Here is a 121,896-nt window from a genome sequence, read left to right on the forward strand (position 1 = left end):
TTTGCAAAGTAATTCTTCTTCTGTGAATCTATGCTAAGGAAATCATTCTAATTTCCATAAAAGCTTTATATGAAAAGATACTCATCACAGCCTTATTTATATTAAAGATTAGAAACCGCCTAAATACTCTACAGTGGAGCAAATGATTAAGTAAATTGTGGAAGCATATTATGTAGCAATTAAAAGGATGATTAGGAGGACTGTTGTAATAATATGGAATATGTTTTTGATGCAATGCCATGTGACAAAGGATACAAATTGTATACGCATTATGTTAATAACTATATAAAAACAAGATCAATGCAGGAAAAATAACAGTAAGGAACTTCTCTAGTGGTTTCGGCAGATTTTTTTCAATTTTTATAAATAAGCATGTATTAACTTTTAAATGAGAAAATATACTTTTAAAAGGGAAAAATGGATTCCAGTCTAGCAGAGGTCAAGGAAGGGGTAATACAACTGGGTGAACACTGAACAGTCAGAAGCTCACATAACAAATGCCACTCACTCCATCCATCGCTTGCCTTGCTTCCCATCCTAATGTCTGACTTTAACCTCTCATATTCGTGGGAAACCACACAATAGTTGGGGAAACTTGGGGGTCTTGTCCCAGAACTTCCAAGTATAGATTCTTGGCTGTGTGCTAGTCATGTGACTTTGGTGTGCCTATCTCAGAAGAATTGACAAAAATGCTAAGCAAGCAGATACCATAAGAAGATAAAAAGTATGAAGACCACATCTCCACAATATACTGATTTCATGGAATTTTTAAGCTCAAAAGGGCCTCCAAAATCAGGTGGTCCAAACTCTTCACTTTACAAATGAGATCCAGGGAACTGAGGCATTTGCCCAAGGCCACACAACCGGTCATGGGCACAAGTACAGCTGAAATTCAGGACCCTGACAGCTGAGGCAGTGCCTTTTCCATTCTGTAGAGAGCAGGAGTCCACTGGCCAACAGACAAGACCAATCAGGTGGGGGTATGTTCACTGCTTATCTTCTCTGCAAACACATACACATAAATGCAAAGAATACTCTTCTTCCAATAGCGTTCAAAGATACACATTTTAAAACTTTCTAAAAATGAGAAGATTACTAGGATGGAAAATTTATGGACTCTATACTGAACAACTGTGAAGATAAACCAGTTTTCAAAAGACATGTTAAACCCATGTTTTATACCATCGATATGTCAGTACAGTTCTGACTTCAAATGTTCTGTGCCATGGTTCCCTAGGCTGTTTGTCATTGTCATATCATGTATCCCAATTTTTGGTCCAGGATATCAGGTCGTCTTAACTGTATTTCAAAATCTTCCCATTTGCAAATAGACACTTGTGGACCACAGTGTACGTACATGCATTCATACATACACACACTTACACGCAAGCCTCTCCTCCCTCCATGACAAACTGATTACCCTTGTCAGAGCTGCGTGCAAATGCTCTGAAGCGGTGCTGGGAGTTTGCATGGCCCTTTCTCCCCTCTGAACAACATTAACTCATATCTTTCCCCTCTAGGGAAAGGTGAAAAATCATACCCTGACCTTCTGGCTCTAGTAATTGCTGTGATTGTCACCATCATTGTTGCGCTGGGGGTGAAGAATTCCGTGGGCTTCAACAACGTCCTCAACGTGCTGAATCTGGCAGTATGGGCATTCATCATGATTGCAGGCCTCTTCTTCATCAATGGGAAATACTGGGCTGAGGGCCAGTTTTTGCCCCATGGCTGGTCAGGGGTGAGTTCATTTGTAAAGTCTAGTATGGCTATTGCACATTCTGCCTTCCATCTTGTGGCTAGTCTGAGACATATTTTTAAGAAAATGTTGCTCTGTCCTGTAACCTTCGTGGCATCCGTTTCATTACTTTTTATCTGAATTTAATTGGAATGCTCTGAAAAAGTGGTTCCTATATAATTTTTTAATTTGTTTCACATTCATTGAGATCCTATTTTATACAAATAACAAGAAAAGATTTTATGTTTTGGTCACGTGAAATATGCCTAATCTTATGCTAAGTGCTCTGCTTGTAACATTTAGGTGTCCTAAGAACCTTGCAAGGAAGATATTTACATTCTGGTCTTATAGATGAAAAACTCGCACTTGGAGAGGTCAGTGTGTGCTCACTATTAAGCATACAATGTAACTGGCAGAGTCAAGACCCAAAGGCAGGATGGTCTGACTCCAAAGCCTGTACAGCTTGGTCCTATAGAATCTCTGTAGAGTATTTTCCAAGAGACAGACAGCCCTAAATAGACAAGGCAGTAAAGGAGCCGGGAGAGTGGGTGGGTAGGTAAGGGATGAGTGTTGCCTGGGTACAGAACTAGAGAAAGAACAGTTTTTAAATTTAATCCCAATGTTTGGCCCAATATGGAGAGCCCCACTGAAGTCTAAGTGCAGCTGGGCCGGCCCAGTGAGGGCCGCTCATAAATCCCATTCCAGTGGTGTGGCTCACAGCACAAAAGTCCACCTGGAGTGGTCTGGGAGTTGACCAGAGAGCAGTCTGGACCAAAAGGACATTTTCCGATCTCATCCCCATGATCTGGGTGGTGAGGTTTATGCTAAAGAAAAATGGGAAGGTCAGAGTGGCAAGCCAACTACTTGGCTAATAAATAGTTCTAAATTGTGTCTGGATCCTCTTTCTAGTATGACTAAAAATGCCTACTTTATGAATTCATTGGTAAAATTCACCCACCTATCCCTTTTTCTTTTTTTAAATAATAGAACATAAACCAGAGAATTTTGAGCTGGGAGAGGTCTTAGAAATCACCTGGTCTTATCCCCTCACCTAGCAGGTGAAGAAATGGAGGCCGAGAAAGGCATGCCACCTAGCAGACTGCCATGCGACTGGCAGACACATGTCCAGGACTCTCCCAGATTTGCTTGTGTAGCTTTTGCTTAGACTGGTTTTCCTCCAAGATGTCCAGGGACCAGAAATCTCTCTTGGAGAATACTCAAAATAACTCCTGTTTATTCTGAACCGTGCCACACTGTTCAATGCCAAGAAATAAGCAAAGGAGGAATCTGAGCCAAGATTTCTAGTCTTCTGCTTATCTGTAAGAATCCCACAGTACCGCAAAGTTCATCTCTCCTCCTTGAAGTGAATAAATCCCAAAACTGGTTAAAACCAGAAAAGACAAAGAAACACTGTTGACCTTATTCTGGATCCCTGAGTCTGTATTCTCTTGTGATACAAATCGTTCCTTTCCTATCAAATAAGAGAAACAATATATTACAAGAGTGGCAAAGAAAAAAAAGTGTTTTTCCGGAACACAACTGCATTTCCATTGTAGCGCACAAATTCCCACCATTTTTTTCACAATCTAAGACATTTGGGGGTCATGGACTTACTGTTAAGACTTTGACCAACAGCTGACTTCTGTGCTCTCAGGTTTTCTCATCCACCAACTGGGAAAACTAATTGTATCCAATGTTTGCCAAAAAGAATAACATCTTGGATAGTTTTTTTAGTACACATTGTGTGGTTAGCAATAGTGATAATTACAGGAGGAAGAAGCTAGAGTTTATTGACTACCAGTTAGGTACCCAGCATTGTGTTCTATGGATATTATTTCACTCTTATAACAAAACTTTAAAGGAGGTGCTGTTGTCCCCAACTTAACAGGTGGAGAATCCAAGGCTCAAAGAGGCTGGGGAGCTTACCTGAGGTCACTTAGCTAGTCAGTGCCAGGACTGAAATTCCTACTTGGGTCTATGTGACTACGACATGCTTTCCACTTCATGGACTACCTTGTGCATGATCACCCCCCTCCATCTGAGCCTTCTTTAAAAAAATGCAATCAGGTAATTCATCCAACATGTTACATTTTCATTTCCTTTAAGCTTTTACAAAGTCATAAAGTCTTCCAGCTAGGAGGAGCATTAAGACGTGGTCTAGCTACTCTTCTTACCTACAGTTGGGCACGTAAACCAACCTAGGCCAAAGTGCATTGTTTACCAAGACAACACAGCAAAACAATTTGAAAACCTTTTTTAATTACTCAGTTCATGTCTACTTTTCAAAATCCTCCTAAGAGTTCACCGAAATGGCATACATTGTAGTCTAGGCCCCACGTAAAGACTAGAAACAATCTCTTCTGTGCCCGTGCCAAAAGAGATGAATGAATCTTTTACCCTTCCCCCTGTGCTTTGTGCTGGGGTATTTATGCTCTTTGGGGGTCTCCTCTTCCCACTCAAGGGCTCCATATCCCTCCTCAGGATAGTCAGGAGTCTACCTCATCAAGGAAGAAACTAAGTCAAACCAGCCTTAGGGGGTCCCCATTTATACATATCCCATGTTCTCACTAGCTTTTGTGGCGAGAAAAGAAGATCTGAAGTCAGGCATAAAAAAGGAAAGGAAGGATTCTGTTCCTAACACGAACCATTTTCTTTGTGATGCACTCTTTCATGTACTTTTCATTTCATCTTCACAGCAGCCTTACAAAATAAGGACAATGGTCTCTACTCGTACATCAAAATACCTTAAATTGAGAAAAGTTAAGGCTACAGATCTAGATGGTAATGGATCTGAAATTCAATCCCAGTTCTGCTTCAGTCAGAGCCCTATTTACTCCACTATCCCCCAACCTGGTTTGGACACACGGGACCGATTGCCTCTCTTTGCACCTTTGGCCTCGCAATCTCACTGCAACCCAACCTTACTATCTTGAGTAGGCTTGTCACTGGCCACCAAAAAGGTCTGGCTGGGATTTTGTATTTTTCGCTGCAAATCCATTATCCCTGCAGGGAATTCAAATATGTGCTCTAGTGGCTGTGACTAAAAGCATCAGCTGAGCACAAAGGACAGCCCAGTTTGAGGATGTTGCTGACTCATCCTCTTCTCTATCTGCCCGGCCTTGGATTTCTGCATAGTACATTTCCTCCCTAGCAAACTGGCCTGGACCTGTTCTTTCTCAACTTTGTTTTCTGGTCACTTTTCTAGTCCATGAAGGCCACTTTGGGTTTTTTTTGTTTTGTTTTGTTTTGTTTTGTTTTTGTTCTTTTTCTTTTTCTTTTTCCTTCTTTCTTTTTTTTTTTTTCTTTTCTTTTTTTTTTTTTTATGTAAACGCTTCACCCCAACGTGGGGCTTGAACTCATGACCTCAAGATCAAGAGTTTTGTGCTCTACTGACTGAGCCAGCCAGATGACCCCTAGCAAGGCCACTTTGAATATGGATCCTAATTTTTAAGGTCTGAAACCCTCTCATGAACATGACATCCACCAAGTGAATAAACACACTCCCTACTCTGTTACTTGACAATTGTCAACAAAAGTGAGTTGACTACTCGACAGCTGCAGACTTCTCCTTAGGGAAAACCCAACCCTTCTCCCTGACAAAGGGCCTAGTACAGAGCTCCAATCCACTTTACTCTTCAATCGCTTCTGGTAGGATGGGCTGGGGGAGATCATTGTGTTATGTAGGAGATGGTTTATAAGGATGCTGATACCTGACTTGACACACAATTCTCAAGTACTTTGAAAGGGTTAATAATAAACAATCTGTCCTCTGGCCATAGACCCTTCACAAGCCTACTCTTTCCCTGCCCCAACCACATCCTTCCAAAGAAAATAGCTTAAGGAATGGTTTACTCACTTACAGGTTCTGGGTCAGATGCTGCTTTGGTCTTGAAGAGCCGAAGAACAACAAACATTTTTCTCTAGATCAAGTAACTGCTGGCCCTCAGCTGAACCCCTGCTTCCATCTGCAGTTCTTTAGCCCCTGGACACTGTTGGATGTGTATTGCCTGTATGTTATTTGTTCTTGATGTTATCTTATGGTTTCTCTTGAACCAAATGAGACACTCCACCGCACAAACAGCTCCAAGGAAAATGGTCCTTAGCAAGCATGTGTGGGGAATGCTGAACGCCTCCAAACAAAGGAAACGTTGGCTTTCGTGTTCTCCACAGTTTAATTCATTTGTTGGGACCTATTAACACATTCCACTGTCACTGTGGACAGGCTGCTAATAGATATCCGGAGCTTGAGGGTGGTAGAAAATGCTATTAAAGTTGGAGTTTTGTCTTGTTACCGTGGGAGTGAATTATATAAAGGTGCCCAATTATCTCCTAGACATCTGGCAGACTGGCCAAGGCAGAATATGGAGAGCTGCCTCATTCCTATGCCTCTTGAATATCAGCAAGACACAGAGGGCCAGCTTTTAGGGACCCCACACACTGAACAGCATGCCGCTAATGGCATTGCTTTCGACAACCAAGTAAGCAGCAGCCCTCCAGCAACTGAGGCACGTGCTGCTTCCCCACAAAGGCTCTGTAGAGGGATGAGCTGATCTGGATCGCCTGGCTGAGCAGCTACACCAGCTTTGCCACGGAAAACTTTCCACTTACGTCGTCAAATTAAAAAGTCAATGCTATTTTTTATTTATGCGAAATATTTTTTAAAGCTAGGTGAAAGCACCAACGAACCCAGAAACATGCACATACGCACACTTCACCCACCAATTTCATTCATAGATGTTCACTCCTAAGAACATACGCATTCTTTCATGCGTGGAAGGGAATCCTAATCACAAATACCAATGGCCAGATCTGAGGCCTGGAGAGAGCGAATAATTTTAGTGGTTATTTGGGTAGAGACAGACCCATACCCAGTTTCATTTCCTGGCTCTTTTGTATTCATCAATCGGGAATCATTTGCTTGCAAGGAAGAAAAATTCATTCAAACTAACTTAAGTAAAACTAACTTAGGCAAAAAGGTGATCTTATTTGCTAATTTTATTATCTTCTCCTTGATAATGTGTTTATTTAATCTATAGCTTGTTAGGCCAGGATCTGTTTGATCTTGACAGGTATGTTGGGTTTTTTCTATTTCTCCTCCCTCCCCAGATCCATTATCCATCTTTCATACTCTGTTCTGTGCTCCAGAAGGCCCCTTGCTGGTTGCTCCCTGATGGACTTAGCCAATGGGCCTTCACTGAAATCATTTCATTTAAACCATCTGAGTTAAATTCTGTTTCCTGCCTAATGCAGTAGAACCTCCAAATGTCCTACCTTTGATCTATCCAGTCTTCCTTCAACTATAATGACTTTCTAGTTTTACATAGCAAATTCAGGCTAACAGACATTCTCTTTGCAAACTAATTCTCTCCATTCCCAACTTGACCATAGTCAATATTCTGGTATCTCATCATTTTCAGCAGTTGCCATCTATTTTTTCAATTATTTGGAGAGCAGCAGAATTTGTGTTTCATAAATAACATAGACACTTATTAATCTCATTCAGTTTATTACCACAGTCAATATTGTATTTTAGGTCTTGCAGTATCCTCTAGACTCCAAGTCCCAGGGGGTTAAGCTCACAGTATTTTTGCTCATGACTATATCCACATCCCCAAGCACAGTGCCTGGCACAAGGGAGGAGTTAATAAAATATATGCCCTTTAAAAAAAAAAAAAAAGGAGGAGGAAGAATTTGTTTATGCCTTTGAGTTTCATCTGTTCTAGAAATTTTATAATAGTGATTAAAAAATACTGCTGGTAAGAGCTAATATTTACTAAGTACCTGCTGTAGTCTATGACTGCAGTTCACTGTATTATCTCATTTAATCCTTGTTAACAACCCTATGAACTAAATACCACTTTCATCTCCATTTAAGAAAATGAGGTTCCAAGAGGTTAGGAACTTATTCTAGGTCACCAAGCCAGTATGTGACAGAACCACACCAAGTCTGACAATCTGTAAAATCTGTTCTCCTAACTAAATCCAATCCCCACCCCCAACCCCCAACCTGTGGATGGCTGTGCATGGCGTTGGGATTCCCTCTGGAGCCTACAGTATATTTCTCCTCCAACTGCTTCATGATCAGCACTTCAAAATTGGAAGGTGTCCTCCAAGTCTTCCACTGAGTCTTCTTTTCTTCACCTTTGACATCCCTGGGCCCCCAGTGATTCCTCACAAGGCATGGCTTACAGACCTCTTATCTTTTTCTAGGATAGATTGGCCCCCAAGTTCTTATTTTAAGATCCTTCCAACCCCATTTCCTCAACAGTAAGCTCTTGCAATATCTGTGAACTTTCCATCCAGAACTGACCACAGCAAATAGGCACAGGGACTATTCATGGCACATCCTAACTGGGAGTGATACATCATCAACTGACTGTCCTGACAGATCTGGATGATTTGCAGGAGCTGTGTGTGTGTGCGCGCACACGTACGTATGTATGTACGTGTAAAGGAAGAAAGATGTTAAAGGAAGAGAAAGCAGAACCTGTTTTCTGGTAGCTATCTTAAAGCAAGGCTTTCCTTGATTGGGGAGGTTTAGGGAGCCTGCAATCGCAGCCTCTGTTTATCCTTAAAGACCAAAAACATTTGCTAGATAAGCGAAACAAGCACATTTCCAGACCGGTAAACCTCCAGGTACAATGAAGTGAGATCTGTTTTCTCTCCTTACCTGGAGGCCAAAACACTTTCCATTCCCTGAAATGAAGGAGTTTACTGAAGTAAATTTTGAGATATCTCCTCTCCCAGAAAGCAGTCCTTTGATGACAATTCCTTGAGAAGTTCTTTCTACCTGAGTTATTAGGATAGACCAGCAGCTCTTATGGGGTGCTTGGGTGGCTCAGTCAGTTAAGCATCCGACTTCAGCTCAGGTCACGATCTCATGGTTTGTGGGTTTGAGCCCCGCATCGGGCTCTGTGCTGACAGCTCAGAGGCTGAAGCCTGCTTTGGATTCTGTGTCTCCCTCTCTCTGCCCCTCCCCTGCTCATGCTCTGTCTCTCTTTCTCTCTCTCTCAAAAAGAAATAAATGTTAAAAAAAAAAAAAAAAAAAGGGAGTTTGGAATAGACCAGCAGCTCTTAGATTATTTTGTGCCATGGACTCTTTGGCAGTTTGATGAAGCCTATGGACCCCTTCTGAGAATTGTGTTTATAAATGAATAACCTAATTACATAGGAATCCAAAAGAAAGCAAATATATTAAAACATAGTTATAAAAACATTTTTAATTGTGATATAATAACAATGTGCTTCTATATTAGTGTTTTAAATATTAATATCTGTGTCTAATAACTATCGTAATTTGGAAGTAGCAATAAGCACAAGAAATATTTCAAGATCTCTGCAACTATCTACTAGTATAGAAAAAATATCTGATTGCTTTGGTGACAAAATCACAGGTACTATTAGTTTGTCACTTACATTCATAATTAAAAGAAATGCTTATGTTTAGTCAGAGGTTACTAACAATAAAGATATAATCTTTTCTTAGCAAAGTTCATAGACTCCCACCCTGAGTTGAACGGACCCCAGGATAAGAATGCCCACTTAGGGACTTGGAACTTTAGAATCCTAGTGGGAAAGACCACAGAAAGGGCCAAGTCATTTTACAGGTGAGCAAACTTGCTTCTGAGGTTTGAGAAGATATTCAGTTTGTCATGTACCTGGCCGATTCCAGTACTTAGTATTTTATTTACTGAGAAGCCAGTGGGAGAGGTAAGAGTGAAACTTTGGGCACAGGTATCGGCTTGGCACATGTTTTGAATTTCATCATTTGTAAGCTACATGTGGATTAAAGGGGGAGAAATGATCCTTCTACAATGAAGCTCACCCCTGGACCCCTGGCTAGAGCTTGCATGTTGCCAAGTCCCCTGGCCCATACACACAAGTCTAGAAAAAGCTCTCTCACCCTCCCCTGAAAGGACATTCCCCAAGCATTCAGACAGGCACACTTTTTGCTTTCAGCCGATAATGAGAATGCCAAGGTGGGGAAACTTCATCTAAAGTTCAGTCAATTCTTTGGAAGAAAGTAACACACTCCTTAAGAGAAGATTCGCACTGACATCTTGACTTATAGTCCCACCCGCCCTTGCAGCTGTGCAGGCTCAGTCCAACAGGCATCCAGCAGATGTCACTGGTTACCACCTCCCCAGCCTGACACTGCCTCTCACTGCATATCTTCTCCAGCCTTATAACCCAGCTAGGACACTCGAGCCCCAAAGGGACAGAAAAATCAGACTGTCTCTACCTGTCTCCCCACGGAAGACAGTAGGATATCTGAAGATCTGAAAATCTTTTCTATCATTTCAGATCTAGGTGTTACCACAGAGATGATCTATGAAGGGCACCAATGGTAATGTCAGTAGGACAATTCTTGGTGCAGAAGCGTTTGAGTCCTGTACCCTAAATGCTGAAAGCACACCTCACGTCTCTGTGAAAGTCACAAGTAGCTCCTCACATTTCCAAACATCCCCTAAGGGAAGTCATAGGACCCCTGGTTGTGGTTGAGAACCATTGGAAGAAAATAAGGCACGGAGAGGTTAGTTAATGAGTTCCGCATGACATAGGGATAGCCAGTTTATTGATTTACTTATAACCCCACTTATTTCCCGAAATGATTTGAATATGTTGAACAACCCAGTGTTTATGTGGCCATAAGTCTTCTTATCTCCATTTTACCCATGAGGGAATTGCCCAGGATCACACAGCTAGAAAGCACAGGAGATCAGAACTCAAGTGCTGAGCACAAGACCCACCATGTTATTCCCTCTGCTGCTCAGTGACGCGGCCGAGCACTGGGCAGTTGTTGGTACCACATGTTAGGCCCTCATGCTGCCCTGACACTCTGAGTCTGAAAAATGCTATTGTCCCACCAGGTGCTGCAAGGAGCAGCCACGTGTTTCTATGCTTTCATTGGCTTTGACATCATTGCCACCACTGGAGAGGAAGCCAAGAATCCCAACACGTCCATCCCTTATGCCATCACCGCCTCTTTGGTCATCTGCCTGACAGCATACGTATCTGTAAGTACTACATCCTTTTGGGACCATCTTGATGGCCTTTTCATATTTGACCTTAAAAAGTAGCTCTGGGACTGGGTCACCCTCTGTCAGGAAATGATCCCTTCCTTGTGCTGTCTCGGCGTTTGTATGCATGTGTCCATGCACCCTATATCCCCACCCACCAATGACAAGAAGAAAATCAGCACTCCGAACTGGAGACGGGGGCAGTCTTGACCTCTGAGTTTCCATCCCTGCTCCTCCGCACACACAGGCTCTGGGTATCCACTACTGCCCAGGGGACGGTATACAGGGAGTGGGCTGCTGTCCAAGGAGCTCAGATCATAGGCTGGCAGTAACGGGTGGGTGTGCAAGCAGAGGCATTGTGGACCTCTGTGCACCCTCCTCAATGCTCTTCTGTCTTCTGGGATCTTCCCGGCAGCGGGAGGCGAGGCTCCTCCAGAGTGGGGAGACAGTACACCACCCTCCTAGAGACACTCTTCCCCTTAAGTCTCAGGGGAAATGCCATTTCTTTCTGCTGTTGCTCCCTCTTTTTATACCGGCCCAAGCTCATTTTTCAAGTTTTCCTGCCAAGGGGAATCCTTAGAAGGAAGCCTGCAGCTTCTTGTCATCTCAGGATCAGACGCTCCTCAAACTTGTGATGTGTCATTTCCCAGTTCCCATCCCAGAATTTCTATCACAGAAATAGCTCACTCGCAGCCAACATCCTCCTCGGCCCCTGGCAATGGAGAGAACCAGCCAACAAGTCAATAGATGTGTGGTCACAAAAATGCCCCAGGCCCTGGGGGTCCCACTCATTTCACTTACCACAAATAGGAAAGATCCACGGCTGTTACGTGCACCCCTGCTGCAAAACATAGGAAAAGCACCTCCTTCCCAAAAAACAAACAAAACAGAAACAGCTTTAGCAACTACTTAAGGAAGCCAGACCAGCGGCTGGCTTGATCATTAGGGCAAGCTGCAAAATAAGATTGTCCTGGGCACCAAAGGAAAACACAAGAGCAACCATGGATGTGGTTTATAGGAATTCACTTGTCCCTGGCAATTGTTTTATGGGTCAATTATCACCTCCCCTTGAGCACACACAGGCAAGTGGCTTCATCTTAACCATACTCTGATGATCCCTGCAGACAGTGTTCAGGCCATGAGGGTGGTGTGGGGCAGAGTATCTCAGGGCAGAGATGCTCTGCTTTGCATTTCCCCTCTTATTCCTCCCTCATATACCTCCCCCTCCTCCAGGGGTCAACCCCTGCTGCACACATAATAAAGTTGGTCATCACAATTCCTTTCTTAGAATAGCGCCTTATAGACTACAGACTACTTCTTTTTTTTTTTTTTTTAATTTTTGTTAACGTTTATTTATTTTTGAGACAGAGAGAGACAGAGCATGAATGGGGGAGGGTCAGAGAGAGAGGGAGACACAGAATCTGAAACAGGCTCCAGGCTCTGAGCAGTCAGCACAGAGCCCGACGCGGGGCTCGAACTCACAGACCGCGAGATCGTGACCTGAGCCGAAGTCGGACGCTTAACCGACTGCGCCACCCAGGCGCCCCGACTACAGACTACTTCTATGCATCTGCCCACTTTTTGCCCATCCGGATCTAACATGAGCAGCCGACTCAACGCAAACTGCTGTAGGAATCAATCCCACTGTCTCCCAGCCCACCCCATGTTGCAAGTGGTGAGGCTGCTGGGAAACATCCCCTTCTAGAACACACGGCCCTTAACCAGGCCTCAGGGGCTGTTTGGTCTTGCACCGGTCAGCAGGCTGCCATTCCACCATCAGGAGAAGAGCCAAATTGCTGGGCTGTGGTGGTCCATCTTGCTGTCCTCCCTAGCAGCCCACGGCTTCACTGGAGGATGTTGGCTCCCGAGGAATATGCAAAGAAGTTGTCTGGAAATGCACCACCCTCTCCCGTTCAGGCTCTGACCTCCATTCTTGATGCCAGCATTGACCCCTGCAGGCCAGGGGGAGCCTGGACCTATAACTGGTGATTTCATTGCCTGGGGCCATGGAGGGAGGGTTGTTATGGCCGATTTATGACATATGAAGGAAGATGGGTCCTAGGAGCCAAGTGATTCCTGGCTAAGCAAAGCCACGGTAGTCTTACAACCCCAGAGTAGGACCGGGTTCCATCCTGATGCCTTCATTTGTGGGCTGCCTGGCTCCTGGCGCTGAGCTACAGAGAGGAAATGGAAATCTAGTCCTCATATGGGTGCCCCCTGTTAACTGGCTATGGACCTGTGATCACTTATCTTTGGAGTTTTTATCTCTGATTTTCAGAGTGAACGGGAGAATACATTTAAGACCATATAGGATCCTGAAAGTATAAAGGAAATGAGAGTCCTGCCCATGTGGGCAGGGTGCTCGCGGCCACTGCCAGGTCCTGGCTCCAGCACCTTTGGCTCCAGTTCCTTCCATGTGATGGTATCTGCCCTTCATTGAACTGTCAGTGTAGTTCTGCTGTTGTGGGGCTTAGATACCTGCATACTTATTCCTCAGATATGAAAGCCTGAGAGAGATACTGAGGACCATCTTGTCAAGTCCACTAAATTCTAATGTGAGGAGAAAATACTGAGACCAAGAGGTCCAGATGCAAAATGACTGGTCTAAATTAAGGGCACATGCCAAGAAGCGACAAATCCAAAGTCCAGGCCTCTTCGCTCTCCTATGGGACATCCATCCATGCTGTCAGTCCTCTCCACCTCCAGCCATGTTTTCTCTTGTTTCAACAGGTGAGCATAATCTTAACTCTGATGGTGCCATTCTACGCCATCGACACGGAATCCCCACTCATGGAGATGTTTGTGGCTCATGGGTTCTATGCTGCAAAATTCGTAGTAGCCATCGGGTCAGTTGCAGGACTGACAGTCAGTTTGCTGGGCTCTCTCTTCCCAATGCCAAGGGTCATTTACGCCATGGCTGGTGATGGGCTCCTTTTCAGGTAAGGACTATGCTTTATGAAATTAATTCTGCTCTGCCATGCCTGTCCAGGGAGAATGTCACCCACTGTCAGCCTGACTATAATTTTGATGTGCGTGTATGTCACATAGACGATGGAATTTGTCATATATCCTGATAAAGACTTTGAGCGAAAAGAACGTAAGCCCCATAACAGCCTCTCAGTTTGACTCTGGGTCTCCCAATCTAGCACAAACTGGTATACTCCCCCTAACTGCCCCTCCCCTCTTGTTTGACACTGTGTGTTGCTTTGTGAAGATTGTGGGTGTCAAACTGCTGCACTGAGTGACTTCCAGAAGGAAGGACCCCTCCCAGGGACATCTTAGGCCTGCCCTCACATTGAGGTGAGGTACTGACCATCTCTCCACAGCCCCTCTGAAGGTGAAAACATTAAAAGCTACCATCACAGGGAGTATAAGACCATCTGAACAGAACCTAATAACAGTAGCAACAATAACTACCATTCATTGAACATTTGTGTACCCTGGGTGCTTTGTATACAGATCCCATGTAGTTGTCACAATAACCCTGTTTTGCAGACAAATATAGTAGATGAGTATACTTAGAAAGGCAAAAACACTTACCCCAACCCTCCAGCTGCTGAGGGGAGGCCGGGATTTGAATCCATGACTGTCTGACTCCAAAGACAGGATTTTCAAGCACTCCAATATATTGGCTTCCAGCCCCCTACATTGGCCATGAAGTGGTCAATCTGCCCCAAGGAAATGTGGCCCATCTCTCGGTTCCCAGTGCCCACTGTATGAGGGGCTTGCAGGGAAGGCATTCTTCAAGTACACAAAGCAAGGTGTAAAGCATGGAGGTCAAGGAGCGCTCAGGGGTATGGTGGGGGGGGATCCAGCTCAGGGACTTCCTCTCTGCCACCAGCTGTCATCTTCTGCTCCATTTCCCCTGCATACCCTCTGAAGTCATCACCAGGTCAGAGCTGCCATGTTTGGGGAGCTGGACAGATCAAGAAGAGGCTGAGTGTGGCGGAGATGTTACAACTTCAGACACCCAAAAGGTTTTTCTGCTGTCAAAGAGGAAAGATGCTGGAGCTCCAAAGGCAGCTGATAGTCAGTCATATGTGAAAGACGAAAATAAAAGAGAAATGGAAGAGGTGGGAGGAGGGCAGATTAGGAGGAGAGGGAGGAGGAGAGCAGGAACCTGCTTAAGGCCCACAGGAACTGCTAAAGAGGCACCTGTCATTCATTCACCTTTGTTGGTCTTCTCCAGTTGGTAAGTGGCTGGATTTGGGCTGCATTTATGAGCACATGTTCTGAGTTATTGCGCTATTTTGCCAACTAAACTTCTGCACTTTTGTTGTACAGCAATGCTTCTCAAGCTTTGGTATAAATCAGAATCCTCTGGAGGTTTTTTGAAGCATAGTTTGCTAGGCCCCATGCCCAGAGGTTCTGAGGTAGGAGGTCTCTGGTGATACCTGAATATGTGCATTTCCAATAAGCTCCAAGGTGATACTGATGCTGCTGGTCCACAGACTGACCATATTTTAGGTTACACAGGTTTAGGGGACCCCAAGGAGGTGTATGAATGTTCCACATATCACTCCTTCCCAGCAAAGCTTGCACTTCGATTCAGATTTCTACCATGCTTCCTAAATTCAGTCATCCCTTCACATCGCATAATGAAGTAGGAACTTTAATAAAGAAGTTTGCCTCAAAACCAAGGCATGAAAGTAAATTATTTTTAAATTGTATTCCAGAAACCAAATCCTGCAGTAGGAATAACTGTATTGAAAGCAGTGACTCCAGAAGTACATTGGAGGAGCAGGACCAGGTGGACTTAAGCCGTGTTAGAGTCAGTCACCATCTGTAGCTCACTGTTAACCCTCTGCTTGCCCGTCCCTCCAGGTTCCTGGCTCACGTGAGCACCTACACAGAGACACCAGTGGTGGCCTGCATTGTATCGGGGTTCCTAGCAGCTCTCCTCTCGTTATTAGTCAGCCTGAAAGACCTAATAGAGATGATGTCCATCGGCACACTCCTTGCCTACACCTTGGTCTCTGTCTGCGTCTTGCTCCTTCGATACCAACCAGAGAGTGACATTGATGGTTTTGTCAAGTTCTTGTCCCAGGAGCACACAAAGAAGAAGGAGGGCATCCTGGCGGACTGTGAGAAGGAAGTTTGTTCTCCTGTGAGTGAAGGGGAAGAGTTTTCCGGCCCAGCCACCAACACATGCGGGGCCAAGAACCTACCATCCCTGGGAGACAACGAGATGCTCATAGGCAAGTCGGACAAGTCAACCTACAATGTGAACCATCCCAACTACGGCACTGTGGACATGACCACAGGCATCGAAGCCGACGAATCTGAAAACATTTATCTCATCAAGTTAAAGAAGCTGATCGGGCCCCGCTACTACACCATGAGGATCCGGCTGGGCCTTCCAGGCAAAATGGACCGGCCCACAGCAGCCACAGGGCACACGGTGACCATCTGCGTGCTCCTGCTCTTCATCCTCATGTTCATCTTCTGCTCCTTCCTCATCTTTGGTTCCGACCACATCTCAGAGCGGAGCTGGTGGGCCATCCTGCTGGTTGTTCTGATGGTGCTGCTGATCGGCGCCCTGGTGTTCGTGATCCTGCAGCAACCAGAGAACCCCAAAAAGCTACCCTACATGGCTCCCTGCCTCCCCTTCGTGCCTGCCTTTGCCATGCTGGTGAACATTTATCTCATGCTAAAGCTCTCCACCATCACATGGATCCGGTTTGCAGTCTGGTGCTTTGTGGGTAAGCAATTTCCTTTGACGCCTGGAGAATTCCCTCTCAAGGCCTTAAACAGGCTTATCCCAAAATTACCTCCTAGCTGGACTAGGCATCTCCGTTGCAAGAGAAGTCTGGCTTGTTCTATGCACCCTTGCTCTCTGCATTAGAGTCAATAAAGCCAGTTGTGCCCTTTCTGCCTATTATGGTCTTGGCCGTTGGTTCTGAAGAATGATGCTAATCAATCCATCACTTTATTGAATACTATTACTGGACATTCTTTTTATGGATAATTAATTCCATAAAAAGTCATTAATTAAAAATATAAATAAATTGTATAGAAATATAAACAGTCATTCAGTAAAATGAATCCACATAACAAAGGGACATAAATAACACAGTAAAAATTAGAGTGAAAAAGGTTGACTGGAATTCTATTTTAGAAACTGAAAATTATGAAACTGAAAGTTACGGAAGAATTACTTTTCTTATATTTGACAAAATTAAAGTAAAATACCAATCATGCCTTAATATTTTAAACAAGCAAAGTATGAATTAAGTGTGGATTTTGGCATAATTTTTCCGACTAGATTATACCATTTACCATCCCTCACTTCATATTGACTTTTGTAAGATATTCAAGAGTTTTTCGTTTTCTCTCAAGATTCTTTCATCATCCTTCGATATTCTAGTCATTCTCTTGGAAAGCACACATCACACCGTCAATCTTAACTGATTTTCTCTTTGTTGACAACTGATACAGTTCTGCTAGAACTTCAACTGTCCACAACTTTGGGTGTAAATCAGAAGTTCTCTCTCTAAATTCACTTTTATTGCCTTCAAAAAGCCCTGCCCCTGTCCCAAGATTTTTCATTTTCCTTTGTGATTGATTTGTATTACATTCACATCACACGTTTATTATATCCAACAAGTACTGATGTTCATGAAATGGTTGGAGATCAGTGCTCATGGTAACTTGAGAGGGAGGTTTAAGTGAAAACTGATTTTAAAGTTCCTTAGTCACTGCCTTTATTTCCCTATACAAATTGATAGCCCTGAGGTCCCATCCACTCCTTGATATAGGAATACGGGTATTTAGCACTATGTCCTCTGTGCCTGGCACACAGCATGTGCTTAATAAATACTTCTCTATGACTACTCTTCCAATGAGAAAAAAAGAATAGCTGGAAAGGAACTTGAGGAGGTGGAATTTGAACCATTAGCCTAGGGATGCTTGGGTGTCTCAGTTGGTTGAGAGTCCAACTCTTGATTTCAACTCAGGTCATGATCCCCAGGCCATAGGATCAAGCCCCACATTGGGCTCTACACTGAGCATGGAGCCTGCTTAAAATTCTCTTTTTCCCTCTGCCCCTCTCCCCTTCTCATGCTCTCTCTTTTTCTCTCTCTCTCAAATTATAGATAAACATACAAACAAAAACAAACAGAAACTGTAAGCCTATAAGATAAGATCTGCATAGAAGGAAGTGGGGCAAAAACAGTACCCAAAGGAAAGGGTCCAGACCTTCCAGCAGATTCCTGAACTCTCAAGGCCATCCTGTGTCTTCTTAGAAGCATCCGGTCCCAACTTTCACAGCTCTAGGTTTCATCCTTTGTTAGACTTTAGGGGGAGTTCTTGAGAGAACCCCACTAACCCCTCAAAGTTTAAACCACTTACATGATTTATTCACAATCTCTCTTCTCCATTTAAACATTTTTCCACTGAAACCTGTAGCCAACCAATGGAAAGATTCTACTGTGGGTAGAAGTGACTGAGGAGGGTAGAAATATTCCAGTCATGTATTTGTCAAATGACTGAAGGCATAGACACAAAGACACGTGCATTTATTCATTCATTCCTAGAGTACTAAAGCTGGAAGGGACCTTCAATATCTAGCACAATGTTCCCCATGGTTTTGGTACCATTCTATCAGTAATATTTGGGCTGATTTTAGGGAGCATATGAATGGACTTTTTTTGAATTTTTAAAAGTATTATATAGGTATTATACATTTGCACACGTACGAGAAAAAATATACATACTCACATGAATCTGGTGATTATTTTTAAATTTAAGAAGGGAGTCCAATTAAAGAAAAAGCATTACTACTGGTACAGGTGCCATGATTCGTAGTAATAATTAACACTTAATGTAGCCCTTATCACACACCAACTATTACTCAAGGACTTTCCTCACATTAACTTATGTATTCCTCACAGCAATCTTCATTTTACAGATGAGGAAGTGGAAGCACTTGACCGAGGTCACATAGCTAGAATTTAGGGGAGCCAAAATTAGAAGTCAGGTAGTATGGGTCCAGGGATCATGACCATGGCCACGATACAAAATATGTGGTATATAAATAACCAAAGTTTGAGGGGTGCTTGGGTGGCTCAGTCAGTCAAGTGTCCCACTTCAGCTCAGATCATGATCTCACAGTTCGTGGGTTCGAGCCCCACCTAGGACTCTGTGCTGACAGCTCGGAGCCTGGAGCCTGCTTCGGAGTCTGTGTCTCCCTCTCTCTTTTCCCCTCCCTTGCTCATGCTCTGTCTCTCTCTCTAAAAAATAAATAAGCATTACAAAACAACAACAACAACAAAGTTTGAGAAACACTGAAATCATCTACCCTTCCCCACCGCTCCCTCTCTCAATGTCACAGATGACTAACCTGAACCTCCAAAAGGTTAAACAACATACTCAAGGTCAACAGGAATAACTGGAGATTATTCACAGAGCTATTATTAAAAACTCAGTATCTCCACGCCCAGATCTGCAGCCCGTACCTCCCTGCCAGGGTGCCTCTGAGCATCTTCCCTATTGGATCAGGATGTTTGATACGTAGTTTGTGCGGATTAACACCTAACATCAGGGCTGGCTCCATGGGCGCATAGGACCCCACATTTGGCCTAATGCTCTGCTGCTGCTTTCTTGAATTCTTAACAACCTTTTTTTTCTTAACAACTTTTTAACAAGGGGTTCTATGGTTTCATTTCACACTGGGGCCCGTAAATTACGTCACCAGTTCTGCACTAAATCTATGGTTTCTGGAGCACGAGAGGCACTCTGCAAACATGGTAAGGTGGCAGGGACCCTTGCCTTTGGAGTCAAACAGCCCAGGTTCAAATCACAGTTCTGCCACCTCTGTGTCTTGTGACCTTGGGAAGTTCACTTAGCTCCTTTGGGTTTCAGTTTACCCATCTGTAAAAATGCAGATTAATTCTACTCGTCTTCTTCTGGTTGCTGTTTGGGGCTTAAATAAGAAAATATTGCAGAAAGTAATAAGAATTATTTCTTCCCTGCCTTTCTCTTTAAAATCTAAAATGATTCATTGTCGCCCAGACTAGCTATCACATGCCAAAGTACAGCATGAACCTGTTCTGACTCAGGCTGCCCTCCCAGTTATCAGGCAGAAGAAAACTCCCAGAGAGCCTTTTGTAATCTTGCTGATAGCATAAACTTCAAACTCGCTCCAGAAATTGATACTCCACGACATGGGAGGGTGCCACTAGCAGCCTGGAGTTGGCCAGGCAGAGGACACAGGAGCTCACAGCTCGCATCCAGCTGCTGGCAACTAACTGCTTTAGCATCGTGGTCTTTGAGAAATGGTCCCTGAGTAATTTCTGCCTAGAACAAACAGTCTCCGTCCTGACTACACATCAGAATCACCCGAGCTGCTCCTGAAATATTCTATACCCAGGATCTCAGAGATTTTCTGATTTAATTGGTCTGGTGCAGCCAAGCACTGGGTATTTTTTTTTTTTTTTTTGAAGATCCTCAGGGAATTTTAATGTGCGGGCAGGTTTACAATGATCTAGAACAGTGGTTCTCCAAGTGTGGTCCCAGACCAGGAGCATCATACATGGAACAGGTTAAAAGTGAGATTTTAAACCCCATCCCAGACCTGCCAAGTCAAAATCTCTGAGAGCAATTTAGGTTTTAACAAACCCTACACATTGTTCTGATGCATGCTCAAATGTGACAAGGACTGGTCTAGAGAGAAGAATAAGAAGATATTAGCAAGCAAGGCAAATAATTTAATTATAAAAACTCCCTGTTTTTCAAAAACAAATTTTTGCACATATAAAATATATCCATCAAACAACCCCAAATTGGCTTATACAATTTTCAGTGATCTCATAGACTAATTATCCCATCTCTAAACTTCTGAGTCTCCAAGATGTCAGATTTTTATTTTGTTATTCATAGTATAACTTTCTTGGGGAGAACAGTAGAGATATTTTTAAGCGGAGCTTCTTATGAAACATTAGCTACTTTTTAAAAACGAGATTTACATAGTTAGGCTGAGTCATAACTCGATCATCTTCTCGGGCATATCTTTTTAACCAGCCTTCTCTAGATGAATCTTAATCACAGCATTTTTCTAACAATGTTTTGCTAAGCTCTGAACCTTTGGATGAGCACGACTCACTGAATAAAATAAGGCCCAAGTCCCAGCAAGATTACTCAGCACTTGTTTCTTTTCCTTCAGACAAGAGAGGTAACACGCACAGCAAATGTTTGATAATCCCCAGCAAAATGAGCACAGATCAGACTTCCTGTTCCTTTTCTCTCGGCTGATGCAGTTTTGTAAAAGAACACCTCGAAGTGTTGGGCAGAGTCTCAGGGAGCCTGAAACTAGCAGTTACCAGTGATGAGACTATACAGCAGTACTTTCCAGGTCTACTGTTCCCTGTGGGACCTGAGTATAAAATAATCATCGGGTGAACCAGCGCGTGGGCCCCCTCACCCTGAGGGCTGCCAAGTTCTCACCTGGAATTTTTTAAGCCCCTCAGAGAAAAACCAAATTCTCGTCTATAGATTTAGAGAACAGACACTAATCTGGCAATGAGCTTCGTAAATCCTGGACTAAAACATGGTTTCCAAAGGGAAAACACAGCTGTGGTCTTTACCTGCAGTATCATTTGAAAACCCTGTTGGAAATTGACTCAAAGCAGCCATTGTCGTGTAGGGAAGAGGAGGAGAAGAGGGGGGCCTTGAATGGGGAGCAGAGAGGACACCAAGATAAATCAATTCCTGAGGATATGTCCCATAAATCAGCTTGAAATTCTCCTTGTAGGCAGAGGAGAAAACAATTGGCAACTTCGACAAATAAGTCATGCTCAAAAGGGCAAAATAAAACTCATGAAGGCCAGGGTGAGGATGGCAAGAGGAGCAGCGCAATTCCAAGAAGGAGGGCAAGGGGGGAGGGGGGTCCTGCTACAGTCCAGGCTGCCTGCTGGCAGAGGGGCTATGCCGGGCAGGGCTATGCATGGAGAAAAGGGCCGGGTGATACCATGGCTCTGCACCCAGCAGCAGCCACAATATCGGCTGTCCTTTGAGACAAAAGAAGGAAGGGAGAGATGGCCATGGCAGAGACGAAGGGCCCCGGAGCAGGTGTGAACAGGGCCCCTGGAACACACTTAGAGCCATGAAAGAGTGGGCACTGGGCATCTTTCCCTCAGCATTATATTTGTAAGACTCATCCATGTCGTTGCTTGTGGTTTTAGTTCGTTCACTCTCCTTACCCGGCTGGCATTCCACTGTGATAATAATATGCCACAGTGGACTTATCCATTCTAGTGCCTGTGGACATTTAACTTGCTTCTACTCTGGGGCTATTACAGATAGAGCTGCTGTGAACATTCTTGTACATGTGTTTGGTGGACACATGAACATATCTCCCTTGGGTTTCTGCTGAGTTAGAAGTGGCATTACTGGCTTGCATTACTGGATTTTTTAAAATATTCTTTAATAAGATTGCATTCTGTTTCATGGCCATTATACCCCTCAAATAAAATAAGTCCCCAGTTCCATTTTGCAGATGGGAAACTGAGGCATAAAGTAATGTGACTTTGTATTTGATCAATAGCAGGGCCAGGAAGAGAATTTCTACACCCCCCCCAACCCCCCATTCAATCCAAGCCTGCTCTTCCTGGCCACACCATCTTAAACAAACCTTACTGTTATTATAATCAATGGGCTTGCGGTGGTATTTTTTTTTGGGGGGGGAGAGAGAGAGAGAGAGAGAGAGCTGGAGAGGGGCAGAGGGAGAGGGAGAGACAGAATCTTAAGCAGACTCCATGCCCAGCACAGTGCCTGATGCGGGGCTCGATCTCACGATCGTGAGATCACAACCTAAGCCAAAATCAGGAGTCAGATGCTTAACCAACTGAGCCACCCAGGCGCCCCTCTGGTGGTATTTTAAAAACTAGCAAAGCAGGAGTTGGTAGGGATGGCAGTGGGTGGGGAGGCCACCTTCTCATTACCATTTAGTTTTCATTTCTGCCTTGGCAAATGTCTGTTTTGGGAAGTCGATCCCAGAGCAGTAAAAATAAAAAAGACTCTGGGCATAACAAAGTGCCTCAGTTATCTGCCGCGGGCAGGGCTTCCTGCTGGAAAGTGCACCCCAGGAAGAGGTAGCTCCACCCAGCCTGAGGTCAGGTGGCCCACCTCATCTGGCCCTGAGCCTTGTTGCTGCCTACAGAGGACAGGAAGCCCCCAGGGGACTCTAGAGATCCAACATCTGCTCCTCAGCCAGACTTTGGGCCCGTAAGGTTAGAAATCTGCTGCTGCTGTCTATCTCCAGGTCACCCAGTCTCTTTTCAGACTTGAGGTTTTGTGCTAGGTTTTCCCCATATGATCCAGAGACACCCCCTTCCTCCTACCCCCTCATTTGTAGGTTTGGCGCCATTTGCTTAGTTTGCACAAATGGAGCAACACAAGTAGAGTAAGTTGTTGTTTGTCCCAGCATCTGAAGGCAGGCTTGGCATTTCTAAACCTTCCCTGGAGGTGCCCGGGTGGGATGGGCACAGCCATCAGTTTAGACCCAACAGATGAAAATTCCAGTGCCTTTTCAATCACTGACTTATTAACCAGTTCTTAACCTCTCTGGGATGATAGACGAGGAAGTATTTTCTACAAAGGGCTTTATGATCACAAAGTATTCTACTACATTAAAAAAGCCCACTAAATTGCTGAAGGAGTGATTCCTCATCTTGTCTAGCGTGAACCTCTCCTGGGCACATTCTCCACCAGGGAATTTCTGTCTGAAAGAAAAGCCAATGCCTCCTTTTGAATGAATATTTCCCTTCGCTGCAAACAGCCTTTTGCGGGACTCATGGCCATTACCTTTGACCAGGGCTGGCATTCAGCCCATGTGCCCGGTACAGCCATGTCTGTTTTTTAAAATACTGAAACCCTTCTGTGCCTGCTGCTAACTTGTTGCTGCCCTGAGCTTCTCCTCTCCCTAAAAAAATAACTCCAGCCCACCAGGGGGGCTTCCAAGACCCTACGGCAACAGAAGAGCTAACCCCCCTCTGATTTTTAACATCACCCCTGCCTTTCATTTATCACAGATATAAGACGTGTAACTACAAAGCAATGGATCTAAGTTTTTAAGACACAGCAGGATTAAATATGCAAATGTCAATTAGCCGTCTCATTCTTAAGGGTTCATTCCAAATGACTTCTGGCTTAGGCCAAAAGCGAATCCTCTCTCAAAAGATTAACTTTGCCATCTGTAACGGTTTGCAAAAGAATATGATGCCAGCCCCAGTGATGACTTGAATAACAGTGCCCCAAAACTCTATCAAGCAGTGATAGCATCATTGGAGTAAGTCTATAGCCTCATACGGTAAAGAGTATTTCCCCCACATGCACAATAATTCAGGGAAATGTTAATACTTCTGCATATCAGATAATCTTAGGGAATTATTATTAGTTTTTAGATGTGATAATGATAGTAAGTTAAGTATTTTTAAGAAGTCTATTTTAGGGGCACCTGGGTGGTTCAGTCAGTTGAGCATCCAACTCTTGATTTCGGCTCAGGTCGTGATCTCATGATCTCAATCTTGTGGGAGCTAACCCTGCATTGGGCTCCATGCTGAGTGTGGAGCCTGCTTGGGATTCTCCCTCTCCCTCTCCCCTGCTTGCACTCTCTCTTTCAAAACAAATAAATGAACACTTAAAAAAGAATGCTATTTTAAATATACGTACTTATTTATTTACAGGTGAAGCATAGGATGGAAGGGATTTGTTTCAAAATAACCTGAGAAGGGAGCGGTGGGTGGATATCAGGAGCAAACTAGTGATGACTATATGGGGTTTTTTATACTATTCTCTCCACTTTGATATATGTTTGAAATTCTTCAAACTAAAAAGTTAAGCAAGATTGATTGCAATCAGTCTATAGCCCTGGCAGGTGAGAGAAATAACAGAAGCACCCTGGATCAGGACACGGAGAGACCCCGAAGGATCCACAGTCCAACCACTAACCATGTTGCTGTGGAAAATCTCTTATTTTGTCCCGTGCCCAACTTTCCTGTCTGTGCGACGCACGTAATCGCAACCTTCCCACTCCCGGCCACACACACTCACACACACTCCTGAACAGGCAAGGAGGGATCTAAACAGGATAACATATGTATAACATTTTGAGCTTCTTGGGGGAAAGGCGCAACATAACGAATGTATCATTAGGACCTCAGCACCCGGAGGTGTTGTGCGAAGTTCAGTTTAGATGATTCAGAATTCCCAGAATCCCCACAGACTTTTCAGAAACTACCTCATGCTTAGTTTTGTAAGCCAGCTGAAGAAAGGAGCAGAAACAAAACACCCTGCTTCTACATAGGAGGCTTTTAGCAGCTCTGTTTACTCCTCCGACACAAAGCCTTTGTTTATGTGTGACAGATGGTAGTACATGCTTCTCTCCTCTCTCTCTCTCTCTCTCTCTACCTCCCTTCTACCCTCCCTTCCTCACTTCATTTGTTCCTGTTTCTTTGTCCACCTACATTTTTCCTTTTATTCAATCCTCAGTGCTTCACATCACTTTTCTTTTTTTATTATTTTTTTTAGAGACAGAGAGAGAGCTCACACAAGGGGGGAAGGGGCAGAGAGAGAGGGAGAGAGAGAATCCCAAGCAGGCTCCATGCTCAGTGCAAATCCTGACACAGGGCTCAATCCCATGACCTTGGGATCATGACCTGAGTCGAAATAAAGAGTCAGGCGCTCAACCTACTGAGCCACCCAGGCGCCCCTCACAACACTTTTCTTGAATTTACTCAAGAGCCAGCAAGAAGGATGAAGGCAGACAGAACACCAGACCTTTGCCCAGGTTGACCATATATTCCATCAGGCTGCATGCACAAGTCACTTCTTGGTTCAGAGCACTCATATTTGAAATATATTTTAGAAGACAAAATAATGCACCTTTGAAATTGTAGAGCAAACATTAAAAGGCCCATAAATATTTACATGGCAGATTTCCATAGGTTGCTTTCTCAAAGTAATCATAGTCAATGCATTCATGCACACACACACACACACACACACACGTTCCTTCAGACTCAGCCATTCCCAAACAACAAATGTAGACATAACCTCTTTTTTTTAATTTTTTAATTTTTATTTATTTTTGAGAGAGAGAGAGAGAGAGAGGGAGCGAGCAGGGGAAAAACGGAGAGAGAGGGAGACACAGAATCCGAAGCAGGCTCCAGGCTCTGAGCTGTCAGCACAGAGCCGGACGCAGGGCTCGAACCCACGAACCGTGAGATCATGACCTGAGCTGAAGTCGGACGCCCAACCGACTGAGCCACCCAGGTGCCCCTTTTTGTTATTTTAGACATAACCTCTCACTGAATATGTACTGTGATATGCATAGTCTATACACCAGCCTGCGGAGGAGAGGTGTGAAGGACTGGGTATGCAAGAGCCTTCTCTCTATCCATATAGAATGCTGGTTCTGCCCTCAGCCTGTTTCTTTTTCTGTAAAGGGAAGGTATTGCATTCATTCACAGCCTCTTTCCCAGCTCTATATATCTAGGATTCTATGAGGCTCTTAGAGAATTTCCATAAATTCTGGTGGAGGCATGGGAAGGTCTGTCGGAATACATGTCAAACCAGTGCTTGAATGATGAGCCACGTAATGGCACAGCAGAAAACTTAGGGGCAAAGGGAAAAGGGGGGGGAAATGGTATTAAGCTCAGTAGGAAAATAATTTGCTTATAAATAGGGTCTGAGAAGGGGATCAGAGATGCAAAAAATTGATATAATAGATACCAAGCAGGAATAGGAGGCAAGATTTGACACCTGCCTTGATGTCTAAGACAAAAAATAACAAAAAAGCAAAATTGGGCCAAAAAAAAAAAAAAAAAAAGGTGTGTGCCTGTTGATCCCACCTAGTCTCCTGAAATTTACTCTCAGATCTCAAACATGCTTCCAAAACAGGCATTCTTCAAGCTGCAGCATACTGGCCATTTTAGAGGAGGTCTGGATGCCTTGTGCTACACAAGGATGATAACTATCCCCGTGGCCACCCTCCGCCCCCAGACAAGAAAGAGTAAAGATCCGTGCTCAGAAAAATGAAGTTGCTATTTGAGAATAGCTACATCTGCAAATGATTAACTCCAGGATTTATTACCAATTAGGACTATAAATCTCTGCTTACTTTGGCTCCTGGAAAGTTGATTTCACTGGGGGATGGGGGAAGGGGTGAGGAGAAAGTCATTTGAGACAGGGAGGGAGAAATCTAAGCTTAAAAAGACACACTTCAAATTCAAAAGGGAGAAGGATTTCTCAAGTACCAAAGAGGAAAGCACACTTGACCCTTAAGGTTCTATGCAAACAGCTCTACAGATGCCTGCAGCGTTAGCAAAGTCAAAGGTGCTAATGCCACTCGGAAGAGGGTGTCTGGGGTCTGGAAGGGGGTTGCATAACAGAGTGCCATCCAGTGGCCAAGCCATAATGTGTCCAGAGTCGGCAATGGAGTATGTGCCTCAGGTTTATACTCCTGAGCTAAGGGATTCCCAGCCTTGGCTGACCATTGGACTCACCTGCAAAGCCTTAAAACATACCTATGCTTCGATCATATTACAGGCCAATTAAATCAGAATCTCCAGGGGTGGTGTTTGGGTATAAGGGCGGTTCAAAAACTCCCCAGGTGACCCTCCAGGTGAAGCCAGTGTTGAAAGCCACCGCTTATCTCATTCCATCCTCATGGCAACCCCAAGTTAGTATCTATCTTATGGTTTTCTAAAAGGGAAAACTGAGGCACAAAAAGGCTAAGTAACTGGTCCAGGGTTACACAGCTAATAGTGATGGGAGGCAGGATTTGAACCCATGGCTCACAGTCTTAATCATCATGCCCTATGACCTCCCAGGGATATGGTTCTCACTCATTCCAGGCCCTGAGCCTTTATGAGCTTTTCAAGGTGGAAAACGGGGCTCCTCAAACTATTTTGTTATTTCAAAAAAATTATAATAGAAATGAAACATTAGCCCTTATTAATGCTACCTATCAATTAGGAAGACACGTTTCTTTCCTTGGCTTGGAATGACATCAAAGTAAGGAGGTTGCACTGGAAAATTCATGCTCATCAGGAGTCCTCATTCTTTCATGCAACAAATATTAAGCGCCAGTTTTCTGCAGAGTCTATAAAACAGAACCACCCTGTGCAGGTAACCACACAATAGATGTTCTCAGGGCCGTAACAGTGGCATGCTCCAGACACTCTGAGAGCCCACAGAAGAAAGTAAACAGCTCTGAGTGGCAGTAATATAATAATACTCCTTTGGTGAGTGAAAAATGTCAAGGTAAACCATAGGGCAATATATGCACATTGCTCAACGGTAAGATAAAAGAGGGAGTCCCCTGGTGGAGGCGTGGGATAATATAATACTGTAAGAAGGCTGGGGACGCACTGTGGGTGATCCATAAATATTTAAGCCAGGGTGGAAAATTCAAAGTCCTGGTTGGCACCTCCATGAGTGTAGTGGGCTGGATGTCAACAGGGACGTGGGGACAGAGGCGACTAAAGAGCCCACATTCTGTCCAAAGCGGCAGCTGTTCTCACCTCCAGCTAAAACTGTCATATAGAAATGTGGGGACAGGGTTGTCAGACCTTCGGAGTTTTTTAGGGAAAGCTGTGAATAAGGGTTGCTTAATGCAAGATATCCCACTTTGAGTCTTTTCCAGACACTGTGCAGACCAAAGAAAACACATCCACCCCCAGCCATGCTTTCACCATTTGAGTGATCTCCCCGCTAGTCCCATGGATCCCCAAGCAACTGCTTATTCACCTGTGCCTTTCCCTCCGGCAGGTATGCTCATTTATTTTGGGTATGGCATCTGGAACAGCACCCTGGAAATCAGTGCTCGAGAAGAAGCCTTGCACCAAAGCACGTACCAGCGCTACGACGTGGATGACCCTTTCTCGGTGGAGGAGGGTTTCTCCTACGCCACCGAAGGCGAAAGCCAGGAGAACTGGGGCGGGCCCGCCGAGGACAAAGGCTTCTATTACCAACAGATGTCAGATGCTAAGGCAAACACCCGGACAAGTAGCAAAGCAAAGAGCAAAAGCAAACACAAACAGAACTCAGAGGCCCTGATTGCAAATGATGAGTTAGATTACTCTCCAGAGTAGGAGTAAACACACAAGAAACGTGTAGACACGATGGTGATTTCTTTTCAGTAACTTAACCTGTGGGCTAGAGGGTGAAAACATTTTTTGGCTCTCATTTCAAAACTCCAGCCTTCCCCCAGAGTCAGTCCCCAGTCATAGCCCTTCATTTGCTACTTTTGCTCTTCAGGATAGTTCTGTTGAAGGGTTGAACCTGGGTTTCGTCACCGATTCCCTTGTAAAAAAAAAAAAAAAAAAAAAAAAAAAAAACTAAACAGGAGGCTACAAGAAATTCTATCTTAGGTGCAACCATCAGAGCTGATGGCAGCAAATGTTTCCCAGGCCTTTGCTTTGCTGGTTGAATCCTTCTGCTTCTTACTGAGACCCCAGAAGCAAGGGGCTAACTTCTTGGGCCACACCGAGGCTGCAGCTCCTCCTGGAGATGTGCCAAAGCAGGCGGGTGTGGGCACAGGGCGGCTTTTCAGGCACCGGGATCACAAGGGCAAAGATCCTCTCAGCGCTGGTGGGCTGAGGACTGCTCCCCAGGGGGTGGGCAGGTGGGTGCTAGCACTTCCTCAGCCAGCAACACTTTGTCCTCAGATCTCACAAAAACGAATTCATGGGAGAAGACGCGTGCTTCTTTTTATTCCCCAAGGTTCTCAGTCTCCACACTATAACTTCAGGAACCAGCAAAGGTTAGGGACTCTGAGACCATTTCCCCAGAGGTTTCAGATTTACCATAAAGCAGTCGCACAGACCCCACAACATGGTGAGAAGCACCATCAAAGGCCTACTTACGTGCCCGGGAAAAAATTAAACAAGCATCTCTTGCAGCGAAGGCCAGAAGGGCATTGGCAGAAATTAACTCTCTGTCATACCTTTTCTTTTACCAGCCCCTAAGCTCCTGCTGATATAATGAAAGAGGGCAAAGTTGGAGCATGATTTCATGGCACTAATATGCCTTGAAGAAGTAGGCCGTTTGTTTTATAATCGGATAAAAATCTTTACAAGGAGAAGTGACCCAGCCAGTGAGATCACATTGCAAATTCTATTTCAGATTTCCAAAATTATAAATTGTGCAGTTTGTTGAGATTTGCAACCACTTGATTGGTGGGGGCTCCTCTGAAAACAAAGATGTGAAAGCACAGCTACTTAGGTAATCACATTCCAAGAGATCACATTTCACCTCTGAACCTTATTCTTCTGGAGTAGCTCCCTTTTAGACATGTATTTTGTCTGTTATTTCCCAGAGCAGGATTCACTGAAGCCCAGAGAAACACCGACCCAGTAAGGTCTAAATTGGGCCATGAGAGGGGCTCCTAAAAGAATTTTCTCAGAAATAACCTAGATGAGAGAACGTGCCGCAGGAAGAAAGCACATGGCCTCTAATCTCTCCTCTTGGGTTCCAGGGATTCCCACGGCTGCACTGAGATGTGCATGCGAAAACATGAAGGCACAGTTTCAGTCGAGCTAAAATCTTTGTGGGAGTTTCCTGAAAGGGGGACAAAATAGCAAATTTCGTGCCCTCTCTCTCCCGGATCTAGCATTATGCCAAAAGTTTTCCAGAATACATCGACTAATGTGAAGTGTATTCTTTCTTAACTGTTGAGGTTCCTGCCATCTTGGCATGCTTTAGGATTCTGAAGAAGAGGCAAATTCCATTTTTTCACTCAGTGAACACTGATTGAGAAAGTACCAAGGGCTAAGCGATGAGAAGGGAAAGAAGTGTAACATTGTGCCCTTGGGGTTCCCAGTTCAGGGAAGGCACAGCTCTGACGCCTGCCAAACGCAGACAAAACCACCAAGCCTGAGTCCTCGTGGATGGCGCACTGGGCTTAAAATTAAAGGTCAACTGAAACTAGTTTTTTAACACGCTTTTAAGTCAATTGCATATCACACCCATAGCCAATGTACGCCAATAAATTCAAGCAACTCCTATTTTCTAGATCTTCTTTTTCTGTATTAATTGTTCAGATTTCTGGTTCCCTGAGGTCATTCTGTCATTTTAACATGATGCATGGCAATGCCGTGTCTTCTCTCCCCTACACTTGACCATAAAGATACAGTAGCTGGTCTGTGAAATATAGTCGTGGGAATGAACCGGAAGCTAATTATCAGGAATGTTTTGTGAATACAAAGTTCTGAACTAGTTTTGAGATTCAACAAATCTGACTAAATCAAATAATAACGTGCTAAGCCTGAGATATCCAGATAGATGGGATGGGGCTGTATTCATTAAAAATTTCCCAAAAGAAATATGAATGCAAAATAACAAAATCTTAACATGGGTGAAAGAGCTTCCTTTTACTATTAGGGTTGAGTGTTAAGGTTACAATAGTCTGGTGGCAGATGTACGAAATTTCTGTAGCATGAGGAGAGAGAATGCACGCTTCGGTAAACACCACTGGCATATAGATTTTGTGAAGGTCCTATGAGCTGCTCTTTTTTCTGGAGCCATTTCTCCCAAATGGTATCTCCTTCTTTTCTTAATCCTGGCCTCTTCATTTCTCTAAAGTTAGTCATCTCCCTAGCAATCTTGGTTTTAAAAAAAAAAATCAAAAAACTTAGTATGATAGAAAAAGATTTCTTAAGGTAAGTTGACATGTTTTGTTCATGTTTCCCAGCCTCTGTGCAATGGTCCCAGATTTCAGAATGCAGTTTCAAATACCGTCAATGACTAGAATGATTCTATTAGTGTTTCCTAACAATTTCGCCAAGACCACTTTCTGGGATCATGTTAAAAGTGAGATCACCTTATAATTACTGAAGAAACTTAGCCCTCTTGAATGGAGTTCAAGGAAGACCTACATTTTATTGAATTCTTCTCTGCTGCAAAAGCTCTTCCAGGGAAGTTTCATTGTGCAAATTAGTAGTTCGGAACCAATTACTTGATTTTTTTTTTTTTGTAATTGTATTCTACTTATCGGTACTCTGCTTCATTTCAAAAGGATTTTGAGGTGGCCATTAAAATACATATAACACCGAAAAAAAAGTGAGGAGTTTGGATAAATTAAAAATAGAGATAGAAAGGATAAGACAAATCTAGAAGTGTGTTTAGTGCACAAACACAAAATCTTTATGTGCATTGCTAGATTTGCCAGTGAGGGGCAACTTGAAAAATAATGGAATTGTTAGTAATGACAAGAAGAAATACTTCTGCATGATAACAACAAATCTTTCCCCATGAGGGTAGAGAATAGCATAGACTATTGAAACCCACATATAAGCTTCAGACTTAGATTTTGTCAGAAACACGTGCCTGGCATATAGTGAATGCTCAATAAATATCTGATGATGAGATGGATGGATGAATAGATGGATGAGAGGAAAATGAAATGTCATGTATTCAACAACTTTTTGTGGAGTCCTTATTCTGTGCTATGGCATAAGAAATGAGGGAAATCAGGATATATAAGATATATAAATAAAAACTATAGTGAAGGTTACAGGTGAGATGAGGGAATTACAATGTGAAATTGGAGTTCAAGTATGGAAAAGACCTCCTTCCGTTGGAGAAAAAAAAAATGATAGGGAATGCAGCCCTTGTGTCGAGCCTTGTGGAATGGGTGGAATTCTGCCAGGTAGAAATGGGGGAGAGGCTTGCCAAGTGGAGAAACAGCATGCATAAGGTGGAGACTGGCTGGTAATCTGCACTGTGACTAATAATCTGTACTGTGCCTCCTTCAAGGGAAGGCAAGAAGCTAGTTTGACAGGAGCTTATGCTGTCTGCACGACTTATATATGGAACAGTAAGCAGTAATGCTGAGAAGGTGGTCAGGGCTTACTCACTGATAGACTGGAACAGCGAACTAAACTGGCTGGCTCTCTCTGGGTGGGGAGGCACTGGGGAAATGAGGAAGGTATGAGTCAGGTTGGACTTTAAGAAGCTGGGCCAGTGGCCTCATCCGCCTGTGGAAGGAGCTAACAGACCACATACACGTTTCAAATTGACTTAATACACTAAAGGGGAAAATATATCCAAATTAAAGCAATGTACGGTTGATTCTTCTTTTGAATCCTGATTTCATCGTTAACCTAGGAAAAGTATAGTCATTTAACGTGTAGACAGACAATACGAAGTTATTCACAGCCACTTCATAATTTTCTTTTTTTTTTTTTAATTTTTTAACGTTTATTTATTTTTGAGACAGAGAGAGACAGAGCATGAACGGGAGAGGGTCAGAGAGAGGGAGACACAGAATCCGAAACAGGCTCCAGGCTCCGAGCTGTCAGCACAGAGCCCGACGCGGGGCTTGAACTCACGGACCGTGAGATCGTGACCTGAGCTGAAGTCGGATGCTCAACCGACTGAGCCACCCAGGCGCCCCAACCACTTTATAATTTTCAACAATAAGTTTAAACGACCAAACCTGACAACTTTTTATATCTAACTAATCTAAACAGTAAAACCTCAGCTCCAGATTTTACTCAGCTTGACTGCAAGGCCACATCGAACTGGAGAAAGGAATTGGATGATAGAATTAGGCTAAGGGACACCTGGGTGGCTCAGTCGGTTAAGCCTCCGACTCTTGGTTTCAGCTCAGGTCATGATCTCACTGTAGGTTTGAGACCTGCATCCGGCTCTGTGCTGGGGTGGGGGTGGGGGGGCGGAATTTGTTGAATTTAACGATCCATTTGTCTAGATATAAAGCCAGCGATTATTGGGAAACAAAACATGAACTCCTTCAAAGAAATGTCTTTCCCCTATTCTCCTGAAAAGAATTGATCAACTTGACCTCCTTCACATCACACTTGTTGGAAGTCTACAAGGGGCTACCTTCTCTCTGTATTATAAACAGAGGCTACAGGAGTTTGAGACTCAGCCTAAAAGACCAAAGGAAGTGGCTTTCCCCTCACCCCAGCTTTCACCAGGGGCTGAGATGTCAGTGGAAGCCCATGGCGGGTCAGCCACAGGTTGACCTAATTTTGTATCTCAGAGTGGAAAAGTCAGAAGTCAGGAACCACGTCTGAAGGCAGGGAAGGGACCAGCTCACTGAATCCAGGTGGAGTTAATGGCCCCTCTTGGATGTAAGCTTCCAGGTTAGTGACCAATCCAGAGATGGCCTTAATTTCTTATGCTGGTGGGAGAGGGGGCACAAATGAGACACACACTCCAAAGTTTGCCACTAGGGCTTCATGGCAGTACTCCATTTTTACGCCATTTGAAACAAGACTAGTCAAGGAAGGTGTTTCCAACCAAAATGTCCACAGAGCCTCCATTACTTCCATATGCTTCACCTCCCTGACACTGAGGACCCGTTTATCTGCAAGGGCCCTTTGAAATCCCTAAGAGAGAGAGTTACCAGCTGGTAACCACTGAGGCCTGGCGGTGAAAAGAGCCAATATTTGTAATTAAACAGCAGGCAAACGCAGAAACGGCATCCCGAACCACAGGCTCCATGGCGAGCAGGAACCCGGATGTTGTTTCATCAAAGAGCTGACTTTGTATTTCTCAGTTAGAATGGTGATGGGTGGCAAAAAGCCCCTTTCATGTACACAACCATTAGCCCTGTGTCTATTTTTTTTTTTTTTATCTAAGACTTTAGAGGAGAAGCTATTGTAATTTCCTTTCCTCCTCAGGAGCTACTGCTTTCTAAAATGCTTTCCTTTTCTGGCTTGGCTTGAATGACACATGCATCATTCTGAAATACCTAGGCCATTGTCTTTTCTCAAAATTATTGCTCTAAAATAATGTTCTTTTTTTTCTTTTAGGGCTTAAAGCCCAACAGGGATTGGTGAGAGTTTTGAAGCCCATCAAAAGTGAATATATATTCTGCAGTGTCAACTAAAAGAGTGCTAGAGGGGCACCTGGATGGTTCAGTCTGTTGAGCATCCAACTCTTGATTTGGGCTCAGGTCGTGATCTCACAGGTTCATGGGATCAAGCCCCGGGTCAGGTTCTGCACTGTGAGTGCAGAGATTCTCTCTCTCATCCCAGTGCTTGGGATTCTCTCCCTCTCTCTCTGCCCCTCCCCTGCTCATGCTTGCACACTCTCATTCTCTCTCTTTCTCTCACTCTCTCAAAAATAAATAAACATTTAAAAATAAATAATAAAATAAAATAGTGCTCGAAATCGTTAAACAGTGTTCTACGTGCATGGCATTACCAAATTCATACAGGACTTCCGCAAAGTCAGCTTTGGGCTTGAAGTCTTCTGAAAACAGGTAGCTTTTATTTTTTACCCCAGGAGACCATTCAGTACATTTTGGTACAATAAGGAGAGAAAATGGCTCCGTATTAGAATTCGGAAACAAGAGCAGCCTGGATTTTTTTCATTAGGGACTCACCCTGTGCTTTTTTATTTTTTCTATTACACTTTCCTAACATTGACATTAGCGACATTGGCTAAAGAGAGTTGTGGGTCACATAAATTTCCCAGGCAGTGCGGACTTTGAAGGATTGTGCTCATTCCAATATCCAGAGGAGGAGAGAGGTCCTTGCACATCTCCGACTGATTGGTGTTGGCAATTGCCAGTTCACTGGTCTCACTCATGCTCCCGAAGGCGAGAATCTACGGCAGAAATCATACGTTCCCACTTTCCAAAGCAAAGACATGCCATGTTAGTGCTATGATGGCGCATAAATACCTCAACTGTCTGGGCTGATAGAGGGGCTGCGGGTTTTTAAGAGAGCAGCTATTTCTTCTTTCTTCTTCCCATGTAGTTATACCATCTAAGGACAGAACTCACTCGATATTCTAGCTTTTCTCACTGTGGAAAAGAAACATTACTGTTCAATTCATGTCCAAAGTTATAAATACAGCTTGTAAATCTTACTAACTTGTTTCATTTTTGTTTGGTCCTTGAGAAGTACAACTTGCTTTTTGCCGATGGTAATTTCTAGTGTCTTTCTCTGCTATTTTTCTTTTTTGGTGGGGGGAGTATGAAATTGCTGTATTTGCTGAAGTTTGTTCGTTTTGTGGTTTTTAATTCCCATTGGTGCACTGTACAATGGGGTGTTGTAGTGTATCATGAAGAAAGAAATAATTTGCAGATATGTTATGGGGTGTGTTTTATTTTCAAATGACTGTGGTGTTGATAATATATTGGTTTATCAAGATACTAAGGGAAAATTCTAAATTTACCAAAATGTGTATATTTTAATAAATGCATAAAGCTTTATTGTGTGCCTTTAAATTTAAAAATGGGTGATAAAGTCAGAAACAAAAATGTCTTACTATAAAATATACATAGTAATGTAAAGCTTTTACACAGAAGACTACCAAAAGAAAAAAAAAGAAAAGAAAAAGGAACTTCCCCCTATTTTGTTCACCTCAATCAGTACCTGAAGTCTGATACTTTCTTTCCATTCTAAAATGGAGACGAATAAGTGAATCTTGCCTTAAATGTTTCAGTTGTCCTTTGTAGAAAAGCCAGATAAATGAGCTCTTTTTTTTTTTTTTTGGAACTAATTGCATTACTGTGGAAAAATTCATTTTCAGAATAAAAATATTTTAAAAATTACAGCTAATCGACTATGAAAATTGAAATTTGAAGAAAGTCAGTGTCATCCTACCTTTCAAATTCACTTTATTTCCATGAAGAGAACTACAAGTTCTTCTTCAGTGGACTCTCAGGAGGACAGGAAGTGACCCAATCTCCCTCTGGTCATTTTCTTCTAACTTGGTACCAGGCTCCATCTGGGACCCCCCACTACACTGCTTCCAGAATTACCCCATCCCCAATACCACAAGACATACACACCTGCCCTCCATCCTCAGCACCAAAGAGCATTCCGACTCGTTGCCCCCATTCATTTTAGGGACAAACTGGAGGACCATTACCTGCCTACAGACAGCATTTCTGGTGGTTTAATTTATTTTTACTGCTTGACAGTACAGTGGTGACATCTGGAGAAAAGGTAACGTGGTGTGGTAGGGTCACATAATGCCACACCGCATGAGATGCAAAGAACCTGCCATGTCTCTATTTTCTGCAATGCGTTGATCTCCCTTGCCAGGGTCTACCTGCCTGGGTAGCAGGGAGAGAAAAACAAATTTTAAATGTATTCATTTGCAGAATCACGGCTGTCTTCTAGTTTAGTCTCTTTTTCGATGATTGAGTCTCTTTGGGATGCAGGCTCAGTCTTTTGGATTTCCTCCCCTCCCCCTTGCTTCTCTCCAAAATGACATCTGGGAACAGAACCTATAGGATCTCACAGAAGTTGGAGGGGGTGGGGGTCGGGGGAGGCTAGGCGAGCAGATGAGAACTAAGGTGTTCTGGACCCTCTGCTGCTGCCGAATGGCTACCTGGACTGTTCCCTGCACAGGTGACCATGGAAAAAGAACTGGCCCGTCTAGCCATATGGATTTCATGATGACATTCACTTCCAAAGTCCACACTGAATCCCAGTTGTGAAGTTCCTGCACACAGATGCTCCTTGGTATGATTCCAGGCTTCTGCTGGTCCACCAAGCCCTCAGCACTTCCACTTTAGAACCCACTGCATCCCCTCTGAGACCTGGGGCAGGACCACCACCACGGGCCAAAGTATCCAGTCACTTCTGTCACTAATGACACACTATTATTTCTGGGCTCTGCTCATTGATGCTTATAGCCCATGATTGCAGCTTCTAGCCTGTGGTGTGCTGCAGCCTGATCCTGAGAACAATTGTTAACTTTTCATAACTTTTGTGAGTCAGTTGCTAAAGACAACTATTATTAAAACTCGGGGCGCCTGGGGGGCTCAGTCGGTTGAGCGTCCGACTTTGGCTCAGGTCATGATCTCCCGTTCGTGGGTTCGAGCCCTGCATCTGGCTCTGTGCTGACAGCTCAGAGCCTGCAGCCTGCTTCGGATTCTGTGTCTCCCTCTCTTTCTGCCCCTCCCCTGGTTGTGCTCTGTCTGTCTCTTTCTCTCTCAAAAATAAATAAATGTTAATCAAAAAAAAATTTTAAAACTTAACTTCTACAACCTTACAATCAATTGTATTGAAAACAAAGGTAATAAATACTCAAAACTAATTACTACATTTAACTGTTATCTACTACATTTAACTTTTCTTGAGGTTATTTACAACCGTTATATCTGTCTGGGGAACACTCTACAATCATGTGCTATCAACATCTTTTCCCAACTTCGTGCTCAGTGAGTTCACACTGGTAGCTTGAAATCAGCCATGGTGGGAGTATTCACACCGTGCAAATTGACACATGCTACAAAATCAGGGTCTGTTTGTTTGTTTCCAGAGAGCTGTCTGTTAGACATTGATAAGCACACCACCGCTTATATCCCTGCCAGGTAAGTATACCACTAATCCGTCCAGTGTTTTCAGACGTTATCACTCCTAACACAACCCTGCCCACAGAGAGGGGAAAAGCCTGGACAAGTATTTTTCCCTTTCCATTCTACCTCCGTTTCTCTTCTTCTCCCCACCATCCAGCAGGACCAGCAGGGGTTGGCTCTCCACTCTTCTCTCAGTCTGAAAAAGGATTTTCCCTACATATTACCTCCCTCCTGAGGTCTATACGCCTTGGAACTCTGTCTTACTGGTGAAAGAGTTGCCCGTTTGTTTATCTGTAAATAGTAGCCAAGGAGACTCACAGGACAACCTGGAACTGGGGATCACCAGGATCAAAAGAATTGGATACATATTCCAAAATACAGCCTCATTACATGGGTCTTAATGTTGAAAGGTTATTTAATACCAAGCGTTAGTGAAGATGTGAAGAAGTTGGAACCCTTCAACTTGCCCTGGTGGGAAAGTGAAATGATGCAGCCACTGTGGAAAACAGTGTGGCTATTCCTCAAAAAAAAAAAAAAAAAAAAAAAAAAATAGATTACCATATGATCCAAAAACTCCACTTCTGGATATATATCCAAAAGCATTGAAAGCAGGGTCTCAAAGGTACTTATTCACAGCAGCATTACTCACAGTGGCTAAAACAGGAAAGCAACCCAAGTGTCCATCGATGACTGAATGGATATGTATATATACATATATGTGTATATATGTGTATGTATATATAAAAAATGGAATATTATTCAACCTTAAAAAGGAAGGAAATCGTGGGCACCTGGATGGCTCAGTTGGTTAAGCAACTAAATCTTGATTTTGGCTCAGGTCATGATCTCATGGTCCTTGAGATCGAGCCCTGTGTCAGGCTCCATGCTGGGTGTGGAGCCTGCTTAAGATTCTCTCTCTCCCTCTCGCTCTGCCCCCCTCCTGTTCACTTGCTCCCTCTCTCTCAAGAAAAAGAAAGGAAAAAGAAAGAAAGAAAAAGAAAGGAAGGAAATCCTGACATACGCTACATCATGGATGAACTTTGAGGACATTATGCTGAGGAAGCCAATGACAAAAAGATAAATACCATCTGACTCTACTTATATGGGGTACCTGGAGTAATCCAAATCATAGAAGCAGTAAGAAGGGCTGAGGGGAGGGGAGAACGGAGACTTATTGTTTAATGGGTGCAGAGTTTCAGTTTTGCAAGATGAAAGAGTTCACGAGAGGATGCAGTGATGGCTGTGCAACAATATGAATGTGGTTAATAGCACTGAACTGTATGCTTACAAATGGTTAAGATGATACGTGTCAGGTTATGTACATTTTCCACAATTTTTAAAAGTGAAAAAGATTCAAAGGTTGTTCAGAGTATCAAAGCCGCTGTATAGGCATTTTCTCCTTAGGCCATAACTGAAAACCTTTGTTTTATTCAAATGCCAGTTAGTTAACACACAGTGTAGTCTTGGTTTCAGGAGTGGAACTCAGTGATTCATCTCTTACATTACACCCAGTGCCCATTCCTAAAAGCACCCTCCTTAATATCCATGACCCATTTAACCCACCCCCCACCCACCTCCCCTCCAGCAGCCCTCAGTTTGTTCTCTGTATTTAAGAGTCTCTTATGGTTTGCCTCCCTCTCTGTTTTTATCTCATTTTTCCTTCCCTTCTCCTATATCAAAACCATTTTAAAACTTAAATGCCCCATTCGAAATTTAAGGGACCCCCATATCCCAAACACTAAACATTTTATTTCCAACTATTAACAGTTCAGTGCCTGGCAGTGAGAGTCCTTTCTGTGTCAAGGTCCCCTCCTCTCTTTTGCCCACGTGCACCTCTTCCCCCACCTGAGGATAGGTTTTTTTTTTTCCATTCTCACACTGGCCTGAATCAAATCAAGAAAAACTCTAAGCTATGAGGCTCAGAGAGAAAACCACACACACATCCCATTTCTATGACCTAGAAAATTTGAATTCTCCAAGCTTTTATTACATATATGTGTAATCCTGATGCTTACCCATCAGAGCCATTTAGAGTGTTTTCGGGAAGGGATGAGCCAGCCCTCTATAAGTCAATTAACTGGCTGAGATAAGTGCAGTGGCAGGCTTTCCTTCAGAGGAGGGAAATACAAATGATTTGTGACTCTAATTAACTTCAAACACAGCAACAGGAATACAATTTGGCACAGAATCCGAAGAGGAAATAGTCCATCTAAATTCAATTCTGGTGGCTGGAAGACTGTAATTGAATTTCCTTCCTAACAGAGACACTCCTCACAGGGCAGGGTGGGGAGGAGAAAGGGGGTTTCCTAGCAATGGGGTTTCCCTGTTCTATGAAGCTCCGTGTCCAAAGCAACCCCTTTAATGTACTGGAAACTATTCAAGGTGTGGATACAATGTCCTCCACTTTCTCACCCAGCCTTGTCAGTCTTGTAAAAGAAGGTGGAGGAGACTGGGCTGATCAACCCACTGGAAAGGGCATGGGAAGGAGGTAGGCTGTGAGCCTTGAAGACCAGCAGAGAGAGGACACCTCTGCCCTATCTGCTCCCTGAGGCCCAAATGCCTCCATTGGAAACAAAGTCTGGCATTCCTCAGTAAGAAAGAGATCTTTAAATGCCTTCACAGTTAACTCCCCTTGGAAGAAGGAACACAGTGTCTTAATTCAATCATGTTGAGATATGAATGACTGATATTAGTTCCTTCTCAGAAAGTTGATTTTCCCTGGTCATGGGAACAGAGTATGAGGGCCCTGGGTGCCTGACAGGGGTTTGGGAGCCTCCCAGAGGTGAAAATGTCACAGAAGGAAGAGGCCAGGGTCCCAAAGACACACTTAGCCCCATTCACTTCACAATCTTGCTGAGAGCTAAATCTAAATACAGCAAGGGTTTAGATACCATAAATCTGCCTTGAACTGATGCCCCCAAGATCACTCTCAGGGGAGAGCTGGCAGGTGAGGTGCAAAGAGGTTTGGACTGCTAGAGAGAGACGGTATTCCAGTCCTGGCTCTCCATAGCTGGTTCTGTAAACCTTGTTTCCTCATCTATAAACAATAAGTTGACCTGTGATTTCTAACTTTCCAGATCGCTGCCATGAGGGCAGTGAACACAACTCTCTTGCTTCCTACTGCACCTTGGCACCTAGTGCAGAGCCTGGGATGCAGGAGGCCTTCAAAGAATATTTGTTAAACGGATGAATGACTGGAAGTTGAGTTTTCCTTCACCATCCAGAGGCCCTCCCTACACTTTTGCCAAAGTGGAGAACAATTTCAATCACACTATTAAATATTGGGCAGTTCACCTCTCTGACAGATTTCAGATCCTTTAAATCAACTCTTTAGAAATTGATCCTAAGAAAATAAATAATCAGAGATATGGTCAAAGGTTTATGCCAAAGACTATATCTATAATTACAGGGGGAAAATACCAAAACATGGAAGTCAAACTAATGTCCCAAACAGGAGGTTGTTTAAGTAAATTGCAATGTAACTGTAGAACTCAGTAATGTACAGCCAACCAAAACTGTCTTCAAGGGGCACCTGGGTGCCCACGTTTTTCACCATGGAAAATGTGTACCGATACAACTTTGCATTGCCTTGGGGATATGGCATGTCACACAGAAAATGATCAATAATTTTTTCTTAAATTCGATCAAACAGAGTTTCATCCACACCTGCCAAAAATATATTTTCAAAATGTACATGTTGTTCATGATTTATAAAGGAAATATATCCTTCTCTAAGGTCATTCCTCTACTTAAAATCTCCACTGGCTCCCATTTGCCAATAGAATCAGCCCTCCATAGCATATATCCCACCAGTATCTCCAGTCTCATGCCTAACCCTCCCCCAAGCGTCCTATATTCTGACCCCATCAGACTCCTGAATGTGTTCTAAGCCCATTCTCTTGCCCTCTTCTTGAATGTCCTTCACCCCTCATCCACTCAACAAACTCCCATTCATCCTTAAAATTCCTCTCAAATGCATCCCTTTTCTGAATTTCTGGAATTTAACCTCTGCCCTACTGACTCCTCTCCCAACTACATGTTCCTATAGCATTCTTTTTTCCTTAATGTATCTAGCATTTTCCATGTTGAATACAGTTATTTGTTTATATGTCTCTTCCCTGCACTAGATCAGGTGCATCCAAAAAAAAATAACAAAGAAAATATTAGAACTACTTTTCCAAAATTTAAAATCTAAAAAATGAGAACAAAACTAAGCCTTATGTTCAATAGATTATTATATAAAATTAACATATTACAATATGCTTATTATAATACATTAATATATATTATAATATACTTATAATCTGTATTAACATACAACAATAACATATTCAATGGATGAAGTATAAGACTTAATTTTATTTGTGTTATATTGTATTAAGTAGCTTACTATGGATTACTCAGAGCCACATATTCATCAGATCATCACTGCGAGGATCTAATGGTCATATGGGTCCCTAAGAACTTCTGAGGACTGAGAAGAGGTAGATAGCACCACCCTCACCACCCTCACCATTTCATTCAAGTTATGATATTTTGTATATTACAAATACCCATTTAAGTGGATTTATGGATTGCATTGTCTGTTTTTATTAAACTGACCCCACACAAAGAGCTGTCATTTACAAAGCTTCCTACAAAGCATAAACTAACAAATTGTGGCAGAAACAGTGAAGCCAAAAGTACAAAAGTTTGTTATCTAAGAATTTAAAAAAAAACATCGTTAGTCTGTGATCTTATAACAATTCATGAAAAACAATTGCTTTTGGGGGGGGCCTGGGTGGCTCAATTGATTAAGCGTCCAACTCTTGATTTCGGCTCAGGTCATGATCTCACAGCTCCTGAGATTCAGCAGCCCCCTCCACCCCCACTCCTCCCAGCCCCGAGTGGGGCTCTGTGCTGGCAACTGGAGGCCTGCTTGGGATTCTGTCTCTGCCCCTCCCCCTGCTCTCTCTCTCTCTCTCTCTCTCATAATAAATATTTAAAGAAATTGTTTTTGTGGGGTGCCTGGATGGCTCAGCTGGTTACGTGTCCAACTTCAGCTCAGATCATGATCTCACAGTTCATGAGTTCGAGCCCCGCGTCCAGCTCTGTGCTGACAGCTCGGAGCCTGGAGCCTGCTTCAGATCCTGTGTCTCCCTGTCTCTGCCCCTCCCCAGCTCACACTCTGTCTCTCAAAAATAAATAAAACGTTAAACAAGAAAGAAATTCCAAATCCTAACACACAGAGGGAGCCTTTGACAGCCTCCTGGTCTTGACACTGTCCACCCTCCTTGGGCTAGGAGGAGAAGTACAGGACTAAAGAATCAGAACCCTGACCTTCTCTGCCATCCTGAGGCCAATCTTTAACCAAAGCGAGGCCCTACTTCCCTTTTCGGGGTCTTGCGGGATTGAAAGTAGCTCAGAAAGACCTTCTGACCTGGAGTGCTCTCTTCTTTTACTTTCACATTTTAAACACAAACTGGTTAACTTCAAGAGGGCTCTGTACAAAAATCTTATTGTTTTTCTAAAGAGGTCTTATTGAGTGATGGGTATTTTGAGGGTTTTCCAGCACAATGATTTCTCTGCTAAAAACAGAGTGCGCTCACTCGTTTTGGTATTTGTTTGCAAACCAAACCCATAGACTGAACATTGGCCATGTCCCCTTCCTCCCCTCTCCCATCCCCCTGCTAACAAGTGGTAACCACAGTGGCCCATACCTAGCATACAGATTATGTATGATCTGTCATTCATTAGGACTTCAAAGCCTACAAAAGAGTTCACTCCCTTCAGAAGCTAATTCCCCTTATTTCCTGAAAATCCATTTGTGGCCTGGTGGAGAATATGAGTCTACCTTTCCTCTTTCCAGAGATACAAATATCCAATAGTTCTTATGCCATAGAGAAGCTTGAGTTCCCTTTATTTTCCAATTGACCACAGATAAATGATCCCTTTCCAAGAATAATTGTTTTGAAAATAGGTCCAGAATTTAACTCTATTTCTAAACTAACATTTTTAAGAAGGAGAGGATTTATGTTAAAGACTCTTACACTAATTTTGTATCTGTCCTGTTATTAAATGGCTTTCCATAGTAATTCACTCCACTTTCTTAGGAGGCAAATTCCGTTTGAAGGCTAGAGTAGCATTTAATACTTCAGGCTTTAGAGTCAGAATGCAAAGGTTATAATCTTGGCTATGGAACCTGCAATTTACTTAATCTCTCTGCGCCTCTATTTTCTCATCTGTAAAAATGACTATGTGATCGTCCCTAACTCATGGAATGGTTGTAAGAATTAAATGAACAAAACCTGTGTGATGAACTCTGTTACTATTTTAGGTAAGATCAATACTTCTCTTTAAAGTCCTATGTGAAAGATGCATATTTTTGATATTGTAATTCTGCTCTAGTTTGTGAAACATAATTTAACTTCATTTCGTAAACTCCAGGTATGCTGTAGCAGTATCAGAACGGGCCTTAGCTTTAGAACACGTGCGTTCAAGGCTTTTACTTCGAGAGAGAGAGAAAGAGTGCGAGCAAGAGAGGGGGCAGAGGGAGAAAGATAGAGAATCTTTAAGCAGGCTCCGTGCTGAGCACGGAACCTGATGTGGGGCTCAGTCCCACGACTTTGGGGTCATGATCTGAGTCGAAATCAAGAGTCGGACACACTCAACTGAGCCACCCAGGCGCCCCCAAGTATTGATACTTGCTAGAGCTGTCGCTGTGGTTCATTACTTCATCTCCCTGAGCCCCGGTTTCTTCACATGGGAAAAAGGGGGTGATACTAATAGTTGAATAGACCGAATGTGTGTGTGTCCCTCAAATTCATATGTTGCCACCCTCATCCCCAAAGTGATGGTGTTTGGAGGGGCTGCCTTTCAGAGGTAATTAGGTTTAGATAAGGTCATGACAGAGGAGCCCCATGATAGAATTTGTGTTCCTATAAAAAGAAGGTCTAGGGGAGCCTGTGAGGCTCAGTCCGTTAAGTGTCTGACTTCAGCTCAGGTCATGATCTTGTGGTTCGTGGGTTCAAGCCCCACATCAGGCTCTGTGCTGACAGCTCAGAGCCTGGATCCTGCTTCGGATTCTGGGTCTCCTTCTCTCTCTCTGCCCCTCCCCTACTCATGCTCTGTCTCTCTCGAAAAATGAATAAACATTAGAAAGAAAGAAAGAAAGAAAGTCAGTCTAGAGCTTTCGCTTGCTTTCTCTTCCTACCCCATGAGGACACAGCAAGAAGGCAGCATCTGCAAACCAGGAAGAGACTCCTCACCAGATACTAGATCTGCTGGCACCTTAATCTTAGACTTCCCAGCCTCCAGAACAGTGAGAAATTAATGTTTATTATTTAAGCCATCGAGTCTATGGTATTTTGTTACAGAAGTCTGAACTAAGACAGATACCCTTCTCATAGAATTGTTAGAAAGTATCACATAGGTTTCCCTCAAAATCCATTCTCTTCTTACACATTTAATCGAGGAGCCTGGGGTGGCTTATTCGGTTAAGCGTCTGTCTCTTGATCTCGGCTCAGGTCATGATCTCACAGTTCATGAGATGAAGCCCTGCGTCGGGCCCTGTGCTGATAGCTCAGAGCCTGCTTGGGATTCTTCTCTCTTTCTCTCTCTCTCTCTCTCTCTCTCTCTCTCTCTCTCTCCCTCTGCCTCTCCCCTGCTCACTCTCTCTCTCAAAATAAATAAATAAATAAATAAACATTTTAAAAAATAATAATTGAAAATTTAGCTGGGTACGTAGCCAGCTAGAACAAAGGCCAGCTAGAACAAAAGCCAGGGCCAGCTTCGTGGACACATGACCTGTGTAGTCTCACAGTCCCTGAAAGAAGGGGGCCCCTGTACTTGGTTTAATTCTCTGTTGTTGTCATCTTGAAATTCTTGACAATTTTACCATTGAACTTGTGTTTTCTAAGTCAAGTCTAACAGGACAATAGAGTATGCATATGAATAGAGAAAATATGTGCAATACATGTTTCCAACATTTCTTGCCACTGTATTTTCATATAGCATTCACAAAGCCCCGCGAGCACAGAATTCCAGTGGATCCATGATGTATGGGAGTTCAGCAAGATTCAAAGCAAGCTCAAAGGTAAGAGTGGGTTATATCTATGACTGAGTATCACGGTCTGAATATTTGAGTACCCCCAAAATTCATATGTTGGAATCCTAGGCCCCACAAGTTATGGTATTAGGAGGTGGATCTTTCGGGAGGTACTTAGGTACTTGGGGGTGAAGCTCTCTTGGGATTAACGCTTTGATAAATGAAGCCCCAGGGAGGTCCCTCACCCCTTCCGCTGCATAAGATACAGTGAGAGGGCACTGGCTGTGAACCAGGAGGAGGGCGAACGCCACCATGCTGGTGCCTTAATGGTGGGCTTCCAGCCTCTCAAACTGTGAGAATAAATTTCTGTTGTTTATAAGCCACCCAGTCTGTGGTGTTTTGTTATAGCAGCAGAAACAGACTAAGACACTGAGTAAGCAAGTGCACTGACAGTCTCCAGAGGCCACACCTACCATTCAAACCACGGCTCACTTCAAACAGAAAGAAGGCAATGGAATCCTAAGAAACACGAATGACCAAGGAACCCTATCACATCCTTGTATTAATTCCCTGTATTCGCCAACTACTTTATACTGAAAAGGATGACAGAGAAGGAAAGGGAAAAATAGGGCAACTTACAGTTCCTTTTCATTTCAACCTTTCCTTACTCATCAGGAAGCTGAAACGAGAGAGAATTGGTAGACTGGGTGCATGTCAAGAAGTAAAATAAAAAACAATTTAGTTAGCTTGGTGCAATGTTTCCACAGTTCTAATAAGAATTAAGTGCTAATAGATGCATGAGCGACCAAATACAAATTGTGGGATTTTTAAGTTTCTGCATAAAAGTAAAATGTTCTTATATTTACATTTAAAACAGACATTCCAGGGGTGCCTGGGAGGCTTAGTGGGTTAAGTGTCCAACTCGTGATTTTGTGTCAGGTCATGATCTCACAGTTTTTGAGTTCGAACCCCACATTGGGCTTTGCTAACAGTGCAGAGTCTGCTTAGGATTCTCTCCCTCTTTCTCTCTCTCTATCACTGTCCCTCTCAAAAGGAAATAAATAAACATTTAAAAAATAATAAAACAGGGGCGCCTGGGTGGCTCAGTCGGTTAAGCGTCTGACATCAGCTCAGGTGATGATCTTGTGGTTTGTGAGTTCGAGCCCAGTGTCGGGCTCTGTGCTGACAGCTTGGAGGCTGGAGCCTGCTTCGGATTCTGTGTCTCCTCCTCTCTCTGCCTCTCCCATACTCATGTCTCTCTCTGTCTCTCAATAATAAATAAACGTTAAAAAAATTAAATAATAAAACAAACATTCCACAATATAAAGAATAGTAAAATTCGTGCTAGTAATTTAAGATTTTAATTTTTCTTTACCTAGAACAACATTAAATGGCAAAACAAAACAAAACAAAGTGAAAGATCATGACAAGTCAAAAGAGAGACCACAGGAAAAGGAAAAAACTTTACATTTTTGTTATCTTTAACACTTTTTTCCTGCTTTTTCTAAAAAGAGCTCCACATTTTCATTTTACACTGGGCATTGCAGATTACATAGCCAGCCCTGATGAAGATTGTATTTCCCAACCTCTTCTGCAGCTAGATGTGGCCATGTGACTTACTACAATCAGATTCCTGTGGCAGCTTCAGGGAACTATCCCAGGACATAGTGGGCATGGGCCTTTGCCTCTTTTCTTCGATCCTTTTTCCACCTGCAATGTAGATGCTGCCATCTTGGAGCATGAGTTCAAGAGCCACTTCTAGGATTGATGAAGCAGTGTGTTGGAAGGAGCCGGGGGTCCCTGAGCACTTTGTGAAGAAGAATCATCGTATCAGGCCAAGACTATGGATTGCCAAATTTTACAGTTTGTGAAATGCATTTCATGAAATGACTCGTGTGTGTGGTAGCATATTGCCTATGTTAGTTATTCGATAGACGCCTAGATTTTTGTTTTGATTGGGTTTTTTTAATCGACTATGAAAAGAAACATTACTCCTCATATTTTTAGAGGAGGAACAGTTCGGCAGCCTCAGACCACCTACAGTTTCCAGCATGAAGGTCACTGTCTCTACTGTACTGTGCCCATTGTACCTGGTCGTGTCTTTTACATGCATGTCAGTGCCAGGTGACTCAGCTGTTTTTGTTGCCCTTAACACAATAAAAACTGAGTCCCAACCCCTGGAGAGAAAGTTTTTAAATCACTCAGAAGAGAAAAGATTGACACCTTCCACTAAATTCCAGCCCTAAGGAGAAGCAACATGCTTCTCTGCAGAAGGTCTCAACAGGACATTGTGCAAAAGCCTTGGGAAGGCACTTTCTGCCAATTCCTCAGTGTTCGGCTCATAATTAAATCAATAGGTTTTATGTAGTTTAGGGATTGGCTGACTTTCAGCCAAAAAGGTGCCAGGTTGAGAGATGACCTAGTCAATACGCCTTTATATATCAGATAGTCTGTGAACTCCTATCTTTAATCTGCACTAACGTGCTTCTGTTGGCATTTTATTTTCCCCTCTCAGTCAGGGTGTAACTCTCCGACGTAGATTAAGGATGGCAATGATAAGAAGCTACGGCATCCTTATTCATGATGTGCCTGACTATGCCACTAGCCTGTGCATTATCTGAGGGCTGCCTTCCTGCTTATTTTTATACCTGGTGGCTAATGCATGGCTGGCACACAGCAAGCACTCATTAAATGTCTGTTTAATCAATTAACTAGTCAAATGACTCAATGAGTGAATAAATGAATAATACAATTTTAGCAGATGCTCTTTAAATCTATTTTATTTTATATTTTATTTTATTTTATTTTATTTTATTTTAACTCAAGTTAGATAACATACAGTGTAGTCTTGGCTTCAGGAATAGAGCCCATTGATTCATCTCTTACATATGACACCCAGTGCTCATCCCGAAAAGTGCCCTCCTTAATGCCCGTCACCCACTTAACCCCTCTCTCCCCCACCCTCCTCCAGCACTCCTCAGTTTTTTCAATCTATTTTAAATGACCAAAAGTCTAAGAGCTTGTGAATTTTTAAATAATAAGCTAGATTTCAAATCTTAATGTCAATAAGCTCTAGGGAAGCCCAGACCTAAAAACATGTGAATTATGTAGCTGGCACCATACACTGAAGGCCAACTTATTCAGAATTCTGTTCTATTCTGAACAAAATTGAGGAAAATATTTTAATTAATAACAGTTTTTTAAATTTACAGAAAATATAAATAGCTCTAGGGAATAAGTTTAAAATTTATAATAATCCACCAGGAGATTGTTCCTATAAAATATCCCTTGTTTGGTGGTAAGTGATTCTTTCCAAAAGACTCTGTAGATGAGATCACAGGGCAATAAGGCAGAGCAGGCCAATGTAAAAGAAGATTGTTGGTTGAATTAAACTTTCAGGTATTGGTAAGTGTAATGGACATATATTATTTTGGGTCCTCTCAGCATCATTGTGCCCTTTTCTGGTAAAAGCACTGTAACTTCCATTGGGGAAGCCATACTTTTTCTCATCCAGCAGGAAAAGAAATCTACATGGAGTATATGACCCAGGCCTGCCCCAATTTCCCTAGCTTCAGAGACTGGCTCAGGAGGAGGAACATAACCCTTGTACCTGATCAGATGCTCTCTTCCTGGTATTCAAATCTTAAGCTGAGTGACAAAACACTAAACATAATTGTTGTTCCTTCATCCTAGCAGTAGAGCCCTTACAAAATTGTCCTGTGCTTGCCCTTCTCGGAGTTTAGTTTTCCTGAAAAGTTAAGTTTTGTTCTCCAAAAATCTTTTGTGTGTTAATTTCATCTATCCAGAGTCTGTTTCTCTTACTCATAACCAAATCGTTTTAATAAGAGCCAGGTATCTTAGGGGCATATTGTGAAGCCTTACATGCTGAGCTAAGGCATTTGCACTTTATCCAGTGGGCAAAGGGAACATATCAAAGGATGTCAAGACAGAGAAACACATGTTGTCGAGATTTGTGTATGGATGTGAAGGCAGAAGATGGATAGAAGGAAGAGAGGGAAGAGTCATCCAGGAAGGAGATGATGTACTCTTGAGGCAATAAGGAGACAGTGAGAATGGACAGGTGAAAGGGCCCCCTGGGGTACAGCCTATGTAGCATCAATGGGAAAGGAAGTGGTCCAGAACCCAAGTTCTGGTTTTGGTTCTAGGGAACACAGTAAGAGAAGCAATCTCATCTCTGAACCTGAGCAGTAGAACTGCAGGGCAATGCTGAGCACTATTAGGAACATCACTGATTCCAGTGGAGAAGGTAGATTTGGAAATCAGTTTTGAATCAATATCTTAAACAAGCCTAGAAGTACCTATCTGTGAGGTACTTACAGGCAGCCTCTCAGAAAATGCCTACCCACCCACCCCCGGCACCCCCTCTGCCCTCAGCGACTTCCAGATTTTGTGACTCCCTAATCCTTGCACCTGCTCTGCCATGTTCAGACTTAACTGCCCATGTGCTCTGAGAACCATTCCCTGCCCTTCTCTTACTCTTCCCTCTATATTTCCCAGGTTCCCTTGACCTCTGCTGACTTCTGGCAAGCTCTGCCAAAGAGAGGCACTGTCAGAACACTAGAGGATAGGAGAAGGGGAGACACCAGGGTATTTCTCTTTCTCTCACTCTGCTTTGGTGGCTTCTTGAGCAGGGGCTGAGTCTCCTCCATAGTCCCAGATCCCACAGGACAGCCTCTCCCTCTGTGCTCTCAGCCGTTACCAGATACCCACCGTGGTCCCAGCCCTGAACAGATGGCCCCAGCTGTTGGGTTCTGGTCACATGGCCCCATCCCATTGCTTCTCCATCCCCTGCTAGTAGCTTCCTGCTCCTGCCGACTTGGTGTTACCTCATCACCCTGTTTGGCTTTTCAGCTGTTCCATATCTGGAACCAATCCCCTGTGCTAAAATCTCTGCTTGTAACCCTAAGTCGGTTTCTGTTTTCCGGAAATATGACTCAGCAGCTAGTATATGGGGGGCAAGGAAGGGGACAGTGGTGTGAGGAGGTGTCCGTGAGTTTCAGTTAGGATCAACACTAGTGATGAAACCCCAGCCCTCCGCCCTGCATAAACATACCACAGCAGCAGCCCAAACACGAGACAGCCTCAGGCTCCGGGTCTAAGTCAAACCGTTCACAGGGCCCTCTATGACAGGCGACTTTTTTAATTACAAGTGACAGCACACCAGGTCAGATTAGCTTTAAGCATAAACGATGGTGCTGGTTCCCAGGTCACCTAGAACTAGAAACCTGAATATTGTTGGGCTCTCTGCCCTCCCTACCCCATTTCTTCTCTTTCCCTCCATTCCTACAGATAAGCTGCTTCACAAAGTTGATGGACGCCATGGAGACTGGAAAACTCTCCCGGCTGGAGAAGAAAGGTCACCTCATTTAGAAATTCCAGGAGAGAACTTGATTGGCCTGACTTGAGTCACACATCCATCTTCTGGGCCTTTCATTGTGGCAAAGGAGGAGGGTCACAGTCCCACTCAGACCACGCAGCTAATGAAAAAAGGCACAACGCCCAGAGGAAGAGGAGAAGACTGGCATGGACAGCGTAGGAACTGTGCCTATAAGTACCGCCTCTTCCTAGTCAGAATTCTTTTGGTTGCAAGAGACAGAATTCAATTAAGAAAAGTAAAGGGGTAAATGAAGGTACTGGTTTGTGTAACCAAAGAGCATTTGTAAAGGTGGCCTCAGAAATGATGGAACCAGGTCCCCTTATACTCTCTGTTCTTTTATCCCTACTTCCCTCTGCATTTGGCCTCATATGCCCCAAGGCTCCCTTTTTCTGCAAGGCCATAAGTGCAGCTCTAAGAACTTCCAATCTCACATCTTCCCAGCCTGGCTCTCAGAGAGGAACGTGCTCTGACCCACAGCTCCAATAAAGGATGGGCCCCAGTTTTGGATGGGCCACCCCTGTCCTCTCAGGGAGAGCCTGAGTCAGGTGCTTGCTCCAAGACCAGGGAGGAAGGGTCAGGTAAGACAAAGGAAGTCCTCATTCTGATGGATTGGCTAGTTCAAAGAAGGAGAAGGTCCCCCAAACCATGACCTTATAATTTTACAGTCCTAGGAAATGAAGAATGACTCCCTAGAATATGGCCTTGGCAAAACAGCAAACTTTCTGGCTTCTAGTTTCTTCATTTGACCAGATACTCTTTCTGTAATGTTCTCTTCCAGTACCCACATTCACTGAAACTTTTTCAATGGTTCTCAAACTTTGGGGTGTGTCAGAATCACCTGAGGAGTCATTTAAAATGCAGATTCCCAGGCTCCATCCAGATACGGTCTCTGTAAGTCTAGGGCAGAACCCACAAATCTGCATTTACTGAATAAATCTTATGTTGGTGACCTCCTGTGCCATGCTTTAGAAATAATGAATGGAATGGTTTGAGATCCTTGCTTAGACAGTCTACGACAGAGGCACATAGGAACTGTGTTCTGGCTCAGGGAAGGCCAAGGTGGAGGAGGAAGGGTTTGCCACAGCCTAGAATCGAAGGGAAGAGCAGTACCCCCAGGTCAGCCTGTGGGCTGGAATGAACGAGTGAGGTCTCCTGACTGGACGCTGAGAAGGTTCTGTTCTGCTCATGGGAACCAAAGCAGGACCAAAGGAAACACCCAAAGGTCCCTGGCTGCCCTCATCCCCAACAGTCCTAGGCCTTTTCATGCCTCTAGAAGCACTCCTTTATGCATATTTTTTTTTCTGACCCTTTGTTGAAACAGAAACAAAAGCAGTCAGCAAGAGAAACCAGGTAAATTCTCTTTCCACCATACGCACAGGATTAACATTTAGAAGGTTTGAGGCAAGGGCAAGTGACTCGTTTTTACCATACTTCATCTTTATCTCAAGTTTAATAAATTATTGGGGGGAGGGGCAAATAAAATAAAGAATGATTCAGCTGGCAATGCTCGCAGAGCTTCCCACTCCTAACCAGCGCTATTGGGATCAGAGTGTTCCCAGCACAAGGTCTCCTGGAGATAAATGCTCATGTTTGGATCCCCTATAGACCAGAGTCAACTGAAGCAGAATTGTAATGTAGAGCAGGCTGAACTCCAGACCCCCACCTCCCCTCTCCACATCTTTTCTATTGTGAATACTTCTGGAATTTTCCATTGACTATTTATTACAAGTATTGTTTGTTTGTTTGTTTTTAAATTTTTAACGTTTATTTATTTTTGAGACAGGGAGAGACAGTATGAATGGGGGAGGGTCAGAGACAGAGGGAGACACAGAATCCGAAACAGGCTCCAGGCTCCGAGCTGTCAGCACAGAGCCCGATGCGGGGCTCAAACTCACAAACCACAAGATCATCACCTGAGCTGATGTCAGACGCTTAACCGACTGAGCCACCCAGGCGCCCCACAAGTATTGTTTTTATATAATTCCCTATCAACACAACTGAAATTTTAAAGATTTCAAATAATTTAAAAAAAAAAAAAAACATATTAGGGGCACCTGGGTGGCTCAGTTGGTTCAGTGTATGACTCTTGGTTTTGGCTCAGGTCACGATCCCAGGGTCGTGGAATCAAGCCCCGAGTCGGGCTCTGTGCTGAGCATGGAGCCTGATTAAAAATTCTCTCTCTCTCTCCCTCTGCTCTTCTCTCCCCAATAAAAAAATAAAAAATTAAAAAATGTGAAAAACAGCATATTACATTGATACACCCTATCCTATTGGGGGAAGCTAAGCACACCCTTATCAAAAAAATAAACTGTTCTTAAAACACCTTCTGGAATATGTGATCCAGAAACTCCTTTCTAGGAATTTACATTAAAGGGATCATCATGTGTATAGGCAAGACTTACTTGTGAGGATATTGATGGCAAAATTACTTAAAAGAAATTAGAAAGGAAGTAAGGTAACCAAGATATTCTTGGGAGCTCCTTGCGTAACTTGTGGTACATCCAAACAATGGGAGATTATGGAAATATTAAAATTTTTGTTTTAGAAAAACACCTAATGATAAAAGAAAATGTGCTCTACACATTAAGGTTTTTTTACGTAGATTACAAACTATATGTATAGTATATTAGAAGTTTTTGTTTTACAAAAGTAGTTGCTCTAGCGATGAAATGATGGGTAATTTTTTTTATTTTATTTCAGTTTTCTACAGTGTTCAAATTTTCTTTAATGAGTACATATTACTCCAAGTGTGAATCTGTACCAACAGCATCAGCATCTCCTGAGAGCTTGTTAGAAATACAGAATGCCCCCCCAACTCCATGATCTGTATGCACATTATACTTTGAAAAGCAAAGCTGTATATAACTCAACATAGGAGAAGTAACTGTTGTTGTTGTCTTTGTTGTTGTTTTAAATAGGCTTCTCACCCAGTATGGAGCCCAACACAGGACTTGAACTCACAACCCTGAAATCAAGACCCTGAGTTCAAAACCTGAGCTGAGATCAAGAGTCAGACACTTAGCCAACTAAGCCACCCAAGTGCCCCTAGAAATAACAGTTTTAATAACAGTCCCAGGCTGTGACAACTGGGTGCCCTTTACTATTTGGAAGTTCATTCTGATGTACAGCGTAAGCAATTCTTACCTCCAAAATCCAAAATCCTCTAGAAATGGCTTAACATTTCCACATTTTCCATTTCAACAATGGGGCATGGAACAGTGACAAGTCCCTCCATCTCCATCCCCTCCCCCGGCCACAGGGCCACAAAGCCTGAGCTCTGAGACTCCGCGTGAGGTAGAGAAATATAGATTCCTCAAGAGCTGCTATTCAAGCCATTAAGCAGCATGTGCCAATGTTCCACCCACAATTCTGGTTCAGTCTCCATTAAGCTGCACATCTGGCCGTCACACACTCTTTTGTGGGGACATCTCAATGGCAGCACTGATGCTGCCTCTCCCCAGGGCCAGCCCTACAGTGGCCTCCCTGTCCTCCCAGCATGTGATGTCATGAGCATGAATGTCCTGCCAAACATTTAAGATGTTGCAGTTCACATTGTGTACATTGTATAGAGAAACACTGACAGGCAGATTTGAAATTTAAAAAAACCACACACACACAGGGCAAGACACAACCAAACTTTGTTCTATTGTTATTCCAAACCACCACTTCAGCACAAATATGTATCTTGTATTCTTTAGCTACATAATCTTCTCCTCTTTGTTGCTGTTGTTCTAACTAGCATCCCCAGATTCAGAGATTTCCTTGAAACATTCTTTCTCTAATTTGGTTGCTGTCAAATTCGTGGAAAGCATGAACACAACTGGTTCATTTCAAACCAAAGATCCCCTGCGTGGGGTCTCTTTCGAAAAGGCCAGAGGAGGGAAAGCTGGATGTTACGTCTCAAAGTCATCTCGCCCTCAGAGAGGGATGGGACGTGGTTAGCTGCACACAGAAGACATGAGAAAGAGGCCCCTCCCTTCACTGTTCCTCAAAGTGTGGCATGGGGACCATCTCATCAAAATCACCGGGGTGCGCAATGAAAATGCAGATTCCTGGGTACGGCCCGGAACTACTGAGTGGCCTCTGGGGGTGAGGAGAACGAATCTGCATTTTACCTGACTTCCTAGCAGTGATTCATATATGAGAGTACAAGGGCTTTAAAATTAGATGGACTTAAACCCCATTTTTCTCCTGTATAGTGGCTATCTGACCTTGACAAATAACCTAAACTCTCTCATTTTCCTCATTTACACTGGGGACTGTGGGGAGGATTAAAAGTCTGAAGTTCCTGACACAAACAGGTCCCAAGAGCATGAATTCCCTTTTCCCAGTTGTTCAGGTAGAGCACTTTGGTCTGCTATTTTACCTGTGATTGGGGCGGGGGGGTCATTGTTTTCCCCTGGCTAACAATTGCTGTCACTGTATTGCCAGGTTCCAATGGGGCTCTAATGAGACAAAATCATCAAGTCTGAATTCCACTGGATGATTACGGAAGCAGAACCTGTAGTTGTAGAGCTGTGCTGTCCAATCCAATAGCCAATAGCCCATGTGGCCATTGAGCACTTAAGGTGTGACTGGTACAGGGGCGCCTGAGTGACTCAGTCGGTTGAGCATCCAACTTCGGCTCAGGTCATGATCTAGAGGCTCTTGAGTTTGAGCCCCGCATTGGGCTCTGTGCTGACAGCTCGGAGCCTGGAGCCTGCTTCAGATTCTGTGTCTCCCTCTCTCTCTGCCCCTCCCCCACTCACAGTCTGTCACTCTCCCTCAAAAATGAATAAATACAAAAAAAATGTTTTTAAAAAGGTGTGATTAGTACAGAGACATGTTATAAGTGTAAAATATACATTGGAATCCAAAAACAATACAAAAGGGCATAAAATATCCCATTAATTGATTACATATTGAAATGATAATATTTTAGATATGTCAGATTAAATAGAATAAATTAAAATTAATTTCACTTATTTTCAGCTTTTTAATGTGACTTTTAGAAAATTTTAAATCACATATGTGGCTATATTGTATTTCTATTGGACACTACTGTTCTGGAGGAACAGTTACCCTCCTCTCCCTCCCTAGCACTGATAATAAAACCCAACCCTGTAATTATGACATACAAAATGGGGTTTCCTGGGCACCTGAGTGGCTCAGTGGGTTAAGCGTCCCATTTCGGCTCAGGTCATGATCTCAAGGTTTAGGTGTTTGAGCCCCATGCCGGGCTCTGTGTTGACAGCTCAGAGCCTGGAACCCGCTTCGGATTCTGTGTCTCCCTCTCTCTCTGCCCCTCCCCTGCTCATGCTCTGTCTCCCACTCTCTCTCAAAAATAAATAAACACTTAAATAAAATTTTTAAGTGGGATTTCCTAACTAGACAGGCAGCGATCAGCTAGGAGAGATTTAGGGTGTCTGTTCTCCCACTGCAGGGAAAAGTGGGCTCATGTAGCATGACCCCTCATGTGAGAAAGCAAGCAGCAATGTCAACGAAGGAGGTGGCTGAGTGAGGAGATCAGTCTTTAAGAGCATAGATTTATCAGTTGAAACACCTTGAATTCAAGCCAGCAGTGCTAAGGAGAGGGTATGTGGGGGTCTTACTTGTCTTGTCCCCACCCCCTGGATGCCTTTTGCTCTGTTAGTGCTTACAGTCATTACACCTGACAAGTTTTATTAGTTAAAGAGAGTCCTCCAACACAATTACACAACTTACATTCTTACAAAAGCTGCATCATAACTAAGCAAATATTTGGGTCAACAGGAAGACTGTCTCTTCTGCACAAGTAATTTAGAAATAGTTATAATCTCCTAACATACACAGATATCTACCAAAATGACTAGCCCAAATGGATATTTCCAAAGAGGAAATGTCTGTCTATTATATTATCAGCTAAAGAAATTAGTATTTTTGGAAAACTACTGCCAAAATAGATTGTAATCTGTGTGTTTTATAACAGATTCATAACCTGACACAGTTTCTGGAATAAAAAACAAATAAAAATCAACTCAATGCATCTTTTGTCCAAAATTTCCAAATTTTCAAAACAATTTTGAAAAAAATGCATTTTAGATACTATTACCAAAATACCCTATACTGTGTGTGGTTTATACTTCCTTTTATACCTAGCCAATTTCTTCACTCAGTGTTCAAAGTAGATAAAGAGTTTAACTGTGTAATGCTTGGAACTTGGTTTCTAATTATTGACCATTTATATATGACTTAAAGATGCTATAACATCATTCCACTAAAGAAATCTAACAGAGCACCTAGGTTGCATTTTTATGACCACACATGACCACCATGATACAGTAAATAATACAGAACATCTTAATTATTCGGGGCCGTGCAGAATAACTTGTTCTTGAGTCACTGACCAGGTTCCTATAAATTATTAGTAGAGATTAGTGACATTTTTGAAAATGTTTTGAAAATAAGAGAATATTAAAAGCCACTTTTGCAGACAGTCTGTTATTTTATTGCACAGATTTCACTTAAAGAACAAAATGCACCATCAATGTTTGGAGAGTTTGGGGTCTCAGATACTGATACACTATCAGTGTTTACACCCGTAAAGCCAAATTCAACAGCACAATTTATGTTAAACAATATCTCTTCAAGATGGCTAACAAAATGAAAATAGAGAATGGGGGAAAGCTTTAAAAATGTGTTAATTTGAAGCACATGCAAGTGTAGGATTAAAAACTACACCGTACAAACCTGGAAACCAAAAACGTTTTGTGGAATGTCAGTCACAGTTATATTCACTTGTACTGTTATTTGTCATATAATTAAAGTCTATTCGGTTCATTTCCTTCATACCGATGAATTGAGAATTTCAGGAAAACCATGGTTATAAAAATGATCAATCTTGAAAAAGTATGTACAGATAAATGTAAAATCACAAACTAAAAAATATCCCCGCCCCTTGCCCTCGACTTACAAAAGGGAAAGTTTCCCATAGAGGAAAGTTCCACAGTCCCCTCCCTCCCCACCCCATGTCCCCAGTTCTATTTTTTTCTATCGCTTATAACTAAATGACCTTGGAGCTGAAGAGGAGGGAGCGAACAGAGAGGCATCTTTATGAAGCTCCCATTGTCATCTGTAACGGTTTGAAAAGTGTCTTTTATTTCTCTCCCCACACCCAACTCAGCAATGTTTGCAAGATATTTAAAATTTAAAGAGAGAGAGGAAAATACATATACATATACATATACATATACATATACATATACACATACACATACATATATGTATATATCCCGGTGAACAATAAAGTTAATGCCCAAGAAAAGAGCTAATAATGGGCAAAACCATGAGAAAAGTGTGTGGGCATTTTCTGAGCTAAAGATTTCTTTTAAGGCAATAAATGGGGAGCAGGGTGTTAAGACTAAAAAATGCCAGACAGGATGCTTTTCTGGACCTTTGGCGTTGGAGCCTGGCAGCGGAGTGGGCTTTCCCCGCCTGTGGCAAGCAAACCGAGGGCCGTGGCCCCAGTATCTGCAGCACCTCCGTGGGCAGGCTAGCAGCCCTCTTATACGTGGGCACTCTTGGCATGGGTTGGGGAGCTGGAGCCCGAAGAGTAGTAGAAACGGTTTTCACCAAACGCCTGGGCATCTCCAGCGCAGCAGACGATGACACAGCCACCCACGAGGCACAGGACAGCACCGATCCAGCCTGCATACAGGGAGTAGCCAAAGCTCACGATGGTGGTCTCGCGGTGGGCGCACACAGGAAACCAGATGGTGGCAACCATGGCACAGAGAGCTGGGGAGACATGAGAGGGCTATGACTGGGCACACCCATCACACACCCCGAGCAGCAGACAGGCTTCCCTTCACTCCACATGCACACCCCTCTGGCCTCCAACTAACTCCGGAAAGCTTGATACGCACAGCTCTGCTCCCGTGGCAACCTGAACCTACAAGTTTGCATCTATAGAATCAACCGATCGAAAGCTGTGTCAAACTGCTAGATGCTTATTTTTTCAACTGGTGGCAGAGATGAAAGAACTCCAGTGTAAAAGCCCAGAAATAAATCACTGAGGCCGAAAAATAGGTACTTGTATTTACTTATGTATCTTTACTTCGTGTATCTATACTTATGATTCTTTTATTATGCTTACCTAATTGTATTATAATTATCTCTTTACATGTCTATTTCCCATTCCAAGTTCTGGGTTCCTTGACGGCAGTGGCCATGTCCTACTTATGTTTGTAAAGTCAGTATTTAACCCACTATGAGGCCCATAGTATGTGCTCGGCGTCGACTAGCTGAATGACTGCATCGCCTGAGGTATTCCGAAATGAGAAACACAGTGGTGCCCATTCCATTTATCCACTCTATTTTTTCAATTTGGTCAATTCACATTACAAAGACCTGAAGAAGCCATGTGAATTCTCTTGCTGTGATGAATGTTGTTAGACACCAGTGGAATATCAGCTAAGAGTTTGAGTTTGTGTGATGCTGTTCGCAATCACAAAATCTCAACATACCATAAACAGCACTCAAGGTAAAAGAATTTACCCATCCGAGGATTTTATGGTGTTGGAATTTGTGATGGGTCTCAATGGTAGAATTTTATGGTCTTCCACCAACCAGCCTTTCAGACTTGGTGTAGATTTGAAAGAATAAACTAAGAAATAGCTTCTATATCATTTAGTTCTTCTCTTCCTAAGCAAAGCAGCTAAAAAGGCAGGCAGAAGCCCATAAGAAAGTTAAAAAAATAAATAAATTTAAACCTCTACACCAGCAATGCCAAATACGGCACTCACTAGCTACATGGGCTTTTAAACGTTTTTCATGAGGCCAGTGAGATCAAAAAGCAGAGTTTTGAATTTTAATTAATTAAAAGTTAAATAGTCATATGTGGCTGGTGGCTCATGTGTTGAACAGCACAACTCTAGACAAAGCAACTCCATAACCTCCTTTGGTATCATCTGATTTCTCACAACTACAAGCAGGACAGAAATTTTAGTTGAAGCTTTAAATTGGGAGGATACATTAAAGTCGGCAGATCAAGAAAACAGTAACAATGAGGTTTCCAATCATAAGCCATAAAGTTTTCAATAAATTCAAGGCAGAGCACTGCAATGTTTGCTGCCTGCAGTATCCTTGTTACTTTCAACTCAGCAAGCATTTTTGATTTCTACTCACACTGAGTGACTTTCTGACTTACCTCTAGGCCCAAATAGAAGAAATATAATTTCTCTGTACACGTAAGCACTCAATTCTAACAGCCTCGTACATCAGTTCTAAACTGAACTAAAGATTGAAGCCTTACCCATTTTGAAAGATCTCTTACACTAGCTCACTGCATTTGTGTAACTTGTAACATAACCTCACTCCCCCAAGCTGGGTATAGATACACATAAATAGATGTGATTCCTATCATAAAAATACATAGATCCCAAGTGGAAGTCAGAAGGAAGAAAGTTAATTTGGGGGCTTTGATTGCTCAAATTGACTTTTTAGCAGCCTAAATTCACTCCATTAATTATGTACTATTCACATATTTAAGTTGTTATAGATCATCTAAGAAGCTAAAATCTGTCTATATATTAATGTCTTCATTTTTTTCTTAAAAGAGTAAAATCAATCATGCCAGCTTCTGTAATGTTTGTATAAGACACCATGAGAATATGTATTTTCATTCTGTGAATAAAATGTTCTCAAAATGACCAGTGCTGGGACTCCTGGGTGGCTCAGTTGGTTGAGCATCCAACTCTTGATTTTGGCTCAGGTCATGATCTCACAGCTTGTGAGATGGAGCTTCGCATTGGGCTCTGTGTTGACAGCATTGACCTGCTTGGGATTCTCTGTCTCCCACGCTCTCCTCTCCTCCCCCACTCATGCTCTCTTTCAAAATAAATAGATAAACTTATTAAATTAAATTAAATTAAATTAAATTAAATTAAATTAAAAAAGAAGAAGACCAGTGTTAATTGTATCTTCCCTTTCCAGCTCAGGACCTCAAACACCTGGTGGGGGTGGGGGTGGGGGAGTCTTTTTCTCTCCTCCTCCAGCCGCACATTCCAAGTGTGGCACTCACGGAGAACAGCTTGGCTACTGTCCTCAGCAAGGCACAGAGAAAGAGAGAAGTCTTCTCTGTCAGGACAAGAAACAGAAACTCTTCTAGAGCATTTCAGCCAGAGAGAACTGCCCTTGGTTCTTCGTGTCAACACATAACCTAGCTACACACCCCTAGACCCCCAAAAGGGGCCCTCTCTGCTTGAGCAAAACAGCACCCTAGCAAGTGCTTCCAAACACCCAAGCTTGATTACAGGGAGAAGGTGGAGAGTGAAAAGATGAATTCCATAGGAAAAAAAATATTTGATTGCCAAACAACTGGTTTGAAAACAGCTTATGGTTCAAATTAGGTATAATATTTTTCAATTACTTCGTATTTATACATACAACACACACACACACACACACACACTCACAAGTATTCCCCACATTTCACGTAAACCTAACTCCAATACAGACTTGATGTAGATTTTATAGAATAAGATAAGAAATTGCCTCTAGGGGCGCCTGGGTGGCGCAGTCGGTTAAGCGTCCGACTTCAGCCAGGTCACGATCTCGCGGTCCCTGAGTTCGAGCCCCACGTCAGGCTCTGGGCTGATGGCTCGGAGCCTGGAGCCTGTTTCCGATTCTGTGTCTCCCTCTCTCTCTGCCCCTCCCCCGTTCATGCTCTGTCTCTCTCTGTCCCAAAAATAAAAATAAAAAACGTTGAAAAAAAAAATTTAATAAAAAAAAAAAAAAAAGAAATTGCCTCTAATTTCATTTAGTTCTTCCCCCTTTCCTAAGCAAAATAATAAGAGTATCTTCACACAGGGAAAGAAATCAGGCTCAATATTCCAAAAATAACCATCAGTCTTGATTTTGATTGCTTTAGGGATTTTATTAGATTTTATTCCAGTGTAATTCACTAGAAAAAGGAAAAATCAGGAACATGTCTAAACATTTAAATAATGAGCCTATCAGGACTGAATGGGTGGGTGAGCGGATGAGAGGTGGTCTCATTTCAAGTCTACTTTCCACTTCAAACACATCAAAACTGACTTCCAAAATCATAAAACCTTAATGTGACTTTAACACACTTAAAGTTACAAACTCATGATTTACCTCATTAAAAATTTCCTCCTTTTATAATCCATGCAAAACAAGGCAGACTAGTGCTAGCGGGGTCTTTATTTCCTAGCAGATAAATGAACTCTGGGTCGGATTCCTGTGGCTCTCAGAGACGAACCACATCAAAACCACTGAAAGATGACAGGCCGCCACACAACACGAAGGGAAATGAGAGGTTCAATACAAACAGTGACCTTCAACTGAACTCAGAATGAAGAATGTTTAGAAACTAAAAAAGGAGAATTTACTCAATTTCAGCATCGTTTGAAGGGAAAGGGGAATGTTTTCAGCAGTAAAGTTAAAATGCAAGTTAAAATGCATTACTTAACCAAAAGATGTAAAATATTAATAAAACTGGCAATAATTTGGGGCTGTCTTAATGACACAGAAGGCCTGCTGGATTTATTTCTGTTTGTGTGCACGTGTGCACACACACACAGACACACACACACACACAGAGTTTATAATGGCTCTCCCAATTATTTGGAGAAAAGAAAATGCTTTTCTAAAAAAGTCACAGTTTCCCATAAGGTAAAGAAAAGTGAAGAAAGATAAAGAGAATTTTCATTGCTTTTCTTTGCATGTCATCAGAATGTATTTTTTAAGTAAGTCTCTAATAGAAGAATTTTAACACTCAGATTTTTCAATCTGTTTCTCCTCTTCTACCTTCAAAAGATGCAATAGTTAACTGTACAAGGGGGGCAGGAATAAGTCATTTGGGAGGGAGCAGAAAGTAAAAATTGGGGACATACTTAGCTAAAATAAAAATTTAAAAAAAAAAAAAAAGGAGGAGGAGGGGGAAGTGGAGGAGAAAGAGAGCAGGGGAGAAGAAAGCTTCACTGTGTAGATTATAGATTCATCCAGACTTGGTCCTCTCACCAGTAGAACTCCTGCTCTTTATAGAATAAATTGTTTGCCTCTTTTGGTAAGTTTCAAATAATGTAATACAATGTGTTCTTTAGTTGACAGAATACAGCCTCATTAAAAGTTAACAATGATCTTGATAGAGCCAAACACAGAAAATAGTTGGAAAAGCAATTTTAGAGCAATGAAATGTAAACACAGCTTTTAATTTCTTTAGGGATTAAATGACACACAGTAATGTACGGAGTTAAATAAATGTGAAATTAAATAATATTAGTACATGTGTGTTTGACTTTGAAGGTAACAATTTAGAGACAGAGGGAAAGACTGACAAGGGGGCCCAAAAAGGCAGAAGGGCACCAGATTCATTTCTTCCTTCCTCCAATGAACATCTCTGTTTTCAGGCTTTGTCACTTTCAGAACTAAGAACTGATAGTACTTTTAAGAGCATTATTTCTAGCACCAAGCAATATTTCCATTAAAATCACATAAATTACTCTGAATGATATAAGTAATACTGGAAAAATTCTTCCTTGACATTATATCTGAGATTTGCTTCAAAAAAAAATCTGGGGACTAGAAGAAAAGAAGTACATGGATGAAGCAGATTGGCTGTGACTGAGAATGAGTTTGGGCTCATGGGGGTTCATTATACTATTTTTTCTACTTCTGTGTATGTATGAAATTTTCCACAATAAAAACTATTTCTTAAACTTTCTCCTTTTAAACTTTTTACAATGCAAAGAATGCTGCCTTCTACAATTGATGCTATTATAACATATGATCTAAATAGCAACAAACTTTAGCTTTGTGCCAGTTAACTTAAGGCAACAAGTAATGAGATTTCTAATGAGCTATTGGCTGGAGTCATATTTATTTGTTGTTTCCTTATAATTTGAATCTAGAAAAATTTTACTTTTTATTTTTATCATTTGTCATTCTCTAAATTTTGACATAAGAAAACATAGTTGCCAAAAGACATACTCCTCTCATACTATGGCTTTTATGAAGATTTAATATTTAAAACAAGTCAATGGAATGTTTGACTATATTATTTTTCCTGGCCTGCTTTCAACATTTTTTCCTTTATTTTTCTATTTCACACATCATTATCTTTTTTTTCCCATAACCTTTTTTAAAAGCCAGTCTCATGGTTATTTAATATTTTTTTAATCACAGAATTTAGAGATAGGAGAGACCTCATAAACCAGTTAACTCCTCCAATTTTACCAGTAAGTTCATTTTAAGCCACAACCGTACTAAAGATACCGCAGCCTTCCCACTACCCACATAAAATTTGATTGACATTACGGACTTGTTTGTAGAAAGCTAATGACTTTAGAGGAAGACTTTTTCCATCTATTTGCTTAAGACGCCAGGATTAAGAGCATCACTGTTTACTACACACCCAAGGGAGACCTTTCCTAGGACATCTGATTCTGTGTGCCGGACAAACTCAACCTGTCCCACATTTGCACATGCCTTTTATTTTACAGCAGTTCCATTATTAACTTGTAAGTTTCAAGTTAAAACAACTTTTTTTCCAATACAAATAGGATTCTTGGGGCCATATTTTTAAAAAGGAGAGAAGTTGAGAGGGTCCCACTTAGGGAAGAATATACACTTTCTTTCTGTCCATTCCCTACCTCATCTCCCCAAGAAACACTCAAATCAAGTACTTTCTAAGTTACAATGAGGTGAGAATGAGACCAAATCAGAACTAAGCTTGAGCATTTTCAGTTGGGTAGCTTAACATAGCTTCCTATAATGGAATAAGCAAAAAAAACTCCAACTATTTATTGATCCCTACACTCCAGTTTCTACAAAGTAAACAATGGAAATGTTTCCATTAGACCAGGATGCAACCAACCTAGTGTTTCCAGGAACAGCTCACTGTCTCTCTTGACCAGTGCCATGTGTGGAGATTACCCCACAGAAATGAGACATCAACAAAAGAATACCCACTTCCCTCTGGCTTAGGTCTCTATTTCCTCTAACCAACAACAGCAATTATAATAACAACCATTTGTTGAGCACTTATTATGTGCCAGACGCCAGGCTAAATAACTTGCATACCTCCTTTCACTATTCTTACCAATCTCAGATGAAAGCATTATGGTCTCATTTCATAGAAAGGCTCAGAGACATTAAGTAACTGCCCCAGTTCACACAGCTGGAAAGTGGTAGATTGGAGATTCAGTACCATTGGTCTGGCTCCCAGTGATGAGATAAAGCAGCTCAGGGCATAGGCACTTCCTGCCTTGGCAGGGGCTCTTGAAAAGCTGCAGACTAGGGTCGCCTGGGTGGCTCAGTCGGTTAAGCTACCAACTTCGGCTCAGGTCATGATCTCATGGTTCATGAGTTCTAGCCCCACATCGGGCTCTGTGCGGACAGCTCGGAGCCTGGAGCCTGCTTCAGATTCTGTCTCTGTCTCTCTCTGCTCCTTCCCCACTCATGCTCTGTCTCTCTCTCTCTCTCTCTCTCTCTCTCTCTCTCAAAAATAAATAAACATTAAAAAGAAAAAAGAAAAGAAAACTACAGATTATGTTCGCCTGGATCCATCCTAGATCTAAGGAGCCTGCTACATCTGGCTCCCATGCCTTCCCCCAAAGCAGGGCTGAATCCTCACAAACTTAAGACAGTTGAGAAGATAAAGCTATTGTACAACAGACATATAATTTTTTTAAGCTTTTGGAAAAATAAAAATTTTCAGGGTCAGGAAGAACTGATTTTAATTAATAGTCCTTACAGTTTCCATACCAAGATTAGCTTTGGTATTGTTTCCAGTTCCCAGGCCCCAAAACCCCGGTGCTGCCTAGTCCCCTTTGGTCAGTGACCACACCTCAGCGGAAGCACCACTGATGACCTCTAGGATCCAGCAGGAGCCCAGCACTGGCTTCTCCGGGGAGAGCAGAGCGTCAGAAGCCAATCCAGAGCAACACAAAGGGAGCCTTCACTCACTCTAGCTCCTCCCACCCACTGCCAACAGGGGAACCGAGGCACCGGGCTCCAAAGACGACCCAGAGGAGACCAGCCGGTGCCACAGCTGAGACAATGAGCATTACATTTCCAGAGCTAGCTTGTTCCTGTCAAAACAACATCCAACCTGAAGGCAAATGGCCACGCACTGAGAAATAAATCCGGCAGGAGCCATGAAAGAGGCGGCAGGTAACACTGGAAATTAAACGCTACAAGAGGGCACAGGGAGGTGTCCTCAGCCCAAACTAATAGCGAGTGGCTGGAAAGGTACAGCCTCTCTGAGAGGGCCAGATCACTCAATGCCCCTCCATCTTTTCACTCAGACAGGAGTCAGGGACTGAGGGACCCACACCACTCCCCACCCCACCTCATGCTCCTCTCTGTGATTCTGTCCCCATACACCAACCAACCCACTTGAAAAACGTAAAGAAAAGCTTTAATTCAGCTAGGAAGTTTCAAACAACTGGTTGCCTTTGGTTTTTTAATAACCCTTGCTATTCAGCTGGACGATTCAGTTGGTTTTAGAGTTTATTTAAATACCAATTTGTCTGTATGTACTTGCTTTTATATCTTTATTTTCCAACACGGCTGGGTTCTGTTTGTTTGTTTATCTGTTTGTTTGTTTTCAGTACCTCCTTATTGAAAACTCCACATTCCTGCATTATCTGAAAGCCCTGGGGAATTTCACAGCCAAAAATATCTTAGTGGATACTCGGTGACTCTCAGATGGAAGGCCAGAATTTCTAAAAATGAACACCTAATACAACAGGCCCACCTTTTCGCTCTGGCACCCTCAGAGATAGAGAGAGCCCTGTGGGACTTCTGTAAGAATATGCGGAAAGCAACCATGGTGCCTGCCAAAGATGACAAGGGTTTCCACCTGGATTCCGCAAACCAATTTACCTGTAGAGCTTTGGTCTAACTGTTGGAAAGAGAATTCGAATGTAAAGATCTGACTTCCAAAAAGCACTGTAAAGAGGACCTTGTGAGTTAGATGAGTCACATGATACTGATTGTGTGTTCCATGGGGCACTCCATCACAAATTCTTTGTGGCTGGACCCAAAATGTCCATGCCCAGATTCTTCTCTGGAAATGACAGTGGCCCTCTGGCCTTTTTGCTCCTGTTACCCACCCCTCCCCCCTACACACACACACACACACACACACACACACACACACACACACAGTTGTGTGTACAAGCCCCTCCTCTGAATTTTCTGTGGCTTCACAAGCCCCTGAAAACCTCCATCCCTTTGCAATCTTGGGAAATGGCATCCCTACCTCTCATGTCCCCTTCCCTCACCAATATCACTGTGTGTGACCATTACTAAGTGGCATTGACCTGCATAGAACCCTGACCCTTACCTTTAAGCACATGGTCTGATACCAGTTTGGGGATGGGAATTCCTTGTCTCAGGAATACCTGACTTCGTGTATAACCCACATGCAGAGCAGTTGCTGCTCACCGATGTATCAGTGCACTCTGCAACAAGAGCTGCTGTTCTTAAAATTCATGTCTTCTATTAGGATTTAGAATGTGCTGATGGAATTAGCACTCAAGAAAAAAGTAGAGAGAAATGAAGTCACTCAAGAGAGCAGAGCTAGAAGGACCCTCCCTAGGTTGTTAAATCAAGCCCTCTGTGGGCAAGCACAACAAGGAAAACTGAGTGGGCACGTGCCATTTCCTAGGCCTGGGCTGTGCCCCCTCCCCACCCTCCACCCCCCGCAATCTAAGATCTCACCACCTTCTCTTCAACTCTCATCACTGGGATCCTCTGCTCTGGGAAACTCCTCCAGTCTTAAGTTCCTTCCTATGTGTGTGCACAATCTGTGGACCTTCTTTAGATGAGCACATGCCACACTCCATGAAAATATCCAAGTGCACTCCAAGCAGAGACTACCTTCTTCCCCAGGGTCCCCAATGCCAACCGTGATGCCTGGCACTCCGCAGATGCCCAGTGAATCTTTACTGTATAAAAGACTGAATCATCACTAGTGATCTACCACCCTCAACATCTTGCTTTTCCCTTGTCCTCCTTTCTCTACTCTTTCCTTATAGGTTAACTGAAGTTTTCGATCGTGGCTACAAGTAAGAATCACCTGGAAGCTTTCCAAAAATATCTTTGCTTGGTCTGATGCCAAGTAATTCTGACTCAGTTGACCTGCTATGGGATCCGGGCAAAGGTATTCCCAAAGAAAAGATTCCACTGTGTTACTCTTCTGTCGCTTGGTCTCTCTCTTAAGTATACCCTCAAAATCCTTTTTACCTTTTGGTTTTAAATTTATTTTCATGCCTAGTGACCCCCACAGACATTACTCATCCGTCTGCATAAATGACGCAGGAAACATAAAGGGATACACATTGTGGGGATCTTTTCCTGGGTGGATTCACTTGGCTTCCTTTTACATGCTCTTGAACTCAATGAAGCAGCAGCAAGATCTGAGATTCATCAGACTCACTTGGAGCTGGGGTGCTATATAGAAAGCTGTCTTACCTAGCAGAATGAGCATAACGCCAGCCAGCTGGGCTCGCCTGTACTTGGCCACACCAGGCTCATGGCCCATTCGGATGCAGGGGAGAACCGTCAGCAGCAGGAGAATGGCCGGCAGACCCAGGACTGAAGCTGCGATCATCAGGGCTCGGCAAGCCTGCACATAGCCTGGACACAAGAGAGCACACAGAGGGGTTAGACCGTGGGTCTCCCTGACCCCTGAACCCTGGCTCAAGGGAATTCAGCACCATCTGCCTTCCTCTCGTCCCATTCCAGGACTTAGAATGTGGTAAATGTTATCTAAGATCACTTCACATGTTCAGTTTTTAAAGTGACTCCATGACACGAAAGGGAGGTTGGAGGCTGGAGATACTGGATGGAGAGCTCTAGGCTAGACCACTGGTCTAAGCCTTCAGGATGAAGAGGCCAAGAGTCCAACTACACTGTTGCATCACCTTATGAAAAATTCAGATTAAAACTCAAATCTTCCAAGATGCCTTCTGTGAGGGTCTATGTTGACTCCAGCCTGCTGCTGATACACTCTACCTGTGTGACCTTGGGCAAGTTACTGAACTGTTATGTCTTGACACTCTCCGCATCTATAAAGTAAAAATATAATAGTACCTATATCTCTCTAAAAGAATTCAACCGGGGCGCCTGGGTGGCGCAGTCGGTTAAGCGTCCGACTTCAGCCAGGTCAGGATCTCGCGGTCTGTGAGTTCGAGCCCCGCGTCGGGCTCTGTGCTGACTGCTCAGAGCCTGGAGCCTGTTTCCGATTCTGTGTCTCCCTCTCTCTCTGCCCCTCCCCCGTTCATGCTCTGTCTCTCTCTGTCCCAAAAATAAATAAAAAACGTTGAAAAAAAAATTTTTAAAGAATTCAACCAAGATTAAATTAGTTAATTCATACAGTGCTTACAACAGTGCCTAGCGCATACTAAGTATTCCAAAAAGATTAGCTATTATTACCAGTGTTATTACTCTGTGTCAGTGCAATCATTTTATACCAGGTATATTCGGCGATTTTGTCCTAACCATGTGCTTTTAATTCACGTTGTACATAGCGTGTGGCCCTAACTAAACTAAGACTCAGGCTTCCTCTCTTGACATCTCCCCAGAGACTGCTGTGCTCACGAATCCTGACCCCTATTGACTGATGGTCAGACTCCATCTCCTGCCTCACCCACAGTCTCCTGGGCATGCTTCCACAACGGTCTGGTATCCGCTCTAAAGGCATCTCTCTGGCCCCAAAGATTCCTAGAGGGCAGACTCCTGCTTTGGTCTTCATGGAGTTAACACAGTGCCCCCAGCAGATGACGTAAACATACAATTATGAATTAAGGAATAAGAAGCTGAATGATAGGGGAGCCTGGATAGCTCAGTCGGTTAAGCGTCCGACTTCAGCTCAGGTCATGATCTTGCAGTTCAAGAGTTCGAGCCCCCCATCGGGCTCTATGCTGACAGCTCAGTGCCTGGAGCCTGCTTTGGATTCCCTGTCTCCCTCTCTCTCTACCCCTCCCCCACTCATGTTCTCTCTCTCCCTCCCTCTCTCTCTCTCTCTCCAAATAAAAATAAACATTAAAAATTAAAAAAAAAAGAAGTTGAATAAGAGTGGAACAAACCCAATTGAACGTTATGCTGTCAAATAAAATGCCAGGTAACAATTTCATTAAGAAACAGATTACAATATGTGCAAATTTATGTAAAATAAATCTGACAAGATACTAGCAGAATATGGCAGACTTCAATGTATTGTTTCTCATTAAAACACTCTCCCTTCTCCAAAAATAAAGGAGGGGGTTGTACTTATTACTCTTCCTTTTTCACTCAGAGGAAATTAAGCTAGTGGCTGCGGGTGGGAGGGTGGGTAGAGTTAAAGGCAAAGCCAAAAATGAGCCCTGATTTCTGCCTCCACACACTCCACACGACTCTCATACCAAGACGCAACTGCAACACTGTCTCTTAGCAAGACCTAGCTATTTTACCAGAATTCAGACTCCACAAGGGTACTCTTCCAGTCATTACCCACCTCAGCTTCTTCAAAATTAAGGGTAAACACTCAACTATTGACTTTATTGACTCGAAGACCCCCCCAAAGAGGAGCCACAGGATTCTGAAACAGGATCTCTGATGGAAGTCCTACGCCCCTGCAGCTTATAGGAGAGCAGGGTGAACACAACGGAGACGGTCAACTAGCAACTGAGGTTCTGAAATTCATAGTGCAGGCTATCCATGTGCTAGATGCCAAGGCCATGTCTAAAAAAACAAAAGATGGACACTGAGATCTGTTCCTGTCCCCACCCAGGTGTGAGGGAGGGGGACAGCAGGAAGGATTAGGCCCTCCCTAAAATGTACTCCATCTGTAGGATGGAACATGGTCTGTTCTCCGAAAATAAACCACTTGGCTCTGAATGCTCAGTAAACTTAATTTCAGGGGAAGGAAGGAAAGAGTGATTTTATGCTTCAATCAGATTCCTACAAATACCATGCCCAGCTTTTTGAAAAAAATTATAGCTACAATTTGTGAAACCTACACTACATCAAAGGAGGTTTACATTTCTCATATCTAATCCCCAAAACAACTCTGTAAGATAGGTGGTTGGTTTGATTTTACTTTTTAAAGGAAGACATTTGGGATTCACAGACATTAGTGAATTGTCCTAAATTACCCAGGTTATGAGCACTGGATCCCGGAGTCTGACCCAGGTCTACCAAGGCCACCATTAAGTGAAGGTAAGTGAAGATCTGGGTTCCCCCCATCTCTGTCATTCTGAACGTTCAAAACGGAAAAGAAGAAAGTACATTGTGTGCACCAGCCCTGTTCCCCGGATTTCCTGATGCAGGAGAGGATGGAAACAGAGTAGGACGCCATCCTTATCTTTGAGGAATTTAAAATGTGTAGGGAAACTTGATTCACAATGAACAAAAATGTCAAAATGTGCCCTGATGGAAACAAGAGTCAAATACCAGGGCAGCAAGGAGGAAGGGGGGATTGATTCCAACCACAAGGACTGGGAAATAGGAGGCACTTTGGGGTAGGTTTAAAGGGGGAGCAGAGTCTCTAGGAAGCTAAAGGCTCACCCAGGAGATGGCACAAAGCCAAAGGCTCCCAAACTGGTCTTGAGACCAAGTTGCCCCGCTGGTTAAGGATAGGCCTTTAAATGGCCACCATCCTCAAAGACTAGCGGGGACAGAAGGCAATCCTTAAGGGGAGCCCACGACCTCGCCAATCACCCAACCACCCACTGGCTGGAGGTTTACATCTGAATTGAAACTGTTGCCCAGAATTTTTCAGTGCCCACCACCCCCTCCGAACCCGACCCCTGCTGGCATCGAAGGAGTTGGGAGGCTAGATAATTCTTCCCTTGTCTCCCGCAGCTGGAGGGGAGCGAGCGACCGATGGTGGCGCGCCTTCTCGCCAGGTGAGCGGGGCCCCCCTGGGGACGACAGCTCTTCCCTAGTGGACATGAGAGGTGCAGAGGCAGGGAGCGGAATCCCCGCAGGCCCGCGGACCGACGCCCCCACTGCGGGGGCAAGGGGTGGGGGGAGTAACACAGGCCCCCCGGACCTACGGGAACCGACCTGGCAGAGCTAGGAGCTCCGGGACTTGTGGCCAGTCTCACAAAGACGAAAGACCGGGTAACTCGGCCTACTCCTGTTGGGATCGCTGGAATGCTAGGGTTTCTCTCCTCCTCGCCTCTTCGGGTGGAGTCTAACGCCCGAGGGAAGAGGCCCCCGGGGGGGGGGGGGGGTGGAGGGAAGTACAGTACTTCTGAACCACTGACGGTGGGAGCCTGAGGCAGGTGGGTGACCGTCAGTCGTTAACATGGACAGAGTTCCAACTAGGTGTCTGCGTCTCAGTTTATTAACTTCTCAGGGTGACTCGGCCAGTGGCTACCACTATCATCCCAAATTCCGGATAAGAAAACTGAGGCTGAGAGAGGCTAAATTCAGGACTGCCTAATCTCTCTACAAGGTGGGACTGGAAGTATCAAAATGTGCGCTAAGGTCTTCAAGGCCTTGAAACGTTTCTGTGAACGCCATCTAATGCGCCCATCCCGGGTCTGCCCCGACGATAAGGGCTAGGAGCAGCCGCTCGAGAGGTGGGGTCCTTACCCGGCAGGATGAGGATGTCCACCAGGGGCTTGCAGTGGTACAGCCCCGTGGCCATGACGCAGTCTGCCCACAGCCCCTTGGAGCCCAGTTCGTCCAGCTTGCGGCAGGTGGGGATGGTGTAGCCGCAGGTCACCACCCAGTCGTTGGTGGACGTGGTGACGATGATGCCGATCCAACCCACGAAGCTCGTGACGAAGCCCACTACCTGCAGGCACGTGGCCACCATGGTGGCCACCTTGGCGTCTGCGGGCCTCGCCCCTCACCAGCTGTGCCTGCGCCTGGGACTGGACCGCACCTGCCGCGGTCCTCTCGCGCGCGCCCTCGAGAGCCGCTGACCGGCGACGGGCGGACGTGAGACGCTGGAAGCGGCGGCAGGCAAAGAGAGGCCGCGAGCCCAGCTCCGACGGCGCGACGGGCGCACGGCGGCGGGGACAGCGGCGCGGCTGGGCAGTGCGCCCCCGCCCCCCTCTTTAAACCCCGTAGACCCGGCTGGCGAGCGCCAATCGGCGACGGCCCGGGTGGAGCCAGCCAATCGCGGGGCGGGGCCCGGAGTTGGGGGGTGGGGAGGGGGAGCAGGGTCAGAGAGGGGGCGATGTGGCCTCTGCACCCAGCCCGGCGTCGCGGGTCCAGGTTAGAAAGTAAAATAATCCGTTCCAGGTCCAAGAAGTGGAGAGCGATGAGAGGGCCCGCGTCAGTCTCCAGTTCTGTTTCGCTGCAAATTATTTCTCTTCTTGCTGCCCCTCTGTCACCTCTGTCTCTGGGTCTCCGCTTCGCTCCCTCCCTCCTCATTCTCCCCACCCGCTCTTTCTTCCCAGCTGAGAGCTGGGACAGTTTCTCCACCGCCCATGAGGGTAACAACGGAGGAGCTGAGAATTGCCCTGAGGAACAGAGGAGAAACATCCGGCATACCACAGTTACTAGTGGAAAGAAAATGATCCTTTCTTGTGCTTGCAAATCATCAGAGGTGGACATGGCCATATTAATGGTGACAACAGCAATAGCAACTCAGATTTATCCAACTGTACTGTCATGTACTATATGCACGTGTTTATATTTATGTATTATTTAATTCTCATAACAACCCTCTGTGATAGGAACCATTGTTTACGCATAATACGTATGAAGAAATAGCACAAGAGGTTCAATTGCCCAATGTCACACAGCCAGGTGGGAAGAGAGTCCGTGGGCCCCTTAACCCTTCCTGGGAACCTCTCCTGATAATCACTTTCTGAAAATTCTTGAAGGGCTCAAACTCCGTGTTTTGACACATTGAAAGCTAGGCTGACTGCTCTGGCTGAGGCTAAGTTAGTATCTGTACTCCAGTGAGAACTCTGGGTAGCCTGAAGTGAGTGCTCTACAAGTGCTTACTACCATCATCATTATTAAGCCTTCTTCTCTCTTTGCATTCAAATGAGACCCATTATATGCACTTTTTTATCAAGTAGAGAAGTCCTCCTTGGACTATATTTACATTAAACAATTTCGATTCCCTTTGATACCTTTGGCTTATCTTATTATATCCCTCTATCAACAACCATGAGATTTAAAGATGAGGAGGATTTCAGCAAACACAAAACTTCCCACTCAATCTAAGATATGGATCATGAATCACAGCTACTAAGCCTTCCCATATCTATTCTGGGTGTCAGGGCAAATCACCAGATCTCCTAGGGAAGACTAGGCTTGAGGAAACCCCAAAGAATCCAAGCGCACAAACAGAAAAGGCTCCACAAATAGATGACAGAGTGTCAAGGACAAGAGCCCACAACAATCACTGGGGAGAGCTCGGTGGTGGTGAACAACGCATCCCAGGCTGCCTGACTTCAAATCCTGGCTCCACCGATAACTAGCTTGGGACCAAGTTGCTTCATCTCTCTGGGCCTCAGTTTTCTTACTTGTAAGATGGGGATGAAAATAGTGCCTACTTCATAGGTTTCTTGATTGTTATATGAGTTAATATACATATAGAGCTTAAAACAGTATCTGGTACAAAGCGCTCAGTAAACCTGAATAACGATTCAGAACTCTTGCTTTTCACTCTTATGTTCTCTCTGCATTCATACAGGTTTGGTTTGTAGAAACTGCTGTAGGAATATGTCCCTTTTTTGAAGGAGCCATGTGTTTGGGGGCATTTCATCACCAGGATCTATTGACCTGGATGTTTTCAGATGTTTCCTTCATAACCTTTTTTTTTTTTTTTTTTTTTTTTTTTAAAAAAGAGCTTTTGTTTTAAGTACAGTATAGACTATAAAATCCGGGTTGCCTGGCTGGCTCAGTCAGTACAGCATGTGACCCTTGATCTTAGGATTGTAAGTTCAAGACCCACATTGGGTATGGAGCCTACTTAAACTAAAACTTAAAACATAGATAGATAGATAGATAGATAGATATAGATATAGATATAGATAGATACACATATGTATGTATTAAAAACTATAAAACCCAACATCAATTCATTGAAAAAGCAATTATGAAATCTGCATCCTTATGACTCCATTAGCATTTGACATTCCAACAATAAAAATTCAACCAATCAGAATTCAACAATGCTCAGGTCACCCACAGGTGACACACACAGAGGTATTTGTAAAGCCAGATTTTAGAACTCAGACACTAAATGGTAAAAGGTTGTCAGGTTGTTAAGTTCTTGGAATGGAACCTCCCGAGGTTATATTCCAACTTTATCACTTGGGCTGTCCCTTAACCTATGTAACTCTCAGGTTCTCGATCTATAAAGTGAGAATTGTCGATGCCCCATAGGGTTATTGTTCGGGTTAAGTGAGATAATGTATGCAAAGTTGAATATTTATATATATGCTTTATTTACATATACATACACACATATATATTACAAATGGGCGCTCATAATGTTAGCTACTGTTAGCATTATCCATAGGCAAAATGGATTAATTGAAAATATGAGCTGCTTTTGATAGAAACTAAAGATAAAATAATTAAGTTATACAGAGAAATCCTAAGATGAATATTGAAACAATCACAACACAGATGTACACAAGGCCACTGGAGGAAGAGCTGCAAACTGTAACCTGCTTGAATTAATTAGCCATAACAGAGCATGTCCCTCGGAAAGGAAGTTGGGCAGCCATGGAAGCACAAGGAACTGGAAGCCAAGAGGCCATGAGAATCCTCTACTATCCACGGGAGATGGTATAGTGACCCACCAACACCAAGAACACTGTCCCTTTGGTAAGGTTCCCTGTATACTGGGGAAGTCCCGGAAGCTATTTTAGCTGAGGGACCTACCCTAAAATCATCCACATTCCTGTGGTGATTCTACTCCCCAAGGCTTCCTTGTGATTAGAAAATGACTTCCCACATGGCATGACTTAATAAACTGACGTTCCAGGTCTGCCACAGTCGCGGGTACCGTTTCAGCAGTGAAAGTCAGTTTCTCAGGGTCCAGTCACCCCAGTCAACGGTGGGCTCCCAGTCCTCCCAGACAAGGTCTTTCCAGTTAATTTTCTCTCAGAAAACTGTGCCTTGCCATCTCTTCACATTTCTGTGTAACAGAACTAGTAAGGTAAAGCTGAAATCTGATCCCAGCTCTTCCAACCCTAAGTCCAATATCCTTTCCATTACAAAAAATGTAAGAAGGTCTTTCCTTCCTTAATCTTGTTCAAAAATGTATAATGGAGAGCATTAGAAAGGCAGTTGATGACCTTAACCCCAGATATGTACTGAACAAAGGAGTCAGCGTGGTTAACTGTTCTACCATTCACACTGAAACATAGTCACATAGCCTGTGATTCAGTTAGAGCACTAATGCACTAGGCACTGACAAGTGTGTTTGCTTACAAGCAGCAAAAGCCCACACAGAAAGCAAAACTTGGGCCAAAGGAGTGGGCTTACAGCGACTACTAATGGTTGTCTTTTATCATTGCATAGCTGGTGAAAACATTTTCTGTGTCAAGGGGCCTATGATTTGCAGAGAAACATGATTAACAGCAACTTCCCACATTCTACATGTGTGATCATTAGCCCCAAATGGAATGTACACTTCTCTGTAGAAAGCTTTCCTCCCAGGGGCGCCTGACTGGCTCAGTCAGTAGAGCACGCGACTCTCGATCTCAGGGTTGTAAGCTTAAGCCCCACGCTGGATGTAGAGATTACTTAAAAACAAAATCTTAAAAAAAAAAAAAAGGCTTTCCTCACATATTAAGAAACATGCATTTCTTTAGAAAATGTGAAAGCATAGGACATATATGATACTACTTGGGTGACATCATTCATTTAAAAATTAAAATACTTTTGGGGCTCCTGGCAGGCTCAGTCAGTAGAGCATGCGACTCTTGTTCTTGGGGTAGTGAGTTCAAGCCCTGCATAGAGCTTACTTAAAAAAATAATTAAAATACCTTTAATAAGGCTTCTTTTAAAGGATAAATTCCTCTTGTGGATTTTAATATTTGGTAATACAAAATTCCAAATACACATACATTTTTAGAAATATCGTAGTATATGGGCGCTTGGGGGGCTCAGTCCATTAAGCATCTGACTTCGGCTCAGGTCATGATCTCACAGTTCATGAGTTTGAGCCCTGCATCTGGCTCTGTCCCGACAGCTCAGAGCCTGGAGCCTGCGTTGGATTCTGGGTCTCCCTCTCTCTCTGCCCCACCCCTGTTTACGCTCTGTCTCTGTCTCTCAAAAGTGAATAAACGTTAAAAAAAATTAAGAAATATTGTAGTATAGGGGCACCTGGGTGGCTCGGTTGGCTAAGCGTCCAACTTCAGCTCAGGTCATGATCTCATGGCTCGTGGGTTTAAACCCCATGTCAGACTCTATGCTGAAAGCCTGGAGCCTGGAGCCTGCTTCATATTCTGTGTCTCCCTCTCTCTCTGCACCCCACCCCCAACACACACTCTGACCCTCTCTCTTTCAAAAATAAATAAACATAAAAAAAAAAAAAGAAATGTTGTAGTATAAACTCATAGTGTAATATAAACTCATAGTGTAAGCAAATGTGAAATGCCCTGTGAGTTTGGGGGTTTTGTCTATTTTATTGATCACTGAAATCTGAGTGTGGCACAGTGTCTGAAAGACTTAAAGGCACTCTGTACCTATCTGTTGAATGGAGTTGAATTGAAATGTTCCCCCCAAAAAGAGAGACTGCATTTGCAAGCCTCCAAGTTTCACTAAGATGCTGTCTCAGTCTATCTGGACTTCCAAAAGAGAATGCCATAGACTGGGTAGTTTATAGAGAACAGAAACTTACTTCTACAATTCTGGGGTTAGAAGTGTAAGGTCAAGGAACCAACTAGCAGATTCTGTGTCTGCTGAGAATCCTCCTCTAGGTTCATAGACAGTAGTCTTTTTGCTGTGTCCTGACATGATAGAAAGGATAAGAGAGTTTTCTGGGGGCTCTCTCTCTCTCTTTTTTTAATTTTTTTAAATGTCTATTCATTTTTGACAGAGAGAAAGACTGTGAGTGGGGAAGAGTCAGAGAGAGGGAGACACAGAATCCCAAGAAGGATCCAGGCTCTGTGCTGACAGCACAGGACTCGAACGCAGGACTCGAACTCTTGGACCACAAGATGATGACCTGAGCCAAAGTCAGATGCTTAACCTACTGAGCCAGCCAGGCGCCCCAGGGTCTCTTTTATAAAGGCACTAATTTCATGCACGAGGCCTACACTCTTAAGACCTAATCACCTCCCAAAGGTTTAGGTTTCAACCAGCGATCGTGGGAGGACACAAATATGGGAATGGGAAGCAGATGGGAATCTGAAGAAGAAGAAATCAGGAGGTAGGGATTAGAACTGGTCTGAGAGCAGGCAAGAGGCAGTAATGAAGGCCCTATGTGGTCTCTGTACCCACCTGCTGTCCTTGGTAAGGAAGAGACTTCTCCAGTAAGGAATGTGTGCTGCTCAGGTCTCAAGCAGGAAAGTCTCTGATTACCTAGAGATACTGGCCTCAGTCAAGGTAACTCCCTCGAGAGCAAAGCAGCACTTTCACAAATTACTTCCATCTAGAATTTCGACTTCAGCTACTGGGGAAAAAAAAAAACCAACTGTCTTTTCAGGGTCCCAGTTCTTGGCCTGCATCATGCAATTAAAAAAACATTCCTAGGGCACCTGGGTGGCTCAGTCAGTTAAGTGTAGGACTCTTGGTTTCAGCTCAAGCCCCACATCGGGCTCTGCGCTGACAGTGAGGAGCCTGCATGGGATTCTCTGTCTCCCTCTCTCTCTGCCCCTCCCCCACTCACTCTCTATCTTTCTCTCTCTCTCTCTCAAATAAATAAATAAACATTTTTTAAAAATCCTTCAGGGGTCCCTGGGTGCCTTAGTTGGTTGAGTGTCTGACTTCTGCTCAGGTCACGATCTCATAGTGACTTCGAGCCCCGCCTCAGGCTCTGTGCCATTTGCTCAGAGCTTCAGATCCTCTCTGGCCCTCGCACACATGCGCTCTCATTCTCTCTCAAAAATAAATACACATTTTTTTAAAAAAATTCCTCCAGGAGCCATTTTATTCCAAATTTCTCCTCGAGATAAAGCAAAATAATAAAAAGCTGTACCTGGATTGTTAGGTTTGAGTCCCTTCCAGAATGTGTTTTCTCCTCTGCTTTCAAATAGCCATTTATCTGCTTCTCTACCAGAAGTTGCAGAATACATTAGATAATAGGCCTCATTCAACCTATAAGATTATACATCCTAGGGGCACCTGGGTGGCGCAGTCAGTTAAGCATCTGACTCATGATCATGGCTTAGGTCATGAGTTCCTTAGGTCACGGTTCATGAGTTCCCACCCCGCATCGGGCTTTGTGCTGATGGTGCAGAGCCTGCTTGGGATTCTGTCTCTCCTTCTCTCTGCCCTTCCCCAACATGGGGATGCACTGTCTCTCTCTTTCTCTCTCTCAAAATAAATAAATAAACATAAAAATAAACAAAAATTTTAAAAAAGATCATACATCCTGAAGAACAGAAGTCTTTATTTTTAGTTCAAACAGGAGATCACATTTTCTAAAAATAGAATAGTAGCAAAGTATGTAAGTACTGAAAGGAAAATAAGACAATTAGCTAGAAAGCCACACCATTAAATTCTCTTAGAAATTAAGAGCAGGTATTTCTACTTACCCACCTAGGATGTCAAAATACAGAGCAATCTGTCAAACTTTAAGTCTTTCACTGAAAAATGTATGAATTATAAAATAATCAAAACTATCATGTGTCCTCTTGTTATTCATTCAACACATGATATAAAATCATAAATTATGTTATCAACACAATACTGTTCCTAAAGAACTACTAGAAGGGAAGCCAATGTCTCAACTGTACCGATTGTTTTCTTTGTTCATTCATTTGTTACATAAATAAAGATTCTACTTTATGAATTGTCCTGAATGAGAACATTCTTGGACACCAAGATCCAAAGGAGACATTAGAGCAGGTGGTTAAGAGCACTGGGTTGGAATTCTAGCTCCATCACTTATGATTTGTGTGACTGTGGGCAAGTTATTTAACCTTTCTGTTAAGCTATTCTATTTAGTAACGAAAATTCTATTTCCTGCCAGTAAAATGGTATTGGAAAATAGTGATTATGTTATAATAACCATGAGATTTAAATTCATTACATATGTAAAATGCTTGAAACAGTGCCTGACACATATAAGTACTCAATAAACATTAGCTTTTATAAGCAATCAGTTGGTTTTAAACCTGTTTGAAACCAGCATAATCTTCATATTACATAGCAGTGAAATTCAAAACATTGCATAATCTGGTAGCAGATGAACAAGAATTTGAAAAGAAAGCAAATGGCATCCCTACTCTAACTAAAGGATAAGCCCTTTTCAACGGGCAAGATATTTCTAGCACTTCCCTCTTTTTGCCGTTAAGATTCAGCAACTAGATACAATTCCTTTTTAATTCCACTCATGATAATATTTTTGCAGAAATTAGCTTGGCCACTGGAGGGCTCTCACAGCCTCTCATTAACCCTCTGTCAAAGTGATTTAATAAAAATAACCAACACAAAGAATGAACATTACAAAATACCAATAACACAAATGATATGCTCTTTTTCAAAATAATTCAGCAATATATAAAGGACTTAAATATGTATATTCTTTGATCCAGCTGCTAAAAGTCTACCTAAGAAAATCATTATAAAAGTATTCAATTAAGTTTTTCAACTTACATTTCAACTAAGTGTTCAGTTAAGAAGCAAATATGCTGGGGCCCTTTCCTGGCTCAGTCAGCAGAGTATGCGACTCTTGATGTCAGGGTCATGTGCATCTGTGTTTGGCTGCATGGTTGGTGGAGGTATCAAGAGGGAAAAGAAGTTAGATAAAACTCTTCTCGAAAGAAAGGGGGTGTTGGGCACCTGGGTGGGTCAGTTGGTCAAGCAACCAACTCTTGATTTTGGATCAGGTGTTGATCTCAGGCTTGTGAATTCAAGTCCCACACTGGGCTCCACAGTAGGTGTGAAGCCTACTTAAACAAAAAAACAAAAAAACAAAAAAACAAATCAAGCAAACAAACAAATGAAAGATCCAAAATCAATAACCAAACTATAAATCCTGAGGAACTAAAAAAAAAAAAAAAAAAAAAAAGAGTAGGGGCCCCTGGCTGTCTCATTCAGTGGAGCATATGACTCTTGATCTCAGGGCTGTGAGTTCTAACCCCATGCTGGGTGTAGAGATTACTTAAAAAATAAAATCTTAAGGGACGCCTGGGTTGCTCAGTCAGACTTTGGCTCAAGTCATGATCTCACAGTTCATGAGTTCAAGCCCTGCGTCAGGCTCTGTACTGACAGCTCAGAGCCTGGAGCCTGCTTCAGATTCTGTGTCTCCCTCTCTCTCTGCCCCTCCCCTGCTCATGTTTGCTCTCTCTCTCACACACAAAAAATAAACATTAAAAAAGAAAAAAAAATCTTAAAAAAATAAAATAAAATAAAATAAATTTAAAAATAAAAAAAAGAAGGGTAAACTAAACTCAAGTTCAGTAGAAGGAAAAAATAAAGAGTGGACATAGAGAAGAAAAAACAGTAGAGAAAATCAGTAAAATCAAAAGCTGGTTCTTTGAAAAGATCACAAAATTGACGAAACTTTAGCTAGATTGACTAAGGAAAAAGAAGACTCAAACTCCTAAAATCAGAAATGAAAATAGGAACATTTCTACTTATTTTACAAAAATAAAAGGGATTTTTAAGAGAGTACTATCAACAATTATGTGCCATCAAAAAAGATAACCTGGATGAAATGGACAAATTCCTACAAACACGCCATCCACCAAAAATAACTCATGAAGAAATAAAAAATTTGAATAAACCTGTAACTAGTAAGATTAAATCACTAATCAAAAGCCTCCCAACAATGCAAAGTGGTGCAGCCTCTCTGGAAAACAGTGTGGAGGTCCCTCAAAAAATTTAAAATAGGACTACCCTAAGACCCAGCAATAGTACTGCTAGGAATTTACCCCAGGGATACAGGAATGCTGATTCATAGGGGCACATGTACCCCAGTGTTTATAGCAGGGCTTTCAACAATAGCCAAATTATGGAAAGAGCCCAAATGTCCATCAACTGATGAATGGATAAAGAAGATGTGGTTTATATATACAATGGAATACTACTTGGCAATGAGAAAGAATGAAATCTGGCCATTTGAAGCAACGTGGATGGAACTGGAGGGTATTATGCTAAGTGAAATAAGTCAGTCAGAGAAAAACAGGTATCATATGTTTTCACTCATATGTGGATCTTGAGAAACTTAACAGAAGACCATGGGGAAGGGGAGGGGGGGAAATAGTTACAAACAGAGAGGGAGGGAGGCAAACTCTTAAATATGGAGAACAAACTGAGGGTTGATGGGGGGTGGGGGAGAGGGGAAAGTGGATGATGGACACTGAGGAGGTTGCTTGTTGGGATGAGCACTGGGTGTTGTATGTAAGCCAATTTGACAATAAATTATATTTAAAAAAAACAAAAAACAAAAAAAAACAAAAACAAAAAAACAAAAAAACTCCCAACAAAGAAAAGTGCAGAACCAGATGGCTTCAGTGGGCAGTTCTACAAAACACTGAAGAAAGAACTAACACCAGTATTTCTCAAACTCTTCCAAAACATCAAAGCACAGGGGTGCCTGGGTGACTCAGTCAGTTAAATGTCCCACTCTTGATTTGGGCTCAGGTCATGATATCAGGGTTTGTGGATTTGAGCCCCACATTGGGCTCTGCACAGGCAATGCAGAGCCTGCTTGGGATCCTCACTCTTCTCTCTCTGCCCTTCCCCAGCTCGTGCTCTCTCTCAAAATAAATAAACAATAAACAAACAAACACTTTTTAAGAAAGATTCTTGAGGCACGTGAGTGGCTCAGTCAGTTAAGCGTCAGAGTCTTGATTTTGGCTCAGGTCATGATCTCAGCGTTCGTGAATTCAAGCCCTGCATCCAGCCCTACACTGACAGTGCGGAGCCTGCTTGGTATTCTCTCTCTCCGTCTGTCTCTCTCCCTCTCTCTCTGCCCTTCTCCCGTGCATTCTCTCTCTCTCTCTCTCTCTCTCTCTCTCTCTCTCTCTCTCTCTCAGAATAAATAAACTTCAAAAAAATTTTTTTAAAGATTCTTTCTCCCTCTGCCCCTCCTCCATGTTCTTGCACTTTCACTCTTTCCCTTTCTCTTAAAAAAATAAATAAAAATAAAATGAATCTTAAGAAAAAAAAATCAAAGCACAGAGAACACTTCCTAAGTCATTCTGTGAGGCTACAATTATCCCAATACTAGGACCAATGACACTACAGAAAACAAACAAAACCTACAGACCAATATCTTTTATGAGTATTGATGCAAAAGCCCTCAACAAAATGCTAAATTCAACATATTAAAAACTAAATAAATGTATCAAATTAACATAGTGTACACCTTAAATTTACACATTGTGTGTCAAATATATTTCATTTAAATAAATAACAGCATATTAAACGGATTATTCACCATGAGCAATGGAATTTATTCTTGGAATGCAAAAGATAGTTCACCTTATGAAAACCAAGCAATGTAACACATCACAAAAATAGAAGGGGAAAAAAAAAACACATGATCATCTTAAGTGTTGCAGAAAAAGTATTTGACAAAATTCAACACCTTTCCGTGATAAAAACACTCAATAAGCTAGATATAGATGGAATTTTTTCAACATAAGTAGGCCGTATATGAAAAATCCACAGCTGACATTACACACAATGATGAAAGACTAAAAGCTTTCCCTCCAAGATCAAGAACTAAACAAAGATGCCTGCTTTCACCACTTCTATTCAATATAGTATTGGAGGTTCTAGCTGGAATAATTAGGCAAGAAAAATGAATAAAAAGCATCCAAATTAAAAAGGAAGAAGTAAAATTATTTGTTTGCAGATGATTCGATCTTACATGTTAAAAATTCCACACATGATAAAATTGTTACACCTAATAAATTCAGCAAAGTTCCAGGATACAAAATTAATACACAAAAACTAATTGCATTTTCTACAAGCTAGCAATGAACAATCTTAACGGAAATTAATAAAATCCCATTTACAATGCATCAAAAAGAACAAAATATGTAAGAATAAATCTGAGGGGGAAATCTTGTACATTGAAAACTATAAAACATTGCTGAAAGAAATTAAAGACCTAAATAAATGCAAAGATATCCCATGGTCATAGACTGGAAGACCTAATATCATTAAGATGACAATACCATCTAAAGTGATCCAGATTCAGTGAAATGCCTAACAAAATTTCAATGGTGTTTTTTGTAAAAATAGAAGAACCCACCCTAAATTCACATGGAATATCAAGGGACCCAAAATAGGCAAAACAATCTTGAAAAAGAACAAATTTGGAAGACTCTCACTTCCTCATTTCAAAACTTACTACAAAGCTACAGTAATCAAAAGAGTGTGATACTGGTATAAGGACAGATACATAGACCAGTGGAATAAAAGAGAGAGCCCAGAAATAAAACTTCACACATATGATCAATGATTGTGGACAAAGGTGTCAAAACCATTCAACAGGAAGGACAGTTTTCAATAAATGATGCTGTGAACTGGATACCCATATGCAAAAGAATAAAATTGGACTCTTACCTGACATCAGATACATAACATAATGTGGATCAAAGACCTAAGTGGAAAAGCTAAAACAATATAAATCTTAGAAGAAAACATAGGGGAAATTACTGTTTAATAGGTACATAGTTTCTGTTTGGGATAATGAAAAAGTCTGAATATAGTGGTGATAGTCGAACATTGTGAACGTACCCATTGCCACTGAATTACACTCTTAAAAATAGTCAAAATGTTAACTTTTACGTTATGTGTATTTTGCCACAAAAAATTTGGGAAGTTATGGTAATCAGACTCTAGAATGGTCCTCAGTAATCCCTGCCTCCTGGTATTCCATACCCTTCTGTAATCTTCTCCAATCGCATATGGGCCGGACTTGGGACTCACTTAGCCTAAGCAACGAAAGAAAACTGGCATCATTCTTACTCTCCTTTGGATCATTCATTTGTGGGAAGCCATCTACCACGCTGTACAGAGCTCCATGGACAGGTCCATACAGTAGGGAACTGAACACCTGTCAATAACCATATGAATAAACTTGCAAGCAGATCCTCCAGCTGTCAAGCTCCCAAATGACTTCAGCCCCAGGTAACATAGTAACTGCACACTACTAAGAGGTCCTGAACCATCACACCCTGCTAACCTGCCTTTGCGTTTCTGATTTTCAGATACTGTGTGAAATGTTATTTCCAGCAGCTAAATTTGGGAGTAATTTGTTATGCTGTCATAAACCACTAATACCAGAGGTGGGGGTAGAGGAATAAGGGAAAGATGTGAAAACAAGAGAATACATCATGAAAGAAAATCATCACAAATGCTGGTATGTTCTGCACCTGAAATATTGCATAAAACGCCTTATTTTAGGGGCACCTGGGTGGTTCATGTCAGTTAAGCATCCGACTTTGGCTCAGGTAACTATCTCACCATCTCACTGCTCATGAGTTCAGGCCCCATGTCGGATTCTGTGCTGACAGCTCAGAGCCCAGAGCCTGCTTCGGATTTTGTCTCTGTCTCTCTCTGCCCCTCCCCCTCTCTTTCTCTCTCAAAAATAAACGTTAAATTTTTTTAAATGTCTTAATTTATAATCTTAAAAATATTTCTCAAGTTAATCATTTAGTGTGTCACGAATAATAAACTTTAAAGGACAAAAGGAGACTATGTCAATCTTAAGAGACAAGAAAGTTGAGTTCACACAGGATATTAAGACAGCTTGAATCAGTTTCATTGGCATTAAAAGTTTTTATTCAGAATTTAATCCACAATCTATACAAGTTATTTACAAGGCATGAAAATGGAAAACAGCACAAAATACGATTGAGGTATAAGCTGAGAGCACAGTATGTCATGTTTCAATAAATATAATTCGAAATTTGTAAACTAAGTGACCAGATAGATGAGTCTTGTTTTATAGTAAAACCATATAAAATATTTATTTCACGTGAGGTAGAGGACAGTTTTGTGTCATGTGATGCAACCAACCACAGCAATTTTAACCATAAAACTGTACATCATTGGCAAAATTTTAAATTGAATTATAGTCAGTATAGTCAACAACTTGTTTCAATAGTTGCAGAACAGGTATTTCATTTACTGCTTTCACAGGTTAGAAATTCAGAAATAATTTAAGACTACTGTGTTGGCTTAAAATCATCAGGATAAGCAAATACTTCTAACAGGATGGTTAAAAGCAAGTGTATTTTATGTTTCCCAAACTATAACTCCCCCCAAAGTTGTCCTAGATTAAGCAATTCTTTTAGCAGGACGTTTTTACTAGAACTACTTTAAGTATGCTGTGCTTTATTTTCAAGTGAGGTATCTATATTGAAGAAAAAATCTTACAAATTTCTTTTACATTCAACTAAATACACTATTTTGTTTTCTGGGCTTAATTTTTAAATTTCAGTTTTTACATTTGATCATTTTCTAATTCAAAAACAGTAGCGCTATATAAGACATTTAAGTCTATTACTAAAGAAAAAGGCTCCAGGTTGCATTATGCAGCTTAGAAGCCATCTAAAATGGAAAGATTTTACAAAAAAATTTTAAAAAAGAAAGAAAAAAAAAAACTGTCCTTTTAAAAAGACGCAATACAGAATACCCATACAAATTTCTTCCAGTAATGGAAATGCTTCAGTATCCTATAATAGAAAAAAAAAATTTAAGCTGTTTATTCAATCCCACAACGTATAATACAGCAGTAATGTGTCTCTTATTGCTGACAGCTTCAATAAAAATTAACAAGTAGTTCTAAGCACAGAAATAGATGTACAGTATGAGCACAACTTTTCATTATATTGACTTTTAATGTCCTGTCGTGCAGATTAAATGCGTAAGAGCAAATGAAAATGTGGATTTTCCCCTATGCAATCAAAACAGAAGTCATTGAGAAGAAAACATTAGAAGCTGATCAAAAACCTTCAGCATCAGCTTTACAACTAACTTTAGGGAAATATCTCGAACGCATATCATATTACTCGAGTTTCCTTACCATTCTACTTTCCTTCAAACAGAAGTCATAGATGTGCAAAGAAATTGGTTGTTCGGTCATGACTTCTGAAACATATGGATAACCTGCGAATATCATTGTACTCAATCTATTTCACCTACTTTAGCAACTGGTTTTTAATTCAATATGTACAAATGATTTTATATCTCAATTGGTAATATATTAAATATGTTATAAAATTAGTTCAAGAAGCATAAAACATCCCAACTCTCATGGACACAGAAATTCAAGCAAAACAATATGCTTTACAGAACTAAAGCACAAGCCAAACTTATGTGGTTGGTCAAATCTTTTGATAGTGTTACAAGTTGCATTTGTGAAATCAGGGTGGTTTAGAGCTTCCTCAATGACAGCAGGTTTTACATTTACTACCTTTATAGATTTGGTACCTTTTACTCGTAACATTTAAAGAATAGAAACTATCATCACCCAAATTAAACATCACCCATCACCCAGTAAGCTAATATTCTACCTTTTTTTCCTTAAGATCCTCTAGCACTTTTGCTAGGCCGTTCTTTAATGCAGCTTTTTAAAGTAAATATTTTTATATTTTTCCTAAAAAGAATAATATTACAAAGTCTGAGGAAAAATCTGCTTGTCTAATGAATTGGCACACAAAAACTAACACCAAAACAAACTTTAAGCTAGCAACCAACACACAAAATGAGCATGCAAAGTATAGAAGAATAAGTTTATATGGATAAGGTTATTTCAGCAGAGGCCACTTTTAAAGTATTACAAAATCTATTTTCAAGCTATGTGGTGCAGTTTAACTTAAAATTACTTTTAACTAGAATAGGCATAATATTTACAATTGACTAAAAAGCTATATTTTCAAGGAAGACAGACATAAACCTATGGCACATCAATGTATCTTCTGGAAAATGAAGACTATACAATTTCATGTGGCAAATTTTCCTTATGCAAAGGACTAGAAAAAATATTTCTTTACTCAATTCAACATCAAGAGTTTATGATAATTTAAAGGTGTTTAAGCACTGCTTAGAATTTTAAAATAAAATATTTCAAATCGCAATTTGTTTTAGAACTTTTGGGTTGAAACTTAAGTAAGCTTGTCATTTACTATGTACCATAAGCACAAAGATTTTTTAATAAATTAGAAAAATGAAATTATAAGGCTTGAGTTTATCTCCCAAAAAGCTTACTGTGACACAACTGAAATGAACTTTATCATAAAATGTCTTCATGATTTTTCTTTCTCCAGATCCAAATAAAAGGTATTAGGAGATTATATCATTTTTAACATTTGCTCCTGTATGTCATTTTAACATTTGTTCCTCCTTGAAGAGACTCCAAGAATCAACAAATTAAATTGCAGGGTTAATATAGTAAAATTAAATGGAAAATAGAAAATACACATTTAGATCACACTCTTGTAAAGAAACTATACTTTGAGAAGTACAAAAATTCCTTTAGGATATGTAAGTACCATTAAGCAAAATACGAAAATAACTGGCTGAATGATAACCTACTGATTTTTGAAGTTCTATACCAGTAGAGCATCTATCGTCTATGCTGGGAATAGTATATAACCTTAACTCTAGATGATTTATTTCAAAAATAAATTTAGCTCTCAAGTAATTTCATACAGTACCCTACATGAGAACATAAACATAAAATTACTGGAATAATAATATCAGTAAATGGTAACTTCAGGAAACTTCCTTTAAAAAATGCATACTAAGAACTTTACCTAGTATTTTTTAAGCCAAGAGTTAAAGAATATGAAATTTGCCATTAAAGAATGACAGACTTTTCTGTGCAAAAAAAAAGTGCAGAAGATTTGTCCTCCCCCCAAACTATGGAATTTCTTTGTCTTCTAAAAATTATCTAAAAACCTTTTAGTAGCAGGTAACTAAACTTCCCTATATTAACCTCTCATACACTATCAGGTGACTGTAAATTCCTGATTTTGATATTAAGTAGTAATTGAAAATGGTCCATTCGTGCAAATATTGGTAAGACTTAACATTTAAACATACAAAAATCCAAAATAACCTTCAAGGTATTTAATATTTTACAATTTAAGGAAAAATGAACCCATTAAGGAAAACAAATCTATTATATAAATTTCAGTAAGACCCATAACTACATATAAAAACTGTACAGGAGGATTATGGATTGTATACAAACTGATATACATCAATGGTATCAGTTTTTCTCAAGAACATTAATACTTTCACACCTCTATTAACAACATAAACAAAAGTTCAAAAATTATTACATTTTATTCCCTCTTCTAAAGTTGCTACATAAAAAAAATTCTAAATACAACCACATTTAACCAAAAAACAAATTACAACCACTTCTTGTGTTTTAACAGCAGCGTATGACAAAGTATGTTATCCTTCCTCATTATGCCTATGGGGTGTGCTATAACCCCATCAATGAAATTCCTCTTTTGACAAAATGTCTCTTAGGAGACATTAAAAAGAAAAGCACTGGTGGAAATTCATTAATATGAACCAAATAAAAGCAAATTTTATATATAATAATGAGTAAAACTATTATCAATTTAGAAGGGAGATTGTGTTAATGAAAAAATGGAGATTCAACTCCTTCAATAGCTCTATATATCTGAAATATGAAGTCACTAATGTATGTAAAATTGAGTGTGAAATATGGATAACAAAACTGACCACAACTATCCATCACACAATGCGGCTTTTAAAAAGTGTACAACTGCTAAATTTGCAACAGAATCTAGGCAGATTATCTAACAGTTGAAACCATGTACTACTGTCACTAAGCCAATTGAAAAAAAAGTACAAAGAAACACACATTTTCATTCATTTGGAAAATGTAAAAATTTATGTACTAATATATAATCTCTTCACTTTCTCTGATCTACAAATGGATAGAATGCCTAGTTATCTTCATGCAGACAAGTTATTCAGAATTCAATAATCAAAGCACACACAGAAAGAACAAAAATAAACCCTGCTGGGAAACACAGACGTATCTCTTTAAAGGTTTCTATTCTTTAGCAGTCTTAGATGATTTCAAAATCTGCAGCTTCAGCTCTTTTATCATCATCTCTAACTTCTGTCTTGCCTCCCGTTCCTGTCTGAGTTCATCTTGGAGTTCTTGCCTATCAGCCTCGGCATGGTCCAATCTCTGTCTCAGTTCTGCCAACTGTGGGATTTAAAAGACTGTGTCAGTTTTCATTCAGTTTTGTTTTTCCATTTAGTCCTCAGATCATGGCAAAGACCTGCTTTCAAATTACTTTTTACAAAATGAACTACTTCATGCATATTACAATCTCTTGATTAATACTATTCGTCGGACTCTGACATAGCATTGAATTGAAAGAAAAACAAAGGGAAGAGAACTAACATAACACCTAGAGCACTTTCATTATGCCCTACACTTTGATATACCTCTCACACAGCCTGCTCATGGTAAGGGTTATTTGATCACCTTCCCCGGTGAGCTACTATTCATTTTTGCTCGAGAGCTTCTGAACATAGTGGGCAACAGTTCATGTCTGTTAATTTGTTGATGTGAAAGCCCATATTCTATATTAAGATAATGTAACATTTGCTATTCAAAAGCTAATGAGTAGCATTTTGGGCAACTACAAAAACCAAATGAAAGTTTAATAAAGCAATCAAAATAGAAAAATCATCTTGGATGATACAGCTTAAACTTGTGTTTAACAGAATTATCTATTTTTAAATCTTGCCCAATGAAATGAGCTTGATAAAAAGTAACTTCTTTAATAAAGAAGGTAACAACCTCAATTTCCACACTGAAAGGGCAACATTATACAAACTGAGTAATTCTTACCTGTGCTGCATATTCAGCCTCTTTGTCTTTTTCTAAATTTGAATCACAGGTACATTTTTGCTTCATTACCTGCTCTAATTTTTTCTCTAAGTCTTTCTGTTCAATATAAAATTCTTCCATTCTCTGAGCATGTTCATTCTGTAAAGATTCAAGCTCTTTCTGTAAATTCTGCTGCTCTTCAGTGAGTTCCTTCATAGCTTTTGAACTACTCAACATTTCAACTTCCTGTAACATGAAGAATTACAATACAATTTTTATTTTATTTCCATCATGTTAAAAATTTCAATGCAGGAAAAAAAATAGGTCAGAAAACATCTAATATTCAGCTGTCGTATCAGTTTTATATAGAAGTAATTATCTTGAAAACATCTTTAAAAATTTAAAAGAAAATTGCTTATGAGTAATAAAACTCTAAACAATCTTAAACACATTTACAATCCCTTGTTTCTTAAAGATATGCAAAAGCCTGTTTTCACAATAGACTATCATTTAGATTTTACCATCTGAAGTTGTTGCTTCTTCTGCAAAATTGAGTTCAGTTTTTCCTGTTGTTTTACGTAAGTTCTCATTACTTCTTCCATGATTTTTCCCTTATCATCCTCACAAATGATATCTTTGACAAGAAGTGGCGATGAAGCAACAATATCACGGTCAATTCCTGTCTTGCTTGTGTCTCTGATGAAATTGCAAGTGGTAGACTCGGGTTTCTTTTTACTTGTCGAATTATTTGAGACTGATGGATCTTTGAGAGGCAAAAATGAGGTAACAAAAAATGAGCATCACTGTTAAAAAGTCACTAGAACAATCCACAAATGAAAAAATTTCATTTGCAAATAAAATAAAAATAATAAAATAATAAACTTAAGAAAAGTAGTGCAAGACTTCTACAATGAAAACTACACAAAGTATCATTGAAAGAAATTAAAGACCTAAATAAATGAAAAGACACCCCATGTTCATGGATTGGAAGACTTAATACAGTTAAGATGGGGCCATGAACTAAATGTCAGTGACCACAAAATTCAGTATGTTGAAATACTAATGCCCAATGATGGTAATAGGAGGCAGGGGCTTTAGGAGATAATTAGGTCATAAGACCTATGATGGAATCTATGCCTTTATAAAAGAGACTCCAGAGACCTCTCCTGCCTTTTCCATCATGTGAGGACTTCCATCATGTATCTGAGCAGAACACAGACATTTATGAACCAGGAAGCAGGGCCCTGCCAGACACCAAATCTGCTGATGCCCTGATCTTGGACTTCCCAGCCTCCAGAAGTATGAAAAATAAATGTTTGTGGTATAAGCCACCCAGTCTATGGTATTTTTGTTACAGCAGCCTGAACAGACTAAGATAGATGGTTAATACTCCCCAAGGGGATCTACTTTTTCAATGCAATTCCTATCAAAATCTCACCTGGCTTGTGGCAAAAATTGACAAGCTGATTCAGAAACTCATATGAAAATGCAAGGAATCCAAAATAATCAAAACAATCTTGAAAAACAACAAATGTGTAGGACTCACAATGCCCAATTTCAAAGCTTATTACAAAGCTACAGAAAGCAAGACTCTGTACTGGCATAAACACTGAATACAGAAATAAACCCATACTTTCATGGGCCACTGGTATTTGACAAGGGCACCAAAACAGTTCAGTCAGGAGGGAACAGTCTTTTCAACAAATAGTGTTGGAACAACTGCATTCATATACAAAGAGTGAGGTTGAACCTCACACTGTATGTAAAAATTAACTCAAAATGGAACAAAATCCTAAATGTAAGAGCTAAAACTTTTATATGCACATCTTTGTGATCTTGAATTTGGCAATGGTTTCTGAGAATAACATCTACATAAGCAATCAAAGACAAAATAAATTGGACTTCATCAGAATTTAAAACTTTTGTGCTTCAAAAACACCAACAATAAAATGAAAGACAACTGATAGAATGGCAAATCATGTATCTGATATGGGTCTACTATCCAGAATATATAAAGAACACTTACAAGTCAATAGTTAAGAGACAAATAATCCAAAGTAAAAATAGGCAAAGGATCTGAAAAGATTCAATAAAACATGGAAAGGTACTCAATATCATTAGTCATTGGAGAACTGCAAATCAAAACCATGATATACCACTTTACAACAACTAGGATGGCTATAATCAAAAGACAACAATAAGTGTTGACAAAGATGTGCAGAAACTGGAACCCTCATAAGCTGCTGGTGAGAAGGAAAATGGTATAGCTGCTTTGAAAAACAGTTTGGCAGTCCCTCAAGATGTTAAATATGATCCAGTAATTTCACTCCTAAATATATACCCAAGAGAAATGAAAAAACATGTCTACATTAAAATGTGTGCATAAGCGTTGACAGCAGCATTATTCATTATAGCCAAAAAGTGAACACAATTTGGGGTGCCTGGCAGGCTCACTCAGTAGAGCATGAGACTCTTAATCTCAGGGTCATGAGTTCAAGCCCCATGTTGGGCATGGAGCCTACTTAAAAAAAAAAAAAAAAAAAAAAAAAAAAGTGGACACAATTCAGTGTCCATCAACTGATGAGTGGACAAGCCAAATGTGGTATTTATCTATACAACAGAGTATTATTAAACCATAAAAAGAAAACAAGTACTAAAATATCCTACAACGACTGAGAAAATATTATGCAAAGTGAGAAGTCAGACGATAAAAGGTCACATATTATATGATCTCTTTTATATGGTATGTCCAGAATAGGCAAATCTATAAAAACAGAAAATAAATAGAGGCTGGAGAAAGAGGAAAATGAGGAGTAACTTCTAATGGATTACACGGTTTCTTTTGGGGATGAGAAAAATGTCCTGAAATTAAATAGGTGTATTGATGAACAACTTTATGAATTTACTGAAAGTCACAAAACTGTACACTTTAAAAAGGTATATTTTATGGTACATGAACTATATCCCAACAATTTTTTACAAGTCACTAGAATTAATTTGGGAGATATACTGCAAATAAGACTTACTAGTATGTTACCGGTTATTATTTACCATATTTATATCCAAAGAAAGTTGAATTTTAAAAATCTCAAAATTAGGGGCGCCTGGGTGGCGTAGTCGGTTAAGCGTCCGACTTCAGCTCAGGTCACGATCTCGCGGTCCGTGAGTTCGAGCCCCGCGTCAGGCTCTGGGCTGATGGCTCGGAGCCTGGAGCCTGCTTCTGATTCTGTGTCTCCCACTCTCTGCCCCTCCCCCGTTCATGCTCTGTCTCTCTCTGTCCCAAAAATAAATAAAAAATGTTGAAAAAAAAAAAAAAATCTCAAAATTAAAGTATAGAAACCCCCTTGACCCCAAGAATCTTCAACTACTCCAGGAAAGCTGCAACAACTATCACACTTTGCCTAAGCTGTAAACAAAGCTCTGCTGCTATAAAGAGGATAAAAGAAGCAGCATTTGTACAGATATGTCTTGTTTGGTCCACGGCACTTTAAAAGCCACTGTAATAGGCAGCTCTTTTATTTTTTTAAGATGTCCAGCCAGCATTCTGCTTTTATGCCATCTGCTTGGCTCTCACTCACAGCTGTGAGTTTTCACTCCTTGCTTATCCCATGACTAAGTTTCCCTGAGTCCTACACCTCACTACTCTTACGTACTAAGTCCTAGCATTAGTAAATGTTTTCTCCACTCACAGCAAATTAAAAAGGACCTTCTGAAAAAAACTGACAGAAAAGAAAAAAAAAAAAAAGGCAGGAAAGGGAAAAAAAAAGTCATACAAAAATCACCCACAGTATGAAACCATGTAGTCCACATATCTGTATCTTTAGCCGCAATAGCTATCACCGTGCTAAAAAAAAACTCAGAGTTTTGAAAGGTACATTTTTTTTCAAGATAAAAGCTTCAATTATCTGGAACATTCTCTTACCTAGAAATCTTCTTTGAAAATGCTGAAAAAACAGATTAATTAGATATCTGATTTCAAAAAATAATTTCTGAGTACTTACCTACACGGCTACATAATTCTTTACTTGTTTTCAAATCCATTTTCTCCTGTTCCTCCAGTGAGACATCTGGATACGATACCACTTTTTGATGTTTCCCACTACTATGAGGCTTCTCTGATGGTCTTGGTACGGTCCTACTTGTCTCTGTCTTTGTGACCTCTTTAGACTGGGATACAGCAGAAGTAAGCGACACATTTGGTGCAACCACTTTATCACACATGTATAAGTAGTAGCTACAGACAGAGAAAGGCAAAATAAGACACATATTACACTTGGGTAAAAAAACAAAATACATTAAATCTATTTCTATCATTAAAAAATTTTACATTAAAACAGACAACATAACAACTCAGAAAATAAGGGTCACAGAAAAGAATTCCTTAAAAATTCAGTACTTTAGGCAGTAAGTGCAAAATTATGAGTAATTTTCGTTATTTTGCAAAAAGTAATCTCTAAGCACAGAGAGATACCCACAGGGAAAGAAAATTAGTCTCATCTCCTTCCCTCAAAACCACCTGAGAATTAAAGGCATCAAGCACTTTTAGAGCTATTTAATAGCCCTAAATAGGTAAGGCTTATGCTAGAAAGAAAACAGACCATATACTACTTGGAGAACCATTTTCTTGCCTGCCACCCATCCAAAGCCAAGGAATCCTTGCTCTGTTATAGAGAGGCTGATTCAGTTCCACAGTTCCACACTATAAGGCTAGAGCCAGATTCACCGCAGGCCCAATCAGGAGCTCCCAGGGCCCATCTTCTATAGCAGTCTGAACACCGCTACTGGGCAACAAGTCCTACTTGTTTCAAACCCCACAGAGCGATCTTCCTAAAATACTTCAGTACTTCCTAATTTGATAAAAATTCAATAGTAAGTTGCACAAAACTAAGATTGAAGGCATGACTACCAATTTTGCTCAAAGCTCACATAGAATTTTCTGCAGATTACCTGAGAGACCCATGGAACAAACTGGAGCTAGATATTGAAGTACCATACTATTAACTATAATCTGCATAACCTTTAGCCAAAAGATGCAACCATTTAACTAACATAATACTTCATTCCCTAAATGCTAATGATCTCTTCTTACATCTGATTTTCTTTACGCAGTAATCTATATTGTTCCTCTTTACCAATCACATGAATTCTGCAGATGAAAACTCAGTATTCTGCTAAGAAAACGGACAGATTTAATAATATCCAAAGAGTTACTTCAACACAATAGGAATGGTAGGAACTGTGCAAATGTAAGACAGATTCTTCATCACCGTGTTTGGGGGGGGGGGGGGGGGGGGAATATATATTTACAGCAATAAAAATCTAGAAATCGACAAAGAAAAAGTTTATAATCTAAGGTGGATTTTTATTGAAAATGTGAACACTGGATTTTGAGGGATATGGTTACTATGAAAACTTCTAAATTTCAAAAAATTTCCTTGTAAAATATCAAAGTTGCATACCAAACTCTTGAAGAGTTGGTTTACCTCTTAAAAGGAAGGAAATTAAAGGAAAATTTTCAATGTTTACTTCAGGGTGAAAAGGAAATGATGATTTCCTAGAAAGAACATACACACCAAGAAAAGGTTATCTCAAATATTCAACACAGTTTACAATTCATTTATTAACAAGCCTAAAACTAAATAATGAATTGGCAGAGTCTAGAACAGTACCTGACATATAGATGTTGAATGAATGAATGAACAAACGAACAAACAAATGAGCCAATACCCACTCACCTGGGGTGTAAAAATGAATGTGTCTGCGAAACATGGTCACCTTCCTGCTTTATAACAGGGTACCATGACTGTAATTCCATTCCTGATGATGTATCTATCTGTAGAAAAATGTAGAAGGGAAAAAGTTCATTGAAGGAAGATGTGATGGTTAATTTTATGTGTCAACCAGATAGGGCCATAGGATGTCTCCGGAGAACCCTAGTAAGAGTTACATTATTTAAGAGTCATCTTCTTACAAGGCAGTCTGTCCTTAAAGTACCAAATCTAGTCACTCAAAACAACATCAACCATCCTTTCAAAAAATAGTTTCAGGGGCACCTGGGTGGCTCAGTCAGTTGAGCGTCCGACTTCAGCTCAGGTCATGATCTCACAGCTCATGAGTTCGAGCCCCGTGTCGGGCTCTGTGCTGACAGCTCAGAGCCTGGAGCCTGCTTCAGAGTCTGTGTCTCCCTCTCTCTCTGCCCTCCTCAACTCATGCTCTGTCTCTGTCTCTTAAAAATGAATAAATGTTAAAAAAAAAAAAATTTTTTTTAAAAAGAAATAGTTTCAGTATGCATGTTCAACATGGATTATCAGAAATGATTTCATAAAATTTCATACTTATGGAATCTATTTTTTAAATGCTTTTTAATTTTTAGTGTTTATTTTATTTTTTGAGAGAGATGGAGCGTGAGCAGGGGAGAGGCAAAGAGAGAGGGAGGCACAGAATCTGAAGCAGGTTCCAGGCTCTGAGCTGTCAGCACAGAGCCTGATATGGAGCTTGAACCCATGGACCATGAGATGATGACCTGAGCTGAAGTCAGATGCTTATCTGACTGAGCCACCCAGGCGCCCCTATTTTTTTTAATGTTTATTTGAGAGAGAGCAAGAGAGAGCGTGCAAGCAAGGGAGGGGCAGAGGGAGAGGAAAGAGAATCCCAAGCAGATTCCCTCACAGCTGTGAGATCATGACCTGAGCTGAAATCAAGAGTCAGATGCTTAACCCACTGAGCCAGCCAGGCACTGCTGGAATCTATTTTTTAAATCCATTTTAAATAGCACCTTACAAATGTACAGCATTGGTAAGTTCCGATCCTTCTTGCTGCTACAATCAGCTAGAATATACCCTTTCCCTACAGTATTTGTTAATGGATTAGATGGCATTCTATAGCAACAAATATTTGCCAGGGGAGTGAGGTCACTAAGATGGCAACATAGGTTGTTCCTGACTTTGCCCCACCACCCCCGCCACACGCAAGAAAAACTAACATCTATTCAAGGGCAAGTCACCAGTGAGAGAATGCTGTAACACAGGGGATGGGGGTGGTGAAGCTGAAGCGCCCCATCGCACCTCAGAAACCAAGACAGACTACACTAGAAGGATGAATGTTAGCTGAACCTACTGTGGTAATTCACTTCACAACACATGCAAATCAAACTATCATGCTGTATGCCTTACACTTAGTGATGATACCGATTATTTCTGAATAAAACTGGAGGGGAAGAAAAGTGAATTGATAGAGGGATGAATAGGTAGATATCTAATAAAAGAAGTATAGTGAAATGTTAAAAAAAAAAAAAAAAATTAAAAAGATAAGGGAACCCAAGCAGAGCCTCACAGAGTAACCTGAGTGGAGGAGTAGAATGTCCAGAAAGACCAAGGCAAATAGAGACTGCAGCACAGAGAAAGGTGCCCAGAGAGAACTCCACAGATCTGTGGAGGGTTTACCTCAAGAATTCAGCATAGTACCTGAGCAGCCCATGCTTGTGAGGAAATTTCTCAAAGCCGGGTCATGCAGCTAATATGGTGACTGATGTGAGGGGGGTAGGAGTCCAAAGAGCAGCCAATTTATCCTATTATGGCACAACTCAAATGGGCATTATTCACTCCACAGCTCCCTACCAACTTGGATGAAACAGTGATGGGATTGCATTGCACATTTTTACCTTCCCTCTACCCAGTCTTGCCCCTACTTCCTTCCTTTCACAGGCAACTGATCTCTAATAAACATCACAAAAAAACAAACACACAAGCACCACAAAAGTTTGCCAAGCTAAACTACTTTGCCTAACACTTATCAGTAAACCATACTTCCTCATAAACTGTACCTGTGAATAAAGGCAAAGAAGAAGGTAAACCCTTTTGGCTACTTAATGAGCATCTACCTGATAAGAACTTTATACATCCTACTTAATTCTAACAATAACTTACATTAAGTAGGTATCATGATCTCCATTTTACACATTAGAAAAGTGAGGTTCAGAAACTGAGAAAGATGGGGCACCTGGGTGGCTCAATTGGTTAACCATCCGACTTCGGCTCAAGTCATGATCTCATAGTTCGTGGGTTCGAGCCCCGCGTCAGGCTCTGTGCTGACAGCTCAGAGCCTGGAGCCTGCTTTGGATTCTGTGTCTCCCTCTCTCTCTGCCCCTCCCCTGCTCATGATTTGTCTCTGTCTCTCAAAAATAAATAAACATTAAAAAAAAATTTTTTAAAGAAAGAAAAGAAAAGAAACAGAAAAGAATAACCTGTGGCTACTAACTTCTCCCTTATTTGGTTTGTTTCACATGGCCTCCTCACTACCACTCCCACTCCCACCACCACCACCACCATTCAAATTACAGTAATGACCCTGCTCTTGTGGGAAAAGAGTATCTTATTAAAGGGGGAACAAGACTCACTTGTAGAGGAGTGAGCTAAAAGGTGGCAGTATTTGGGTGAGCAACAAAAACAAGAGGCTAACAGACAAACCCAGTGGAGTAAGAGAGAATGGAATTAAGAATGAGGTGAAGGAGGAGAAGGATGTGACAAAAAGGAGAGCTTCATATTCTTCTGACACTGCCTCTGAGAGTCTCCATTCACTTCTGCAACTGGGTAAAGTGTGTGGGAAATGATGCCATCATCCAATAATTCATAAACACAGCACTCAGAGGACAGCCACCAAATACCAAGAAACCAAGAAAACTATTTTGCCTCATGTCCCAATATTCCAGTTCAGAACCAAGAAACTACACAAAATGGAAGGGAAACAGATCTCTAGATGCTAAGCAGTTGTGATTCAAGCAAAATTAATTCATAAACTGTCCATGGTTTGACTGGGGAGATCTCACTCATGGGGGAAGAAACTCAGAAGAAACCTGACAACCCACTACCCATTTTGTTAATGGGCCAAAAAGGAAAAGGAAAACAGCTTTTGGAGCAAACATTACACAACTTGATCAAACAGGAGGTGATTTAAGGCCAATTAAAAGCCAAAATTAAAAATATGGACAGGGCACCTGGGTGTCCCAGTCAGTTAAGTGTCTGACTTTGGCTCAGGTCATGATCTTGAAGTTCATGGGTTCGAGCCTCGCGTCAGGCTTTGAGCTGTCAGCACAGAGCCTGGATCCTGCTTCAGATTCTGTGTCTCCCTCTCTCTCTGCCCCTCCCCCACTCACACGCACGCACACACGCGCGCTCTCTCTCTCTCAAAAATAAACATTAAGAACAATTTTTTTAATCCACAAAAATAAAAATATGGTAACTTCTATTTGTAGGAGGCCAACATTTTGGTTAAGAATGAACAAGGAAGGCACCTGAGGGGCTCAGTCAGTTGAGCATCTGACACCTGACTTCAGCTCAAGCATGATCTCACGATTCATGAGATGAAGACCCACTCAGGTCATGATCTCACGGTTAGTGAGTTCAAGCCCCGCTGGCAGCACAGAGCCTGCGTGGGATTCTCTAGCCTTCTGCTCTCTCTGCTCCTCCCCTGCTTGCAGACGCTCAAGCGCATGCTTTCTCTCAAAATAAATAAATAAACTTAAAAAAAAAAAAAAAAAGAATGAACAAGTAATTTGAAAAACTAACAAGACCACAAGACTAGGGGAAATAAAGAGATTTTCAAAGGATTTAAGAATTGAGTATTCAGTGAGGGGACCCTAGGCTCTCTACAAGAGTACAAACAAAACAACAACAACCTCACAATCCTGATCAATTCTAAAGTTCAGAATCTGAGGCAAAAATCATATGTTTATTTATAAAATAAGCCAATCTCTTGTTTACATAGTTTCTCAGATAACTTAGTTCTACAAGTAAATTAGAAAGGATATTGCTGGTAACAACGATACTAAATAATAGATGCCAGGTGACAATCGACAGCCTAAGAAGAATTACAAAATGCAAACACAAACACTAATTCAAAAAGCAAGACAATCTAAGGGCTTTATCACAGACCAGGGCAAATAATTTAATAAAGCTCACTTGTCCCCTACCTTCACAACAGAGCACAGAAACTGATATTTAAAAAGTCTTGAGTTAACATGACATAAACTATATTCTATAACTTATACCAGATATAAACACTACACTGTATACATACATACCTACCACTTAGAAAGACTGAAAACTATTTAAGACATTTTAGAATTCAGGAAAAAGGTTAAAGTTTTTAAGAACACAGTGCTGAAAAGAGTAGCTTCATCATCCAGAAAACTCATTTAGGCAGAACATTTTTCACCAAAACACTGTATGACAAGGTGTTAATAAGCATGGATAAGCTCACTGTAACAAATCAATGAAATGTAAGATCAGCTAGGGTGCTTGGGTGGCTCACCCGGTTAAGCATCCGACTTGATTTCAGCTCAGGTATGATCTCAGGGTCATGAGATCGAGCCTGGTGTCGGGCTCTGTGCTGAGTGTGGATCGAGTCTGCTTGGGATTCATTCTCTCTCTCTCTCTCTCTCTCTCTCTCTCTCTCTCTCTCCTTCTCTGCCCCACACCTACTCATGCACAAGTACTCTCCCTCTCTGTCAACATAAATAAACATTAAAAAAAATAGAAGATCAGCTTCAATTAAATCGGAATTTCTTTTCTAGAAGTCACTTGTTAAACTCATTATTTAGAAAATAAAGAAAGCTCCACTTTAAATCAGTTATATATCCCAAATAATTCTGGATGTACTGCCCAAGATATCAATCGCTTCTCAGTTTTTTTTAATTAAAATTACCAAAATTGAGACATTTTCTAAAGTTTTTTCTTGAAAAATTTTTTTAATGTTTATTTTTGAGAGAGAGAGAGAGAGAGAGAGAGAGAGAGCGTGAGTGGGGGTAGGGCTGACAGAGAGGGAGACACAGAATCTGAAGCAGGCTCCAGGCTCCAAGTTGTCAGCACAGAGCCAACGCAGGGCTCGAACTCACAGACCGTGAGATCATGACCTGAGCCAAAGTCAGGAGCTTAACCGACTGAGCCATCCAGGCGCCCCAAAAGTTTTTTCTATTATAGATATCTGGAATCTCAAACCTCCTGAATAGCAAGTTCTGAACTCCTTGACTTGAAATCTGACTCAATTTTGATCAATTTCAAAGCTTGATTTGTTTAAATTTTACTATTTTATTCATGATCCAAAGCCAATACATATTTCTATTTTCTATTATCTCTAAACCTCAGATGCCTCCATAAAGAATTGCTAGCATTTTAAATATCCATCCCTCTCTAATTTCTGCCCTTTATTTTATTTTCTAATCTCACACAATCCAACTAACAGAATCACAGTCTAGGGATTTTAAAGAAACCCTCTTTAAAGATCACCTAGTGCAGTCCCCTAGCCAACGTCTGAATTCCCTATTCAAAATCACTGACAAGTGGCTATCCAGCCTCTGCTTGTACAGCAGCTTTAGGTCAAGGGCCATCTTCTTTACTTTTGTGTATTTTCAGTACCTAGCACCATGCCTGGCATGTAGAAGGAACTAATAAATATTTGTTGAATGAATCCTGAATGACAGCTTAGCTCATTAATTCCCAGGGTGGCCTTTTATCGGGTTACTGTGCTACCATGAAACTGAGAAAGAAGATAGTCTCTTTCACATTCAATATCCTTCTACTCCATGAAGTACCAGAAAGCCCAACAGTCTCTGGGGTGTATTTTTAGAAATCAGACCTACAAATTAAATAATACAAATGATGGGGAAATATACAACGCTAACCATGATAAAATGTTGGGATTTGATTTTATCTAACATGTGGTAAGCCATAAACACATTTATAACAACTTATCCTAACTGTGTGTTAAAAACAATTAAGAAAAGCACATATTATACAACAGAACATTCACAGGCATGCCAGATTTTCTCATCTATTCTGCATTTGTGTCAACATACAAATTAGGTCTTCAAAAAAAGAACAATGTAATTAAATGGCACAGCAGTGTTGCTACTACTGATCAGGAATAAAAATTAGATACCAAGATATGAGCACGTATTACCTCTTATCTCACTTTTCAAGGTGGGAAGAATTTACTTGGTGTTTTTAAACATCAGAATAGAATTCATTACATTACTTGGCAAAGGAGAGAAGTAGATCACTTAGTATCTTAAGTTAGAGCCCTAAACATTTTTAAATGCTTTTATCGCCCAACTTCCCCACCGTTATCTACCGCGAAATGAACAGATGGCATCCTCATCTGAAACACAGGAAAATTTTCAGACATATTATTTCATTCTTTCTCTAAGTCATAAAACAACAAATAACATCTATGAAAGCAAAATTAAAACAATCCCAAAATGTACACAAGAGTAAATTTTAAATAAATAAAAATTAGGAAATGTTTTATAAAAATTTCTCTAAATTTCAACTTACTGTGTTATATACACATGATCCTTTAATAATCACATTTCCTAATAAAGAACTATTGTGTTTTTGGTAGTACAATGCTTTTTAGTCTCACAATGACAAATAATTTAGAGAACTTGATTTCATTTACAAAAAAAAAAACAAAAAACAATAAACATTTTAGTCACCACTTTCTGGATACAAAAGCAATCCTACCCACTCGGCGCTATTCACATATAAACATTCCAATTTATACTTTAAAAAAAAAAATCGCAACACTTTACAATTCCTAGACTTATCTCCAATAATAAACTTTACTTTTAGATGATACTCTAGTTTTTATAGTAGCAGATTAATATTATGACCCTTAATTAAATCCAAATGACAAATATTGATGAACTAAAGAAATCCAGATAATATCCTCAACATATACTGGTAGGATTTCCAAAGTCTCTCCAAAAATTACATTAAAATTTTTTTTAATATGTGGAAAAATTATTTTTAAAAACAGAATTTAGAAAGAGCTATAAGAGGTAAATTTTTAGATTGTGGTATTTATTCCTAAAACAGTATGCATACAAAGGACTAGCAGATTGGTAAATTTAACAGACTATTCTAATGATGTGCTTACACAAGAAATAAAAGATAATGTATATTAAATATACATTACTTTGTACAAGCCCAACATAAATCACTAGCAACCTTACTAAACACATGACTGAATACACAGCTAAGCAATAACTCCTTAGGAATAAAGTGGATATACCTGTCAGGGCCTTTTTGCTGTGTTATTATAATACTAAGGCATTCAAGTGGTCAATAAATGATTTCAGAAGGACACAAAGACACCCTACCACACAGCTGCCAACAACTCTTACTGAAAGAAACTGAATCTCTCACTGAAGGATCAAGTTTCCTCAGTACTTCCAACATGTTGTGAATGAGCGTTTCAACAACTGAAAGAGGAATAGTGTTACAAGGTAGCAAATAGCTACTTAAGAGATTTTAAGGCTCAATCTTGTGCCTCACTTCATTGTAATTATTAGAATTAATCAACCTAATGCAAAACTGAAACAATATGATCTAAGCACCTCCACTAAATTACCAAAACCAGATAGATCTTCTGGAGATATAGCAATGTCTGCTGCTCCCCCACACTGAAAGATACCACCTATTTCACAAAGCCAATTTTAAGTTTAAATAAGTGCTCAAAGATGCTCACAGGAAAAGCAAAGGCTCACGTTTTTATAATGTGCAACTATTATCTTAAATCCTTTATGGAAATAAAGCCATGTGAAGTTAGTAGTTTGATACCACTCCCTTCACAATGTGAAGGAAAAGGAGCAAACTGATATAAGTCCTGTTAAGTTCCTACTTCTAAAATAATAAAAAAATAATAATAATAAGTTTATTTATTTAAGTAATCTCTACACCCAATGTGGGGTGCGAACCCACGACCCTGAGATCAAGAGTCATGTGTTCCTCCGATTTGAGCCAGCCAGACACCCCTAAAAATAAAAATTTTTATACTGCAATTTTACAGAGACCAATTCATTTAATATGACAATAACTTATCAATCTCCATGTCACATACATCTTTTCACTAAAATATCTGTATAAATCTAAGGTTTTGCTTTTCCAGCCCATTTCAACATATATGCTTTTTCAAAAAATGTTTATTTTTTTTTTAATTTTTTTTTAACGTTTATTTATTTTTGAGACAGAGAGAGACAGAGCATGAACGGGGGAGGGTCAGAGAGAGGGAGACACAGAATCTGAAACAGGCTCCAGGCTCTGAGCTGTCAGCACAGAGCCCGACATGGGGCTCGAACTCAGGGACCGTGAGATCATGACCTGAGCCGAAGTCTCAGCCACTTAACCGACTGAGCCACCCAGGCGCCCCAAAAAATGTTTATTTTTGAGAGAGAGAGAGAGAGAGAGAGAGAGAGAGAGAGAATGAATGGGGGAGGGGCAGAGAGAGAAGGGGACAGAGGATCCAAAGCAGGCTCCAAGCTGACAGCAGTGAGCCCAATGTAGTGCTGGAAGAACCCACAAACCCACAAACCATAAGATCATGACCTGAGCCAAAGTCGGTCGCTCAACCTACTGAGCCACCCAGGGGCCCCCCAGCATATGTGCTTTTTAAAAAAATTATGATGGTGCCTTCCCCACTCATGGTCTGTCACTTAAAAATAAGTAAACATTAATAAAAAATTTTTTTAATTATGATCTCTGTGGCGCCTGGGTGTCTCAGTTGGTTAAGCGTCCAATTTTCTCTCAGGTCATGATGTCGTAGTTCATGGGTTCCAGCCTGGCGTGGGGCTCTGTGCTGACAGCTCAGAGCCTGGGGCCCGCTTCAGATTCTGTCTCCCTCTCTCTGCCTCTCCCTCACTCGCACTGTGTCTCTTTCTCTCTCAAAAATAAACATTAAAAAAAATAAAAATAAAAAATTATGATCTCAGATCATTTTGGCCTTCAATTAATGTATGTTGAGAATATCAAAATGAAGATTAATTTTTTTATGTAGATTAATTTTACTATATGCAATGTAGTCTATTTTTTATTTTACTCTACTTCATTTTTTTAATGTCGGTGACCCACTAAATTGATTTCATAACCCTCCTGGCCCCCAACTGGGGTTCTCAAGAGATAAGCCCAAATGCCCCAAGGCATCCACTGTATGCAATGAATTAACTTCACTTCAAAGCTTTGAGAATGGTAGTATACACCATCTTTGGAAGAAATGATGAAACCATCACTCAGATCATTTTCTGTAGGGCTTAAATCTCCTTTCTTGAAACCCCAGATGAAAAGGGCTGTGTGAGTGACAAACTGCAATTTGAAAAACCTTGCTCTAAGTGAACGATCCTAGAATTGGTCCACAAGTATTATTTCAACAACTAGTCTTGTATTAATAATAACACTTGTGGGGCGCCTGGGTGGCGCAGTCGGTTAGGCGTCCGGCTTCAGCCAGGTCACGATCTCGCGGTCCGTGAGTTCGAGCCCCGCGTCGGGCTCTGGGCTGATGGCTCGGAGCCTGGAGCCTATTTCCGATTCTGTGTCTCCCTCTCTCTCTGCCCCTCCCCCGTTCATGCTCTGTCTCTCTCTGTCCCAAAAATAAATAAAAAAAAAATAAAAAAAAATAAAAAAAAATAATAACACTTGTGCACTGGCCATTTGCACAGATTTACAAAGGATTACATGTGTAAGGGAATAAACTCCAGTGTTAATTATCATCTATGTTGAAATTATGAATTACGAAATTTTGTTTTCTTCTTTGCACTTGTTTAGGATTTACTACAGTGGGCCTATATTGCTTTCATAACCACACCAAAAAACAACAACAACAAAAACACTTTTAATATGGAATAAAAGCCCTAGTGTTACCAAAATGATCTTTAGTGAGCCTCTAAACTTTCATATTCCTTGTCCCCATAAGATAAACAAAATACGCACTTTTAGGGCTATTTGAAATCTCAAAACAAATTCAATACCACAAGTAAAAACAAAATGCTGCTCTGCTTTAAAACTAAGCCTCTTTTTCTCCTCAAAAATCACTGGTAACTTTATAGGGCTAGTTAAGACTCTTCATTCAGTTATTCAAACCTTTATTAAACATCTACCACATTCTAGATTCAAAAACTAGAAGATAAAGTCCTGCCCTAAGGAGCCTCCATTTAGTCTTTATGTACATATTTCTGTGACCCACTTCTAAGTCTAGAAATCAGTATGAGTTTTAAAGTAATTTATATCTTTCTATTCATTCCTTTTTCTGCCTAGCATGGTACTGTAATACTTAATTTAGTGAATGAAGCAAGCTTCACCTTAAGAAAAGATTTAGAATTTAATTATATATCTTCTTTTTGCTTTTCACAGTCTAATAAAATCCTTAAGTTATTTTAAGTTTATGAACCCTCATTAGACCAAAATTCTGCATGTGGACAGAATAGTTTCCAGTCATTACTAAAGCTATTCCCAAACTAGTTCTATCTCTTTACTTGAACAAAATGAGTTTTGCTCCACACTTTCCTTTCCCAGAATACTAAAGGAATTGAAATTAACCCAATTCTTGATTACTTCCTTGTTCTCCCAGTGGCATAAATTATAATGTATGCATAGCTATGAGAACACTGCTGGCTGCCTACACAGTGATTCAAGTATACCCTTTTTCTTCTTCCTTGAAGTTTCTTAATTTTTTCCCATTTATCAGATCAAAAAGAATAAAGTTGTAACTTATCACCAGCCTTTTTAAAAATGTTAATACTTATAAATGTTTTACCATTTTTTTAATGGTAAAAACGAATATAGGCTCTGTATTTCCTAAACCATAAGGGGGCACTATTCCCAAAGCCATTCTAAAGATTTCATTGAAATGTCCTTATAATTCTTACAATAGACCTGTTTTGTATGTTCTTCTTGCATACTTCATTTTTAGTAAGTAAACAAAATATCCAACTAGTATAACAGCTGTGTACAAATAACTAAGAGTGGGATACATTTGAACCCATTACTCAGTTATCTCATTTGTGTTAGAAATGTCTTCACATAATTCCAGGTAAGTCAAGAAGATGTTTGCGGAAAGGAAAAGTCCCCAAATACATATTAGTAAATGTTTTAATAATAGTTTGAAGTACGATCCTACATTTCTAGACTCTTCCAAAATGCTCTGGCTTCCATTCTCTCACTCAACAGTTTATTTGCAAATCACAGGTGTTTATTTACAGATCAAACCATTATTTTACCCAAAAACTCCAAACATTCTAAAATATAATGCAGTGTGTTGTTCTTCAAAAATGTATTCAGTTTAAAAAAAGATTTCATTGACTGCCTCTGATGCACCAAGCACTAAACTACATTCTGGGAAAACAGGAAAAAGGGTCTCTAAACTCATGAAGTCAATTATTAATTTCAGAAAAGTAGACAAAAATATTCATACTCGTCGTGCATATGAACACAAATACTTCATCTGATTCTAACCTTACCCCCACTTGATCAAAATTTATGTTAATCGCAAAATACAAACTATATCACTGATGTAACAAATTACCACCAAATTGGCCACAATTATTACTGAAACACATTTTGTCTCAACACTACTCTTTGTAGTTGCCCATTTTCTCTAGTGTATTTCCTTACCTTATTGGACTAAGAAATGCACTTCCTAAACAGAAAAAAAAAGTTTACAAGATAGAATTTTTTTTGTACTATTATTATTCCAATGACTTCTACAAAAATGAGGAACTGAAAGGAAAATGCAAAACTAAAAATAGTAAAATGTTTAACAGGCTTTAAAAAAAAAAGTTTAAATTGATATCTTTAGGTCATTTATGTGCATCATAATCTATTTTTTTCCTAAGCAGAGTAAATACCATATTATTATTTACCTAAGAGTAGTCAATTCTGAATGTTAAAAAATCTACATTTTAAATGTTTTTTTTTTTTTTTAACATAAGGGCATACACCATCTCTAACTTAAAGATTTTCTGTCACATTTTGTAAGAGTAAAGAACCACCTATCACTACAAGTGGGCTTTTCCAATGTGCTTGAAAATAATCTTAAACATCACCCTTCAAATTTTATTTACAAATGATCAATTTGCTTAGCAACCTTTTTTCCATAGACAAAAATGTAAGAGCAACTAAATCAGAATTAGATCAAATAAATAATACAACAGCCATATTTCTAAAAAAAAGCGTAAAAAGTTCAGGCGATACAAAGAAATAAATTGCTTAAGAACATCATTTTACAAAGCCACCTAGGCAGATCTAAAACCAGTTGTATTTCTTGTCCTGACCTGAGTAAGAAAGGCTTCAAAATATACCGTTAGTTTCTACACAGAGCCAGTTCTTCACTTAGAACACTGACCTTATACCACTTACTTCTCCCATCTAAATATAGCTACTAACTATGCAAATTAAATGGAGCTATTAGTTATGCAAATAGTTAGGTGATCATTACTAATATAATTTCCAACCTTGGAAATAACAGTTGCTACATTTCAAACAATTGCCTTTTGAGTTTCATAATTTTGGTTTTTAAATCTAAAACAATACTTTAACTAAATTAACAATGTATAAACGTATTGAACTACGTTAGTATTCACATTAAACATAAGGTTCTTTACATAAAATATTAATATATTTAGTTTACTCTTCTATGTAAAAAAAAAAAAAAGAAAAGAAAGCCTGTATTGACTTCTTCAAATGAGCTTCCTCTGGGTCTATTTGGTTTGTTTGGCAACCAACTCACTGACTCACAGGAGATAATAAAAAACGTTCCCCAGTCAAGGATATCTCCTAGCACCCCCTCCCTGTTAAGGACCTTAGTATAAAATTCAAGTTAACACAGAGTTTACGAACCATTACACTAAGGAAAATTGATAAGAAGTTAATGTTTCTCAAAATTCAGTAGTAGTTTGTACTACAAAGTTTGCTTTAGGGAAAAGCAGTGAAAATTACTAGACTTCAAGTCAGAAGAACTGCATTCAGCTCCTCATTCTACCACCCAGCAGTTATACAACCAGAACATGTGACCCATCTGGGACTGGTTTCTCATCTAAGAAACCTTGTTCACAGACCTTCAAAAAAGTCTTCAGGACTAAATTTTCAAAATATGGAGTGATAAGCATAATAAAACAACCACTCAAGTATGTATTACATGTGAACCCAAAAGTCTTCTTTCTTAAAGATTTCATTGCTGGAAATTTTCTTAAATTCCCTTACATTGCTTACAATTCACATAAAATTGCAAACAATACCAAAATGAAACCAAAAACATTATAGTAAATCCTGCAAAAAGATAACAGCCAAAAGGTGAGGGAAAAAAATCTCACACCTTCCCCCCCAAAAAAAATGAATTCAAATTAATCATTTCTGAGACAATAAAGGACTACATTCAGATGAAGAACGGTTTCAATTTTACTTAAACCCTAGCACATATAGTTTCAGTTAAGTAAATTCATCACCTTTTTCTTTCTAATCTTTATCATGGTTCTCAGATGTTTTTGTTCACAAATACAGAAGAGGAACTTCAGGCAAAGGAGTTTATCCCAAAAACGCTTATGTCAGAGCAATGAAGACTGGAGTAAGAATATCTAGCAAATAATGTGGTCACCTATGGACACGTAAGGGTAGGGCTCTAATTAGCATTGAGCAAGATATCATAAATATCAAAAGGAGCATTCCACATTTTGAGAATATAGATCATCTCCAAGCACAAGCTTCAGCATGGGACCAATCCAGCTGTAAGCAAGTCCAGTAATTTGAGAAGTGGCTTGAAGTCAATCCTGCTTCAAAATCAGTCAATAACTGCACATGAACAATATAAACTTATCTAGTAGCCACAGGCAAGGAATTTCAGAGTGCTGACCCTTTGGAAGCAGCAAGTAGCAAACTACCCTGAATTAAGAGTCTAAAATTATCTTCTTGAGCTTCAGAAGCAAATCACAGTTTTAAAACTCAACTGTAACTAAATTTCCCTCAAAACCTTAAAGGTGCCATAATAAGGCACACGACACCAAAATCTCAGATTCAAGCCCAAGCTCTAATGTTGCTGTGAATAAGCTGCGGTCATTTAATACGCTTCACTCATTTCTTCTGTGAAGTAGAAAAGGTAGAGATTATTTCAAGAAATAAAAACTAATAGTGGAAAACTTAGATTCTTAAGATGAAACATGGCCAATCTTTCATTGTACAACTCAAATAAAATTATATACGTGAAACTGCTCAAAAACAATGCTTGCCACAATGTGTTAAACAGTGCTAGCTATTATACTAACTTTAATCAAGTAAAAAATATATTTAACAACCAAATCAACAAGCTGGATATTTAATAACCCAAATCTTGTTTATTACCCAGGCATTCAGGCTCTCAGAATGAAGACCTTAGTTTAGCCTAGCAGATATTGCAGTGGGAAAAATAATAAGATCTCTTTGCTGACAGGTTTTTATATTAGTATTTATTTAGCCTAAAATAATCTATTTATTCTAGCTGTCACAATTTTTTTAAGTTATTTCTTTCTTTTAAAAAAACCTCTTACCAGAATCACAAATTCTTCCGATAAACCTGTTTTTTCCATTTATTCCGAATATTGATCAAACCTGAATATCCAGGGATAAAAACAACGTCAGAAATCCTAGATCTACCTTGGAAAAATGCTGTTTGAAGCCCACAACCAGAATTGTTTTGGCCAGCCATTGTACCATTTGCAAATGGAAATAACACCAAAGTGTAAATTATCTGGAGTCCTAGGACAACAACAGATCTAGTCATCAAAATGCAGGATGTGTGAAAAAGAAAGAGATCATGACTTGACAAAGAAGCCCCAAATCCTCCACACCCTGTCTATATAATCTTGGGAAAGCCACTTGATCTGAGCCTCATTCTCTTTATCTGTAGAATGGGAATAATCCTACTTCTTGCACTAGGCTGTTTGAAAGATCAAATGAACACACACACAGGAAAGCGCTTTATAGCCTAAAACGTGTGATACAAACATAACACATTACAAAGACCAGTATTTTTTGTTGTTGCATGAGCAGTAACAGTTTCTTAACATCGCACAGGTTAAGTAAGTCTAAATATAGACTTCTGATTTCAAAGTAAACCAGTGCCATTATTTAAAATTACTATTAAAAAAAAAAAAACTTGCCTTAGATTGAGTCCTTTTTCCATTTCTCATGCTAAATTTCTCCTTCATTTCTTCTAATATTATCTTCAGTTTCTTTTCTTCAGGTGTCCCTAAGTATTTCTGGTTCACATGAAGATAGCAATGCCATTTGGCTGACTCAAAGCCCCAGTGGCAAGTCCTTTTGTCAGGTGATCTGTGAGAATGCATCACAAATGTCTGGGGCGCAAACATTCCACAGCACTCCAGACATTGAATACATGGAGCATCAGGCTGAACATAAAACTGGGGTGCAAACAGACCCTGACATTTGCCCAAGCATTCATGTTCCACTTCAAAGGCACTGCCAGTTTCCTTTAACTGGGCCAATGAGTTTTTAGCAGGAAGTACACTACCATTTTGAGGAAAAGTGCGTGGCCGCAATAAAGCATTACATAGTCTTTGTGCATCAGTTAATGTGATCAACCCACAGGATGGGGCATTGAATGGAAGTATTCCCAGGACCTTTAAGATATGAAGCTGGTCTGAAGTACACCGTGAACAATAGATGTACAATTCGTCACACACCGTATTTATTTGCTGGAGTGAAAATTCTCGGAGAACAGAATTTAAGACTTGAGGCAAACAGAGTCTCTTTTCTCCTCCAACCTGAAAACAAGAAATAGACTCCCCTTCCAACACAGTCTGTGTGAGTTCTGTGGAGCTATCAGAAGGGATGAACAGTGGACCAGGAAGAACCTGAGGAGATGGAAGAGGCAGAAATACAGTGGGTGACATGCTTTCTTGGGAATACCGAGCAGAAAATGCTGCTGGTCCACCCAGAGAGCTCTGACTACTTAAATGAAATTGTGCCAAAGTGTGTTTCAAACTGGGATTTAAATGTAAAGGTTCTGGCACAGAGGCACAGGTTCGCTTGACGTGCTCCCCATCGGTTTCCATTGGCACTTCATAGTCCTCCAAGTGTTCCTTCTTTACTGTTGGCATCTTGTTCATCATCATTTTTCCATTTGCAGAAACGTCTGTCATCATTTTTTTCACTGGGGGGCCACAATCATCTCCCATCCCATTCAGTTTTTTATTTGAGCCCTGAACCAAGGAAAAATTTGTCTGTAGATTTTCCATTGCTAAAAACTGTGGTGTTAAATAAGTAAGTCTGAGACTTGCATTGTTATTTAGTCACTCATTCCAAGAGAGAAGCAATGTATATCAATACTTATAGTAGCTTACTCTCACAGAAAACTTAAATTTCCAAAGAGAAATCTCCCTAAATTACTCAAGAGATTTTAGTTTTATTTGGTTCTGCTTATACTCTAGTATAATTTCACTGCTAGTGCTATAAAATGTCTTTTGTCCCTAATAATAAAGAATATAATTTTGAGAGGCACACCTCTGAGGAAGCCTTTTTTCTTAACTCTTCAAATAGACGCATTAAAATAAACTTATCAATTCTCTCAACTCGGAATGTCCAGATTCAGTGCAATGGTTTGGTCTGGTTTGGAGCAAAACATGTGAAAAGTTTATGCAATTACTTGTGTCATAAAACCTAGACACAAATATAAATCAAAATGTTGCACCCAAATTTAGTTTTTGGCACCAAGGACACCAAAAAAAGGAAAAGAAAACAGTATCTTCTCTAAAAGTGATGATCTGTTGGTCTGTGTTGACCAACTGAAGGTTTGTAGAAATCCTCAAAAACAGTAAGAAGAGCCTCTGACTCCACTTGAACTTCTACAGTTAAAAATGATATCTAAAGAAAAATTGCCCAGTTATCTTCATGGATTACTGTTCATTCTTCTTTTAATTAATCTGGAAGAGAAGAGCAGTGAGGGAGAGTTATACTTGAATTTGCTCAGAGGCCAAAGGGTCAGTTTGAAACTAGTTTCTTAATCTTACACTGAGTTCACTTTACCAAAGGTGACACCTGAGCGATTTCTTTAAATCTAACACCAGTTAACTAGAAGAACTTCATTTAAACAGGAAAATAATTTGTAGAACGGGTAAAGGGAGCAATAACATCCCTGAAAAGGGAATAGAAGAACCTTAAATAGATCATCTCACTTAAAACTAAGTACCAGAGTCTTTCCCAGTTATGCCATTTGAACTATAATAATCCATTACTTCATCTCTTAATTTTAAAAAATGCCAGTTTCATCCAAAAAAATCAGATACGTGCTAGCATATCTACCATATGTACCTAACTTACAATTTTAAGGGCATTAATTCACCCAGTGTACGCTATTTTTTCTGGAATGACTGTAGGCAAAAATTAACTTTCCCTTTAAAAGGTTAGTGAATTTGCTTGATGGAAGCCAAAAGCTATAGACTCCACTCCTGGGAATCTCCATCCTTAACAAGACTAATTCCGGACAAAAAACACAAGGCAGACAGACCTCACAAAGAATGCAAATGGAGGAAGAGGAGAAAAGAAAAGATTCTTCTTCCACTTCCTTCTTGAGAGGACACCCAAAAGAAATCCAATAAATAAAAATGTTTGCCTCCCAAACTCTCAGCAATGTCCCTTAAAAGAGACCCAAAGGGTTACGGACCCAGGCCACTAACCAATGTTCTGACTTTCGCCCACCACAGAAACACCTCAGCCAACGCAGACCGAGAAAGAGGGCAGGAGGCATGACCTACAATGGGGGAGCCCCCCCAAACTCTGAAATCCTCGGCCCACGCAAATCCACCCACCCATCACAAACCCGAGGGGGAGGGCGGAGTGGCGGACAGGGGAGCCGGGACGCCTTGGGCTGCGCAAGGGGAGAGTGGGAAGTGGAAAAAGAGGAGTCCCCCAACCCCCACCCACGGTCTCGGGACAACCCCAAGTGCCCTCCCAATACTGCCCCACTGCGGGGGCCGCGGGGAGGACTGTGGAAATCCACGCCCGTACCCTCGCCCCAGGAAGTTCTCGGGTGTTACCCCAGCACCCCTAAGGCTGCACCTCCCCCGCCTCCCCGGGGCCAGAAAGGAGAAGGGTCTGCGGGCGGGTGGGGCGCCTAGCCGGGATCTCCGCGCCGCCGGGCGCCGACAGACGCCCGGGGCATCCCCGAGGAGCGCAGACTGGCGGCTGGGGAAGGGTGGGGGGAGTGACGGGCGTCCGGGTCTCCGGGGTCCCGACGGCTCCGGTCAAGTGCAGCGCCCTTCCAGCCTAGGGTCAGCGAGGCTTGATCCGCCGTGGGACACCCGCCCTGCGCCCCCCGTGGCCCCGACCCCACCCGGGACCCGCGCATCCGGACCCCCGACTTCGGCCTCCGCGCCCGAGGTAGCTCGACGAGCTTTGTTAACTCCCCACTATCCACGGCACCGCCGTCGGGCTGCCCCAAGGCCGCGCGCCCCTTGCCGCCCGCCGCGCCCGCCGCGTCCTCACCACGAGCCGGGGCCGCACCTGTGCCAGCCGCCGCCGCTCGCCCGCTCCCTTCGGCTGTGCCGGCGCCGCTCCGAACCCCACACACATCGCTACACACAGCCCTCTGACGTCACCGAGCCCTCGGCCCGCCCACGTCACTGCGGAGACACACGGCTTCCCGCAGACGCCGCCGCCGTCTCCGGCCGCCCGGGGGAGAGCGAGGGCGGCGGGGAGGGGGAGGGGAAGGGAACGGAGCCAGCGGCGGCACCGCGCGCGCGGGCCCGCCGGCGTCGCTGCCACCGCCCCCTCGCGACTCCCAGCCCCTCGGGGACGCGCGCGCCGTCTGGCCTATTGTGGCTCCTCGGGGCTCCCCCCTCGCCCCGTCGCCTCGCGCACGCCCCTCCCCCCCCCCCAGGCGCGCGCCCGGCACTCCTGGCCTCGCGCGCCGTCTGGGCGGCTGGCGCACGGCGCTGTCTGCGGTGCACCCGGCGCAGACAGGATGTTCCCTCCCCGCCCCACCCCCACTGCCGCCCTCCCTCCTTCCTTCCTCGAGTCGCCCAGCCGGCTGTCTGGGGCCGCCACCGCCCCGCCCCCGCCCCACCCGCTGCTCTGTGGTGACGGGCCAGACCCGGGGGCGCCCTGGCCGCTCCGCTGCCGCGCGACTGGGAGAGAGGGGGCAGGGCGGCCGCGCGGTGCACTGTGCGCGACCCCAGCAGCCGGCAGGGCGGAGGCAGGGCCCGCCCGGCAGAGCGCCGCCGCCCGAGGTCAGGCACGGGCGACCCTCCCCCCGCGAGGCTGCAGCTGGGCCGCCCCGCCCCGGAGGCAGCCGGGTGGCGGCCGCCCTGCAGCGCCCCCAGTGTGGGCCCCGCTCCCCGGGGCGCGCCGGGGCTGCCCCCCGCCCCCACGGGGCCTCCCGCCCGCAGGCCGCCCTGCCAGCTGCCTGCGCTCCGCCCCACCTCGGCGGCCCCCGCCTTGCCGGGGCGGCCTCCGCCCAGACGCCTTCCCCGGGCTGACCTCCATCCGCCATCCGGCCAGGCTGGAGGGCTGGCCAAAGTTCCGGCAAAACCGAGAGAAAACATTTTTGTCCCTACTTCTCAGCCTCTCTCCTCCCACCCTTTCTCCTCACTAGGTTGCTCCCTCGGTTCCAAAAGGGAGCTAGAAATTACAGGTTTCTACAGTGTTTACTTAAGGCCTTTTATTATTTGGTTTTTGTTTCAGAGGGGAACAGGAGATAAGACGAGGAAAGGTACGACGTACGAGCTTTCGGCTTTGACCCTCAGGGGCGAGCAGAATGGTCTTCCTGGTCAGTGTTCCCAGGGTAGCCAATTAGCATATTGAACTCTGCCGAGTTGCTCTGTCATATTTCGAAACACTAAGAAATCCCCTTTTCTCCACCCCGGTGCTAGATCAGGAACTGAAATAGTCCTCCAAGTCGCACTGCACAGAATTTAGAGGACTGGAGCTTAGTCTCTTCCCCCCCCCCCCCCCCCCCCCCCCCCCCCCCCCGCTCCTTTTCGCCCATTTTTGTCCAATTTCTCCTGGTTTTACTGCTTGGAGGTCTCTCCTACGGGGTCCACATTTGGAGCTGGCCGACTGGGAACAGTCCTGTGCTCATAGATTTTTACCCCCTCTTTTACTCGCAGAAGGCCTACCAAAGGCTCACAAGCCTCTTATTCCCCCCACTCCCAAGTTCCCGTCCTGACGCCCCCATCGTCGTGCTCCAGGGTCGTGCCCTCTCGCCCCCCCCCACCTTCCCCTTCTTCTTGACTGCCTCCTTTGCTGAACATGAATAATTCCGCAGCACTTCCCATCTGTTATTGCCATAGAGACAGAAGCTCGGCAAAGATAATGATGTTCTGTGCAGAGCCAGTGGGGGGAGAACAGCATCTGTGAGTCTGGGGGATAGATTTTCTAACCGGGAGAATATTTAGAAGGCCCGGCTGCAGATACAGTGTGGAAGACTGGACAGTCCTGAGACTTGGCATCCAGTCAACCCTTGGCACCTGGCTCATGTCTCTCCAGAGGAAACAATTTTTGGAAACCAAAATGACAGATTTTTTAAAAAGTGATTCCAAACTGCAATTAATGATACATGTTTAGTACTCATTTTATCAGCCATAAAAATAATTACTTGCTAGCATGTCCAAAGACCTAAGAACCAAAATAAATTGGACAGTAAATAGACTTTTGAGAAATCACACGCATTATCCCCGCCACTGTTCTTTTGATTTGCTTTCCCCGGGAATCTGTTTTTTGAGGGAAGGATCTTTTGTGCCTCTTATTTTATGTACAATGGTTTGAGAAATAGTGACAGGCAAATGTAGCTAGAACCAATCAAGCTTTGAGGGCATTTTTTTTTCATTATTCATCAAAGTACAAAACGTATCAAATTAAAATTCACTTTGCCCTTGAATTCCCAAGGTCTCAGCCTCCAAGGTACAGGTTTGAACACAAGTTAAACTAAGCAGAGTACATTTACATGATGCAGATGGGGAGGCTCATTCTAAGCCAGATTTTTGCAGGCCTACTTAAACATTTTCAGAAATTATCAGTAAAACTGATTGCATAACATGAAAAAAAAACACTGAAGCAAATGAGAATGGTTCTTTATCTCAGAAACAGAATTAAATGGACACAGAGAATACAATCCTTGGAAAAAATAAGCACTGTGAGGTCATGAATGTCGTACTTCCCACATACGGATGGTCTTAATCAGTGTTGAAAAGCCATCTCGAGTATTGGTTAGTAAATAGCTTTTAGGCAGGTTTTGAATGGCCTCCTACCGCATCTTGTTGGCTGCCAGCAGGAGCTGAGCAAGACCAGTGTGAGAGGTGTGCCTTCGTGCATGTAAGAAATTCCAAATGATTGGAGGGGAGGAGGAGCCTACTCGTTGTCTCATCTTCCATCAAGCAGTACAGCTACAAGATCTAAGCTAACTGGTACCAGATGGTCTAGAATTTCTTCTTCATTAGTTATGGCCCTCTGGTAATAATAGAAATCAAGAATTTAGGGGTTATAAATTCAAAGACTAATTCTGACCTGTGACCTGATAAATGGTTTGGGGCAAATGCTTTCCTCTGTGTCTCCATTTACCCAACTATTGATAATGACCTACCAATATTAATTATGAAGAATACAGAAAGGAAAAGGATACAAAAAGGTAAAGTGCAAACACTCAATGTAAATTAATTTTATTTTTATGAAGAAGGGGCGAGAAAGGTCAAATAAGTGTTCATCAGGCACACAGACTCAGGCTTGTGTTTTTGTTTATACTCCCTAGTGCTCTTTTCTAAGGGAGAAAAACCAACTGTAGCTTGATGGTTCTAATGCCTCTTCTCCCCTCTTCCTTGATCTTCAACAAAAAAGCTTGTTTGAAATATTTTTTTGCAGCAAATTAAATGCTACAAGTCCCTTCAGTTTTATAAAAGAATCTCAACTATTTCCTTTTCCATCTCATTTTTTTCTGTAGCTTTTTACTTATTTCTACTCGTCTGAATTGTGACAATGATGATTATCTTTAACTTCCTCCCAGCACTCTAATCTTTTTCTTACCTACCATACCCCCACCCCTCAGTACCCTTTAAGCACCATATTAGTTTAATGTTACTGTCCCTGCTGGTACAAAGTTCCCCTCACTGACTAGGTTTTCTCCTCCAGGCTCCTTTCTCCTCTTATCTGCCAAATCAATACTATATCTTCAAGATCCTAATCCCCATTTTCATGCCTTAAATAAGATGGAAACCAGATGCTTAAAAACTATTAACCTCTTCTTCCTGAATACTGTTACACAACACTTCTTTTTTTCAGGTTTTAACTTGGGCTCTGTGAAATTGAAAGCGAAGTAAGAGGAGGAATGCAAAAAGGAATAGCCAGAAAGGGCAAAACAGAGAAAGATCATGCTAGAAATGTTTGAATGTTCAGTGTTTAAATTGCAACCATCTCTAAAATCAATGTAACAGACACATTAAATGTATTTCATTGTCAATTCTAGGAATTTCATGGGTGTTTAGAAAGTTTGGCAAAGCTTGACTTACTACAAATCAGAGAACTTTTCTCTTTTGCAGAAAAAAAAAAGTCATAATGAGCCCTATGATATTGCCGCTTAAGCTATGATTTGAAACCCGCAAGGTGAGAGGTGTTGTCTAATTGTAGTACTAGACTTTAAGTAGCTCAAAGTGCTTCACACTTTCCTATGAGATACATACAAGAAATTCTCTTTTTAACAAAAGAGAAGTTGAGGCAGAGTTTAAGTTATGAGCCAAACCACTTTGCTGATCAGTGGCAGAACAAAATGCATCTGACCCACCCACATCAGTGGAGTTTCCATTCTTCGTTTTCTCACTCTTCTTGGTGCTCACTTTCATAAGCTATAAGGACTGATTCAAAATAGCCAAAAAAGACCAAATATTGAAACTTACAGGGTAGGTAGCAATGTACCAAGCATTGGGGAATATTTATCACAACCCACAATTACACTTACCTTACTATGGGCAACGCTCTCTGATAGTCTATTCTCCTTTATTCTGTTTCTTTTTATTTCAGTTCACTACTAATGCATGCAACCTACAGTTTAAGAAACAATGCATTAAAGAATAATAATCAATATTAACATTTATATAGTATTTACTATTGCTAGGCTCTGTTCTAAGTATTTTATGTATAGCTCATTTAATCTTCAAAACAACCTTATGGGACAGTGGCTATTATTATCCACATCTTACAGATGAAGAAACTAGCACAGGGTTGTGCTCAAGATTATACAGCTAGGCAGATCCTTCCATTCAAATTGTGAAAAAGACTATACATGATACTGAAATCTGAATCTTATGTAAGCTCAATCTGGATATAAAAAATAGGATTAAGGTTTATGTTACATGATTTGAGGGTCAATAAAGATTCTATCACCCCCACTGCCTTTCTGACATAGTGTTTGAGATTCCCATGATATATTATTTTCATTAGTATCCAGGTTAAACTGCAAATGTATTACATGGAAAAGAATAAACATTATTACTATTAATCTCTAATTATTATTATTATATAATTAATCTCACAACAATGTTCTCAAGTTAGGCAATATTACCCCCACTTATCAGATGAGAAAACTGATATTCTGGGTTTATCTGAAATCTTGGCTATGGTTTGCTGTCTCTATCAGATTCATTGGTCACCAAGCAGAATCCCTTTATAATGGTATACAGGGAAACTTTGATTAGAGGAGGATGTAGAAACAGAATGTATTCATGGTATAGCTCAGGGAGGGAAAGCTCAGGTAAAGGACCAAAGCAGGGAGCACTGGGCCACCAATTGTAGTGGCCTCCCATAGGGTTGGCTGTCTAGCTCTGTGTCTTTTCCTGGCTCATGTCCCACTCTCTGAACCACATGGCCACAACAGCAGGTCTTTGTGAAGCTTCCCTGCAATCATAGCCAACTGGACCAGGAACAGACACCTAGGCCAATGAACATCTTCCCAGAGGTGTTTGGAATGGGCGCGGAAAGAGTCTAGCCTCAGCCTGCCTGGTGTATTGAATGGAGAAAATATAAACTCTGGAGCTTTTGGGGGTCATACTTGCTGTATCACAGAGTGGAAAAGAAGTGTAAGCCAATCTGCCTGGAGAAACCCAAATGAGGCAGGTGTAAAGAGAAGAGCAGATAGAGTGTTGATAAGACTCAAGTCTTAGGTTCCGGTTTGTTCCCATGCTGAGCTGTACTCCTGTCCTTGGACGCTCCTGCAAACTTGAACTGAATCCCCTTTATTTTGCTTGAGCTCATCAGAGTAGATTTCTGTTACTTGCAACCAAAAGAGTCAGAAAAAAGTGGAAGGATGGAGTAGTGGCAGAAAGAGCTACCCACTTCAATTTTACACTTCACTGGACTTGGTTTTAACTGGCAAATTGTGCTATACTTAGATTCCTCAAGGAAAGAAAAAAAGAAGGAAAGGAAAGGAAAGGGAAAGAAAGAAAGAAAGAAAGAAAGAAAGAAAGAAAGAAAGAAAGAAAAAGAAAGAAAGGTTAAAAACACCCCACCTTTTTTTGCCTTTGGCATATAAAATATTTAAAGAGGGGCACCTGGGTGGCTCTCGGTTAAGCCTACGACTTCGGCTCAGGTCATGATCCTACAGTTCGTGGGTTCGAGCCCCGCATCAAGCTCTGTGCTGACAGCTCAGAGCCTGGAGCCTGTTTCGGATTCTGTGTCTTCCTCTCTCTCTCTGACCCTCCCCCATTCATG

The 121,896-nt window shown here is 41.6% G+C and overlaps 4 protein-coding genes across 5 annotated transcripts in view; 2 read left to right on the forward strand and 2 right to left on the reverse strand.

The window, feature by feature from the left end:
• Nucleotides 1-33,390, forward strand: part of SLC7A14 (solute carrier family 7 member 14) — a 57,608-nt gene extending 24,218 nt beyond the window's left edge. The window contains exons 3-7 of the mRNA XM_049629635.1: nt 1,521-1,738; nt 10,606-10,752; nt 13,486-13,694; nt 15,580-16,457; nt 28,525-33,390. Coding sequence (XP_049485592.1) covers nt 1,521-1,738; nt 10,606-10,752; nt 13,486-13,694; nt 15,580-16,457; nt 28,525-28,847 — 1,775 coding nt within the window. The 3' untranslated portion in view covers nt 28,848-33,390. The remainder of the gene's footprint in view (nt 1-1,520; nt 1,739-10,605; nt 10,753-13,485; nt 13,695-15,579; nt 16,458-28,524) is intronic.
• A 24,521-nt stretch (nt 33,391-57,911) lies between these two features.
• CLDN11 (claudin 11) lies at nt 57,912-73,480 on the reverse strand. The gene is made up of 3 exons (XM_049629633.1): nt 73,042-73,480; nt 68,932-69,096; nt 57,912-59,223 (listed from the first exon to the last, which is right to left on the reverse strand). Exons 1-3 carry the CDS (start codon nt 73,265-73,267, stop codon nt 58,991-58,993), a joined length of 624 nt encoding a protein of 207 aa, XP_049485590.1. The 5' UTR covers nt 73,268-73,480; the 3' UTR covers nt 57,912-58,990.
• Nucleotides 73,481-86,293: 12,813 nt separating this feature from the next.
• Nucleotides 86,294-115,960, reverse strand: SKIL (SKI like proto-oncogene). 2 transcript variants are annotated; one of them, XM_049629613.1, is made up of 7 exons: nt 115,708-115,960; nt 112,347-114,128; nt 97,129-97,226; nt 95,395-95,627; nt 91,915-92,156; nt 91,415-91,639; nt 86,294-90,760 (listed from the first exon to the last, which is right to left on the reverse strand). In XM_049629613.1, exons 2-7 carry the CDS (start codon nt 113,442-113,444, stop codon nt 90,602-90,604), a joined length of 2,055 nt encoding a protein of 684 aa, XP_049485570.1. In that variant the 5' UTR covers nt 113,445-114,128; nt 115,708-115,960; the 3' UTR covers nt 86,294-90,601. The 2 variants fall into 2 exon arrangements, with proteins under 2 accessions (XP_049485570.1, XP_049485571.1); XM_049629614.1 differs by having other exon boundaries at nt 115,690-115,960.
• LOC125921606 (basic proline-rich protein-like) lies at nt 114,961-116,681 on the forward strand. Its single transcript, XM_049629200.1, has 2 exons — nt 114,961-116,021; nt 116,222-116,681. The coding sequence occupies exons 1-2, from the start codon at nt 114,961-114,963 to the stop codon at nt 116,679-116,681; spliced, it is 1,521 nt and encodes a 506-aa protein (XP_049485157.1).
• Nucleotides 116,682-121,896: the final 5,215 nt, after the last annotated feature.

This window comes from Panthera uncia, chromosome C2 (genome assembly GCF_023721935.1).
Source record: "Panthera uncia isolate 11264 chromosome C2, Puncia_PCG_1.0, whole genome shotgun sequence".
NCBI lineage: Eukaryota > Metazoa > Chordata > Mammalia > Carnivora > Felidae > Panthera > Panthera uncia.

What these genes read in the sequence shown, in the direction of transcription:
- CLDN11 (XM_049629633.1), bottom strand. Translation starts at nt 73,267, where the DNA reads ATGGTGGCCACGTGCCTGCAGGTAGTGGGCTTCGTCACGAGCTTCGTG. An exon ending in GGACATCCTCATCCTGCCGG is followed by an intron (nt 69,097 to 73,041) that starts GTAAGGACCCCA and finishes TCTTGTGTCCAG; the next exon opens with GCTATGTGCAGGCTTGCCGA. An exon ending in CGTTATGCTCATTCTGCTAG is followed by an intron (nt 59,224 to 68,931) that starts GTAAGACAGCTT and finishes ATGTCTCCCCAG; the next exon opens with CTCTCTGTGCCATGGTTGCC.
- SKIL (XM_049629613.1), bottom strand. Translation starts at nt 113,444, where the DNA reads ATGGAAAATCTACAGACAAATTTTTCCTTGGTTCAGGGCTCAAATAAA. An exon ending in GAAAAAGGACTCAATCTAAG is followed by an intron (nt 97,227 to 112,346) that starts GCAAGTTTTTTT and finishes ATTTTTCTACAG; the next exon opens with ATAGATACATCATCAGGAAT. An exon ending in AGAAGCAACAACTTCAGATG is followed by an intron (nt 91,640 to 91,914) that starts GTAAAATCTAAA and finishes TTCATGTTACAG; the next exon opens with GAAGTTGAAATGTTGAGTAG.
- LOC125921606 (XM_049629200.1), top strand. Translation starts at nt 114,961, where the DNA reads ATGGGGGAGCCCCCCCAAACTCTGAAATCCTCGGCCCACGCAAATCCA. An exon ending in CGCGCGCCGTCTGGCCTATT is followed by an intron (nt 116,022 to 116,221) that starts GTGGCTCCTCGG and finishes TCCTTCCTCGAG; the next exon opens with TCGCCCAGCCGGCTGTCTGG.